The following is a 131,264-nucleotide window of genomic DNA, read 5'->3' on the forward strand; positions in this document are numbered from 1 at the left end:
TAGCCACAAGAATTAAATACATGATCATTGCTAACATGTTAATGTTAACCGCTAATGTTAATTAGCATTAGCCACTAGGGATGTAACGATGCATCGTGACACGATTAAAATCGTTACAATGCGTGAGCGACTCGCATCTGTTGACAGAAAAAATGAATCGCGATTCTTGGCGAATGCGAGAGAAGTAGGATATGTTGTTTTTCGTCTTTTTTTTAATTAGAAATAGGTTACGTTGTGGCTGCAGCTTCCACTGCCGCGTCTGCCTTTCTGTATCACACCACACACACACACACACACACACACACACACACACACACACACACACAGTCTCTCTCTCTCTCTCTCTCTCTCTCTCTCTCACTCACACACAAACACACACACACACACACCCCTACACACATGCGCAGTAGTGGTAATCGGCGTCAGGCCTGACTGTACTGTAAATGATACCATAACACAGATCCTCCAGGAATTCACGATGTTGCAATTTGCAACTTCAACGCAACTTCAGTGAATCTCTGTGAATTCAGGGCAGTGTTGCAATCTTAACCAATCACCGCAACTTCTGCGCTGTCTGCACGGGGGATTAAAGTCGGGTCAGGGACGGCCGCACGGTGCGGGAGGATCCCTTCGTGGGACCTCTGCCCGGCGCTGGCTGGCACCCGCCGGGCGCATTTCCTCCGAGGTGGTGCGCCGCGACCGGCTCTGCGTTTACAGCGCCCGGTCGCTAATTTTAGTCATTAAGAATACATGCTAATGTTAACATGTAATGTTAACATGCTAATGTTAATTGCTAGCGCATTGTCTGTCTGAAATGATAATGACAGCAGAGCAGCTAGCGTGTTAACAATTATCATTAGCCATTAAGTATTATATACATGCCAATGCTAACATGCTAATGTTAATTGATTACTATTAGCCACTAAGAATTAAATACATTCTCATTGATAACATGCTAATGCTAGCATTCTAATGTTAACTGCTAGCACGTTAATGCTAGCCACTCATTTTCAGTCAGTAAGAATACATGTTAATTGCTAGCATGTCAGAGACAGCAGAGCAGCTAGCTCATTAGCGCTAGCTGTAAAGACATGCTAACTGATAACATTAGCGGCCAATGCTAAAATTAATGCAAATGCTAACATACTAATTAACATTAGCCACTAAAAATTAAAGACATGGTAATTGTTAACACGCTAATGTCAATTGCTTGCGCGGCAGCGCTAGCTGCTCCACAGCCCACTCGTCACTCTCAAAATTTCTGCGGGAATTTTCTAGTTTATTAATTCTATTCAAAAAGAATACACTCAAACTGAAATGTGATCCTCTAAGCTGCAGTTAACAGCATTACCTCTGGGATGCACTGTACCACCACTGCAGTGAAAACAGACACAGGCCCAACTTTGTCTCCTCCATGCACCTTGGAGGTAAATTAAGTTGTGCAAAGAACTGTGTCTGTGTGTGTCTCTGTGGACCTCCAAGATTAAGACATCTGTTACCTACATGATCTGGTTATTATCAAACCTGTCTTTTGTTTTCTTGAGATAACGTGATAATCAACTTGTGACTGAGATAATGGCATTAAAAAGAAGAATTGCAAGCATGGACCTTCTCAGTTCACGTTCGTTTCTTTCTTTTTGTCATTTAATTCAATTTTAAATTGATTTTTAATCTGTTGTTTGATTTGAGGAACACTGGTACAACTTCCTTGTGAAAGCCCATTTTGAATTACTGTTTGCACAAACACGTCCAATGTATCCTAGCTCAGTTATTGCCTGGTCATTGGTGTTGGTGACTAACTGGGCATATCATTAAGTTAGTTCCTCTTTCTAACACTTGATTAGGGTTGTCAAAAATACTGATACTCCGAAAAGTATCAATACTCAAACAGCGTATCTGATACAATAGTAATTTGCCAATGTATCAATACTACAGTGTGCGCGCACTCGACAGGCAGCGTCCGGCAGCCAGAGACACATTTCTGCTGACAGTATGGCCAGTGGGGCTGCAGGAAGGCCAGAGCAGCCAGTCTTGGTGGAAAATGAAAAAGGCAAAAGCCTTGTTTGGAAATATTTTGAATACGAGGCAAACGAAGAAGAGAAACCGAAAGATCAGGCCAAGCCTGTGTGCAAACAGTGCTTTAACACGGTGGCAACGAAGTCGAGCTGCACAACTAACTTGGCCAAACATCTGGAGGAGCGACACCCAAGCCTTCATGATGAATTCTGACAGGTTAGTAAAGCTCCCGTTCTTCATTTAACTGAATGTATTAAACTTATTACTGGCCCACATTAACGTTGATTGTTGGTCATTAGCTGTGGCTAGCATGCTACTGCTCAATTAATGTGTTTTTTTTATTTGCCATTAGCCGCGGCTAGCAGCCTTTAGCTGGCTAATGTTACTCAAATGTTTTCTCTTACAGTTGCAGAGTGAAGCAGAGAAAACTCGACCTACAACTAAACAGAAGCACAGCAACTCTACCACTTCTGTTTGACAAGCACCGAAAATACGAGTCCAAGTCAGCAGGAAACCTTTTCGGATTATTTAACTAGCATCTGTGGTTCTGCTGGGAAAGCATGTTCCATGTTGAGATTAAAAAAGCTTTTTTTGTGTTTTTCATGTTAATAAAAAATTTTTTTTATGCCTTTAAGTATTTGTATCGAATATTTTTCTGGGTATCGATGTCGAGTTTGAAATTTTAGTATTGTGACAACCCTACACTTGATTCAGACAATCTTTTGGTTACATTTCCCTCTCTGTCCTTGAAGACAGAAGGACGGTTTCTCAGAGTGCAACAAACGACTTGTTTCTATGAATGTTAACACTGAAACCTCAGTCCATTGTAACTACGTACATCCAAGCTGACCACACACTGCCCCCCATGCAGGACAAATGTTGACAAACGAAACGAAGTGAAAGAGATTACCTTTAATGAAAGTGTGCCTGGTGTTTCTGTTTTCCCTCTGCCAGTCTCTCTGATCACCACTGACCCACTCCACCACATACTCTGAGACGGGTCGACCTTTGGGGGGTTTCCATCCCAGCTGCAGCTGGCCTTCATGGGGCCACACCTTCAGTTCTTCCACTGGGGCAAGCTCTGTAACACACACACACACACACACACACACACACACACACACACACACACAAAAAACGCTTGATATCACATTAAATACGAAGTTGTGTTCAAATTAGGGATGTAACGATACACTCAACTCACGACTCGAATCGAGTCACGATTTTTTGTTCACGATACGATTTTTTCACGATTTTTTTTAAATCAAAATGAGCTACAGACAAATTATGACCAAATAAAATTATCTTTTTATTTGTAGGAAAAAAATCTCTCTTTACAGAAACTCTCAAACAGTTTGTGTTCTTATTAGGGCTGCCAGCAAGCAGCTGATCTGACCATTACCTTTCAGCTTGAAGTATGAGCTAACTGAAAATAAAAACAACAAGATGATAGCTCATTAACCCTTTAATGAGAGTCCACGACCCCGGGAAACAGCGAGGTCCGGGCGCTGTAAACGCAGAGCCGGTCGCGGCGCACCGCCTCGGAGGAAATGCGCCCGGCGGGGGCCAGCCAGTGCCGGGGAGAGGTTCCATGAGGGGATCCTCCCGCACGGTGTGGCCGTCCCTGACCCGAGTTTAATCCCCCGGGCAGACTGCGCGGAAGTTGTGGTGATTGGTTAAAATCGCAACACCCCCGAATTCACGGGGATTCATTGAAGTTGCGTTGAAGTTGCAAATCGCAACATCATGAATTCCTGGAGGGTCTGGGTTATGGTATCATTTACGGTACAGTCAGGCCTGACGCCGATTACCACTACTGCGCATGTGTGTAGGGGTGTGTGTGTGTGACACAGAAAGGCAGACGCGGCAGTGGAAGCTGCAGCCACAACGTAACCTATTTCTAATTAAAAAAGAGACGAAAAAGAACATATCCTACTTCTCTCGCAATCGCCAAGAATCTGTCAACCGATGCGAGTCGTCACGCATTTGTACCGATTTTAATCGTATCACGATGTATCATTGCATCCCTAGTTCAAATGTTTGACTGGTACTGTAAATACAAGTCCATTAACCACTTTCATTTACTACACATTTACTGCACAGCCTCCATGCTGGTGGGAAAGTTTACACTGAAAATATAAAGTGGCTATACATTGCTTTTTGTATACACCTACCTTTCGCAGGGATGACTAACACTGCCTCGGGAGACTGTCCTGCAGAATTAAAGGCGCTAACGTACACTTTGATGGACTTCTTGTCAGCCAGGGGAATCTCCTTCAGGATGTGCTGGCTAGAGCTGCTGTTCACTGGAATACTCTCCCACTTCCAACTCCCATTCTTGCCTTTGTCCTCTAGGTCTTGAATCTTCATTTCAAATCTGTTTATCTTTCCGTTGGCGAACACAGGATCCTTGCAGGAGAAAGTCACACACTGCATGTTACTTTTCAGCATCAATTCAGGAAGAACCATTGACCACATAATTTAATGGTAAATGGACTGTACACCTGTCAAGTCTTCTGACCACTCAAAGTACTTTTACAGTACTTGGCATAACTACCATTCTGGATTCGGGAGGCAGACACAGTCAACACTTTTAAGAATAGACTTAAGACTTTCCTTTTTGATAAAGCCTATAGTTAGGGCTGGCTCAGGTCATCCCTTAGTTATGCTGCCATAGGATTAGACTGCCGGGGGACTCCACTGGACTCCACTGGACTCCACTCCACTCCAAGAAGAACTTTGTTATCAGGCTGCTCCAATAAGTCTCTTAGGACTTTGCAGTTGATTCAGAATGCTGCTGCATGTGTTGTGACAGGAACCAAGATCAGAGATCACAGCTCTCCCATTTTGGCTTCCTTGCACTGGCTCCCTATTAAATCTAGAATAGAATTTAAAATTCTTCTCCTTACATACAAAGCTCTTCATGGTCAGGCACCATCATATCTAAAAGAGCTCATAATACCTTACTATCGCTCTAGAACACTGCGCTCTCAGGACGCTGGGTTCCTTGTGGTTCCTATAGTTTCCAGAAGTAGATTGGGAGCCAGAGCTTTCAGCTATCAAGCTCCTCTTCTGTGGAACAATCTACCATTCTGGGTTCAGGAGTCAGACACTGTCAATACTTTTAAAGTAAGTTAGCTAAGTTGGGGCTGGATCAGGTCATTTCGACCTGTAGCCAAGAGGAGCCAGGGATCGAACCGCAGATCATCTGATTCATGGACGACCACTCTACAAACAATTGAATAACGGAAAAGTGTTTCCAAAATAAACTGGCATACAAAAGAAACTAACCAAAAATTGGAACCAGCCCTTCTTCCCCACCACAGGTCAGTGTTTTTTGGCACCCAGGCAAAACAGACGACCCTCCACTCAAATGATGGAAAATCCTGCATTTTGGCCACAGTGCCAGATTCTGTCTGAATGTGGCCTTTCAGCACTTTGATGTATTGCCACTAGGGTGTGCTGTACCAAGACTCCCTGCCTTTCAAAGTTGATGTAGAATGGATTTTGGAAAGGACAATGTACTACCGCGGCCTAGTACACTTGTGAATATACCTACATTTGATTCTACACACCGTGTGAACAGGAATGAAGAATTAGCTTTGAATGTGATGTGGAACTTACTAAGACTGTCAGTTTTTATTCGATATTCGAACGACGGGTGAAAAGTTCATATTCGAATTGTAATTACCGATTTGAAACGTAGGCTTTAATCTCCACAAGCGCATTAGACCATTTGAAGTAGTTTGCATTGTATTCCGGTAGAGGGTGCTAGAGCATTAGAACTTACCTTACAAATAATCTGCACTCGTTGTTCATTTATGTTGCCACCGTCAGAAACAAATGTCCATAATTCTGGTTTACTGGAAGGTTCTAGGCCAAAGACAAAGAGAAAAAATATTTTAGCTTACTAGAAGAACAAATTATCATATACATCTACATTCAAAACTGGTTAAAGTGGGCAGATTCACAGGTACTTTTTTTTGCATTTCCTGCCAGCTTGATCTGATGCCAGTGCTTTAAGTGGTGACTGAGTATAAGGAAGATCTCAAGGATGTAGGACTCCATCAGGCATAACAGAATAATAAGCAGATATTCATCTGAATTCTGAATGTTGTATTAACTGGTCAACAGTTTTACTTTGTGAAGGTAGTCTGAAGTGGCATCCTTAAAACTCACTGTCCTCTGGTGTTCTTTTGGTTGCATTGGTACTCCAGTCGCTCCAGTAACCATGGCGATCTCTGGCATTTTTGCAGGACACCTGAACAACATAAACGGTGTCTGGCTGAAGGTTCTGTAGTCTGAAGGACTGTATGTCCTTGGCAGTGTCCGCAGGAGGTACCTAAAGGACATCAGATACAATTATTTTATAGAAAAGACAAACAGCTGAGTTGTGGATTGAGCAGACATCCTCACATACAAAATAACTAGGGATGCACCAAAATGAAAATTTTCGGCCGAAACCGAATAAAAATTAAATGGTTGGCTGAATACCGAAATCGAATATGAAATGCGGTTGTTAAATTTTTCATAAATAGCCTAGAATAAATTTGAAGACATGTTTTTTCAAAGAAAGTAAATGTTTATTTAATATCCTTCAAATATTCCAGTAGAATTTCCAGTTAGTATAATTATTATTTCATTTATACTGTTAGAAAGCCCATGTTGTTCTAATCACTGTTAATTTGTTCTTGAAAGAAATACTATTTAGTTTTATTATATTTCCGGTGAATACCCATTTTTCCCACGTTCATGAACGCATCATAGTCATTCCGATGGTCACTGAACACACCTCGCATGTGTGAGACGCCGTAATGTAGAGAGAAGTATATAGCTTCGCTAAAGAGCAGTGTATGATGTATTTCTTGCCTGTGTTTTTCCTATATCCTGCATCGTGGGTTCATTGTGTGTGAATGAGAAAAGAATCAGCAACCCTGGCCAGATCACCACGCACGTTGTTTCATTGCATCAAATGCGTCACGCCACTATTTGGCCTTACTATTCGGCCACTTCAATATTCGGCCGAATACTATCGGTTGCCGAATATTCGGTGCATCCCTAAAAATAACACAAAAACATGTACCAGAGAAAAGAGGACATTATGTGAAAGGTGATAACTTTAATTACTGGTAGGTCCATTTTTAATTAATTAATCTGGAGAGCTGATAGTATGATGGGATGCAAAACGATGATGTACAGTAGTACAGTACAGTCTGACAAAGACAACATTTTAGCTGCTATTAAATGTCCACTAAGGGATTTTAATTTGAAGTGTAAAACACGTTGATAAATTACTGTGAGGGTCAAATGAGACACAAACATACTTACATCAGTCCAACTTTGAGATCCTTGTGGGCAGAATCTGATTTTATATATTAATTTCAAATATGGTTCAGCTATTGGATGAGTCCAGTTTATGAGAAGGGAGGTGGGAAAACTCTCCTCTGAAATTATTATAACATTTGATGGAGGGTTCGTTTTCACTGCAACGAAGGACACAAAAAGCCATCAGGAACATACAAGGAAGCTAGTCTCATCTGAGCAGAGCAAGCACTGTGACTGTGGTATATACAGCATGAACACATGTTTTAGAGCAGACTAGATTAGAACAAGCAGACTGAGATGGCAGTACTGTGCTACACATTAACTTACCAAACCAGCCAGCATCTTCTTTCAGATGCTCAGACTCTATTCTTCCCAGTATATTGTGTGCCTCCACCCAGATCTCCATATTCAAATGATCAGGGAAAATCTCCAGAGCCACTTGGGTACTATTTTCACTAGTCGATTCATTCTTGAACTCACCGCTGCTGAAAAAGGATTTGAATCGTTCAGACATATTTAACAGTAAGCCCTACACAACAATACATACTTGGATATTTTGTTTTATTTTAACTGCTTGGTGATGTGGAATGACATTGAGACGTGTCTGCTACTCAAACTCTGAATTAGTGATATCTGGGGCCAGTAACTGGAATCAATGAAAGAAAAAGAATGTTCTATTTCTATTCTGAGGCTAGATGACTAAAGCAAACCAATGGGTGATATCAGGGTAGGTTTAAACTTGGTTGTTAGCACGAGTTGGCAGGACAAGCAGGACCATTAAGAAGTTACTTAAGAAGTTTACAAGTTTGAAGTTTCTTGTACACCACCTCCAAATGGATTCTTGCTTGTCTTCACATGCAGTAACAGACTTTTCTTGATCCAGATAAGACAGCCAGATTCAGATCATATGTTAATAGGAGCTGGATATATGCACATCTCTAATATACTACACACGTGGGCAAAATTGTTGGTACCCCTTCCTAAATAAGGAAGAACCCACAATGGTCACTGAAATAAGCACGATGAAATCTCAAGACTATCAAAGCATTCTGGACAAAATGTGCTGCCCAGTGTCAGAAAGCTTGGTCTCAGTCGCAGGTCATGGGTCCACCAACAGGATAATGACCAAAGACACAGCTAAAAAGACCCAAGAAGGGGCGGTCGGTAGCGTAGCGGGTTAAGCGGCCGCCCTGTGTGTAGAGGTTTCAGTCCTCGCCGCAGCTGGCCCTGGTTTGAATCCCGCATCGGACGGCCATTTACTGCTTGTCATTCCCCCTCTCTCTGCCCCCTGCTTCCTGTCTATCTTCAGCTGTTCTATCATTAAAGGCATAAAAGGCCCAAAAAATAATCTTTAAAAAAAACAAAAAAAAAAAACAAGAATGGCTAAGAGCAAAACACTGGACTATTCTGAAGTGGCCTTGTATAAGCTCTGATCTAAATCCTGTTCTTAAATCCATCTGTGGAAGGAGCTGAAACATGCAGTCTGGAGAAGGCACCCTTCAGACCTGAGACAGTTGGAACAGTTTGTTCAGGACATGTGGGTCAAAATACCTGTTGACAGGTGCAGAAGTCTCATTGAGAGTTACAGAAATCACTTGATTGCAATGATTGCCTCAAAAGGCAGTGCAACAAAAAAATTAAGTTCAGGGTACCATCATTTTTGTCCAAGCCAGTTTCATTAGTTCATTTTTTAAAATTATTCTGTTAAACCACAATTTAAAAAGCAATGTCTGATTTTCATTCAGTATTTTTGAGTACATGTTTTATTTATTATTACTTTTGTCAGTTCTAGGTTATTTCAGTGACCACTGTGGGTTTTTCTTTCTTTAACAGAGGGGTACCAACAATTTTGTCCACATGCATATATATACACTTTGAAACCATATACAAAGTCCCTAATAAACACATAAAAACAGTGTAAACATGGCAGAGACATCAGCAGTGACAAGATGACACAGAAGGGAAGGCACAGACAGTGATACTGTAGGACAGTGAGAGCATTACAGTTTGGGAAGTGGAAGGACAATGTTGGGTTTACAAGACATGGTCTCAAACGTGTGGTCACACTTGTGAAGAACATGTAACATCACTACAACTCTGTGATGGACAGGAAAGCATGTGATTCTTTGTCACAAATAAGATTCATGTATTTCAGTTATTTTATACATTTATTAAAGGTCATCTAGAAATATGATAAAGTCTTCTGGGTCAAACATATACATAAAGCACCTTGCACAGAATGAGTCAATGTTTGTGCTGCTGTTGTGTTATGTGTATTGAAACATATTTCATGGGAACGACTTGAGGGCAGGCAGAAAAGCAGCAATTAGCACACCAGGTCAACAGCTTCAGGTCAGCTGGTGTCAACACCAAGCATACAATGAGACAACCACAAAGTGTCAGACAAGAAAATCAATGGCAGGCGGATTTAAATCAAACAAATCAACACATGGACCTTCTCTACCAAGTATCCTACTAGCCAGTGTGCAGGCTCTGGATGATAAACTGGATGACCTCTGTGGCCGTATCAGTTTCCCACAGGATATCAGGAACTGTGATGTCCTTTATTTCAACTGAAACTTGGCTGAATCCTGGAATAGTGGACAGCATTCCACCAGTGAACTCTGTCTCTGTAGATTCCTGCTCACCTGATAGGGCATTGACAGTCAATACTTTCTACCAAGGACATCAGTTATCACCCAGGCAGTCCACATCCCAACTGAGGGAGCACAGAAGCTGCTCTTACAAAGTCTGCTCACACAAAGTCTGCTCACAGATCAGTAATCCTGAGTCTGCACTCAATGTTGCTGGAGACGTCAATCAGGCTAACCTCAAAACTTCCATCTACATATAGACTGTTAGACGGCTACAGAGCAGAATCTCTGCTGACATTCTAGAGGAGCGACCACACAACCATCTAGCTAAAATTGAAGTATGCATCGAACCAGGCAGCCACCCTACTCATTCATTTGTCTACAGCCTAGTAAAGTAAAAATAAATGTGTTTTGAGTTTGTCAGACTGAAGAAGAAAGTGTTATTTACCACCCAGCCAAATTTGAATAATTCAAAATAACGACAAGTTTATGAAAGTCAAAATGGGGTAAAAATGAATTCTCAGCTACAGGACTGTGGGGGCGTGTCCGCTGAACCACTCTGGGTGAGTTGAATTAATCTCTGTCTCTCTGTGTCTTTCTCTCTCTGTCCAAACGTACATAAGTCATGTCTCTCAGTGAAACTCTGTCTGACACCACTTTGCGGTTATTGCTCTTTTGCTGTGTTTTGATGAAGCAATCACCGGCAGCACGGTGCACCTGGCAGGTGGTCACACCCAGGCAGGTGTCTCTTGTACGTGTGCGCCGTTACCGACACACGTAAACTCAGATCTGACTACATATATTCATTCATAGCAACAAGCTGCTGTTGCATATAAGAGACGTCCTGTTACCAGTGTATTCTCCTCTGGATTCCGCTCAGGAAACAACAGTAGTCTAGTTATGTGCACTGACATTAGATAACACACATGAACATGATGAGAAACCCTAAAGTGATTATGTTAGTACAGGATGTAAAATCATGTTACTGTGCACCACATCACCTAATGTTACTGTAATTACTGTATTATTTTCAGGTCTCCATTAAGATGGCCCTTTACAGTCCACTTCACTTCCACATCACTTCGTTATTTGGAAATTAAAATGAAGTAATGGAGCTTATGTGCAAATTCTGGCATCCAGGGAAGATGCATTTTTGGGATGTTGAGGGGAGAGCTAGCTACAGTAGCAAAGGCTGTACGTATAAGTGTTGCAATTCAAAGCACTAAAGGCTTTTATACCGTTGTGTCAGGTAGCTGGGTATGCTCACCATGATGCGTCATGCAGTCTCATTTTAGGACTGCTCAAACAATCCTGGACTAAAAAACTGGTAAAAAACAGTTTGAACCTCTAACTGCACATTTCAGTAATATATCATTCAAAGTCTTTTCACATGTTTTCAGCAACCATTCTCCAACATATTGCTTTGAAAGAAAACATGGAATTGCCTTTACACAGATTTTAAGTGTACATAGTCTTTTCATCCCTACTTGCAGAATTATTTCTTATTCATATAAAAACTACTGTTTTTCTACTTGTACTTTCTATATAGTTTTCTATTTGTAGAGATGTTAGTTAGCTCAGGTTGAATTTATGAACACAGGTTCAATGTGTCTGCTTACATTTAATCGCTTTGCTCATATTTGATTTCTCTGCAAATGTTAAATTTCTGTTAATATCTATCGATCTATCTATCTATCCTGCCTCTGATTGGTCAACAAATCAGAAACACTGACTGAGTGGACATCTAACAGAAGAAATGATCACAGAAGTCATTCATTGTCGTATTTGTCAACACCTGCTCAGCCTTCGGACCACTGCGTCAGGGCTAACTCTAGTCACTCTACCAGCAGTGTGAAAATAACAGATGAGGTATTTCTTGTTGTTACGGCTGTCGCCGTTTCGCCCTGCGCATATATGTGTGTGTGTAGTGTTTGTTTCCCCACTATAGGTAAATGCAGGTGTGCGGTTGCCGGTCCCTGGTTGGCCCCAAACTGGAGTAGGCGGGGACAACACGTTCGGCAGCTGAGCAGGGCCAGGATTGGTGCGGCATGATTTCCGCGCCACCAATGAGAGGGCCCCCGCAGCAGCATCACCGGGATTTAAATCGCAGCCGCCCGAGCATCGTGGCGGCTTCACTTGTTTGTGTGGTGTTTGTGAGCTTGCCTCGTTTGTTGGTATTGGTAACTGTGGAGGATAGGGTATTGAATTGTTGGGACTGGGCAGGGATTAGTTTAGATATATATATATATTACTGATCACACTAGAGTGTATTTCTGTTAGCCCCATTAGTTTAGAGGTGCTGTTTTGATGTGTTTTTGTTATTTAGAGTTAGAGACTTAGTTAGTGAGGTTTTTCTTTCTCGTTTTGAGTTTCTAGTTAGATAATAGGCTCTGTTTAGAGTCTTCTTTTGTTATATTTGTTTGTTCGTTTAACAGCACTTGCTCGCCCTTAGTTCCATTTTGCCTCACCTCCTTTTGTTAAAACAATCTAAAAACTTTCATTTAATAAACTACTTTTGTTAATAACCTTTAAAAAGCTGGGTTCTATGTACTTCTTTCATACCCTTTTGGTCGTAACACTTGTTCTTGATTGTTGAGAGTTAATGACAAACTGTAACCTACACTGTCATTCACCGCCAGATTGACAATTTACTAGGGATGTAAACGGTTAATCGTCCAAATATTTAATCGATTAAATTAAATTAATCGCGTTAACTGAGTTTTTTTTCAGTGAATGTCATGGTGTCGCCAGTTGAGGGCGCATATGCTTGATCTAGGCCACACCGACCGTACCTGAACGTAACGCGGCGACAGACCGGAGTGGAGTATGGAGCATTTCCAAACTAAGTAATGATGACAAAGACGCTCAGTGTAAACTCTGCGTGCTACGTTAAGTTCAGCAGCTCTACGAGTTTCGCTAAGATACCACCTTCAAAACCTGCATGCAGCCGTGGTGTTGTGCTGACGCGCTAGCAATTAGCATTAGCCACTAGAAGAAGAATTAAATACATGCTGATTGCTAACATGCTATGCTAATTGCTTAGCACGTCATCGCTATCTGTCTCTGTGTCTAATAAACATGCTCAGCACACTCGTCACTCTCAACATTTCTGCGGGAATTGTTAAATAGAGGCCCTCTATTTTACTGTCACCTTCCTCAGGGATGATTTAAGCTGGTTCGTACTACATGTTACTGTAAGTTTCAGGGTCGTAATCTTACTGTGACCTTTCTCCGAACAAGGGAGATTTAAGTGGTGCTGCTAATGTTTCAAGTTTTTCACTAAGTACTTTACCAGATAATTATATGTACGCTTAATTTGTGTAGGCTAAGCCCCTATTGTATAGCTTTAAAAAATATTTTATGTTGCTTAATGTTTCACATGCAACAGGTGAGCCAGTGCACAATTATTTTTTTGATGTATTTCAATTTTCTATGCAGAATTTATTTTGGTTAAATGCCATATCTGTACCGTATCCCAACTGGTACAATAAAACATTAGTTGAGGAATATAACATGCATTTTTTATTCAGTATATAAGCAATATTTTGCTTTATGTTAAAGACACCGTGAGAAATGTATGTTCTCAGGAAAAAAGCCGCTTATTAGTTAACCGTTAATCGACTGATAAGGTCAATCAACTAACGATGAATGAATTAATCGATAATTTGCATCCCTACAATTTACTGCTTAACTTATCTGCTCTGCTTGTTTGCAGCATCTGCTGCTCGATTTGTCGTCCTCTCGCTAATTATGCACAATACGCACTGGGGTGTGGACTGGTGGTCACTGGCGGTAACAAAACATTGTCTCTACTATGTTAACAGCAAGCTGACTTGATTCTACCATGCTGAAATAACTCAACAGAAATGCAGTCAAGAGGTTCTGAACACACAGAAGTGGTTATGATGCAATACATGGAGTGGCGTACTTACGGGATGACTTTAACATTCAGGGTGTACGTTGTTGGGACATCTGTGGTTTGACGTCCTACTGGGTCCCACTTACACATGATGATTTTAGAGATGACTGTTTTATCCTGATGTGCTATACAGGACAGATTCTCAGGCTTCCCTGGGTGATCTGACATTGGGATAAACAACACACACACGATTTTTTTTTATATGAAACTAGCCTTTTTTTAAACCAGACATACAGTAGGTAGATAAATATTTGAAAGACAACACTAAGATAAGGGTGATCTGAATTTCTCATTTTCAATTAGCAAATATTATAAAATATAAAATATATTAGCAAATATATAGGAAATACTTAGATATATTTAATATTTAGAACCATCCACAGCATCAACAAATACTTACAGCCTTTCTTCAGGGAGATCCCATGAATAAATTTGCCTTTATTCAGGGAAACATAGCCTGGCTTTTCCTTGCAGAGGCAAAACAGCCATTCGGAGTTCTCAGTGGTGATGCGGATAGTGACATTGAGAGCTGAGCTGTTGATCTTTGTGTATTGCTCTTTGGGTATAATAGTCTCCGACAGCTTCCAGTCGAGGTCGTCTGCTGTGACTTCAGATGTGTTGAAGATCATGCATGTAGCCATGAAGTTAGTTCCAATCTCGAGCACTGGAGACTGTGGAGCTATCACCAAATGACTGACTGAAGACCAAAAGAAAAAAAATCTAACTCAACCAAAGCAATACTCATGAGTAGTGTGCTTACATCAGCAATATTTTATTCTTACATATTAGTGACTGCTGAGCCAGCATATGACCCACAGTTCCTCCTATAGTTCAAGCAACTACTTTTTTTTTTTTTAAACTGACTGGAAAACACGACTCGATTCCTATACATAATTATGATTATTAGATTTGATTTCTGGCATATGCTGCCAATAAAGCCCCCTTAATCTTATTGACTGGACCTTCAATGGCTTCTGCACAGACATTGTGAACAGAGCCACAGAGCTGCTTGCTGTCCTCTGCTGGACAGACGCACACAATAAAGAAGCTGCAGGAAGATCCTGTGATAATACAAGAGACTGGGAAGTATACTGTTAGGATCCTTGATGATGGTTGGCAGGAATATTCATGAAGGGTATAATGTTGTGTAACATTATACCCTTCATGAATATTCATGATAACTTTGGTGGGCATGCCAAGATTTGCTTTTGTTTCTTTCACAATCATTGTTTTCACATGAAAACATTTTTGCAATGATACAGATGTTCTGTCACAGCTTGTCCTGCAGGCTGTCTGTACCTTTAGGTGGACAGATAAACATATCTGGGCCTTTTCCATACACATGCTGTGCTTTGCTTGACTTGGTTTGACCCAGCCAAATCTCTATTACAACAGGGATACCCATTTAAAGCTCAATCTTTACACTAATGACTGATTAGAGGGGAAAATAGTAGTCTGATGAAATGTAAAGAGGAAAAACGAGTGAGTGAATGATTACGGGCCAAAGAGCAAATAAATGAGTGCAGAGTGAAGAAAGGAATCAGACCTAAACCGGTTGGTGTCACAGGAAAAGATGTTCAATATTTCACTGGAACAGTACCAACAGTACTATGTATTTAAGCTTTCATTACATTCTGGCATTTTGGCCTTCATACACTCAAGCTGACTTGTTTGTCTGATCAACAGTGTAAAACATAGAAAACATGTATTAGACGATTAAAGAGGATATGACCCATAAAAGCAGACAGCAGTACGGTGTTTCCATAAAGATAACACTCTAACATGTCACTGACCTCCTCGGGCAGGGGGCGCAGAGGCTAGGCAGGCCAACAGCAACAGTGTGGCAGACTCCATGATGACTAACCGGAGCAGAAACATGAAACACACAGGAAGAGTTCAGACATCAGTGTTAGTCAGACAATAGACTGTACCAGCTTCACGTCCCACATGAAGGCAGAGCGTCGAGCTCGGCTCAGTACCGTTTGCTGCTCGTCTGTTTCTAACATGTGTCACGATGCTAACGAGCTCGCTTATTCTTATTAAAAACAGAACGGTGCCGCGGCATTACAGTTATGAATACATACATTAAAATAGTGTGGCGAATGAAATATTTAGCTTAGCACTGCATCCCTGCTAACGCCATGTTGTTTCCGCAGTCAGAAGCAAGAGGACAGGACCGGACTTACCGAACGTGTCACTTCTGGTCCATGTGGAACTTTAGCTAGATTACAAACATGTTTTCTTTTCGTCTAAAACCGAAGAACGACAAGCAGAAATAATGAGGATGACTTTCAGCTGTGCTCCGTCCCGTCGGCGGCGGCTCGGCGGTGCTTCTGGGGCAGGGCCATCCTCTTCCCGTCAGAAGAAAGTTGTGTCGCAAGACCTCGAGGCGCCGCGCCGCGCCGACGGATCTCACAGCACGCGGATGGGCGCGAGTCATTCGTTTCGACCACGCGCCCTACCGCTGACAGTATGGAGATCTGCGTAAATACGCAGCCAACAAATGCTGTTTGCTGATTTGTCAGAGAAATTGTCTGTTAAATGCTTGTGACGAATCGCAGTCTGTGGGTGGCACGGTCCCGGTTTGGTGCGTCTCGCAGTGTTGTTTTCCAGTATATCTCCGCCTCCCTGTTCTACGGTATTCACGTGCCCGTTAAAGATCCGACTTCCCGAAAGAATAAAACACAAACATGGCATTGGCATCGGGTTTTATTGACTTCGTTTTTCTTAACTTGTTTTGGTTGTGCTTAGTGTTTGTTTTTTTTTCATTCTTTTGTATGTTTGGGAACCCAGTGGCATTTATCCTGATGTAATAAAGGTGACTCCATTGTGTCTTCCCCATTAGATTAGATTCAACTTTATTGTCACTGCACAAAGTAACAAGTTGACAACGAACTGCAGTTTAGCATCTAACCACACGTGCAGAGTATGTACATATGAACATGATATATAAATATAGTGCAGGTGCTGACATGTACTAACCTGTGCAGTGGTGGCCTAAACATTAAAGGTCACTGGTCAGATCCATCAACCAACAGGCTAAATATGGATGAGGGTGAATTCACTGGGAATGATGTTATTATCAGCGAAATCATGTCACTTTCTTTGTTTCATTCAAAGAGCTTATACTGATCATCCATAATAATATGAACTATATTTGAACTAAACAATGAAAACATATTGTGTTTTGTATCAAAGTATCGTAACAACTTAACTGTACATGGGTAATAACTTGGGTAATGCAACGACTTTATTTCATGCCAAATTTAAAACAAACATTCTGATCATGAATGAATCATTTGCACACTTGCATTCAGACAGAAATGATTGCAGCTTATTATTTATTTGTGTCTGTTGATCAGTTTGTTAACAGCACATTAGAACCTTCTGGCACAGAAAAACAGACGTTGTACTGTACGTATGTTTCAAAGTACAATCTCACTGTAAAAAGTCTGTCATGGAATTCTGATATTATTTCAGGAATTAACCTTTTCTAAATGTATATAAGAGATTTATTCAAAGTTTGACATAAAATGTAACTTCATTGAAAAGATGGAGGTGTTAAGATAATGTAGCCAATCAAGAAGTGCATAATACTCAAATACTCAAAAATCAAATACACAGGAAAGCACTGTGTATGTTTGAAGGTAATACAACTTAAATGTTGCTCCACAAAGTACATAGAAGACATTTGAACGTGTCCAATCAAACAGAATTTCTCAGTGCCTTTCATAACTGTTACAAATGACTATAAAACAAACAAACTAAAATCATTTGAGCGTTTTCTGATCTGCCCTCATTATAGTTCAGATTTGTTTAGGTGTTAGCACGAAAATGGGAAGTGAAAATGGGTCTTTGAAATTCCTGTATCATACTTCATCGACTGATGGAAAAAGATCAGGTTTCATCAGATCATCAGGTTTCCAGTGCTACAAGCTATGCTGTGTGAAAGAGAGTGTCTCATATAACTTGAAGTTTCTCATCCTTATCCTTAAAAGATATAGAGGTGGGCTTGGTTACATTTATTAATATATTCAAGGAGAAAGGATTCATCATGTTTGGTCAAACATGAGAAACCTTTCTTGATTCAACTTGACAAACTTGTGTTGATGACCTCTTGTGCATGCCAGGAAAGTTTCATTCATGAGGAACTCTACAGTGTATGCAGTTTCTGGTGCACACAAAATAGCTTTCAGTTTGAAATAGACACTTTGCTGGTCATCACTGCACACCTTGCACATCTTGTTTTACTAGAACTGTTGATGTTACAACAAAATTCCATCTGAAAGGGTGTACACTGGAATCTTTAGGTGGGAGATTCTTTGAAAATGTATTGATTCATTTATTTTGCTGTATCCTTCTGGCTGCCCTCCATGTAGCTCTGAAGAGGTCTCTATAGATTGTTGAGCTCCAGGAGGGTTTGGTCCAGCACCTGGTGCATGTCCAGGTTCTCTTCTTTGGCTTGGGCCAGTTTCTCTGGAGATGGAAAAAAAGTCACAGGTGAGCTTTCAAATCTATTTCCTTTGAATAGAGCAGCACCTCTGTGACCTACCAACCACTCAAAGACTTTTACATCCGTTCATACGCACATTCAGACAATGATAAAATGCCTTAAAACACACACACACACACGCACACACACACACACACACACACACTGTTTTCACACCGATTTTAGAGGTCCTTTAGACAGACCATGCGTCATTGTTGTTGCTTGAAGTCACTTTCTGTTTGCGTACCGGCCCAGAACACAAAGATAATCAGTTTATTCTGATAACAAACAGAAAAAAGCCACAAATCCTTCTTTATGTTTATAATGACAAATGATTCATCACTTAATCAATTGATTTTCTGTCAGATAATGGACCTATCATATAAATGACTCCTGGAAATAATTGCTCCATTTAAATCCATCAAACATTCATTTAGTTTGCATTTATTATTGGAACTGTGTGTTTACCTGTTCACAAATTTCACACAGACTTTAGGTAACCCTGAGTCTAGTTCCAAGTCTTTCCTAATTCAGTCTGACCGTCACATTAGGAATTAGAATTGCCAATAATTACTACCCAGTTAAATGTATAGTTAATTGCAGTAAGCTTTCCAGGAAGTTTTAGGGAAATTTTTAACTATAGTAAATCCATCACACACATCACGCATGCAAGCACAATCACTCTCTCATTCACTTCACCAACAAGTAGTGAATTCTGGTTTCACAGTATATATACAGGCACCATCTTATCTAAAAGAGCTCATAATACCTTACTACCCCTCTAGAACACTGCGCTCTCAAGACTCTGGGTTCCTTGTGGTTCCTATAGTTTCCAAAAGTAGATTGGGAGCCAGAGCTTTCAGCTATCAGGCTCCTCTTCTGTGGAACAATCTACCATTCTGGGTTCAGGAGGCAGACACGGTCAACACTTTTAAGAATAGACTTAAGACTTTCCTCTTTGATAGAGCTTATAGTTAGGGCTGGCTCAGGTCATCCCTAAGTTATGCTGCCATAGGACTATATATTATTACTGTCATTACTGCTACCCTGCTGCTGGGCATCTGTGTCTCTCTATCTCTATCATAGGTTCCACTGCTACTGTAATCATTTTATCATTCATTGTAATTCATTGTCATTTTATCATTCAGTGTAATTCATTGTCATTTTATCATTCATTGTAATTGTACAATATGTTTGTGTTGATTTGTCCTGTACACGTGACATCCATTGCACGTCTGTCCGTCCTGGGAGAGGGATCCCTCCTCTGTGGCTCTTCCTGAGGTTTCTTCTACCTTTTTTCCCTGTTAAAGGTTTTTTTGTGGGCAAGTTTTTCCTCACTCGAACCAAAGGTCTAAGGACAGAGGGTGTCACTCCCTGTACAGATTGTAAAGCCCTCTGAGGCAAATGTACTTTGTGACTTTGGGCTATACAAATAAAATTTGACTTGATTGATATTTATTATTATTATTTTTTAACCTTATTCACTTGTGTGGCATTAGATTTCTTAGATTTAAGGCCCACATCCTGGTGTTGGCTGACGGAGTTAATAATAATAATAGTTATGCACAAAAGCTGCTACGTTCATGAACTTCACCTGAAACTGCATCACTGTTCCAAGGTGTGTGAGCAGGTAGAATTTTACAGTAGGTGTAAAGTGGCCTCATATCAATGACAGGATAGATATGGAGTAGTCCAGAGCAGTTCCAGTACTTGTGCAATGTTGAAATACTAGTAATGAAATCTACAGTGCAGTATTCTGCATTGTTTATTGCACGTTTTAAGAAGAATTTCAGTGTTCTCACCAGCCTTCATACAATCAGTCATGTACTCGTGTCAAAGAAGAAAGCACCAAAATGGCAATGCAGACAAACTAAACTACTCAGTCTACAGCTATGTGGGCTGGACTTTGAGTTAAATGCTAATATAAATATTCTAATAACAAAGCTAACATGTTAATATGTTGCTGGTATAATTTTAACATGTTCAACAACGTGCTAACAGAGCAGCAAACACTGCATTCAGCTGAGGCTGATGGGAATGTTTAAGTCAAGGTTCCAGACATTCCAGATTCTTACTCTGACCTGATGATGAAGCCAGATGAAATGTTGCTCTCTTTGCTTCCATTGATTTTACATGACATGATTCCGCAGTGAACTGAAGACTGAGAATAAGACTCTCCGCTGAAATCTGCACTTCAGGGTGAAAAGTGTGTTGTGTGAAGTATAATTAGTGAATGTGTTTGATGTTTTTAGCACTACATTACTGTATTTTCTGTCTCAGATCACAGCTGGCACTAATGCAGCAAATCAATGGAGAAAAAATAACATTATTTTTATTAACTATTCAGTGACAGTGGGCCTCATGCAAAGAACTTACTTCTTCACTGTAAATCTCCTTAAAGTGATTTTTTTTAAGTGAAATTTTTTAATACTTTAAGTGAAGACACTAAGTGAAAATTTGAGCAGCAGTCATTTCAGTGGCAACCTCACTGAAGCTAAACTCTGTGATCAAACTACAGCAGCCATTTTATGTTCATCGTCTTCACTTCATCCGTCTCGTGTATGAGGGTGGAGGCAAAGCTCTGTGAAACATGGTGAGAGGGTGCCTGAATACACTTCATACTTCCTTATTTCTGTTCTAAAAATGCATGATGGTTTGCTATAAATCCATTATTGATTTATTATACACACACTGCTTCTGAAAGTCAAATAGAGGAAGTAAATGGAAGAGGAAAAAAAGGCAAGACTGGAAAAAGACAGAAAAGTCAAGAGAGCTTTAATACATTTATTACAGAGGTGGAGGGAGAACAGATTTACATGAATATGTGAACAAAGAGGACATGAAGTCAGTGAACCAGCAAACACACAACAGTGATGGGCTGAGCAGAAACCTCTGTAAACCTTCTGTAAAAAGACCAGTGTACACGGATACAGCTTACTGAAGGCTGCACATTCTGCACAGTACATTTCTAGAATCTTCTAGCCCCTGATATCACTGGAATGGAACAAGACAACAGGAAGCGAGCAGACAAGAGTTCCGACAGGAAGGAAGAGCCGAGAGGAAGTGAGAGAGTGGCTACAGAGTAGTCATGTCGTTGAGTGCAAGGTCCAGCTCCTCACTGAGAGCCTTGCCCTTCAGCTTCTGAGCATAAACTTCATCTGGATCAGGACACACACACAAACAAATACACACACAAATACACAAATACACACACACACACACACACACACACACACATAGCAAGACCAAGAAAAGAACAATGGAAACAGAATGAGGCAAAGGGATAGGAAACAAGAGTACAACAAAGAGAAAATCAAAACAGCTTTGAGACCCTTCGACCATCGTCATCATCACATGAGCTCATTTCTACAGCTCATCAGGCACACAACAGCTAAAGTTACTTAGTTGTAACTTGAAGCTCTATAGAGTTTAAATAGTAATAGTTTAAATACCCACAAACTGCAGTGTTATTAATGAATGCTCCACTCAAGACTTGCCAGAGCAGCCACAGGATCAGTCTCAGTCCAAGCCTAACAAACACACAGGGCAATTCATGCAACTGTAATGGTAGTGTGAAGGCAGGAAACGCTCACATACGACCTCTGCTGCTGTCTTTTTCTGCCATTTGACTCACTCTATGGCACTTATTTGGCTGTTGTGTCTATGGTATGCATGTTGAGCCCTCTGAATTACACATAGCTGTGAGGTTCCTTGTGATGTAAACTTTGTTTCTGCCCATGTCTCTGAGGGTGTACATGGATATCTTGAGGACATTTGTGCAGAGACCAAAATGTATGACCACTTGGACGTATGGAAGCACCTATGCAAAATCCAACTGCAGTATAAACTTAGCAACATGCATGTATGTTATATGTGTGTATTAGAGTGCAGTTTATACTATACTATACATCAGCAGAATTCATGTCATGTTGGACCTCAGAGCTGTGCACATGCAGATAGTACACTTTGAGCATTATACACTTTGTGGATGTGAGCTCCACCTAAGTAATATCAAAGGCTCAGTGTGGCATTTGAAAGCACCATGATTACTGATTACTTTGCAGATCCTCGTCTAACTGTGCTCATCAAGGTGACAAGACTACAAAAGTGAAAAGCACAGAGCAGTGTATCGTTCTGTATATCTAACACTGCATACTGATAGAGATACAGTTTTAGAGTATTTGTATCATTTCAGCAGGTTCACTTTGTCTGGATATGGTTAATAGGTCATCTATAGAAACATGACAATTCATAAACATACTCTAGCTAAATCTAACCAAACCTTAACACAGCAGCATCATATCAGAAAATATATATCTGTATCTGGTAGCTCACTCTGTCGTTGGGTATGTTCAGCTGGTGACTCTCATATATTTACATACTAAGTACAAACCAGTTCTCAGACTGCATAACCAGACAAATAACATGAACCTGATCATCAGTAATTGAGTTGAAAATTACTTGGTACTTTATCAGTTCAAATGACAGTACACAGCTGATGGTTACTTTAACTGCTTAAATGTTATTTACTGCAGGACAGTGAGTGGACATGTCACTGGTGTCAGTGGAAGAACTGGAAGAGACAAAAGGTGAGTGTTGAATACCTTCCAAATCATCAATGGTCTTCTCCAGCTTGGCCACAGACCTCTCTGCAAACTCAGCACGGGTCTCAGCCTGAGACACAAAGCACAGCAACATTTGTCAATAAACAGACTCGCTATTCTCTCCATACCATGGAGCAGTTAGAGTAACACTGTAACACAAAGATGAAAAAAGCTCACCTCTTTCAATTTGTCAGTAAGAACTTTGATTTCTTCTTCATATTTATCCTCCTTTTGTGAGTACTGAAATACAAACATAGAAGGAATTAGAAAGTACAATTCAAATACAAATACATTTACAGTCCATGAGGAGACAGACTTTAAAAATACATGGCAAATATACTTCTTTATTTTGAAAGAAAAGAAAGGCAAGCAGGACGCATAACTGAATGCAAATTTAAAATGCCTCTCTAACATATTCATTACAATACATTCAGGTCATAGATCATCAGTCATTTTGGAAAAAGGTTGGTTACAAACCTTTTTGATGTATTTCTGTCTACTGCATGACAAAAACAAGCTTTAACCAATTCACAAAACTGTGATTATACCGTTTAAAAAGAAAAAAAAGATGTTCTACAAACTAACATAAGTCAAAACGAAGTTTTAAAAGTTTTATTGTCGGGGACTTGTAATGCACAAAGTAAGATTTCCTGTCACCAAGGTCATTTAAAGCAACTGTCTGTCACATTTGATCCAGAATTTGAAACTAAGGTTCATTTGTTCAAGGACCATCCTCCTCTCCATATCTGTCTGTACATGTGCTGTTGAATGGACATAGAGTGTCTGGACTTGTTTGTCGACACTTGGTATATTAGTATGGACAGCATATATACAATGTGACCGGATAGTCCGGTGGCTGAACGCCCTCAGCTCTTACTGTACCTTCTCAGCCTGGGCTTCCAGTGACTTCAAGTTGTTGGTGACATTTTTCAACTCTTCTTCAAGGTCACCTGATTTACTGAGTGATGTAAGAGGAAAAGCAAGAGAAGAAAAGGCAGTGATTTGAAAGGTAGGACAGCAGAAGAGATCAAACCCTGACAGTTCATAGGACTGAATGATGCAAGGGTGTTTTAAAGGGTCAGTGTAGGCTGCCAAACACCAAAATGAAAGTCTATTGTTGTTCCTATTGTCAACAAACCCCATGAAAAGGCCCAAACCAAACCAAAGTGGTAGTTTGTTTCTCAGTAATGAATACTCTTACTGCTTTCACTTGAAGACATGAATCAGAAAAACACCACACGAATGTGTTTGGAAATGGAGATATTGAATTGTTAAAGTCTTTTTAGTGGAGCTGAATCGAGCGCTGTAGCCAGGAGGAATACCATCAGGCTTTGGAGGGGCATGCCTCACTCACCAAGCACTCAGCTGCCATTACACTACTGATACACTGATCGAGGTCACCTTCAATTATAACTGTACTTGCAGCAGCAAGTGCTTCATGGATTATGCCTCACAGGCTACATACTGGCAGCCTTAACTGTGATCGGGAAAGGCTGTTGGCCTGTACAAGGCCTGAAATACATTTACCATGTCTAAAAAAAACTATACCTGAACATTAACCAATGAGTGACCATGTAACAATGTAGCTTTTTCATGGGATTTGTTGACAAGAAAAGCAGCATAGATCATCCATCAGAGAGCAGATTAGACAGAAAACAGAGAGAGGGGCTGAGAGCCTGCAGGCCAGAGGAGCAGAGGGCAGGCAGCAGGTCAGAATTAGACCTTGGACTTGAGTTACAGTAAGTACCTCTTCCTCTCCGCACACCATGGACTTCAAATTCTGGTCCATTTGTCGGAGCTCCTCCTCCAGCTCCCTCACTTGTCTGCAGGGGTTAGTCCAGGAGGTCAGGGGTGAGGAGGGACAGTGTGCAGCCATAAAACAATAACAAACAATAACAAGTCCCACACAAGTGATGGTGGTGTATTTAGGCATTGCATTACATGAAACCACACAGAAGGAGAACACAAATCACACATCCTGGAGCCAGATGCACAAAAATGTGTGTAGATTCACAACTAAAACTGTGTGTACGCACAAAGATAGAAAAACAAGCTGTGTGTAACAGCTGGGAACAGATGCACGTGCACAACCTTCATTTCCACTCCCATAAATGAACGCAGAAACATCTGTGTGCATATCGATACTTGTATCTGCTCCACCACTTATTAGACCTGTCAATGAGAAGAACGGCAAAGAATAACAAGTGCTGTTTAACTGTGTGCAACCATTCTGTACAACTGTGGCTATCGTGATCATTAAACGACGACGAAGGATGATCGACAGTTAATTAAAGGAGTTCATATTGAAACAAACTTTACACTCAAGTGATTTACAATTAAGAACAGTTTTTATCTTTAGACTTTTAAACACATAACCGGACTTTGTGTAAAACATACAACTCAACTGCATGACTCATACTGCCGCTGCACCAGCCTGGATATTTCTTTATGCAATACTTCACTTCAACCACCTGGTCTGAAGTACGTGGGTGCACATTCTTCTTTTAAAAATACCAGATGATGTGGTGAAAAAGTTGCGCGCATGGTTTTGTGCATACACATTATTTACACATCTGGCCCCAGGTTTGTATGTGATTAGTGCATTTGTTATATTCTGCAGCTGGTGATTCATATATGGTACCTGATTCATCAGGTGAATTATCAATTAGTCAACTGGTTCGACAACTTTAACAACTGATTAATCATTTAGGTTGTTTATATAGAACAAAGGCAACAACATGCGTTCCTACTTCTCTTTCTAACCCAAATGATTAATTAGTCTGTTGACAAAAGAAGTGACAATGATCATTAGTTGCAGTTGTTAAAGAAATCATTATGACTTATGAGACCATGCAACACTCACAATTCCCACCGATTACAATATAAACACTAAAGGGATAATATTATTGTTCAGTAAGAAATTCATCAATGACCAGTGAATGTGTAAAATGTATCACATGTTGTCACAGTAGTGATCACATGATCTCTACTATGACAACATGAATAATGTACAGTACACTCTTGTATCGGTGTGAGTTTTCAAGGTGCGGGTGTTGACTTACGCCTCAGCCACCTCAGCACGCTCCTCTGAACGCTCCAGATCTCCCTCTAGGATCACCAGTTTACGTGCAACCTGCAACCATTCAGCATATACAGTGACTCCTCCAAACTCCCACAACAATGATCTTTTCTCACACTCTTTATTATGTCACTTTTAGCATTTATCCTCACTGACACTATTACTGTGTCGGATTATATACTACATGCTGCACTAATTGTGTATAGTATGTATTAGTTTCAGAGATGGGACAAAGTCATTGTTCCCAAGACCCCAAGTGAGTTTCATGTCTTGGCTACGAAGACAGAGTCCGAGTTGTAAATTCATAACTCCCCGTATACCAAATACAGAAACAGGTAGTTCATTTAGAAAAATAATTCAAGATTTGTAAAATTTGTGTTTACAGCATTATTTGGAGTGTTATCACATCACATCCTAATTTCTTAGTGTGAGTGAGTGTTTTGCTTATTGCCACCTGTTTTTGTCAACCATTTATATCAATGACATATTCTGTTTATTCTTTTATATTTGGCATCCCTGATTGTGCTGATTGAAGCCACTTTTCCAATGTGAACACACTAAAGAATTAGCATGAAGCATTCGTTTGGAGTATGGCATTGGGACGCAGCTTGTGTTTTTGAATCATCTGGGATGTTTAGAATGTTTTGCAAAGACCACGAAGAGCCAGTGATTTCCCCACCTCTTCATATTTGCGGTCGGCCTCCTCAGCAATGTGTTTGGCCTCCTTCAGCTGCATCTCCTGGATCTCCATTTTCTCCTCGTCTTTTGTTGCTCTGTTCTCTATGACCTTCATTCCTCTGAATGACAAGATTACAAAATAATTGTTATTATATTACATAGTCTCTCTCCTACAAAGCCATGGATGTTTGTGAGATTCAACTGTACATCTGAAAAACATTTTAACTGTTGAAGGGGCCTTTTTATACTATATTATATATTTTTAGATGCTATGAGCTATCCTATTCAGCAAATTAAACTAGTCACTTTTCGCGGACTCGCGGTTTCGCGGATTTTTTTAGTGTAATTTTGCATGCTTTTATTTACAGCGTACTGTACAGTATGAACGCGCATTGTGTTCTGCGTCCTGATTGGCTAAGGGAGAACCGCACGTGTTCTGCGTCCTGATTAACTAAGGCAGTACTGTACAAAATGCGTGTAAAAAGGTGTATACAAGTGTGTGGTTAGGGGTTTTACGGCCTTAAAACATGGATAATAATTGTAAAACTTACTTCGCGGATTTCGTTTATTGCGGGTTATTTTTAGAACGTATCCCCCGTGATAAACGAGGGACCACTGTACTACACTACACACTACATGGCATCTTTGTTATATTTTACCTCGAGCCCTTGAAACAAACCAGTACTCCTATACTGAGATACAACCTGCTCCAGATTTGCTGCATGTCAATTCGATTGTGGCTGTTTGATTAGACTTCTTTTGTGTATTTGGTAACTATATGAAATAGATTTTATGTGGATGGACACAAAGCTCTTTACCTCTCACTCTCGTCTGCAGCTTTTTCAGCCTCTTCCAGCTTCTGCAGAGCAGTAGCCAGTCTCTCCTGAGCTCGGTCCAACTCCTCCTCTACGAGCTGGATACGCCTGTTTAGAGATGCCACTTCTGCCTCAGCCTGTAGGGACACACACACACACACACACACACACACACACGCACACACACACACACACACGGAAGAAGCATTCAGAAAATTAGCCAATAATTAATAAGAATTTTAATACATCAAAAATGTAAAAGACATAATCAATGCAACATATTTTATGTTTATTTGTCTATTTAACTCTTACAGCATCAAAATGATGAATATGGCTATATTAATAGCGCCAGAATTAATGCTCGTATTAACGTTTAGTGCTCTGACTAACTAATACGTGACTCCAGTCCAGGTCAAGCTCCTGTACAGATACAATTAGAAACAACACCTGGGACGAGACAGGCTTTAAAAACTGAGGTCACGCCGATCAAACAGTCATTTATAGCTAGTTTATTATGCAAAGTATAAGTTTCGCTAACTGTAAAATCTAAAAGAAAAGAAAAGAAACAAACGGAGAATAAAAAAATCTATGATAAAGAAATACACAGCAATAATAAAGAGATCATTGGACTTGTTTCTGCAGAGTTATGAATGAAGTGCTGTTCTGTTCTACATCTAAAACTGTTTTTCATCGTTCAAAGTCGCGTGCTTTCGGAGTTCATGAATTTCCATCGTTTCCGGTGTTTCGGTTTAGTCAGCGACCGTGTTAACTCGCGACATTCAGCGATTTCGAACGCATCCCTGGTAACAAGCTACGGTAGTTACGGTTGTCGAAAGCAGGAAGAGAATCTGTAAATGTCAAACAAGACACCAAAGACGCATTATCTATGTTTTTCTAACGTTAAGTCCAAACTAAACAAAGGCATTCTCGGCTGACGGTCGTCAGTTAACAGGGTCGCTAGTTAAACCGTAACACCAGCTAGTGTTCCAGTTCTCCTGTGAACTGTTCCGACGTGTTACCCGCTCTCTGGCCTGCCTCTCCATGTCCGCCTCCCCCTGCAGCAGCGCGGCTCGGTCCTCAGCCTCGTACGCCACTTGCTGCAGTGTTTGAATTTTCCTTCGTACGGAGTCTATGGACGCGAAGGCCGCCATCCTGAGAGGACCCGACTCCGCTTCTTGCAGGTTCAGGTGTGTCCATGGCAACGGAGTCAGGGCGGAATCAACGCAGTCTTTTTCCGGTTACAAAATAAAGTTCAGACTCTGATTCTGAGTGTGGTGACATGAACAATTAAAGGGCTAACGTTTAAGTGCACATTAGTATTAGATCATTCAAAGTTGTTCGTACGTTTTAATCAAACGACTCACTGACCAATAATGTCCTCTGGAATAATGTCTTTCTGGAGTACTTGGATTAAAATCTTACGCAGCAGCAAATAGTTGTGTAATATTAAGTTTAAATAAAATAATAAATGAGTACTAATATATTATATTACTATACAACAAGTAGCTTCTATAGCTGCTTTCAGGGTTCAATATTGTTTAATAGCGTAGTATTTAATGGTGTTGAATATCTATCTAATTTCTAGCACAGTTCAGGTTAATAGTGGTTTATTATATACATTATGAGTGGTTCAACATGAATGTAAGTGCAGCAGTCCAAGGAGCAGCAGCAGTCTGTACAAGATGAGCCAAGCAAGAACACAGGAAACCAAATACTCCACACCGAGCTCTCCAGATTGGGTAGAGTGGATGGCATTTGCTTCGAGGTGCTGACAACCTTTATGATACGTTGGTAGAATCTGATACTGTACATGACAGAACAGCTCAGCAGGGAGCCTGCTGCTCAGCAGTAGCTAATGATGATGCTTTGGACATTTAGCACAACTCAGCTATAAATTGTACTCCTCAAGATCAACATTGGAATAGTCATGACTGTTGGAGATGAAATAGTGGAGTGTGGTGATGGGAGTGTAAAGTTTGACTGACAGTAACAAAGTGGTGTCTCAAACACAGGAGCAGCTAAGACTTGACACTAAAGGTTTATAGCACTGGTAGTGTCAGTGATGGTGTAAATTTACAGCTGTGGAGTAACACAAGTTAAATGGACTGCTGCTACTTTTCACAACATCTGAATTAAACGGTGATATATGAGAGATCTCAGAATCAGAGAATTTGTCAACGACATGACACCTGTTTGTATGAGGGATGTAATGTTGTGCCTCTGCAGTAATGTGACCACTGACCACTGCCATCAGCTCCCTTTACTCACATCTGCTGCCTTTTTCTCTGCCTGCTCCAGCTTCTCCTGGGCATCCTTCAGCGACTCTGAGTATTTGTCCAGCTCATCCTCCACTCCTTTCAGCTTCTTCTGCAGACCCAGCAGCTCCTCCTCCAGCTACAGACCGAGTGTACAACACACAAGACACAGAACATGTCAGATAGTTGGAAAGATAGACACAAAGAATAATGAAATAGTCACAGAACATCTTTTTGCTTGACCTGTAAAATCAGTATTCTCCATCCAATGTGGTTCAGATTAAATCTCCTACTAAATACATATATACCAAATTCATATCAAATTCATGTTTGAATAAACTAATGAAGGAGGAGGTCAGGGTGGATGGTTTGATGTACAAAGCTAAAGGTCTTGCGTTCCACGTGTTGTCAGTTTTACGCTGCTTAAAACACATTGGTTATGTTCAGGATGGATAGTGGCTTTGGTTCGGTATTAAAAGATATGTTCAAGTCAGTATTGTCTTTCTCTTTTCACCTTTTCCCTACTCAGTTTTCAATCATTGCACCTTTGCACCATTGCTGCGCTAATGATGGACAGTTTTTACAAACTGATCAAATGTAGTGGAAGACATTTTATTCAACATATCTTCTTCCCTGTGTAGGCGAGGCACGGCAGGTCTGATCTTCCTTCATTTTTAAACTAGTAACCAATGCAGACTCAGCTGAAAACACTTTTATCAGACATTTATAAGATTCTGCTCCATCCCAAGGGACAACATTATTATTTATTATTATCATTAAGCATGTTTAGGGTGGCTATGGCTCATGAGGAAGAACAGTTTGTCCACTTATCAGTAGGTTGCCAGTTTGATCCATCTGCATGTCGGTGTGTCCTTGGGCAAGATACAGAACCCCATTGCATGACAACCTCTGCTGCCATTGGGTGAATGTCACATGTAGTGTAAAGCACTTTGAGTGGTCAGAAGACTAGAGAGTTACCATCCATGCCACAAGGATATGACCAAATTCCATCCAGTAATTATTACACTTAATATCCAATAAACTCCAGTAAAAGGCAGATTGTCATGAAAAGTGCTGAGAGGATAAACCCAGTTTATGACCCCATAACAGAAAATATCAATCGACGAGCTGCAATGTAAGCGTTTTCTTGTTCACAATGAGAGGAGCCATTTTGGCTTTTATTAGCCAATGACTCATTTCCAAAGATTGTTTCAGCAAGTTGCCATTTAAAACAACAGCTTGGAGGACTATAAAAAGCCAATTTGATGTGGCCCGACCACAATGTCCCCAGGACAAATGTCTTTCCTATATCACTTCTGACAGTCTCTCCTAGTCTGTAGCCATGTAAGGCCTCTCAGTCACAAATAGCCTGGAGCAGTCCTGATCCTACAGTCGACATTGTGACAACTCCCAAACCAACAGCCTTGAATGTCTTTCTGTGAAGAGCAACAATTCAAAGAGGGAATACAGAAATAGATATGTCAGTGTTCAATGTTCACAGTCAAGGAGAAGTAATTGTGCCGGCTGGGGTCCTCTGGGAACAAAAGCTATGTAGACAGATGCATCGTTTTTATCTATGCATTGATTGCTATGCGATTTTGTCAGTTACACTGTGGAGTCAGAGAGAGACCGCAAGTCATCCATAAAGGAATATCATGTGTCAATATGTTCTTTGGCTAAAACAATAAGCCCTGACACATTTTTCATTTGCAGCTGAATTTGTCAGTGGGCAGCACATTTTCAGTGAACTGGATGGTGATTTTCATTGGTTGCTCAGCATATGCATGACTCCAAATGTCTATTCTCTGAATCTGCAAACTGAGCTGTCACAGACTTTGCTTCTATATATTTCTTGACATATTCACCATCATCACATCAAGTCTGTGAGGTCACTGTGCCATAATGATAAAACGAGTGAGTGTGAGTCACAGACATTTCCATGGACATGAAAGCAAAGCCAGTTCTTGACTCTGTAAGCCCATATCAATCATAAGAGGCTAGTCATGACATTATTATGCTGAAGCATTATGGAAATGACTTTTTTTGCACGGTGGTGCACATTCAGCTGTATCACATTTTGTAATATGACATGAAAATGTACAACATGAGATACAGTAGAATTAGGATCTTATAAATGGCTTCACCAAGCTATTTTTTTAATTAATTATTTCCTTCGGCATCACATTAGTTAACTGTTTAAAACACTGTATTACATTTGAACTCCTAATAGACACAACTGATCATGACATTTTTTCTTGGGAAACATGCAGATTACAGGGTTACTTATGGATGGCCTGTGTCTAAAATCAGTTTGTTAGATATGGTGTCCTGCAAGGTTCCATATTAGGCCTAGAGCTCAGGTGCTTTAACAATATAACAGCTTTAACAAATTCACATCTGGCCAAGGACAGTCCACTGTCTAATAAAGAATGGACTCGGTATTGATGACTTGACAAATAGTTGTTTGCTGGTCTACTTAAAGTGCTTTAACATTTCCATCAGCAGTGATACAGTTTCCTATTCATGTGTTAACAATAATACCAAGCTTACCCATACACACAGCACAGCACAGCTATTGGGAGCTATTCTATGTTCCATATGTTGCCAAACACTTTAACTGAACTAGGGATCCAGGAATTGAACAACAAGCTGAGCCACAGCTGTCACAATCTTTACATTTAAAATTCTAAATGTTAAAATTTGTTCTTAAAGAACTGTGACTTTTTTCTAATTACCTCAAAAATATATTCAGCAACTTTTTAGATCAATAATTGGTGTATATACTCTGCTGATATGATCTGTAATCAAATACTAGTATAATTATAAACTAATATCAGGGGGGTCTGCATAACTGCACATTTAAGAGAAAAATTATCTTTTGTTCAACATCTTTAAAGCAAAACTGTAGCTTTGGATCAGCTGAGAGCACCTGTAGAGGAGTCAGCAAAGTGATTGAGTGATGTCAGTCCATCAGTATCTGTGGTCAGAGCTGACCATGTAAGGCTGTTTGTGCATGTGAGGCGAGAAGAATACCACAGCTCCCTCTCTCACTTTAACCCTTTGTGTGTGTGTGATGGATTCATCCATCAGTGCCTGCTGCTTTCTCCAGTCTGCTTCAAACTTTTGTGTGAAGTTATTCTGATTGATGTAGTCATATCTGAAACATTGTCCATTATTAAAAGTACATTATATCTCCAACAATATGTAGTGTCTGATTTGAGGAGACAAACAGCCAGTGTGTGTGTCAGTATGTGTCTACCTGTTTGCATTTGTCCTCTGCTCCCTTCTTGTCCCCCTCAGCCTGCTCTGCCCGGTCTATCGCGTTCTCCTTATCCAGCTTCAGCATCTGCATTTTCTTCTTGATGGCCTCCATGGTTCCTCAGGCTGTGTTCTCTCAGCAAAGAGAAGAGCTCGTTTATCCGGACAGAGACAGAGACAGAGGGCACCGTTCTGTGGCGGGGACAGAGGTGGACAGGAGCGCGCGAAGGGCTTGTCTGAACTGCTCGAGGAGAGCTCGAGGATGGACTAGCAGCTGCACGAGCCCCACACGTTTTTTTTTCAAAGTGGATCCGCACGAGGATGGTGCCCATATTTAGGCAGCAAGATGACCAGTGTGTGTGTATGTGTGTGTGTGTGTGTGCGCGCGCGTGCGTGTGTGTGTGTGCGCGTGTGCGTGTGTGTGTGTGTGTGTGAAATCAGGTCGGTTTTCATTGATATCATCACATTAGTTTGTCAGTTCTCCACCCGTCACGCCAGCAGGTAACATAATTATACATTTGAATTAGAATCCAACAATGTGAGAGCCTATAATACGTGATATTTGAGAATGATTTATTCCAAGTAATGAAGGAGATGAATGCAATACACAAGACCTAAGTACAGACCTTAAAAGTAATAACATGTTCCATTCTTCACCAACCGTAATTAAATGTGATATAAATAACGTTATGAGGAAATGAGCAGTTGAAGCATTAAACAGTGAGAAGTGTAAATCAGTGTATGTCACCTGATAATGACCTGCAAATCAAATACTGTTGCTTTTCCCCTCATCTTAATCTGATGTGTGTGAATGAAGTTTCCTGCTGTCAGTCAGAGCATGTTGGGTGGGCATGAAACAGGAACACCAGACAGTGCACAGCATGAAAACGTGTGTGTGTGTGTGTGTGTGTGTGTGTGTGTGACAGTGTTTAGTTTCACAATGTGGGAATGTGCTCTACTTACTGAAGCACAGGTGAGTCTGGTTTTTTACCTGATCCTGTGACTCTGTCTTGAAATTCACGTGTTGGATCTTACTTATTTTAGGTGAGGTTGTACTTATGTTTTTTTTAAAAGGTGCATATAGTTGAATTCATTTGTGATTCATCTAATTAACACCTTGACTCAGGTGGGAGGTCAAGGGGAGGAAGGTGGGGGCCAATAGTGGTCTTCACTTCTACCTTTTTTTTTAGGGCACCATTGGAGGTTAATACCTGACTAAACCTCAATAATGTTTTAGTTGCTACAGATATAATTAGATATAACATCTGTATCTATCTATATAATAGATATAATGTATTGAATAAAAACAATAACAGTAAACAGGATATGATATGATTATATGCTTTAAACATCAAATATGGTTCATATACAGATTGGCTGGATGGTTGGATGGAGGAATGAACATCATTCGGGCTGCATTGTTTCCTCCACACGAATTGTACATGAATGTGACTGAACACAAAACAAAAATCAAATCAAATCAAATCAATTTTATTTGTATAGCCCAAAGTCACAAAGTACATTTGCCTCAGAGGGCTTTACAATCTGTACAGGGAGTGACACCCTCTGTCCTTAGACCCTCGGTTCGAGTGAGGAAAAACTTGCCCACAAAAACCTTTAACAGGGAAAAAAGGTGGAAGAAACCTCAGGAAGAGCCACAGAGGAGGGATCCCTCTCCCAGGACGGACAGACGTGCAATGGATGTCACGTGTACAGGACAAATCAACACAAACATATTGTACAATTACAATGACTGACAAAATGACAATGAATTACAATGAATGATAAAATGACAATGAATTACAATGAATGATAAAATGACAATGAATCACAATGACTGATAAAATGACAATGAATCACAATAATTGATAAAAATGATTACAGTAGCAGGTATGGTAGCAATAATGACAGTAGCAATATATGTAGTGGACGTCATGCAGGATCACAGCAGCAGCCACGATCCATGAGAACCTGCTGGACGACAGAGACAGAAACTCCAGGGAAGTTTAGTTAGTAACATGCATTAATGAGACATGTCGATGGATGGATGGATGGATGGATAGATGGATAGATGGATAGATAGATAGATAGATAGATAGATACCCTGGCAGTCTAATCCTATGGCAGCATAACTAAGGGATGACCTGAGCCAGCCCTAACTATAGGCTTTATCAAAAAGGAAAGTCTTAAGTCTATTCTTAAAAGTGTTGACCGTATCTGCCTCCTGAACCCAGAATGGTAGTTTGTTCCACAGAAGAGGAGCCTGATAGCTGAAAGCTCTGGCTCCCAATCTACTTTTGGAAACTATAGGAACCACAAGGAACCCAGCGTCCTGAGAGCGCAGTGTTCTAGAGGGGTAGTAAGGTATTATGAGCTCTTTTAGATAAGATGGTGCCTGACCATGAAGAGCTTTGTAAGTAAGGAGAAGAATTTTAAATTTTATTCTAGATTTAATAGGTAGCCAATGCAATTTCCACTTGTTGAGAAACCTTTCTGTGAACAGGGTGAGAAGAGTGAATGCTAATAAATGAAAACAATGAAATGAAGTGTGAAAGGAATGCACATCAACGGTTTCACTGAAAACTGGCTTTATTGAATAGAAATCTCTGTTACAGTGCCCATGAGGTGGTACGCTGTACACCAGCATTATATTTATACCACGGATAAGTCAAAATGTGAACAAAAGAAAAAGTAGGCTAGTTGTGCCATGTTTGTTCTAAAATAATATGAAAAAGAAAGACACATATGGTCTAAGGGTGGATTTAAATGATGCTGTGATACATTAATGGAATGAGTTATGAATTAAGTGCACTTAGAGGGAAAATGTTTAGTATCAGTTAATGATACTTGACAAATACATTTTGAAGGCACTTAAAAGCACTAAATTACTGGGAATAAAAGTGAGCAAACATTAGGCCCTTGGTAATAAGAAATAAACTGAACTCTATGTAAATAATATCTGACAGGAAAGCCTAAAACATCATGTATATCGCAGATTAGAATCACATGATTGTGCTGTGACAGTAATTCTCTGTGAAGTAATAAGCACTGCATCAAATACTAACATAGGCACAGATAACATGTTAGTGGAGTAAGTCACTAGACGTTGAGCACCCAAATACAGTCAATATGATGTCAAATGTCTTGAAGTTAAATATATGGCTTCATAATCTCTACACAAACAGGTCTTCTAATCCAGGCCTAAATACTTTAGCTGCTTGAATCAAAATACTGACACACAAAACTTTGACGTAGATATTGAAAGATACCTTTCTAATACATTTAATAGTTCAATCTTTAAAAAAATAAGGTTTTTCCACTTTGATTTGTTCCATCGCAAAGTAAAATTTTTCCAAATCTAAACTTAAAAACGGCAACATTTTATTTCATTGTCACTTTAGATTTAAACAGTATCTAATGTACGTACTGAATATCATCACCGTCATGGGAGCACAGAACACAATCAGTCGCTTACACATCGAGTCTCTTTGCCCCTAAACATGTTCACACACAAAAAAACATCTGAACAGAAAATTTGCATAGATTATGCATCATTTGCATAGAAGAATAAATTGTGCTTGCCTTCATATCTATAACATCCAACAGGAAAGTCCTAACGGTGAAGGTGCGCATAACTTATTTTCAGGACTTTAGGAAGCCACACAGCATGTACCAATGAAGATAAAGAAGGATGAAAAAAAAAGATAGATATATTGAAAAGTATATAGACAGATATCTTAATAAGGACTTAAAGTATATATATTTATGTAAATTCCTAATCATTGGTATTATTATGATTTTGACTTGAATGATCCTGACACATTGCTGGAATTGGAGTCAATCTATCTAATGTTACGTTTCTACTGAAGCATGAAGCCTCATGTAACTAGTGGAAGGTCCTGAGCATTCCATGGATCACTGTTGCATTTCTGTTGGGGCATGTACACTCTCACTGTTCCTGGCCGTCCTCCCGCAGCTCAGAGGGAAGAAACTTGTACTGTTGCTGTCTGATCATGGCCAGCTTCTTCCTGGCCTCATCAAGCTCCCTTTCTTTCCTTAGCATCTCCTCTTGAGCAGCGATGATCTGCAACACAACACAGTCTGTCAGTATACTAAGGACCACACCAGCTTCAATCAGAACTATTGACCATTCCCTAATGCCCTTGCCCGCATTGATAGCAGCAATAGTTCAGACACTAAGACTAGTCTGGGCTGTCAAGCTTTGAATTAGACACTTGTGTGTTGAGTCATATCTTTTAATGAAAAACTCAGTCAGTTTTAGGCTAAGGTTAGCTTCTCTGTTTGGTTTCTTGTTGGACTCAAGGACATTTATAATCCAGAAATTTAAACCTAACTTGGTATCTGAGATAACACTACATTATATTGGATGCCCACTCTAGGTCCTGGAAGACAGCGGATCCCAGAAACCTGAGGGTTTTCCCAGCACTGATGTAGAATATTCGGGGAGTGTTGTGTAATACCCTGTCATCTCTACAGTTTTGAACATGTTTATTTCCAGGTTGTTCTAACTACAAGAGTTGAGTCTTGAGATGCAGTCATTTGTGTGGCAGCAAGCCCCAAAACACTCAATGATGATCAACACATGATCAAATGTTTTCTCTGTATCCAATGAGATCAGGGCCTCAGGTATAGTTGAGGTGGAGGGATTATATAAATCGCAATAAACAATCATATGTGGTTTAGAAAAAACTGTTTCATGGATAGCAGACTTATAGGGAAGGAGCTAAAGCAGGACAGAGGCTGAATGAAGTTGAGGCCTGGGTTAATGGTCAAGAATAGGTGCTAATTTGTTTTCTTAGAAGACATTTTCCTTTCCACACTCAGAAAGCGGCTTCTCTAAGGTCCTGTATAGAAACTGGCCTTTCCTGCACCCCAAAAAGTTAGAGACCATCATCATTGAACAAAGTTGGAATTTAGATTTTTACTAGAACAGGTAGAACAGGGGCTTCTCAACTTGTTTTTTAGACTTTGTTTTTTAACTAACCTATAACTAACTATACATAACTTGCATATAAAATAATATTCCTCTAATGTATGCCTTTAAAGAAGAAAGGTCTTCATTTGCTACCTATCAACTCCATTAGCACTGCAGCATGGTCTTATATCATAATAGCATTATATAAACAGCAGTGGATGGAGGAGAGCAGACAGTTATATTAAAAGGAAATAGTCGATGTGTGTGAATATCTGATTAACCGGAGAAGAAGGAGCAAACCTCCCAGAAGAGTTGAGATATATCATGATGTATCAACTTATACGTATCCCAGAGCTTAGATACTGGCAGGAATCACAGAGGATTAGGAAATCCTGATAAAATGACATGTCTCCTGTTATGACCCCAGAGCAAACTAAATAACCACACTTATGACTTAAAATTTATAAAATTAGATTAGATAAAATCTGCACATTCTGCCTTAGTACTTTTTGTAAATATGTACATTTGTGATTCCCTCTTGATTCTATCTTTCGTTGCTGTTAACAAGTGAATTTCCCCGTTGTGGGATAAATAAAGTATTATCTAATCTAATCTAATCTAATCTAAAACTTTATTGTCATTGCACATTGTTGATGTAATGTATGATTGTAATCAGCCCACAGATATTGAAGAGAATTCCAACAGCTCTCCCTGACTGCTGTACTGTACTACACTGGGTCACAGGGTCACGTGTAGGGCTAAACATGAGCAAATATACATTGGGTGGCATCAAAAAGAGTAGTAGCGCTTCTCTCCACTGAAACACAGACTTTTTACTTTTTAAATCAGCATATAGCACAAGATGGAAAGCTTCTTACCATCATTTATGCTTACCACTGTGAAGAAGAGTGGAAGCTTGGGATATGTCTGAGGCACATGCAGAATCTTATTTCTGACCTGACAGTTGACAGTAGAGGACCGTAATGACAAAGGCCAGGGTGCCTCACCCACATTGAGTTGTACATGTAAGATACAGCTCAAACAAGCAGAGATGGCCTTTCAGTAGCCTGACAATAAGTTGGTCAGGCACAGGTACCTTCACCAGTTGGATGTTGTTTCTCCTGAATTTACCCTCCAAGTCCAGGTTTACAACAGATGTGTTTTTAATCAGCAAGTGGAGCATGGATTGGAGTGGCCCAAAGTTTGGAGTGTGACCAACCGTGCTAGCATTACTAGCATCCTTTACCAGCAGAGATGAGTTAGCAGAGAGTGAGGCTTTGTTGTGGCCAATGCATGCAGAATCCAGCTTTGACTGAGCAGGAGACATTGTCAGATTTAAAACTTAAAACCTATTTTTAAAAAGTATGTTGAACGATTACCTCCAAAATAATGACCACTGACTAATAACTGCTAGATTATAGTTCTAATAAATGTAATAGTGTCACATCCTATGCTTGACAGTGCCACTCTGTGCTTGTATTTGTGCTCATGTTGTGTTTTGGACCTTTGTCTCACCTGAGCAATACCTCCGACCATCTTACTCTTGACCACCACAGCCTGGTCATCCTGAGCATCAAACGCTGCCTTCTGTGCTGCCTTCACCAGGTTATCAGAGGCTCTCTTCACAGCATTTCCAGCAGCCTGCAGAAAAACACAGTGAGTCAGGATTAAAAAGGAAGTTGAGTGTGAAAGTTCATTCTTGACATTGGAACAATAAACTGAAAAAAGTTCACTTAGTAGCTTTTTCTGGAGCTTTTCATGGTTCAAATTTTTAGTACGGGCTAGCCAACGGACCTTGATCTAAGAATTTTTCTCAAACTAGTTGAAGGGAAGACAAGGTGAAGGAATGTCAAGTATCTAACCATGGACCATGATTTAGTCTTTGAGGGAATGTGGAAACAGGCTCATGCAGGATTGAAGAAACAGACTGTATTTTGTGAACAGCAACTCCTGGAAAGGGAATGATCATTTCCACCAGTGCTCAGAGAGAAAACCATAACAGGTTTTTTTTTCCTGCTCAGTGCCTGAGCATAGCTGTAAAAGGCAATGAGGAGCAGCAAGCTGAAATACACTCAACACTAAACATTTGTCTCATTGGGCAGCTTGGGTGTAACAAAGAGGAGTTTTCTCCTTTTGCGGCTCTGTGGGCTTGAATCAGACACTGAGCTGGGGGATGACGGTACAGTCACACACAACAGAGTTCTCCTCTGCTGGTTTATCTTTGGCTGGAATGTTACTAGCCCAGACATAAAACACTGTAAAGCTCCCTTCATCAGCTGTATACAGAGCACACACACTAATGCTTCCATGCCACTGGCTGGTGTTGCTAAAGACTGATCCTACACTGTTGTCATATGTGCTCATGTGATCTCTTGGAGGTACCCATCTGTCAGTGCAGCAGTAACATCCTTATATATCTGTCTAATATCTCTGCTTTGACCTCAGACAGTGAAAGAATGATGTCAAAATTCATCAACATGCCCTCCTTGGGATAATCCATAGCCCCCACTGTCAACAGTAATACCAATGAAAGTAAAAGCAGGAATCTCAGAGAAAGATTGACTTCACAAATAAAATCTGTCCTCTTCATGTATTCTATCATGAAGACAAGGTGTCACATCATGTAGTCCAGTACACCAACGCAGCTAACTTCAGCCTGCAGAATGGCCAGATGGTGAAACCAACACTATGCTATGTTCACCATACAGCTGGAATGTAGCATAAAGGTGTGTACATGTCATGTTGCACTGTGGGAACTGTTATTATTTTTGACACTAGAATAAAACAGTGGAAAAGAAATATATGGGACAAGGCAGCAAACGGAGGATGCTTTCTGACACAAACTGAACATTATAATGCTGCACACACAGCCAAGAGGGAAAAAACATTTATGTCGAGCACCTGGTGGTAATTCCATAGGAATGACACAATCACAAGCTGGCTACTGTCTTATACTGCATTATTATAAGAGCTTCCAAATAAACTGGTGTCTCCGTGTGCAAGGAGGAGCCACCTTACTTCAGATATTCACACATTCAGCTGAGAGACTGTACATTACTCAGCACTCTGAATAATTATAACCTTAAAAAGCACCATGGCAAAGAGTGAAGAGAGCAAATGCTGTTGGTGTAATCATAGATCAGAGCTAATGTTTCCAGTTCTTGGTGCCATGGGTGGACCGGTGGATTGTTTCCAGAGCTGTAGACATAAATGTATGGGAATTACTGTGGTGGCAGCTGCAGGCCCAGAAGAGGAGGAGATAAGCCACTGCTGATTGGATCAGAGAATATGAGATGGCCTGGGCAGGCTGATGTGCTCACAGTTAGCATCACAGAGCCTTAAAGATAGTATTTTAGGGTGGATGGGGTGACAGGAGATACTTGTAGTTTCTGTTATGTCTTGGGACTGACCGCATCAGTTACACATAAAAGGTCACAACAACACTTCTGTACTACATTATTTCCATCACTGAGTCAGTGTTTTCAGTCCAACTGAAGTGGGTATTTGGATCTAAGCACTAAAAGTCTGGATATCTCAGCCTCTATTGAGTTTCTTCAACTTCATAGAAATGCAATACTAAACCTCTGATGCTTTGCCTTTAAAAATATACTGAAATGTAAAATGGAACTCTTACCTTTGCTAAATATAGAGCACTCTAATCCTGATAGCAGCTGTACAGATCATGCAGCAGCTCACCTGTAACCCTAAACACTCCAGCCTATTAATAGACTGTAACATACTGCTCTTCAACAACCTCAGCTGTTCAGAACGACTAAAGTCATTGTTCCCTCAGCAGGTAGTAGAGGTCTGACTCATTAATACAGACGACCATCACACATCTCACTATGCAGTTCATATCAGATGTCAGTGTGACAAGGAGGAGGATTAAAGGGTTAGGGAGCTAATTTTGGAATCAACGCCGGCTTTTCAGTCATGAGAAAATGGATCAAGTTCAAACACACTCTGTTGCTATGGTAACTAACACAGATTCCTAGAATCTATTTTTTTATCTATACAAGGTTCAAGGATCATTTGTTTATCCCACCAACAGTTGTGTTCAGTTTATAGGGGTGCCCTCTCAGTGCAGCTCCATCCTTTATTTAGCAGAGAACTAAATAAAGTGTCCTGAAGTACCAGAGTAACAGCACATTACATTTAACAAACAGAAGTAAGTGTGTATGTGTGTGTGTCACTTTGATAGACATTAACATGCAGTGCTGACCTGAAGCCTCTTCATGGTCTGGGAGTCCTGGTCGGCCTTGACCTTGCAGGCCACCAGCAGCTGAGCGGTGGATGCTGCCACTTGCTTGGCGGACGAGATGAGCTTCTCCTCGCTGGCATGTCCCTGCACTGCCGAGTTGGCTGCCTCACACAGGTTGTTGGTTGCTGCAGCAACCATTCGGGCCTGAGGAGTCCAAGGCATTGAGAGTAAGATATTTTCCTAATAACTTCAAAGAACTCTTAGACAAACCTTTAGGGGAAAAGCTTACAGCTGAAATGAGCCCCTGAGACCACTGTCCATCGTCCACTGCATTGGCTGGAATTGCTCCCACCTGAAAATACAGGAAAGCTTGCTCAGAATGTTTTCTCAGAATGTCAACGTCAAAGAATTCAGAGACATCAAAACATGAAATAAACAGAAGGAAATGGTGGAAACAGGCTGCTGGTTTTTGAGGGTAATATTGACATGGATGGACAAACTTCCAAAATCTCATGTACTGTAGAAGAAGGGTTCCACTGTTTGGTTGTGGAAGAAGTGACATTAGGAGAACAGGAATAAAGGGATGGGACAAATGAGGATAGATTATAACAGATAATGTGTCTTTGTGTGATATCCTAAGACTGTAAGACAGTTATAGAGTTAGGTTTTTCTCTTGGCAGAGATAGATGTTCTTCAAAAACTGCTGGAACAAAAGGTGTGTGTATGAACATGTTTTGGAGTTCAAGGCAAATTATGGTAGCATTCAACCATTTCACTCGATAATGTGATCTCACAGAATAATAGTCCATTAGTTGGAATTACACATACCTTCCCTTGAGCCACCAACTCCCTCTGTGCTGCTGAAGCAGCTTTGACCAGAGCACTGGTGGCAGCTGCAATGGACTTGGCTGCCTCAAGAATCTGCTCCTCAAAGTTCAAGCTCTCATCTGCCTCCTGTTTAAGGAAAGGAGAGGGAAAGTAACGATCAATAAACACGCTGTTCCACAGGGCTGTGAGGATCTATGGACGACTTATTCAGACAGGATTTATTCAAAAAGGCAGCAGAAGATAAGGCGGAGTCCAGAAATACTTTAAAATGGAGGAATATTAGAACAGGATGAATATGTGTGGGACATCAATCATAAATTTGTTTGGACCTGACAGTCTAGAAGACACACACAACACACACACACACACACACACACACACTGTATGTGACCCTATAGTGAGGTTAACAGGCTCAGTGTGATTGCTGTCGCTCTGTAAAAAGCCCTCTGACCTTGGGTTTGGTCCTGGGCCTCAACTGCTCCAGTTTCTTGGCAGCCGCTTCAATAGCTGCCGCTGCTCCCAGCAGCTCATTCTCTGCAATGACGGTGGGATCCTCGGGGTCCACCCACTCTGTGCCTACAACAAACAGAATCCATTTTCTTAAAGTCCTGCTACTTAAACAGAGAGGTTCTGACAGGTTCTCTGTCATTTGATGCCACATTGCACAGATTTAGATTGTCCTCTGCCAAACTTCCAGGTATACATTTGAACTGCATTCAATGCATGAACTATGCTGTACCATTAATATTGTATCTGTTGGAAGTGACAAATGAATGTGTCTGACAATCTTCATTGAGCTGCACACTTCAAATCAAACATTAACACTTGCAATGGCCCAATTATCTCAGAGTGTGCTATATCTTAGAACAGCACAGCTCAGTGTGGACTATCCCACATGACCACTTGGTAACAAACACTCTTGAAGCAACATGTTTGCAAAGATTTAGGGACATGGTGTTCTTGGCAGCAGAGTACATGAACTCAAAGCAAATAAGAGCAACATCATCGATAACTGTGAGGCTAACGAACCTTTGACCAAATGGTCTCTCGTTGTGCTTTATAATCAAATAAACAGTCTTCTCCATTTATATTTCGAATGTAATGCATAGTATGGAGTACACATTTTTTTATCCATAGATAACTGGTCAAAAAGTCACAAGCATAACTGGGTTGTTGCAGCGTTTATGAGTGAAGTCATGAACCTACATCCAGCAGATTGATTCAGTTGCAGTAAAAGTATCTTAAACTTGAGCAGAGGGACATCTGTGATATAAAGCTCTTGATGATGCATTCATGGGATTGCCTCAGTGTCATTTGTACCTCACTTTAGAGAGGAGGATCCCAGAACAGAGCTGTGTGAAACTGTAGAACTCAGGGGAATATTAACTAATCCTACTTCAGACTAGAAGAGTGCACTTAGTGGAGTGCAGATCTTCGCCAGGCAACAGATGGTGAACAGTGTCATCACAAGATGCAACCAGCAAACATTTGTAAAGATTTGAATTTAGTGTTTTTGTATTGGATAGTCTCAGGTTTTTAAAGATGCATACAATGTCTGATGATGGTGTTGTTGTTACCCCCACACCTATCCTGCCTGGCTGCATCCAGACCTATTTCGACAGATCAATAATGAAACTAACACCATTAAATGTAAACTGAGGCACAAAAGAACTCCCTAAAGAATTTAGCTTTGTCTGCTGTTATTCTGTTGTTGAAGAAGTCAAAGGTTAAGATACCTTTCATGGCCTCTGCCGCCTGGATGAGCTCAGTGACAGAGCCTGCCACCCGCTTAGAGTAGTTGGCCAACTGTTGCTTCAGATCATGAGAGGGCTTCTGGATGATCTGTGGATAACAGAAAAAAAAAACCCACATTTGATTCAACCTTTTCTGACATTCACTTTCTCTGTTAGCGATGCTTCAAATGTCAAATTCCAGCCTGTGATCAGATAATCCTAAAATGACAGGCAGCACGCTTTCAGGCCCACACTGCCTTCACCTGCAAAGAGGCAACAGTGTGGGGCCAACACACACATTCGGAGAGATTATGACACAGAGCAGTGATGCTGTTCTGAAGTACTGTGATGAACCAACAATTTCCTGACATGCTGCATGCTGGCTTTCTCTTTATTACCAACCCATCAGTCTCTATTCAATGTGTAGAACTGTGGAAACTACATCAAGAGGAAATTCTGGTGGCCATTAACAACACGATGTGTACTCACAAAAACATCCATATTACATTTCTCATACAGACATTTATATTTAGAAAAACACCTAATTTATTATTTTTGCCTTTCTTCAATGTAGTTACAATTTCTCTTCAGGGATTGATAAAATATCTCTAAACAGTGCAGTGAGAACTTGAGAACAAGGTTCATGTAACTTCCCCATGATAGTGGGTGAGATTTCTAAACCAGCAATGTAGATACACATGGCTCTCTAAATATAATGTAAATAACGCAGATGCATATTTACATTTTGTCTTTGGAATTTTTTTTAAACATCTGACACCTTGACCTCAAAATGAACACAGAGATGATGTTAATGTGATTTTAGAAAATTTCCACATTTTATAAACAGATTTTAAATCCTGTTGATCTACATTGACCTGTGATCAGGTGAACGGTGTCTCTGTCATTCATACGTCTGTTCACACACTATGTGACCTTGGGCTCCGGGTCAGGAGAAGTACGTCACTAAGTCACACACCACCAACTATTTGACTGATTCTGGTGAAACTGGATCATATTTTATGGAGAAAATGTTTTCTGGTTTTCTCTCTGATGTCCTCCGGCTGCTCCGCCTCAACTCTCTGGGATTTACAGAGTTTATGATGGACAGTGAAGTAAACTGCTGACAACTGTAGCTGCTGTTAGCTAACGTTAGCTCAGTTTGTTAGCTCGGGAGTGTTAGTGTTTGTACCACGGTATAGTTTATGGGCGGCTGTGGCTCAGAGGTAGAGGGGGTCGTCACTAATCAGATGATAGGCGGTTCAATCCCCTTCAATCTGCATGCCGAAGTGTCTTAGATACTAAACCGGAGCCATCAGTGTATGAATGTGGGTGAATGAGATATGTACTGTAAAAGCACTTTGGGTGGTCGGAAGACTAGAAAGTACAGTCTATTAAGTTTAGTTTATATCACTCATGCCACAAGTCCAATAATCTGGGACTGTCTTTTAGTGGTTGGTGAGAGCTTGGTGAAATAAAAGGCTGAAAGATGCCAAGCTGGGCTGACTGCTGTTGGACTAGTCAGTAATATTAGCTGCTGCTGTGTCTGCTCTTGGTGACCTTGTTGATGTTTGGCTGTTAGCTAAGTTGTTGACTTGCTAGTTTCTGAGTAAGTAATGTAATCAGAACAAATACTCAAGTACAGCTGTCCATATTTACCACTGTGACATCAGGCTCTAAAACTGAGGGTGATAAATTACAAAAATACCAATTTCTATAGAATGTTGCTTGAGTTAGACATATGCTACTCTTTGTGACCACAGGGTCTGTTGTGCTATCCCTGTTTGATTACTAACCATAGTCAGCCTCTACAAAGTATCACCTAATGTTGTTAACTTTGTTAGTAAGTGAAATCATTTGCCCAAATAGTCCTAATTACATTTCAGCATGTGTGACATATATGCTCTACTGATTAAGTGAATATTTGTTATACATGTGGGAGGCTTTGTTGCCTCACACAGTTATATTCACAGTGTAGAATGATTTTGGAGACACCAAAACAATTAATGTTAGGCCATCTCATAACTGAATAAAAATGGCAGATTAGTTTGTGTCCTCAGACTGTCCTAGGTGGACATGCAGTATTCAGGATGGAGCGGTGGGTGACAGGTGCAGGGCATTAACAGGGCTCAGCCCATACTCAGCTCAAGTTTATTCAGATGTGTTGTCATGAGAAGATAGAGGCAAGGACGTAAGTGCACAGGAATGCATGCAGTGGGCCAAACTAATCCCACAAGCAAACACATCCACATATTGCACACCAACAAACTGAAATTCATTTGTTCAAACACATACTAAGCGAGCACTGTTACCTGAGCTCTACTGCTGCGACAACATTAGACTGGTGAAAACAGATATAAATAACTCCATGCAACAATTCTAGAAAGGATTCTACATGTGTGATGATATGAAGTTTAAAAGGTAAGAAGTTTCACTGTGCAAGATATCAGCAAGAATCGAACCATGATCAGCATTTCAGTGGCAGTACTGTATTTCCCACAGAGAAGCAGAGAGAGCAAAGCAAGGACAAGAAGGCCGCTTGTTGTTCTGTCCCAACCAGCAGAGGGCAGGACGACAGTCTCAGGTGACTAGTGCTAACTGCTGAGAGAAACAACTGTATACCTCTCCCATTGGACCTCAGCACTTTCACACTTAATCATGATGGATGGAACACAACACATGCTATGCATTATGTATGTAATCATTAAATATTCACTATTTTATATTAAACTGTATACAAAAATCTTTGAGTTTAACTATGGGATTCTCAGAAGGCTAATGTGATTTTGTACTTGAACTGTATACATGATTCCGTGCATCACTACATTTATGTGTCAAGTTGTTCAAAAGTTAAATTTTTTGTCCATTTCAACTGAAATTGTGTGATACAGTCAAAAGCTTAAGTGGACCTTGAGTTTTGTCAGCTGCTGTTGTGGCCTTTTAAATGTTTTTTCACTTTTGATCAGTAAGTTTCATCCACTGTGATGGATGTGTGTGCTGCAGCCTGTGGCCCCACCTAATGTTAAAGTAGCAAATTAGCATTCATTCCAAAGTTTGCAACTGTGCCAACACTAAGGGTACAATTAACATATGAATAAACAACATTCATAGTTTGATCACCAAACTGAAGCAACACCATGCAGAGGCATGTAGAGTGGAACACCTGACATACCAAAACGGACCACCACACGTGTGGTCTGACCTTTGCACCACCGAAAGGTCCAAACGGAGAGACGATCAGCTGACAATACTATTGTACAATCAAGTCTAATATCAATCTAAAGATAGATGGAACACTTCCAGATTCCTGCAGATGTCTGCTGCCTTATTGCAGAGCTTCTCTGACATCTGTTAACGTGCAGTTGAAGCATTCAACCAATGCAGGTCCATACTTGTGCAGGTCAGTGATGATGTGTACTCACCGGCTTGCACCGAGATAAGTGAGCCACAAGTTTTAAAAGGAACATGTGTGGTGAGTGTTGGGAAAAGGAAAGAAAAGAGGTAATCAAACACAGGACAGCTGATAGCAGACACACACAGAGTTTTTACAGCCATTCTAATAATCACACATACAAACAGATTTATCCTTCAGTATATGCATGCATGAGAGATTTAAAAGTTGAAGTGAAGTGAACACTCTTCACATTTTACCAACAGATACAGCTGTAGTACAGGACAGGGCAGGGCTGTGTGATTTAAGTGTCAGAGAGGAGAGAAAAAAAAACAGACTCTGGATGGATGTTACCATACAGGTGTTTCTATGTGCTGTCAGCACTTCTAAAAAGGTTCAATTACACTGACCAGCACAAAGGTCATGTGACAAGATCAATGACATTACTCATTTTAGACCCCTAAACACTGTGCAAATCACAGAATGGTGTTGAAGACGCTGCTCAAAGACTGAGGAGAGTGAACAACAACAAGAACAACAACAACAGCAACAACAAATATTGCAGATGGTGGCCCATGTCCCCAGCTGAAAGATGGTGGTACCTCACAGCTACCAGCACCAGGGTAGCCTGTCCTTTCTTCACCATTGTTCACAACTGAACTGTTTTAACTCTAGAATGAGTTATAGTTATGAGTTGAGTTGAGATTATGAGTTGAGAATTATTCAGCTTTTGTTCCACCAGTCTTCACTGTGGCCACTGCTGTTTATTCAAAATACTCAGATCTCTTTATTGAGAGAGTGCAGGACTACTGCTCTCCAATTCAGAAGTACTAAATACGAATGAAGAGTACTGTAGCTTTCCCTGTACAGTATGTAGTATGCAGGTTATGATGTCTTACCACCAACACATGCTCCAGCAGGCCCAAATATCCAGTAGCACATTCATTGCCGTAGCGCAGAGCCCTCATCTGGACTTCCTTGCTAACCTCTGGGTGGTAAGCAGCTTGCTGAAAGAACAGAGACAGACCTGATCAGATACAAGAAGCAGATAGTAAAGGCACTTAACCTGAAGTCATAGTTATACTTCTTTAGTCAAACTGACTTATAGTCTTCTAGATCTTTGCACTCTGTTTGTTGTCAAGCATTCAAGATGTTTCTTCATGTAGATACCACATCTGTCAGCAGCTTCTCTCATCACTGCTCTAGAGCCAGTCTCCTGTGTACCTTGCAGGAGTGAAGCATGTCAGCAATAGCCCTTCTGCTGAGGTTTGCCGTGGCAATGATATCCTCTTGGCGACACGAGTTCCCAGCAGCCACTGCCTTCGCTGTTGCCATAGTGATTCCTTTAGTCATACGAATGAACTCCTCCGGTGTGGTCGTCGCTGGTGGTGGGTCATAACTGCTGAACACCTGTGTGGTAAAACCAGGGGAATGTAAGTTAGATCATTGATAACTAATAATAAATCTTAAGCTCCAGGATCAGTGTTTGAAATCAAGCTGCTGTGTTTTCAGTTGGCAAGAAGCTTCTACAGCTTCTACTGCACTAAGTGGTAAAGATTCAACCAATATAGTGGAAACACAACATTCAAACATTGCACAAGTGTGTAATTACTCACAGTCAGCTCTTGTTTAATGTGTTCGATTGTGGCCTCCAAAGCTCTGGTTCCCTTTGTGGCTTCATCCTCCACTGCCTTTACTGTCTTCAGGAGGGATGTTACATTGGTCACCATCACCTACAGCACCCAGGTCAAATGATATGGTGGTAGGTTAGACTGATGGCAAGAAGAAACTGCCCACACAGATATACACAACATTACCAGTAAGATGTGCATTCACAGGTCATACAGCAGACTGAGTCAAAATCATCAACATCTCTTATCACACCGACTTTATCACAACCCAGAGTTTCTGCTTGCTGTGTGAAAATGATATTATTATTATTATTGTTACTACTGATACTTGGTCAAACAGCATAAGCTTTGTATCTTACCTTAGCAGAATTCTTCAGCTGCAGCATGCTCGGGTCATCATGAGGTTTGCCTGCAGCTGCCTTGGTGGTACTGATGAGGTTGCCCAGAGCTTTAGCCACATCTTTGACTGCGTTGATCAGGACCACCTGTGAAGTGCAGAACCAGCTTTATGGTTACATTTGATGCCTTCACATGGAAAGTGATTGTACGTACACACTTAATGATAACAATAGTATAACATGATGATGATGATGATGATGATATGAAAGACCTTCTTGAAATCAGGCCTAGTAAGATATGACAAAAACAGTGAATGCAAGCTGGAGAAAGCTTTGGGACATTCAGACAAGACAAGACAATTGTTTTCTTCACTGGTTTTTAAATGGGACATACATTGGTGATGTGATATGTCCAATGTATATATGTATATAAAACAACAGGGCAGCAGGGATTGAGCCTTGGGGAATACCAACAAGACACTGAATGATCCACCCCTGTGGGTCAAACCATTTGAACTATCTGATGGGAAAGAACAAGGCCCAGCCTAATGCAAACTCACACCTCAACTTGGACTGTACTCCAGAGCACCAGAGATTCAAATGAGGAAAGGTTCCTGAGAAAGTCTGGGAGACATTTAATGTCACAACACAGCCTGAACAATCAACTGGACAAACCTTGATAAGCAGAAAGAAATCTTCAGTTCAGTTTTAATTCATCTGTCTGATGCCAAATCTAGTTATACAGAGCAGGTCTAGATTGTACTCCAGGGTTCTAATGTGTTCTAATGGGTGTAGTTTTCACTTGCTGTTGGCAGGATCTTATTGTATGTTGTGTTTCTGCTGTGCATACCTGAGTCTCTGGGTCTTCAGCACCCAGGCTGGCAGCTCCCAGTTTGACCACATCAGCCAGTTTGGTGATGGTACACACTGAAGACTGGGCAGCTTGGGCCAGTTTCTCCTGACTGGCTCCAGCACCAGACACCAGCAGCTTGGTGTCCTCCACCAGAGCCTTAGCTGTCTTCAGGATGCATTCTCTGCACAGAGGAAGGTCACAAAGTCAGCAGCTGTACATGCTGTCACTGTAAAGCTTCAGTAATGAAAAGACTGTGCACAGATTGAATAAAGACCATGAATCTGATGCTGTATATGGTTACAGACATCAAACAGCAGTCAGTAGTGAAATTCAGTTTCAGTACAGAAAAGAAAGAAAACACAACCCTATGTTATGTTGATGTTAGTCTAGGTTTAAAAATAGGTTAGGTTTAAATTAGGTTTTAGTTGTGATACAAGAACACAGCAGAAACTGCTATCAACATTTAGCAGAATAATACCTCATGTTTTCCTGTTCACTCTACATTTAATGCATTCTTTTTGTAAGATGTTATTATTGCCCTGGTATTGCCATTTATATAATGCTGCTCCCACCATATAAGAAGGAGCTCTACCACAGGTCCTTCATTACAACAGCTGACAGACTCTTTAACTCCAGCACGACTTCATGACTTTTTCTATATATTTGTTATTTATGGTTAAAGTATTTTCTTATTCACCTTGTGTATGTGAGCACAAGAATTTCCCTGGAGTGGAATCATTAAAGTCTATCCATATGTACAAACCATGTACTAAACAAAGAAACACGACTGCAGCACGCTGCAGGCTGTCACACATTGGTTTATGTGTCAATGTGTTTTTGTGAAGGAAGCGCCACCTCATGGTGACATCCTGTAATTGAATGAATTGCACATGAATGGCCATGTTACCAACTGCTGCTGTTATGGGCATTTGTTTTTAGTTTTTATAAAGTAGCTGTCACAGTTGTATTAGACTTGCTGACAGTAGCATTTCCATCACATGATTTCTGCATTAATTTGCAATGTTTTCTTAATTAATCTCTCAACTGCTGCCGCTGTGTGGCACAGCTGCCACTGACATGCCATGGCAACTACTGCTGCTTTGATCAGCTGTTTTTATTTTTTGAACAATACAAATTCAAATATAAATGACTCAGATTCAGTTTTTGGTGACACATATTTCAGCCCATAATGAGACGGCAGAATATCTGAAAAGTGTCACCTAGCTACGAGCAGCTGGACTGTATTAGTATCTTGGATGATATTCATTTTTTCTTGTTTAAAATAAATGTTATAAATGGTGAGATACTATTTCTTAAATCACTGACAACCCTTATCTATGACATCATGCTCTGTCTCTGTAATGAGTAGTACCTATGGTCAGCGAAGGTCTCTGCATTCTCTCTATTCAGTGTACCAGCAGTGGCAAACATGATGGTGGTGTCAAGGTCTGCAATGATTCCAGACACAGCACTGGCTGCTGTGATGCAGGCCTGGGTGCCACGGTTACCTGCCTGCAGGGATGCCAACACATGGGAGACCTGCAAGAAGAAGACTCATCTGTTATGAGAGGGCAGTGTGCAAATATTCTAAAATATCCTGCATTTTAAGATAACTGTAAAGTGTAAAGTCCCCTGTCCAAAGTCTTCTAGGACTCTTTGCTGTATCTCTCATTCCCTGTCATCTCTTCATTAGTGCTGGTCAATAAAATAAAAGCAACAAATGGCCAAAACAATAACTCAAGACAGAAGACAGAAGTCAAACTGGTTGTGGCCTGACCTTCTCAGAGACTTTGCGGGCGCTTTCAATTAGCTCTTTCTTGGTGAATGAGTCGTTGGGGCTGCACTGCAGAGCTCCAGCTTTGGTCACCAGACCTGTGCAGGTGAAACCCAGCTCTCCCACCTGCTTCTTAATGTGAGAACCAATCTGGAAACAAACAAAGGAATGGTGATTAACAGCATGAGAACAATGGAAATGAGACCTGGTGAGCTGGCATGGCCTGAGGTGCAGCTGCTTTAATTTACTTCATCATTCTCTGCAGTCACGGCTGCATATTTGGCCTCATCTGCCAGGTTTCCAAACTCATTGGTCAGCTGGTTGGCTAATCCTCCGAGGTCATCTGGGTTGGTGTTAGACTTGGTCACCTGAAGAGAGATGACAAAACACATTAGTTGAGTAATTAAGAGTACTGATAATACTATAACAAAAACACATGAAGCTAATTTATCCAGAAATCAATTAAAGATATTTAAAAATATTTCTATATATGATCATTGTTTTAATTTGTTTTAACAATTCCTTTTAGATGGATTGCAGTTGACTTTTTTCAGACATTGGTCTGATATTGTGCTAGTTTATGAAATTATATTAAGTTTTACACCCGTCATTTAGAAATGAACAAAAAAACAAACAAAAACATTATATACATTAAACTGTTCGACTTGGCCCCTCGTGACCTGATGGCCCTAACCTAGTCATAGTGGGTAGGGCCTTGAACTCATGAGTAGAGCTTGAATTGTCACAGGACAACCCCTGATGGTGTAATCACACTCAAATCTGCCAGACACTCGCATGATAAAAACAAAAGCTGGAGGGGACAGGAAATACTGTGGGTAGCATGGTGAGCAGTCAACAACAGTGTAAATCATACATGGTTATATCACACACTGTCACTAAGCTTTGTCACAACAAAATTCTAAACAAAGAATATTTCCTGAAGAACAGTTTAGTCCCTCCCACCATCTCAAACTGGCTGAACATTAGAGAGTGTTGATTTTGTGTTTCATGTCAAGTTCATTCAAGTACATGGGTGTGTGTTAATGATCATGTCTTGCCCATTTTTACATAGAAATGAAGGGGGAGCTGACTTCAGTCCGACTGCACCATGATGCTATCACAGGGGTGGAGCCTAATTTGGCTTTAAAAGATCATTGGTGATGAAGATAAGAGGGGCTGGGCCTGATGCTATCATGGGGTTAGCCACAGAGTGTTTTATGAGTGGCCCAGTCATCTAATTGGAGTCTGCTGCAGTTACAATGGCCAGGGCTGAAAACTGACCAGGGATTAAGTGACAGACAGCAGAGATCACTTGTTGGTAGCCTGCTGTCTGTGCAGAGGCAGGGCTCACAGCTCACAGCTACCCTGCTTCTGACAAGGTGCTCCACCTGGGATTCAAACATCAACACAGTGTGTTGGTTGGAGCAGCAAAAGTGAAGTCATTTTTATCACATGGTTTACTTTTTAAAATATCTGACTTCATTAGAATCACCAGAACTACTTTGGCCTATTTGATGATGATCAAAATGTCTTACCATCTCCTGCACAGTGACAGCTATGGCCTTTGCCGTCTTAACCATGGTGGTCTGGTAGTCCACAAAGGTGCCTTCAGGTTCAACCGCAGGTGTATCTTCCATTTTGTTGATTGCGTCATTGATGGAGTCCACCATGCCACCCACAGCACCTGCTGCACTTGCTGCCTCCGCCAGAGTGGCACCCAGGTCATCGACAGCTTCTTTCATCATCTGCACAGACTCCTCCAGGGCCTCCTGCATGTGTGCTGCCTGCAGAGAAGAAAACACACTTTGACTTTGCACTGCTGAAATATTCAGACTGTTAAAGTAACTCTGAGTTTTTCTATTTCAATAAATCTAAGCAAGGCAGCAGGGCAGTGTCATATGGGAGCATTTCAGCTAGAGAAACATGCACATTGATAAATTATCCAATCATTTTATTAATTTCTATTTTTTTTAATCCTGTACAAGGATGATGGTATATTTTTGTATTAAAAGTACTGGACTAACGTGCATCTTCTGCATCTACAGCTTCTTTGCGGTGTCACATATAGAGCTAATGAAGCATCCTTGATGTTCTTTCCTCTTTTAAAACAAAAAGTTGGAGGTAAAACTTCCCACTACAATTTCCTGCAAGCTTGGATCACAACATGGTATGTTCCAATGTCTCCTGATCATCAGTTTCTGACATACTGTACTGTACTTCAAAAATATTAACAGATCTAAAAAGTGCATTTTGTCTGTATAATACTGTCTGGATTGGTATTCATGAAATGTCTCACTCTCTGTACTGGTAAAAATGGTTGTATCATGAGGCTAACTGATGCTGCAGTTAATGTTAGCAAATCATAACACATTTGACAATTATCAGATGTAGTTCTACACTGCAGCGTATTGTTTGTGTGCTGTTACACCCTGAACAGGGTTCTTCTACCAGCTTCTCACAGAGCTCCATATGACAGGTCCCAGCTTCAGTACCTTGGGGTTTCCTCCAGCCTCCTTGGCAGTGTAGAGCATCTGCAGGGCTGACTCTGTCAGGGTTTTGGTCTGGTCTAAGACAGCCATCTGCTGTTGGCTGCTGAGGATCTTGGACGCTGTGCCAATGGCTGCCATGATCAGGGGCTCAAAGTAGCTGGCCATCTGAGATACCTGTCCACGTGTGAGAAATGATCCACAACAGTTTCAAAATAAAAGGAACATGTTTAACAAATATCAGTGTAACTAGAGTCAGTGTTTAGATGGACCACCTGTGGGTCAACATTCATACTGCATGAGGTCAGCTCTGTAAAGGTGTTTCATTTGTGTTACCTTGTGTCCCAGCTGGGAGGCCTCAGAGCGAGCAGCCACAGCTACAGGATCAATCAGGTTACTGATTTCATGAACTGAGGCAGCCATCTGCTCATGGAGAGTCTGCAACACACACACACACATTAAAATCAAATCATATACACTCACTCAAAGATGTCATTATTTGATTGTTGATTACACTTGTGAAACATTAATGTGCTATCATGAAGGTTGTAGGGACAGAGTTATTTAACTGAGCCGTGTGTGTGTTTACCTCCATGGAGATGTCCTCTCGGGGTGTTAGCTGCTGGCTTATGGCAGCCAGGGAGGCCTGATCAACCTCTCGGATGCAGCTGTTCAGCACCTCAATAGCATCATCACATTCTCTCTGACCAGGAGCCTTTTCTCTGCACACACACACACACACACACACACACACACACACACACACACACACACACACACACACACACACACACACACACACACACACACACACACACGGCGGTCAGTGGTTGTAAGAAGTGATTCCTAAAGCAATGGGACACTCTGAGGCTCTTTTATCTCACTTGACAGTAACAGAGTAGAGAAACAAATCTTATGTGGAGGTGTCAGACTACATAACCTCTAAAATATGGACATGTTTCCGTGTATAAACCAATCCAGACTGTGACTTTTTACTTCTGTTTACTACAGCCAGCAACAGCAAACAGGAGGTAAGAGAGAAAAGCGGATGTGGAACAAACATAGGATATGCATTCTAAGATCAATACAGTGAGTTTCTCTCAACTCAGATTACCTTCCTACACCTAGCAGAGCAAGTAAAGATGCAATTAATGTGGAGCTAGTAGTAGTAGTAGAGTTTACCTCATGTTGGTGATGAGTTTCTTGATGGAGTCAGACACAGTCCTGGAGTGTCCAGCCAGCACTGACCACTTGGGTGGGTCCTTAGGGTTGACAGCCAGAGAGCGAGCGGTCTGTATCAGTCCAGTCGAACTTTCCAGCATTGTCTTAGCTGCTGCCACAATGGGCTCCATGGCTGCATGACCCTGAGGAAGGGGAGTGGAAATCACTCATAAGAGTGAGAAATACTGAATGGTACTGTTTAGAGACAGAGGAGTCACACAAGACTTTAATCCCTTAATGTTACTTCTGACCTCCATGTACACACCCTTAAAAGTTCTTTCCTCAACTGTATTCAATGAACACAGAACAGAGAAACAAGCATACTCAAACTACAGATATTTCTGACTCCACTTGTTGAAGTGAGGACGTACGTACCTCTGGGCTGATCTGAGCAGGAATGCTGGCAAACTCTGGGTTGGACGCGAAGGCAGTCAGGTTGTCCACAGCTTCTATCAGAGGACCAGTGGCAGCCTTACACTTCTCTCTGTTCTCCTGGTTAAAGGCTCCATCCAAAGCCTGCACAGGGGACATGGCATTAAAGGGCAAAAACTAACTAAAAATGAACTTCTGTTGACTCCCACTGACCCCTCTCTCTACACAACATGTACAGGTTTTTAGGTTGTGAAACCTAAAAACCTGTACAACCTGTAAATTCAGCAAAATGCAGCATATACGCACAAAACTGACTAATAAGCATAACAGCTGGTATCATTGGCCCCTTGAATGGAGCCCAGTGGTGACAGGCTTTTTTTCATTCTAACCCTAACCCTGTACACTGTACAAACTAGTTTGTTTGAAACAAACTAAAGTAAAAGCAAACCATCCCTCAACATTGCTTATTTGTTTCTCATTGATTTGATGATGAATTTGAAAGGACTCAAAGGACTACAAACCTTGATGGACTTCACCAGGTTGGCAGTGGTGTTAGCCACCTCTTTGGCTGACTGGACGAACTGCCTCTTGGCGACAGGGTTGGGAGTTTTGGAGGAGGCCAGGCGACAGGCATTACACAGCGCAGAGGTGTGTTTGGCTACGATGGTGGCTGCAGAAAGCACCTGAGCAGACAAATAGTGCACCACATGAAGACTCTTTAACCTGAAGACATGGAATACTGATAAAACTGAAGATCAGTGTGATGTTGTAGAGAAGAAAGCATGTACCTGAGACTGGGTGCAGGCAGGGTCCACCAGGTTCTGGCAGGCCATCTGAATAGACTGATTAGCCCGGGCAAACTGAGCGGGGTCCACAAGGCCCTTCTGACCTGCTGAACTGTTGGGGTCTGACACTCCCACCAAATAGGCAGCCTAGGGACATTTACCAGATCACTGGTCAGTTTTACATTTTAAGTCTAAAAGTATTACAAACGCAACAGCCCACTCCATTTGTCTCTGAATGGTCTTAGACCAAGGCGATATTAAAAGGAACTTGATTCTTACCTGTGCCGCTGCTTCAGTCAAACCACAGAGTGCTTTGGAGCCACCACTGACTGAATCACCAAACTCTGGCAGGTTGGAGTTCTTGGCATTGTGGGAAATGCCAGCCATGGACTCACCAAGGACCTAAGACAGGAAAGTTAATATTTCAATCAATTATCAAATCATATCCAACCTTACTTAAAACAGTGACACACTGCTTTACAGTCAAAGAGAAGAGAAATGGACAGAATGTGATTTTTTTATTCAGTGCATCTTTCTACAAAGAAATGAAAAAATGAAGAACTAATGATGTGAAGAAGGAGAAGCACAGACAGCAGTGATGGATGTTCTACCTTTGAGTTCTCCATGACGCTGTCGATGCAGTCAAAGTATGACAGCTCACTAACGGCTTCTGTCGGGTTCTCCAGCATCCCCTTCACCGACTACACACAGACAAATCACAGTCACAACACATACGCAAAACACACACACTGGACCTGCACATGACCACTGTACTGTCAACATGGTGAATGAATTAATTTTTTTCTGAGTTGGAAGACCAAACCATTAAAGTTTAGTTGTCCTCACAGGTAAAGGTCTGACTTAAACCTAAGCCTGACTTAAAGTGGTGTTTTTAGGAACAGCAGAACACAGACTAACGTGAAGAGGAGATGAAACATGTTGTATGGTTGTATGACATTTGTTACCTCCAGCTCTCTGAGGGCATTGTCACACTCTTTCTGCCCTGGAGCCTGCTGAGTGCACATGGTGATGAGCTGGTTGATGCTGTCTGTAACTGCCCTGTGGACACAAAAACCAGAGTTGTAAAAGACAGATTAGCAGTAACAAAGATAAACAAACAAAAAGTGAGACAAATGCTTTTTACCGAGCAGCAGCAGCCAGTTGGTTCTTGAGGTTGGGAGAACTGGGGTCAGTGGACAGGGCTTTGGCTGACAGCAGCAGCTTGCTGGATGACATGGAGATTGTCTTCAGGTTGGACACCACCTGAGTCTGATCCTCTTTGGACTAGGAGAGAGGAGCAGCAATGTTTGTACACTGAGCATCTGTTGAACAGTTTTTAAAGATTGACTCAATCACTTAGATTAGCTTGTTCAAAAGAGAAACAAATATCTCTCAGCACATAAACTCATATACATTCTCTTCATATCGTTTTTATTTGATGCATTCTGTTTTAGGGATAACTTCATCATTCTGTGGTGTAATAGGGTAGGGCTCATGGGGTGGGACTTTGTTCAAATATATTCAACTGTATTTTGAATTGTACTTTGTACAACCTGGAAAACTAATAAAAATACTCAGAACAAAAAAAAAAACTTCATCGTTCGGTTTCCTCCTTGCTGACTAGAAATTGCAAAATATCTTGGCAGCAAGCTTATGTTTAGGACTCTTCTCGTTAAACTGACCTGGGATGTTCCAGCCATGTCAACACCAGCCTCCAGGAAGTTGCTGAAGTCCTGTCCAAACTTGCTGGTAGCCCTGGCCAGGTCCTGGGTGGTCCCTCTGGAGGCCTGGACCACCTCATTGGCTGACTGGTTCAGACCGGCTGCCACCTCGTTAAGGTGAGCCTGGACCTCCTGGAAGCTTCTTCCCCTGGATGGGAACTACAGCAAGAGAAGGAGGAAGAGATGAGTGAGAGTTCTACCTGATCAATATTAACTCTGCAGAGATGATAACTGTCTGGGGTTGTCACAAGCAAAATCTTTTACATTCCAGTCATCCTGTTGTACAGTTTGAACTTTATTTAACTGAGTATAGGCCAAAAATGCTTACAAATCATGCTTTTGGAATCTGTGTCATATATGTGAGGAGTAATCTTACTTACAGAATCAGACAGTAGTGTCTTGCTGGCTTCACCCACAGTGCGGATCGCGTTGTCTACATCCCTCTGACCAGGAAGGCAGTTCACAGATCTGTTCAGGGCCTGAGACACAGCCTTAGCAACCTACACACACAGACACACACACACACACACACACACACACACACACAATTTCACAAGTCAAACATGTTTCATGTCTCCACAAGCTGATTTTCATCATGACTGACTTATTTGTCTTCACTAACGAGCCAACAGTGTCTTTTCACAAACACTTAATGTCATGTCACTACATGTTTATTCTCTCATCCACAGCAATTAGCTCATTTGTATCAGAGAGAGCAGAATCAGTTTGTTCATCAGCTGAATACAGGACTCAATGAGACAGGATTTAGATACTTCTATCCCTCAGTGTGTGTCTGACCTGGGCCAGCCTCTGCTGACTCTCTGCATCTCCGGGCTTCGCAATGGCCCTCTTGGTCTCTTCAATCAGGTTAGCGGACTTGTCCATGACGTCACCGGCACAGTCCAGCATGGCGTTGCGCGCCTGTGGGTCATCTGTGGTGGCAGCAACTCCTCTGGCGGCTGAGGCCAAGGACTTCAGAGCCTGGGCAACATCTCTGGCTGCCATGCCTGGATCCAACAAGAGAGAGCAGAGCAACTTGATGATACTACATGAATGCACTTGTTACTATGGAGACCCCAATTGTCATTATAAACATTATAAAACAAAAAAATATGGATTAAGACAGACAGAACATATTTGAAATAATCAAACACATTATTAAAAGTTTATTGCAGAGATGTTCTGGGCTGTGATTGGTCGTCTCATTCAGACTGAAGAAACAGCCAATCACACAACTGGCACTGACTTGTTTGTCCTTACTGACAGAAACCAAATGGTCATTTTTTGTATTATATATTATTTAAAAAAAAAAATCTTTACAAAAAATGTACACTACCTTTGGTTCTTCTGGTTGTACTAAAACACTTTGAATTTTGCAGCACTTTGTAGGTGGATTTCTTACATTCAGATTTGTGAATAAATGTTAAAAAATGACAGTTGAATTGTTGTGGCTCTTTTTTGAGCGTATTCATGCTGAACCCACCTGTATAGTTCTCGTTGCCCTGTGTGGCCTCACTCAGCAGCTGGGCGATGGCTGAGCTCACAGCCTTGGTGCTGGTACCCAGATCCTGCGAGCACTTCTCAAGCTATACGACGCAGCAAGGACACATCGGGAGAAACACGCTGTTATTTGCACTGCTGTTTATACATTTAATAGAAGAAATAAAGAAATAAAGACTGTGTGTGTGTGTGTGTGTGCATGTGTGCGTGCGTGCGTGCGGCTCACCGTCTCTCCTGGCAGTGGTTTGAGTTTGCCCTCCTCAGCTGAAGCCTTGGCCTCATGGATGTCCTTCTCCAGACCTCTTACCATTGACAGAGCATTGTCTATCTCCAAGGGGCCGCATGCTTCCTGAGCCTGTGTGCATGCAAGAACATACACGTACACATGAAGTAACATAAAAAACTAAAACCGATTTCATGCAACAATTTCATGTATGTCCTGTTCACCATCACATCAGCATCATGGCTTGCCTTAGGCCCAAGTCAGTAGTTCTTCAGTTTTTAGAGGGTCTTCATGCAGGTTTCTGTCCACAATGATCCTGTTTTTACTGACCTGCTCTACACTTTAGTAATCTTTTGTCCTGATGACCTCTCGCACACACAGAGAGCTGTGCTTTAGAAAGAGGTTTCTTTAGCATCTCTCTCCATGTCAATGCACTCTTTATCTGTGTCACAATTGTCTCTTGGCCTCTAATGTACTCACACTGCAACATCTGCTATCTGTTTGTTTGCTCATTCTAAATTCTGACAGCACAAACTGAAATTCTATTTTTTACTCTTCTGTAACATTTTTGTGAAAGACACCTGCACGCAGACAGAGCAGAACAGGTAGCCTCAACCTAATGCTGATGCCCTGACAGCTGACCAGACTTCGTTATTTTGACAATCTCAGTACAGTTAATACAGTTCAGAAGCTATGAGCAAAAACAAGAGTTTGATAAAAAAAATAAAAAATAAAAATTCTACGGATAAGCGGGAGAAGATGGATGGATGGAAAATTTCTGGAGCTCTGGCTGTGTAATTCTTTTTCAGTCAGTCCACATCACATCATGAGACAGTGAAATAAAGAAAGTGGAGGTAGTACCTTCTGTGAGGCGGTACGGAGCTCAGCCAAAGCACTGGCCAGGTTCTTAGCACACTGGCTGAGCTGCATAGCTGAGGCCTGGTCACTGATGGTGGGAACTGTGGCCTTAGAAGCTGTAACCATCTTAGCACCAGGCTGGTGGAGGAGAGGAGGAGACAAACTATCAGCACTGGGCTCCATTTCAAACAGGATTAATGAACACAATATGAGAGTGTTGGAACAACATGAAAGTTGAAAGGATCATTAAGATCAAACAGGTTTAACCCCTCGTGAAGAATCCTTTCTGCTGAGTCATACTCATCAGCATTGGAGCCTCATCAGAGGTCATCAAAAAACGTGATGATTGTAGACCATTATTATATTTTCAGTTTAATGTAACTCTAGATATTTCTTCAAACTGTTGACCAACATGTTGCTGTTTTTGGATTTTTCCTCTTTAGCGAGTCACCCAGATATTGTTTCAGACTCAATCGAGTCCATCGCATATCATATCAGTAACATCTCAGCATTATTGTGGCTTGGTGATGCAGTATGAGAAAAGATCACATAAAGCAATAACAGAGCTTGTCAGCTTGTGGGTATATTTATCACTGCTGTATCACCATTACTGTACCGCTGTGCAAGTCTGGAGGCCTGTTTTTGTACTACTACAGAAGGTTCTACTGTTCCTGACCACTGAGCGGATGAAGCTGCTGGTATGACAGTCACCTGCAGGAAGTTCTGGCTGGCACTGATGAGGGCCAGCTGAGCACTAGGACTGTCAGGCTGGGACTGGCTGCCCCGGACTCCCTGAACCAACTGAGGGATCTGTTCTGCCACCACCTACACACACACACACACACACACACACACACACACACACACAGGCAAAAAAGATGAGGTTTTCTGATGTGTGCTGAGATGAACAGACAGAGTCAGGTAGCTTACCTTGCAGCTCTGGACGAGCTGCTGCTGGGCAGCCTGGTTCCTGTTGGAGGAGGCAGCATGCTGAGCAGCAGCTATGGTCTGAGTGGCTGCTGCGGCTGCCTGTTTGGCTGCATTCTGACAGGACAAAAGATGTGAAAACACTGTTCAGTTCAGTTTAGTTAAACTTTATTGTCCCCAACAGGGGAAATTCGTTTTGGGCAGTCAGTGCTGGTAGCGTATGACAAGCAGCTAGGACTATAAACTACAACAACTAATATCAGCTGGTCAGCAGAACTAACACAGGGATCATGTTTGTGGTCTTCTTTCTCACAACTTGAGCAATAATTAAATCTTAAAAGTATGAAAAGACCTGAGCAAACTGTGACCTGTCTGTATTTTCCTTGTTCCTGTTCAGCAGTGCTCTCATGGCACACTTTACTCTTTGGTTGATAGTTTGGTCATCAGTGGGTTTGTTGTTTCCAGTCTATAAAATCAAGGATACTTTTCATAATGCTAACATGTCTCCTTGCATCTTTTCCTCGCCTCTGGGCTCCTCCCAGTAAGGACACGAGAGACAGATGTGAGGATGGAACAGTCAAATCCTTGTTTCCATAGCATCGCTCTTTATCAGCTTTTTTTTTTTTTAGATTATTTTTTGGGCCTTTTATGCCTTTATTGATACTACAGCTGAAGATAAACAGGAAGCAGGGGGCAGAAAGAGGGGGCAGAGACACGCGGTAAATGGCCGATGCGGGATTCGAACCGGGGCCAGCTGCAGCGAGGACTATAGCCTATTTAAGACGTGCTGCACAGCTGGATCGCCTGTCAAACCATCTGGTACAAATGTTCATAGAATTTTACTGCATTGAGTTAGATTATATCTAACTATTAGTGTTACAATCAGGACTTGTGAATGTTACTAAGATTTCTGGACTTTTCTTTTCACCTCCAGTTTGTTGACGAGACGTTTCTTGATAGCGTTCTGCGCTGCGGCGTTGGTGGCCATGCGGAGACCTTCAGCAGCCTCTCGCAACTTCTGCTGCTGCTCCTCACTGTCAGGATTTGCTGCTGCACCCTGGGGTCAAAGGCACACAGATCATCTCACATTAAACTAACAGACTTATTGAAATGAATAGTATAGTCTGTTCACTGTGCTCAATGCAGACGTGTAAAGACAAAGACAAAAGGTAGACCTTGGCAGCCTCCACCATCTTTGCAGTGGCATCAGCCAGCAGCTTGGCGGCTGATAGCAGCTTGCGGGAGTTCTCCAGGTCTGATTCTCCCTCTGCATCCATCTTAATAGCGTTCACCAGATCAGACGTGGCCTGGGCAAGGATACGAGCCTGACGAACCATCTCACCTGGTGGGTGATCGGAGGGAAAGAAAGACACAATTTAAAGGAAAATTCCACCATCAATGTTAGATTGAATCAAGGTGCAATACTCAATTCATTTCAGGAGTTACATGATTTATGACCAGTTGTATATGTGTGAATTGTATATGTATATATTGATATTTCTATGCATTAGCCCGAGAATATGATTTAGTTTTCATAACATAAAGTTTAAAAGTTGAAATCCCAGCTGACCTGAAATGTTCATTACAGGCCACAACAGCTTGTTTCTAGTTCAACTGAGAATGGCTCACTGACTAAACGAACACTCAGCATTACTTTTTGCAATATCCTGTTAAAGTCACCATCAGAGTGCTATTCAGTATTCATAACACACCCATGGTTTATCCTCTGAAGAACAAGAATATCCACAGCATATTTTATAGAGATAGAGCCATCAGATATCTTTTCGCCAAACTTTCACAGAGGATCCAAACTGTCAAAGGTTTATCCTTTGAAGAATATCAAGAGCCACTGATAACTTTATCAGGCCAGTAGCAGCTCAAATGTGGACATTTTGGAGCAGATGTTGTGGATTGGATAGACTGATGGCACCAGTTGTTAGTAGAAATGATGTCAGGATCTGAGCTCCCTTCACCTACCAGCATCTCCCATTGAGCTGAAGATGTTCTCTGTGACATCCAGAATGCGGTCAGTAGCTTCTCCGTGACGGCCAATAGGATGGGCTCCACTGGCGTACTGTTTGATGTGTTGAAGCAGCTCATTGAGGGCCTGAGTGACACCTGTTGCAGCCACGCCCACCTGTTTCAGGAGGCCCTCGTCATTGGTGGCCCCCTGTGATGCCTCCACACAGCCTTCTACTGACTTGGCCACCAGCTTGCCAGCCTCAATCAGCTGCTCCTGACACACTGGGGAGCTGATGGTTGGAGCCACAACCTGTATGAAGTGATAAGTGGAGCAATACATTCACATGTAACTTCTGAACTCCCTGTTCTCCTCAGCTTCCAGATGGTGAATACTGTGGTCACTGTCCAGCTCTGAGTGGACATTTCTCAGGCAGACGACTCACCCTGGTGCAGGCCACCAGCTGAGATGTTGACAGAGCACACTGAGTGGCTGCAGCAATGACCCGGTTTTGTTGGGCTGAGTCCTCAGTCTTCTGGGCCACGTTCTTAGCTTTGAGCACCAGAGCTGCTGCAGCATTAGCCACAGCCTTAGCCAGTTGCATGAGCATGTCCTGTCAACAGCAAACACACACAGCAGTTAGCATTACTTAGCACTGGGCACTCCTTACTCACAAGCGAAGGAGGAACAGTTATTAATGATACTGTGTTGTGTAAGAATTATGCAGATTAATGAAATTACTCACAATACAATAATCAACATCTGAAAAAAAATCTGATATGACGGACGTGAAATGAGGGGAAAGATCAGAAAGTTCTATGGATGGTTGATTTAATCAAACTCGATCAGGATTTATTTTTTACTGCCTGCAGTAAAAGTTGGTGTTGTTTCATAGGAGAGGCTCCATCTCTGTGAGCCAATGAGCTGACAGAAAGTTAACCTCTGCAAGTTTGTTGAAGCACACAAATACGACCCAACAATCCCAGTACTCGCCCTAGGTGGCTGCTGACTATTTAAAACATAACAGTAACAGTGTTACTGGCTGTCAACAAAAATCAAGGACTTCAAATCAGGTTCACATTTTTAGGTCGATGTTAATACACTACTATGATCATTCTATGCACATGCAACGCTAAAAGAGTTATTGGTGGCTGTAATAACTTCCTTTTTTATGTTTCACTGCATTTCTTGCTGAGCAGTGGAGAGAATGATTACAGCAACAAATAACTCTTTCAAAGTACAAATAAATCTGAAGATCAACTCAAACAACTTAAATCATCAATCAGATTTAAGCAATTATCTGACATTACTCATGAAGAGCTACGTGATTAAATGGTTATTTTAAATGATTGATAACAAAGTAAATGAATTAAACATGAGCTTCTATCCTTGTCCCCACTGAGGATACGCCTGATAGCAACTGAATTATGATTACCGGACTGATTTATGATCTTGTTGGACTGCTCACTACGTTGTTGACTAACAGATTGTTTTGACTGGCCTTTCTGAATTAAACATTTGTCTTAAGGACACATTTGTTACCAGCATTTCACAATAAGAGGGGACTCTCCATCCTGCACCCCTGAAAGATCCTTTACCTAGAAACTTTCAAATATAGAAATGAAACAGAGGAACACAGGAGACAGTTTTTAATACAACCAGAGACTAATCTGTTCACATGTTCACTTTCTCATTCTTTGAGACCCATGAATCTCACTTTAGGGGGAAAAGTTCCTCATGCTTTAATGTAAAGGCTAATTAATAACATAAAGTTATATAAAGTTTATTTTATTTGTTTAAAGTACTTTTCTCTAAATAATGTTGTTTTAAATATGGAAGACATCTACATCTCCACACTAGGAGGAAATTGTAAGTGCATTGAACTGAACGGCTCATGAAAGTCATTTCAGTCTGTTTGTACACGTGCTTATTGAATGATGCTCAGTAACATCACACAGCAACAGACTTTCTTTACTTTATACATAAAGCCTTTCCTTTGGAGTTCAAAACATCATGAATAAAGTAGCGCCAAACTCTCTTCTGTTGTGCATGAATCAAAGTTAAGATGGACTCACCTGGAACTGTGGATCTGTGTCTGTCTCTCCTATATGAGACAGCAGCTCTCCGCTGGCCTGGCCCACATTTCCTGCAGCCTGCAGCAGGTTCTGGCGAGGCTACAAACAAAAGATTTCATGTCACAAATACAACAAACACCAAAGAGCATAGACTTGAAAAAACATAACATATCTACATCTACATTGTAGTCTGTGTACCTCTGTGTTTGCAGGCTGGGCGGTTTTCAGCATGTCAGAGACAGCACAGGCCAGGTTCTTGGCAGCACCCAGCAGCTGCTGCCCATTTCCTCCTTCATCATCCATGAGTGCTGCCAGCAGTTTAACACCCTTTGACATCTCTGTCAGGTTTGAAGAGATTGTGGTAACAGCACAACCCACTGCTGTGTAGTCCGTCTCTGCTGGGTCACCTGAGGACAGGTAGACAGAAAGACAGACACTTGCATATGAAACAAATTGAGTCAGACTCCTGTGACTGGCAAAATGCTATTATGAATATAATACGACTCATAATGATAATAATAATAATAATAATAATAATAATCCTAATAATAATAGCACTGATTAGAGTGGATGACAGTGATATTTTTTGTGAATGAAATGACTGACAGAACATAAAAACAGCAACTTTAGAGAGCCCTGAGTAACGATTCCTATTTAACAACACTGAAGTGATGACACTGTGTACAGACACACCCAAGATGACAAAGAGTTTACAGAGCTCACCAACAAGTTTTCTCTTAGGAACCAGCAGATAGTGTTTTCCACATGTCACTGGTATGACATGTGGAAAACACTGGTACTAAAAACAACAAGGACAGTGTTTCTACCTGCAGTGAGGTTGACCATGGATGCAGTGCCTGCTGTGATGGCATCCACCTGAGAATGGATCTCATGTTTGGACTCATCCATCTTGTTTTTGCGCCAGGCTTGGGATGCCTTGAACAAAGAAAATAAGCCCTCTGGTGACAAAGATCTAGAAATGACTCAGCAGTCACATCAATTCAGTTTGAACTCAGCATGAAGGTGATTTAGTCTCACAGCGTCTGTTCCCAGTGGAGGCAGTGTATCAAAGTCATCCAGAGCGGCCTGGGCAGCCTGGACAGCATGCATACTGGAGTTGATGGTTCCAGTTAGGGCTTGTTGTGCTGAAGTCTGTGGACAGAGAAAAGTAATGTCACTGACAGGACCTGTTGTGTTAGAGTTAATACAATTTCTAAAACATTTCTGTTGTCTCAATATCGCTGACATCACTACATTTAAAACATTTTAGAGCTGGACTCGTTTTAGCCAGCCCTGAGCCCTCGTTCTTTTCTTCTGTGGGTCATTTACATGTATGTGTTTGTTTGTGTAAGTTTGTAATTAGTATATTGTTGCTGTTGTGGCTGTTTATTATCATGGACTTTCTATGCTGCACTGTGTCTATGGTGTGTTTTTGTGTTTTCTGTGCATTTTCATCATTCTCTCTGTCTGTGTATTATTATTATTCTGTCCTCAAGAGCTGAACATTCTGATGTTTGTAGCTCAAACTATGCAGAAGTAGCAGTTGTAGAGAAACCTACTGAAGATGTGTGTGTGTGAAGAGCAATAGTGTGTATAATAAAGACATAAAACCCACCATGATTTAGGTGTGTAAACAAATCAAATCAGTGAAAAGTCTGTGGTGTCGGTTAACAGGCCTGTGGTACACATTGGTTCTTTGAAGGAGAACTGATGCAGAACATTTGGATCACAGTTCAGTGATATCTGTTGTGGTTTTACCAGTGGAGGCATGTGTCCTCTGTGCATCTGCCCACTGGTGATGTGCTGCTTGGCCTGAGGCATCGAGCCCATCTGAAAGCTCTCTGGACCTCCGGCTCCAGAACGCATGATGGCTGGCAGTGCCACTGAGCCCGTCTCCACCTTGCCCACCTTGTTAAACTGCTGCTGCAGAACAGTGGACCTGAAAAAGAAAATGACTTGAAGGCTTAACAATCTATTGATTAACAATAACAGTATGCTGTATCAGCAATATCAACACAAACATGTTATGGAATTTTCTATCCTTAGATTACTTGAGGCCACGTGTGAGCCTTTGTGGTCCTCAGCAGTATTAATTGTTTGTCTTTGACTAGGTGCCACCATATCTCAACACTGTGGTGTCCAGGGTTGAAGAGGCCTGTTGCTGCCTTCCTAGTCACAATAGATAGCTTGTTATTGCCATTCCAATCTGTGTAAGCGGACATCTGTGTTCCCAGACTAGAATATGTTGACAATAACACCTCCAAGAGTAAAGACATTCTCTTTGACTAATTCTGGGGCGTATAGTATTTGGGGTGTGATCTTTGGGTTTAAAGTTTATCCACCATCACAAGTTCGTCAGAATGCGAGACCGACTCAAGCACTTCAGATGTACTTTGAGAGTGTCTCTAGTTCTCCTTGGCCAAGCGTCAATAAATAATACAGCATAAGACATCAGAGGCTCCTGAACACTTTCTTCCCTCCTGACCTTGACCTTTGACTTCAGCAATTTCTCCACAACAACTGGCGTCACGAACAGGATTTCAACATAACAAAGACGTGGTAAGTGCAAAGTTTTATTACTATGCCTTACCATGTCTGCGTTTGACGAAATCATAAAAAACTATGTGCTTTTTTAATCTGCCTGGAATATAAAAACATCTAAGACCCACCAGGGGGTCAGGAGCTTCAGTGTCTTGGGGACAATGTCCTGGCTGAAACCTCTGGCTTTGTTTGGAACGTATGTGTCATACAAACATCCCAGTTAGATGTTCAATTCGGCATATTGATTTAAAGTGAGAAATCAAGAAAGCTGACAATGGTGTAAAAAAAATGACTTTAAAAATAAATGGAGCTGTAACAATAATTGATTACAGAGCAGTGTACAGTGTGTGGATCTGATGGGGGGCAGGTTGGGTTTATGACCCACTGCATTGCCACTACGTGGCTGTTTGTTTCCGGGGCAGTTTCGGGCTGCACTCGGCACAGAGAGACCCACCTGAGGTTTAAACTTTAGAAAAGACATTTTCGGGGGAGTTTAAATACTCCCTCGTTTGAATCAAGATCGGGGATCTACTCTGTGTCCTTTGGGAAACGTTGATTTTAAATGTGTATACACTGGGAGAGAAAAAGAAGTAAATTTTTCATCCTTTCACCTCAGATCACCACTGCTGTAGTTAGAAAGGTGTGGAGACTGACCTTTGATGCTGCTGTATTGTGGTTTAAAATCTGTTTGTCTGTATGTGTAATGTCTTACTGCGCAAGCGAAAATGGGTGATGATCTGTCCAAAGCAGTAGACAAATCTGAAATCATGCAAATTGACTCAGCAAAAGCTAAATCAAAGACAAAACATCTTTCTGTAGAAGATCAAAGAACTAACGTGAAGTTAGATGGTTAACCTGTCATTGATACGCAGCATGCTGAAGCAGGCACACACACATACACATACACATCTGACTAGATATCACAATTCAAAGCAATGTTTTCACCGCATGTGCCAGCTGGACTCATCGGTAGACTGAAAGGATGGGATTTCGTGTTTCCGTTAACTTCTCTTATGTGTGAATGGACGAATGGCATGTGGCCGTATGAGGGAGCATTCAAGAGAGAGAAGCTGCAAATGGCTGAGATGAATGTTAACTCTAGTGTTGGAAATCCATCCTGGGACTTCAGATACATGAATGAGTGTATGCAAGTGTGGTTGACTGTGGCCTGTGAAAGATGTGGTGTGTGAGTGCGTGACAAAAGCTGCGAGATTGGACCGGATGATTTAAGAAAGATGATTGATCTGACTGCTAAGTGTGTTACTGCCTCTCATATGCCTAGAAGCTAAGTTGCAAACTAGAGCTTTAGAAATGGCTAAGATAAAGCAGCGACATGTTGATAATTTGGAAAATTGTGCAAAAGATACGATGTATGGCTGGGCAAAGCGCCAAGCCAAGATTCCCGCTCCTCGTGATTTGTTGAATATTTTAGCCGAGGTCGGGATAACACTGCCGGAACAACAAAACAATGAAAAAGCGATCTCCGTCTTTCCGCAACTTAGGGCGAGAAAGCAACAGGAAGAGATGGAGAGAGCTCAGAGAAAAAGAGAGAATCAGGCAAGGAAAGAGAAATAAAGATGAGAGGGACAGAGAGACGGCAGACTTAGAAAAAATAGTCAAGGTCAGACAGAGACAGGAGAAGGAAGGGAGCAGACAGTCAAGTGAGTCAGACTTGGAAGGAGAACAAGCCAGGCCCAGAGAGGAGGAGCCTAACACAGACCTTTGTGACGAGGAGGTCCAGGCTGTGAAACCAAAAACAAAGCAGGCTGTTTCTGAAACACACACGAGACGAGGGAGAGGCACAATGAGAGGGTATCTGACTAGGAGTAGCAGAGTTACAGAAACCCACAGAAAAATAACATCAGAGACCCCTGTCTCAGAAGAATCACAAGCTTCTCCAATAAATGCTCCTAAAATAATGATTGGCAGCACAGCAGTCTGTAAAGCATGGACTCCTTCTGAAATCACCCAATCCAATTACAAGCCCAGATGAATATTGGATTTGACTAGAACAAGTATGTACGGTTTATAGCTGTCTGATACCTGATGTTCAACAATTGGTCCGATTTACATACAAAACCGAATGGATCATGTGTAAAGATGAGTTTTTCCCTGAAGCTGTTGAGGGTGGCCAGTGGCCCCCAAACAAAACCTTGACTGATTGGTTAAATGTGGAAGCAAAAAATGCAATAACCAAATGTGCACGAAAGCGTGCTGACTTTTCAAAGGTAATTCACTGCGTTCAAGAAGCAAGAGAGTCAGTGCCAGAATTCATCCAGAGATTCATACAAACATGGGATATTAATGCTGGAATAAAGCGAGATAAACATGAATGTCTCATGGTGCAAATTTTTGTGCAAAATCTAAGACCGAATGTTCAAGCCGCTTACAAACTATCAGTCCTTGACTGGAGCACCAACGACTGGAAGTCAACTACAAACAAAATAATGGCTATGCATAGGAATGATGTTTTCTCCACTGGTAATAAGGCTCCCAGCTCAAAATAAATGATGCAGTATGTACAACGGCAGGGTGGTCAAAACAATAACAAAAACAGGGATAATCCAAAACGTGGAAATTGTCACAAATGCGGTGCAGCGGGACATTGGGCTAAAGAGTGCAAGAGCGGCCGTCGTTGTCGGAATAAATCCAATAATCAGAACCAACAACAAGCCACTACATCATTTCCGGCTCTACCCGCTCCACAAGCGACTACGTCATTTCCTGCTCTTCCAGCCCCACCCACACAAGCTGCTTACACGCAGCCAACATATTACAATCAAGCATAGGGATGCCATGGAGGGGCGGGATCAGAACAACCATTTCATATTCAAGCTGCAACTTTTCAACTTTCTAGTAATCCCACCGAAAACCCGATAATGCCCGTTCAAGTTAATGGAAATACCATTGAAATTTTGGTAGATAGTGGAGCAACTATTTCTACTGTAAAAACTGCAGAGCATGTATGCACACCTACATCCAATTTTATCACCACTGTAGGTGTTTCCGGGGTTCCCATTGTGGAACCGTTATCTCAGAGGACTAAAATAACTGTTGAAGGCTCTGAAGTGATGCATTCTTTTCTGATATCTGATAAAAGCCCAATTAATCTTATGGGGAGGGATCTGCTTTGTAAACTGCATGCTACTATTCAGTGCACCCCGGATGGATTGTTTTTGACCCTCCCTGATGAAAAAGCCGCTCTAGCATTTCAGTTTTTGCAGAGTACGGAAGACAGTTGTATTGCTGGGAATTGATAGGTTTTAATATGCTTCCCAGTTTCACTGTTTCAGATATTCAGAAAATCGCCAAATCATCTCCGGCATGTGCAACATTGATGTCTACAATGAGGCCTCTTTTGCATTGTCATTGTACTGCAGCATTTAACCCTTCTGAGCAGTATAAACAATTGGTGTCGAAGTTTTTAAATAAACAAGAGGGGTTAGAATGTGAACAACATGTTTGTTTGTTGGTCCGCAGGGATGTGCCATACCAGTCCAACTATCTAGTGAACAGCAGAGGTTGTTTAATGTTGAACATTCACATCCACATATCGTTGTGGCCGTCACACCTGGCTGTGAGCTGAAACACCTTGGACACATGGTGGCTCAGTGCCAGGCATTGAGAGAAGCTGTACCAGCTTCTCAACACCAAACAGTAACATATTTAGGGGAGGAACTGTATATGTTGTCCTTAGATGAACATATGCAATTACCGATGTCTACATTTGTTTCTCATCAGCCGCCTCTTCCCACACAGTATGGACCTCCTTCTGAATTGTCTGAGGTTCCACCTATTTTGTGGGCTAAATATAAAAATCATGTGGGTTTTGTAAATTCGGCTCCGCCACATAAAGTCACACTTAAGCCTAATGCTAAGCTACCTATGATTAGACAATACAATTTGCCTCACAGAGCTGTAGGAGGAATTGAAAGTGTCATTCAGTCTCTATTGGATCAAGATGCGCTAGTTTAAACCATCAGCCCATGTAACACTCCCATTTTACCAATTCCCAAAGCAAATCGCCCTGATGAATGGCGGTTCATGCAGGACCTGCAAGCGATTAATAATATAGTGGTACCTGCAGCTCCAATTGTGCCTGACACCAATTCGATTTTAGCTTCTTTGCCACCTAACTCCACGCACTACACAGTCTTTGACCTAGTTTTGCATTTTTCTCGATACCGGTGCATCCAGATAGCCAGTATCTGTTTGCATTTACATTCAAAGGTAAGCAATACACTTGGCGACGGTTGCCACAGGGTTTTGTCGAGAGTCCCACGGTGTATGCAGCGGCGGAAAAAAGAGATCTAGATGGGCTCCACCTGCCAGGTGGCTTGCAGTACGCTGATGACCTCCTAATAGCTTCTCTATCAAAAGAAGCTTGCCACACAGACTCTATCTTGCTGCTACAGAGACTGGCCGAGTGTGGTCACAGAGCGTTGCTGGCAAAGTTGCAATTCTGTCGACCAGAGGTGACATATTTGGGTCATGTTCTGAAGGATGGACAACGCCTTTTGTCACCGGAGAGGGTGAAACTGTTAGTTAACATGCCTCCACCCACAACCAAGAAACAGATGCTCTCTTTTCTGGGGATGGCTAATTACTGCAGACACTGGATTTTTGAATATGCAACTATGGACTCTGTTTTGAGAGCCGATACACTGCAATCAGCTCCACCCGTGGTACAGTGGACTGAGGAAATGCACAAAGCCTTTCAAGATCTGAAAAATGCTCTCACAATGGCTCCAGCGTTGGGTTTGCCTGATTATCATCAGCCGTTCCATCTACATGTGCATGAGAGAGATGGCTTCGCCACTGGCATTCTGGTACAGAAACATGGTTCTCATTATCGTCCCGTTGCGTACTACTCCTCTCGACTGACCCCTGTAGTTCTCGGTATGCCAGGTTGTCTAAGAGCAGTGGCCGCTGTTGCCATTTTGATCGACAAATCTTCTCCCATTGTACTGGCTCATGACTGTGTCGTGCATGTTCCACATGCAGTGTTACACATTTTGAACACATCTGCAACACAGCACATGACAGCAGCACGCCGCTCAGGTTACGAGGCAATAATTCTTTCAAGTCCCCACATAACTTTAAAGCGCTCACCTCCAATAAATCCAGCTACTCTGCTACCATTGATTGATACAGATGATGAGCATGACTGTATCGCCCTTATTGAAATGTGCACATCTCCGAGACCAGATCTGCTGCAAACACCGATACCAAATTCTGATATGGTTCTTTATACTGATGGTTCGGCTAGCAGACCATCTGACAACGTACATTTGGCTGGTTATGCAGTAGTAAATGATTCTGAAGTCATTGAAGCAGGATCTTTGCCTCATGGAACTTCAGCCCAAGCAGCTGAGCTGTATGCTCTTAGTAGAGCCTGCATACTTGCTTCTGGTAAAGTTGCCACTATCTACACTGACTCGCGATACGCATTCGGCGCTGCGCATGACTTTGGACAATTATGGAAAATGAGAGGTTTTGTCTCATCCTCTGGTAAGCCATTACAGCATCACGCGTTGGTAAATGATCTATTAGAGGCTATTTTGCGCCCGTCACAGCTCGCGATTGTAAAATGTGCAGCCCACACTAAAGGAAATGATCCTGTTTCACAAGGAAATGCAATGGCTGATACTGCAGCCAAACAAGCCGCACTTTCCTCCTCCTCCATGGTCCATCAATATACCTCCACACAACCCGTCAATCCAATTCCAGTACCTTCCGCTAATGATGTCGTGAAAATGCAAAATCACGCTGATGACAGGGAGAGAAGTCTTTGGTTGCGTAAAGGTTGTGCAGTTGATTCGGAGTCTGGCTTGTGGCTCCACCCGGATGGGCGACCAGTTTGCCCAAGAGCTCTCCTACATGTCTTGGCACGTGTGGCACATGGACCAACACATGTAGGAAGAGGGGTGATAAATGATGTTATTCGTTCACAATGGTTTGCACCAGGCATTACACAAGTCTCACAAACACTTGTAGACAGTTGTATGACGTGTCAACAGACCAGAAAGAAGAATAGCACAGTGAAGCATGACCATCTGGAACCTCCAACAGGTCCCTTTGTAAATTTGCAAATAGACTTTGTACATATGCCAAGTTGTCAAGGCTACAAATATTTGTTAGTTGTGACAGATCGATTCTCAAAATGGGTTGAGGCTTTCGCGACAAGGAAAGAAGACGCTCGAACAGTTGTTAAGTGTCTGCTAAAAGAGGTGATCCCTAGGTTTGGAGTGCCACAGGGAATAGATAGTGACAGAGGTCCGGCTTTTGTATCAAGAATAACGCAGGGTCTGTCAGATATCTTAGGGTTCAAGTGGCAGTTACATGTTCCATATCACCCACAAAGTTCTGGTCAAGTTGAGAGAATGAACGCAACTATCAAAGATCGGTTGACCAAAACAGTGCTGACAACAGGCCTAAAATGGCCTGATGCACTGCCTATTGTGTTGTATTCCATCCGAAGCGCACCAAGCGCAACAACAGGACTAAGTCCTCATGAGGTGTTAATGGGGAGACCAATGTCCACAGGGATAAGTCCCCCTTTGACACCACACTAAACTTCTCTGCTTTGGACGGATGAGTTTATGACAGAATATGTAAAAAGACTAACTGAAATTTCGAGTAAATATCATTTTTAGGTAGCTGACAGGCTCCCAAAGCCCTCTGAGGAGCCAATTCATCCTTTTAAGTAAGGAGATTTTGTATTAATCAAATGTCTGGAAAAAGTGTCTTTGTCTCCCAGGTGGAAAGGTCCCTACCAGGTGTTGCTGACAACTAGGACTGCCCTAAAAGTCAAGGGCAGAGCAGAATGGGTTCACGCCACAAGATGCAGGTTGGCTCCACCAACCGCTGGCGAAAGACTGCTGAACCCTGGCGAGTAACCGGGAGGTTACTTTTCGTCTTCCTCCTACTGTCCAGGCTTGGACAAGGAGCTGATCGGGGCTTTCTGGATCGTGGGGAGCGGGACGGCTCTCCGACTCCGCAAAGCAAAGAGCAAGGAGGCTTTCCTGCTCAGGACACAGTCGGTGTCATTGACCCCTCACCCCAAAAAGAGGGGCGTTCTTTGCTGAGTGTTCTTGGAAAGGGGAACACTGAGCTCAACTCTGAACATGAAAACAGTTTGACAGGTTCCTGTTGAAGCTGCAGCAACGTGAGACTTGACATAGCAAAAACACAAGTTGATGATGTTGCTATAAGAGAACTTAAAGGAAAAATGCTTGAAAAGACTGATAAATTTGTATTTCCTGCTCTCTTATGAACTAAACAAACTGTTAAGCCTATTGTGTTTGAATGTCCAATTGACAGATGTGATGAGAATGATTGTTATGTTGCTCACCGCTTGATTTTCTCCCAAGGTAAATGGGTGAAGGTAACATTCACACCTACAGTATCTATGATTGAACCTCTGGAGCTGTGGTGTTTCACCAAACTGCAATTGGAAAATGACCCAGATTGTAAATTGTGAAACGTTAATTACCAAGATTTCCCAGGGGAGGCGCACAGCTGTAAAACCTCTGATGAGAAAAAAACAGATGAGGGTGATAGGTTTCTCTATGCTGGTCATTTTTCTTGAGGCAGCCAAACCTAAATCAACAAGGCGTGATGGAGGTACAGGTGAAGTTTCTCAAACTCTAGTGCAAAAAACAAATTCGGCCCTCAGTCTAATGGTTGATTACGCTCACGATCGTAATCTCAGTAACTGTTGGCTATGTCAAAATATGCCTTCGTCCATACACTCACCAATGTCTCATCCAATTCCATTCACTAGAACGGATTATGAAATGTTCAATTGGAATAATTTGGCCATGAGATTTGAAGATGAAGCAGATGAGTGCTATACTCCTGCCTACCCTGTAGATTCTGCAAAGTATTCACTTAATGCTGAAATTGCCTTATACGTTGCTAAAACAGTTAATGAACAGTACCTACCGAGCGGTTTCAATTATACTACACTTTTTCGCATCATTCATATACAGATGTATGTGAAATTAGGTTTTGAATATAGAGTTCAAATAGTTTTGGCCCAAACAAACTGTTCAAAACCTCTTGGAGATCAGGTGTGTGTTTCCCAACCATATATTGCATCTTTAATGGTGGAGGCCTTAGTTTCTGTGCAGCCGTGGTCCGGTGTTAGGTCCATAGAGTCAGTTCAGATACAGAAACGTAACTGCTCAGTGCCACAACAGACGGAGCGAACTCCACAACGTGATTGCTCAACTTATGTGCCTCCGGTGTTCACCCATGAGCTGCAAAATGTTTCCTTATGTTTTCAGGGAGTAGGAGACGGACCTGATAATTTAGGACAAAGCAGTTGTAATACAGTAGTAAATGTCACTCTGAAACAGTCGTCTTTACTGGTTGTTTAGTATTCTAAGAGATGTTATTTTTAATCATTTAGAAATTGCCATTTTATGATTCAGTTTTAAAATCTATTTTCAATGATGGTTTTCACAGTAATGTAATACATGCTTAAAAGTTCAAAGTTACAATTTGGTTATGATGAAATGCAACTGATGGAGAGAAGAAATTTGCTCTAAAAATGTTAAATCACTTGTTTTATGGAACCCCTTCTAATTGCTAGGGTTTTATCTACTAGGTGAAATAATAAATTTGATCTTGCTCCTCTGTCCAGTGGCATATTTGCACATGATCTGTGACCTCCCCGATGACCTTCTTTAACACCTTGGTGTTGTAGGGGATCTTCGCTATCTTAAAGGCCCTTGTTGACCTGAAAGTGGAACTCACACATCATGGGAATGGGATGATGGGGTACATAAGAGGGGTTCTTAAAGTTTCTCACTGATTGTATGAATTAATCTAAACCAATTGCTTTTTTTGAAAGATGATTTTTATGGATGGCCTTTTGAATAATTCTGTGTGATTACAAATGTTTTATAATGTTTGTGTCAGTCCCATTCTGACTCCCTGGTGGTCTCTAAATTTGGTAATTATTATTATTCGGTAGTTAGTAGTTAGGTTAGTATTGATCTTATCATCAAGAGGGGATTGTTATGGAATTTTCTATCCTTAGGTTACTTGAGGCCACGTGTGAGCCTTGTGTTCCTCGGCAGTATTAACTGTTTGTCTTTGACTAGGTGCCACCATATCTCAACACTGTGGTGGCCAGGGTCGAAGAGGCCTGTTGCTGCCTTCCTAGTCACAATAGATAGCTTGTTATTGCCATTCCAATCTGCGTAAGCGGACATCTGTGTTCCCAGACTAGAATATGTTGACAATAACACCTTCAAGAGTAAAAGACATTCTCTTTGACTAATTCTGGGGCATATAGTATTTGGGGTGTGCTCTTTGGGTTTAAAGTATATCCACCATCACAAGTTTGTCAGAATGCGAGGCCAACTCAAGCACTTCAGGTGTACTTTGAGAGTGTCTCTAGTTCTCCTTGGCCAAGTGTCCATAAATAATACAGCATAAGACATCAGAGGCTCCTGAACACTTTCTTCTCTCCTGACCTTGACCTTTGACTTCAGCAATTTCTCCACAACAAAACACACTTACTTTTTGGGTGAAACAGAGTCTTCCAGCATCGTTGACTCTTCATCTCCCTCCAGGCCAAAGTGGTCTTTGCTCTTTTTCTGTTCAAACACAGTAATGACATCAGTAGTGTCTTTTAACGAAAGACAGCTGAAGGCATCAACCTGGTCTACACGTTTGAAACACTGTGCTTTTACATCTCAATAAACATGCGTCAGTAGATACTGTGACATTTTTGACTGCTGTTGCTGTTTAGAGCAGCAAGAAATCATTACAACTTAATGAGCAATCCATTAATGAGACAAGATGAAGAGTGAGCATCTGGGAGTCCATAGTAGAAATTCATCATTCATGTCCGGTGGTTGAAATGTTATTAGAAGTTTGATGTTGGTATTTTACAAGTATCTATTACTTTGTATTACTATTGTAAGGCTGATAAAAAAGGGCCATTGCTATTTAACAGAACAATCTGCATAGCAACTGGAAGACAAAGGGACTGGCAGTGTCAGAGGCCAAGTGGGCATTAACTAACATAATACATAATGAGTGTTAATTCACTGGAACATAAATCCGTGTCATTAGATAGAATGTGATATAAATCAGTCAACAGAGGTTGAGGAAAGCATCCATCCTTCCTTGCTTATGGGCCACACAGCTTAAGTTGGTGTATTAATAATAGTAATAATAATAATAATAATAATAATAATAATAATAACAACAACAACAACAACAACAACCTTTTTTAGGATGATGTCGATGTAACCAGCAATCAGCTGAGCGATCTGCTCTCCCTCAGTGGTCTGCACAGAGTAGTATCCGTCCTGATAGTCTCCAAAGTCCTAAAAGCAGAACAAAAAATAACTTTAGACTGAAAGTTGAACACATGCAGGGGGCTGACCATGACCATCAGCACCCCTGGCTAGGGTGTAACTGGGGATCTCAGTTTCTGATGAACACAGCTGGAACGCAGTTAGCTGTCAGTTCACAGCTCTCCATGTCTTCGAGTTTATATTCGCACAGATACTGTATGTGATGTCCCTGTGTTGTGGTAATGCAGTCTGGAATATCAATCCACCCATTCTTTTGTTGAGGGATGTGGTCTGTGGAGCCTAAGAAGAGACAGGTTACATCTGCAGCACTTTTCTACATATTGTGTTGTTTAAACACTAATCTTCTGATCTATTTTCAAAACAGTCCGGGTGTAGTTGTGACCATTACATCTAGGTCTGAGTTCTTAACTCCACCATCATTTCTCACTTGGTTTTCATTCTTCAGTCAAAGAGACTTAAGGTAAGCACTGGTGTGCACGCAGGACTTGAAACCATTTGGGACAAACGTTCTGAGCAAAGACTTCAAGCCCTCTAAGCACCTGCATGATCACACATGTTGAGCTACTCGCTTTAAGTTACGTCAGAAATCACACATAATCACTGCATATCGTGTCTCAACACAGCGAATGGATGCTGTAAGGGGGCGATGGGGAAGCAGCATCAGGTCCAGACATGCTTCAAAGAAAACTCACTTCAGCTGCTCAAATCTAGCATGTCAGATTTTAAACTTACACCAATGATGTTAATAGGTGACGCTTGTAAAGTAAACTGACTGATAAACTGAGAGCTGATACAGTTTACCTTTCCTTCCCAGCAGCAGCTCAGGGTCAAAAATATAAAAATAAGAAACCTTATTGTTACTATCAAACCTTTGTGATATAAGGGACTGCACCTGATCTCCTGCTTGCCGCTCTCATGCATTACAACCAAAGAACTCACCAAGGTGAAGCTCTTGGGTGAGGCAGCCCAACGTTTGATGTTGGTCAGGTTCCACTCCTGGATCACCTCTTTGGTCTTCTCATCCACCCTCATCACACTCTCTTTGGTGATACCCAGCAGACGAGGCACCAGTTTGTTCTTGCCCTTCATTTTCTCCTGCAGGAGGTTTGAGGAAAGTTAGAATGTCCTTTCGGCAAATAACAGCAAAGTCTACAAAACAAATTTTAGTGCTGATTCCTGCTCTTCTTTTATGAAGCAATACTCTCCAGTCCTGATATAAATGTCTCTATAGCAACTATACTAACACCTTTCTCAGCCACCACTGTTGGGTGTGAACCACTGTTGTTTGGCCACACATAACCTGAAGCCTAGCAAGATGGACTCTTTCTCTGGACAATTCATTCAACTGTTAGCAATGTGAGAAGTACTCCTGACAACAAACACGAAGCTACTCTGTCCATCTGTTTTCTGTTTTTCTCTAACTCTATACATGAAAAAACTAAGACGAGTTCACGTAACTTCAGATCTGTTCCAAAGGAGTCACTAACCACTGGTTAACACAGCTATATGGTTGGGATGAACGTATCCATCTTATCGAGCCACTGTTCTTCCATGTTGAGTGATGACCCTCTTCTTACCTTGACCAGAAAGAATGACACTCCATAGGTTTTCAGAGACCGGGCCAGCTTCACATAGCTGACTTTGGCTTCAATCTCAGTCATGTTCTGACAGTTTTTGTGTGCCTGCAGAAACAAGAGAAACATCATAGTACATCAACTCAGTGTGCTGTCAGAAAGCCAATCCAAATATTAGCTTTTTTTACATTTGCTGCATCTTGTGAATTATGGACATTTGTGAAGCTACCTCATTTGTGTCATCCTGCAATTGAGTTTTTTTTAAACACTAGTTTAAGGTAGACTTTTGCTATACCTATCCTAAATCTAAAATCTTCCTCTCTGCTCACTGCTGAAAATTTCAAACTTAATACTGAGAGTTTCTGTTTTAATATTGGAAACTAGAACAAAATCAGCAAGCAGTATAGCTAAATACACATAACTCCTGTACTCTTGCTCATCTGTCCAGAAATAATGAAGTAATGCATGCTCCTGTACCGACACAGTCAAGTTCTTACCTGGAAGATCTTTTTCTCTCCTTTGTTCTTGATGTACTCCTTGGGAAGGAATTCTTTTAAACTAAAGAGGAAAGAGTTCAACTAGAGTCAAACAAGCTCACTCAAAACCGAAATGTCAAATAAACATGGACAAAAGAAAACAGTAAATATGTATGAAGACAGCGCTTACTCCAAGAATCCAGGCTTGTGTTTGGACTCGTTGTGGTCACCAAACTGAATCTGACACTGATAGCCAGCAAACTCACAGGCCTTGTCAAAGGAGACTGGATGAGATCCATTCAGAATGTCATCACGGGCCTGCCATTACACATACACACACAGACACTAATGAGAACAGCCTGAGTTTCAAAATCTTTATCTAATCACAATCTTTAACCAACTGTTATGGAGAATATAGTAAGGAAACCAAAATGAAAAGAGATAGTGCCAGTACATGTGTTCATCTTTAAATAATAATAACTCAAATAGAAGTGCATATTCATTTGTCTCTGAATGTTATAAGATGGCGGTGAAAAGTGAAAGTGAAGCATGCCACTAAACAAAGTAAGGAAAAGCAGTTCTCAGGTCTGGGTGAATAGATTGTGTACCTGCACATAGAGCAAGTTGAGCTGGACAGGGTCTCTGGAGTCCACATTCTGGTCTGAGTAGAAGAACTTCCTCCTCAGCAGCAACATCTCTGTTTCCTCCACACCCTGTTCCCTCAATGTCCTGCCATGGTCCAACCAGTTCACTGAGGAAGAATGACAATTACAAAGACTTACTTACTAATCCATATAGTCCCTCTTATCTAATCTAATACTGTAGAATGCATTGTCAGAAAAGTAACAGGCATCTAAGAAATGTAGTCAAAGACGGTTGATGCTGCAGTCTTTTCTTTTTGTCTGTATACTGCACATATACAATAAAGACAATATGTCAGAGTGTAATGATGGGGACACCAACCAATCAGTACAGCATTTATTTTAACTCTACTCTCATGCTATTTCTGAATGATTTCGACTCTCCCTCATTACAGCTCATTACTGCTGTATGTGTGAGAGTCTGTTTAGAGACAGAGGCAACACTTGCTGTCACATGATGTTCTCCAGGTCAGAAAATGGCACTGATGATTTGGGTCAAAGGTAGTGCTGAGAATTTACTTCAGGGGTAGGGAGGATCTCTCTGATCAGACAGGATGAGGCTGTAAAAAAAAACACTATGTAGATGGACGGAGTTGTGTTCTTCTGCAGAAACGGAAAAAAACATTTGACTGAAGTGAATATCAACTGTGGACAGTTAACTGAATTGGGAACTGAATTGTATACAATAATCATCATTTAGTCTCACCATATTATGTCTTCACACTAAGTGCTGTGCCTCTTTTTTAAATGGACCAGTATCATGTTAGGTATGCAGAAAAAAAAAGGTACAATTATATTTTGTGTTATGATATTTTATCATTATGTTTAATATGTGTATCAACATATCCTCTGGACTATTCTTTAGTTTGAAAGCTCACACTACGCAGAGGTCAAGTGGAGGGGAAGAGATGTGACAAGTGTTTTCAGTATAGTCAGATAATTACACAACGTGTGATGATGAAACAATGGCAACGAGTCATTGCTGGTCAAACCCATCATTTAACCTCGGTCAATCTACAGAGCATGAAGTGAGTGTGTTTGTGTTGATGTGTTCTTGTCATACACTCGTCATCTGTGTGGAGCTTCTGCTTCAGCTTCTCCATCTTCTTGTCGTCTCTCAGCAGAGTCTTGTCTCTTTTCAGGGTGCCTGTGGTCTCCTCCTTCTTCTCCTCACCGATGTCTCGCACCAGCGAGTACTCATCATAGTTTGTAATGCCTGACACGCAAACATAATCAGGTTACTACTATTTTCTTTCAATGACACACTGGAGTACAGGCACACGTTGAGGATCACTGTGAATAATTGCAGCCTTCATGATCAATTAAAAACAGTCAGCAGCATCAATAGATCTTGTTGTGTAGGTGATGTACTGATGGACAGACAAACATCAGGGCAGATATTAGCAGTGAACTTTAAGTTGTGTGTAAAAGAGCTGACCTATTCTAGCACAGATGGTCATGAGCATGTCGCTGACAATCTTAGAGTCGTCCACCATGACGGTCTTCACTGTGCCATCCAGCATGCGGATCTTCAGAGGCCTCTGCTTCTTCTTGTACTCCAGAGTATCCTGACAGACAAAGGAGACAGTTCAGGAGCTCTGACTTACTGCAGGTCAAAATGTCTGACACATCTTTCAGGCCTTTAATTATCTGTGATACTCAAAGGGCAGATTAACAACTGCCCCAGCGGCTTAGACCTCCAGCAGTCAGATTTATTGTGTGTCAGCTGGTTTGTCTGAGTTCAATTGAAAAACTGTGAGAATATGTAAACACGATATCAACTGACACAATAAGGGCCTTAAGAATGGTCCTGCTTTACCATCTGACCACTAGTTTAAAGACCTACTCTTATTTTACTGTTATGCTTTAAGTATTTGTAACATTCGTGGTGTGTAGAGTGTGATGTAGGGTGACTCACTCCATTTCTCAACATGTAGTAGTCCAGGGCCTTTCCTGCCTCGAGCCAGATGCCTTTCTTTGGGTCTTCATCAGACAGGAACAGCCCATAGTCATTGGCTGTAGAAGGAAATAGAAATACTGAGTGAGTCACTGCAACTGTGTTTCTTGGCGTACTTGCACATGTGGATATTAACCACTGAGGAGCTATTACTGCCTCAAGTACTTATGCTGCTTCCTTGTCCATGTTAATCAGGTCAGTGGGTCGTTGGATGATCAACATCTGTTTAAATGCATACCTCTGCTCCAAACATATCATGTTACACTGTTCAAAACTGCCCACTACATGTCTCCTGGGGGTAAGACAGGAGAACTGCTTCCCCTGCAGGAGAGTGGAAAAAAGCTGATGAATGTGGCAGTCAGAGATAACGACCTTTAACTCTTTGTCTTTTCAAAAGTAAAATGACTTACAGGTTGGAACAGGCAACACAGAGAATTGCTGTTAAAACAGTTTATGTAATGAGACATAAGACTGCAGGCACGACAGCTGATATGTCTGTGGAGCAGAGGGCTGTTCTCAGTTTTCTACTGCAGGACCTCTGAGGAGCCTGTAATCATCAGCTGGCCTGGAATGTTCCTGTGTGACCAGCATCTCTGTGCATGCCTGTACTGTCCTAGATCAGGTCTCATCATTAGAACAGGAAGGAACAAATACCCCGTCACCATCTATCACAGGCAAATCTTAACCAATCAGATCAATACCATATTCTTGTCATAGCCAGTTGGAAGCAGACCAAAAACATCTTTACCATCAAGAAAAGCCTGCAGTTCTTTGCTCTGACAGGACAAACCCTGGCCCCTTCTTACCTCTGCATGCCTGGCCAATTACCAATCAGTGTCAAATTAGCGTGTTTACAACCAAATATTATATATATATTGAAAAGGTGTGGTTTGGAGGGGGTTTCTAAGGGAGAAGCTGAGAAAGATGGAAAACTCACGCTGGCCAAGCTGTGCCTCAGGAACTCTCTCCCTGATGATACGGCAGGCATCGTACACCATGGTAGAGGGCTCAAACTGCATGGTCTTCACCACATTCCCCACACCGATCTTTAGTGACAGGGCCACCATGATTGCTGCTCTGCACCTCCACCCGACTCACACCTGCACCATGCACAAAAAAGTAAAGTAGTTAGGACAAATTAATAGTATTTGTATGACGTGTCAACACCTGTATAGACTTCCAAGGATTCAGTGGTTACAATGCATTTTTGCCAGCAGTACAATGCCAATGTGTTCCCTGCACTGTTTTTAAGTACAAGGAGGGTTCACTTTAAAACTGAGGACATAGACTGGATGTGGGAAAATGTTTTTTCACATTGCTTTTTGTTACAAATGTACCTTCTGCTCGGTGATGCTCACAGTGATGCGTGTTTATGTAAATGTTCTCCACTTATCACCGCCTAACTGTAGTAGCTGCAGATATGAGCAATTTTTCAACTACATAAGCAAGTTACTTTCCAGTGTCAAGTATGTTGACATGGTAACAGAATTTATCTTTCTGCCTTATTCTGTAAGTGTCACTTATCTGATGTAACTAACATGTACACAAATGATAACACATAGGTGCCTATACTAGTACTTTGAGAACTTCTGCACATTTATGAGGGCTTTGTATTAGAAATAATGACTAGACTAATGTTTCACATGTTCTACAGTGTTTGTTTCATAAATGAGTGTATGTTTACAGTGACTAATATACTAAGTTAACATTATGTGAGAGAGACATACACTCACCAGCTGCTCATTAGCATGGTACAAAATGTTTTGATACAGAGGAAGCTAAACTTTAGGAGTGTGTCTCAGGCCCGTTACTGAGTCAGTTTGAAGTTTGTCTGGACCTGCTGCTTTGGCTCCTCCTTGAGCTGCCGTTCTTTTAATTAGTGGACAACCTCTAAGCCACACCCGCCCACAATCAATTATAAATTATATTAAAATGTGTAACCAGTTCCTAGCAGACACCGAAAATTAAAGTATGAACCTAAAAATGAAAACATAAACACGTTGAAAACAGTAGTTTCTGCTGTTTATGTCTGTTTGGATTTGAAAGTTTAATTCAGCCATATTCTCTGGCTGTCAAAGCTCCACCAGACTCCCTGTCTTTGCAGCAGGAGTCTGACAGTAGCTGCTGTCCATGCTACACTGGACAGTGATCAGTCGGTCTCCCCCGTGTAATCCTGACTTAAATCACGCAATACATAATCACAAAGGTTAAGCCTCATTGCTCCGCACTTCTCTGTTGCATGCTTTAAATGTGCTGTAAGGGAGAGCAGAATTTGAGGGTACTGTTACCCTGAAAAAGCATGAATCAGAATTCTAAATCAGTGAAGTCAGTTTGTGAGCTTTAGAGTTGGTGGTATGTTGGACAGAGTCAAGCTAACAGTTTCCCTCTCTTCTCAGTCTTTGTGCTCAGCTAAGCTAAAAGGCTATTTTCAATTGAACAGAGGGAAATGATTTTAGCACTCTAAATGAAGTTCAGTAAAGGGAAGTTCACCACAACAGTTCCACATTCCTACAGTCATCTTTACTGAGGGGATTTCTACATTTGCATCAAGTGTCAGTTCAGAGCATGGAGCTCTGTTTAAAATGAGGAACACCATTTTCATTTAAAATTACATGAAACCGGGTCACTGTGAGAAATCACCTTCAGAGAGGAAACTAAGTGATACCGAAGTTTATAAAGCATGAAAGTTGATTACAATAAAAAATAAACTTCTACCAGGTTGGTCAGTCAACAGATTCCCCTCCAAACGTCTGCTCCAAGTTAATGTAGAGCGATCAGCACATCCATGCTTTATCATTTTGTACATCATGTTACCTATGGCAAAGTCATGTATCACATTACACAGAAACACAGCACAGCACAGCACAGCACAGCAGGGTGTGTGTTTTGTGTGTGATTTAGATAATGTGCATCGATGCAGCACAGTCATGTCAAAGCATGGACACTGCCCATGATTCTCTAAAGTGTGGCAGTATTTCAGACAAAGACCTGAGCCATGGTGCTCTGTACAACAGTAGTACAACCAGCAGCAACATCTAAAGTCCTATTTATGTTATATGTAACACATCAGGCATGTGACAAATACTGTATATTATGATTATATGATTATTAGGATTATTAGGATAAGGATTAGTAGTAGTAGTAGTAGTAGTAGTAGTAGTAGTAGTAGTAGTACATAAGTCCAGTACTCCCTCTTATAGCTCTGGTTTCCTGAGCAAACTATCTGGCTCTTTAGGCTGGAAGTGTTCCACCGCGTTCCCTCTCTTTGTCCGTGTGCTGTGTGGTGCTGAGCAGGAAGTGTACAGTTTGTCACTCCTCAGTACTGTCTGTTTTAAGAGCTGTTCCACTGCAAACAGCTGCCTGCTCGTAAAAGCAAAACACTGTTGAAAAGCTCTGTAGAGCCGGATAGTAATAACTCTTTAATAATTACTATTTAATAATATTAATTCTACAATCACATTACACCACATGGTTCTTTAATAAGTATGGTTGATAGAATATTGATTAGTGTTGCTTGAGCCTTTTCTGCAGTGTGTAACAAGGACACTGTGATAGCAGACAGGGGCAGGGAGTACGCAGGTTTCTTTTTAAAGCTGTTTGGAGATTACATGTTGGCTGCAGAGGGACAGCATGGAGAGAGAAAACAGCATGGCATGTATTGGCATCAGCACTCAGAGTGATTGGATGTCACAACACAGACGCCCTGACACCCTCAGCCTCACCTCATCCTGCTGACACTGTATCTCTATCAGTTCCTCCCTCTTTTTGGGGCTACTTCCTTGATGACATGTGGATGTAGGGCATCAGATCTCTGGATAGAGTTATCAAAATGAATCCTGGGTATTGTAGTGACAGATTAAAATAGACTGATAGACTTTCCCTAGGAAATTGAGTAAATTCTGCCCCCAGAGTTTGACACAAGATACAAAAAAAAAGTATTTCATTCATCTTGTGAGGTTTGTGTTGTGACTACAGCTTCTATAGTTGCACAGTTTCTTAAAGTTTTATATTTTAACTATGAAACAGATTGTGCTGAGTGAAGCACTGGATTCACCTCAGATAAACTGCTGTTTATGCGTGCTGATTGCTCCTCATTTTCACTTCACTAGTATCTACTTCAGTGATTGAAAAGAAAAAGGAGTTGAGTGAACTAAATACCTGATGTAAACCAGTGTTCTGTTGACAGCCCTCCTGCCCAGTCAGATGATGAACTCTGGGTTTCTTCTCTTTGGCTGAAGAAATGGAAAGACACACACACACACACACACACACACACACACACACACAGGTTACGAATAGGAATACCACCAGGACAATATGAATATAATTTAACCTGCAGAAAAATGATTTCTGGAGATATCTCAAACTCAGACTGTTTATGTAAGAACAATAAATTTGGATCAAAACCTGGATGGGTGGGGAGAGATGAGAGATGAGAGAGATGTCAAAACTCTTTTGAGTTTTCATATATTCTTATATACTTATTTTACCGGTACTTTATTTATGTATTTCTTGGTTTTCCATGGTATTTTCAGAACTGTGTTGTGTGTATATATCAGTATGTTTGCTGTAGTTTTTTTTGTGCATTGGTTGTATTGTTGCTTCAAAGTAAACAATAAATAATAATAATGCAAAAAAACAAACAAACAAAAAAATCTGTATGCTAAACATGAAGCCACCAGCAGCTGGTTAGCCTGGCTCACCACTGTGTGTAGAAATGATAAACATAAACAGTACATTTCATTAATAAGTGAAATCTATAACAGAAGAAGTTGTAGTGGTTTATATACTTCTGTTAAAAGTCAAACTCACATGAAGTGACGTCTCGCAAATATTTTAGTGGCTGACTGTGGATGACTCTGCAGCAACATGTTTGAACTGACTTCAGGCATTTGGCTGCAGCATGCACAGCACTCAGGCTGCTGTCAGTCAGCGCAACATGCTGATACACAACACGCCTCTGTGTGTGTGTTGTTTGGTGGCTCTCATGAGGCTGTCATAGATGATATGATGATGATAGATGAAATAACATCTTCATTCAAACTGCTATTTAGCTATTTTAGCTTGGTGAGTATGTGGGGTTAGAGGGTGGAGGGTTGTTGTGAGATCCCACTCAGATGTCGTGATGTCATATCCTGTTTTAAAAAAGCCCTCCGATGCCATAAAAGGGCATTTCAGGGATCTGTATACTCCCAGCTATGATTCATCTGGGAGCAGTGTATCCTGTCTGCAGTAAACGTAAAGACACTTTGTTAGGGTTAAGGACAGATAACAGACCAATCATCACTCAGCTCATTCATGTCTGGAGTTCAGATGCTACAAGGTCAAAGCCTCCTGATCTTGTGTGCTTTATTATTATTAAAGACATTAAGGACCAAGAAGCTGAGGCTGCTTCGGCCTTTAATCTCCCAGCCGGATTAGAGTCAAGTCAAAGTCAGACTTCTGAACATACACTGTTAAGGCTTCCCGCTCCACCCTGACTAAAAGAGGAAGTGCTGAGTCACAACAGTTACTGAGAAATGAGAAGAAGAAGAAAAATAGTCCACAGCAGCCAATCACCATCAGTGTGCGTATATATTTATTCAGCATGACTATAAAGTGACAGCAGTCAACTGTCATGGTGAGGCCACACATCCTGTCTCTGTCCAGCAGACATTTACAAGACAACTGAGCCCTATCTTGTCCCTTCAGGCCTGACACGCTCTGCTTTAGAGGAATATTACAATAACTTATCTTCTTATGTCAGAACAACTAATTTCACTTCCACAATAGCTCTCTAGAGCTGATAAACTCAGATGACTGAAGCTGCTAACAGCATGGCTAGTGAGATACATTGTAGTATAAGGCTGGAGGACACTTCAAATCAATTCTCTCAACAGTACAACATTATGTATGCTCTGTAAGCTTCAAGTCACTGAGTGCAAACACTTCTGGGAGAATTTGGTCAATCAGTGATTAGTCCCAGCTACTTAAATGTAATGACTTGCTGCTTTTATTGTCTCACGGCAACATTCATAAACACTCAACAAGCTCCCTTTTTCATGAGTTCAAGCATCTGATATTCAAATGACGGCAACAAGTAGTAGGAGCCAATCAGAGGTAAAGGTAGGTCTGTAGCCCTGTGTCATATAGCGATAGTTAAAAGGTCCAGTGTGTAAGATTTGGGAGGATATTGGCAGAAATTAAATATAATATTTATAAGTATGTTTTCATCAGTGTATAATCACCTGAAAATAAGAGCCACTGTTGAACCTCCATGTTTCTATTGAAGCAGAGATATGAGATATATCTAAATATGACCTTTTGCTGTTAATGTGAATTTTTCAGCACGTCTCAGAGTTTTTCCTACATGCTTGGAAGGATAGGGTGAGGCATGGGAGAGTAACTTCACCGCTAGGTGGCACTAAATCCTACTGGACCTTTAAGTGTCTAAAAAATGTCACGTTTCAAGATAAAGCTGCACATTTTGGGACGTCCTGTTACTGTGACCAGTCCAACACACACCTGTGTCAGGGTCATGCAACCGAGAGAGCAAAAACTCTGTCTCCATCGCCGGCTAACAAGCAGCACATCATTAGCATTCTCTGAGTGGTAACGTAGCGGGGCATCGAACAGCTTCACATAGCCTGACACGGCCTAGCACAGGACTGCTCAACTTTTGTTAATGAATATGAACTTACTTAAGAAATAAAGATATTATTTATGATTATCTTTGACAGTGAATGCACCACAGTCTCATGCCTGTTTAAACCATATGAGCCCCTCCAGACGAGATACTCATACTCTAGAACTGCTCTGGGTGGATGTGTCAGCATTCATTACACTCGTGGCTGTGTATGACAAAGTCATGCTTCACTGGCAAAGTACAGAGTAGCTGGCCTGCACACAATGCCAATGTATCACTGTCACCATCATAAGAGATATAAGATGACAAACATCCTTTAACATGATGCTACGTTAGTTTAAAAATGAACCCACAGATAATGAGATCTGCTACTTTGAGATCAAACTACGTGTTGTTACTGTTTTGGTGTGAGACCCCTCACATTTAAGAATGAGCTTATTCCACATCAGCATAATATATAGTACATATACTACAGAGCACAGCTGATTATTAGTTTGGGTTTAGTATCTTCAGGAGTCGCTGACCACTGTCTTCTCCTCTAACCCAAACTAAAGACGTTTTAACAGTGCAGCGTTGCAGCAGATGTGAAGCAGGCTGTGGTGAAGAGTTCCACACTGCAGAGCACATACACTTTCTGTTCACAGCTGCACTCAAACATCCTGTGTAATCGTGACCGTAGCCAGCCACGATGTCTGCGCTGCAGCATGATGTGACACTGCACCGCACAGCCTGCACATCATCGACCTGTACCACAGCACTTCTCTGCCTTTTCTATTGGAGCCATATATATATATATATATATATATATATATATATATATATATATACACATATACACACACTCTCTTGTTTATTTTTTTTAAACTTGCACTGTCATCACAAGTCTCCACAGAAACAGGAAGAAGTCATTGTTTCATTACATTGAGATCATTCATGAATGTTGGAGCTGCTGGTAGTGACCAGTGCACAGCCTGTTTAATAAAGAGCTGTAACTGCACTCATATTTGACATCAGTCATCTTCCACACTGGCACCACTCTGCTTGTGTCTTTTCACAGATGTGCCACTGCTACACCCACAGTTGACACAGCTGCAGCTCTTTAAAATACATTTGATGAAAGTGGGACAATGAAAGAGTCCTGACATCATTACAGCACTCTCTACCTGTGACACCTGAATTACACTGAGCCATCTGTTCAGGTTATTATCTGCAGCTGTGTTTGACCTGCTGTGACACCGTCAGAACAGTCTGATGGGGTTTCTTGTTCCCACTTTGAGTGCGTACAGTTTATTCTTTTGTGTTGCTGTGCTGCTGCCACTGTCAGAATCCGTGCAGTCTTGTTGATAGTAGGAGTGATCAACAGTATTTCATGTTAGATAAATCCTCCACTGTGAGGAGAATCTGTTCCATCCTCAGGATATCTGTCTTGTCAGATCACCCTATGTACAGGGTGGCACCATGACTCTCTACTCCATGGTCCATTTCTTATGATACTTCAAAGGAGTGGCATTTTAATGTGAAAGCAGCAGCACATCTGTGTGAGACACTGGCAAAGGGCTAGTGTGTCAGACACTTAGAGTACTTGGAGTCAGAGACAGCTGTGTGCAGGGATTGCTTCCACCTGTGGTCAACAGTGTCAAAAGGAGAACCGTTGCTGGGGAGTCAGTTCTGTCAGTAGCACTGCCACATAGACTCAACTCAACTTTCTGTCTTATAAAAATAAAAGCAGAATCAGGTGATCATAATCATCATCATCATCATCATCATCATCATCATCATCATCATCATCAACTGAGAGTAAAGAGCCTAAAATGATGTTGACTTCCAAAACATGTGATACAAACTGAGGATTTTTTTAACCAAATATTAAACAGTTCAGAGCATTTACACCTTTTTGAATTGAATTAGTTCAACAATGTGACCATATACAATTTTTAGCCATGTGAAACAGAAGCAACGTTTCCATCATCTACATCATGAGTGAGGCAAACCTGCCTTCATAGACACTGAAGAGTGTGTTTGCTGCTTCAGTTTCAAGGTGCTGGTATTATTCATGCTGGTCCACGTGCCATCATGGCTTACTGGACACTTATAGACACTCACAGAAGAGAACACACTAATGCATTAGTACCACCTGTGCTTACAATACAATGACAACATGTCCAAATGTCTGCATCAGAACAGACTATGGGGCGCACAAGACATGAGTCAGATTCAGTGCTGCGATGTGTTCTAATGGAGACACACTGCCTCGGCTGCACACTATTACATAGAAAGGCCACATGTTTACTGAGTGATTTTTACACACTACAAACACTTCATAACTCTCAGCAGCTTATCTATATATACACAGTATTCATGAAGCCACGGGCAGAATGTGGTTACAGCAGCCACAGCATCACCTCACCACTGACTTCTGCTGTGTGTGTATAGATCCCCGAAGGCTCTCTGAACTGCCAACCGCACTGTGACTATTCTGGGAAGAGGGCCGTCCATTTCTAAAAGTTATCAAGGAAATGTTAGATTTCTCTGTTTGGATTAGTTGCTAGTGTGCCATCCAGCAAACCAGATTAAAGATAGATAGTTTTAAAGTTCGTACTGAGCAGTTGGACCTGTACGAGTAGCTCTGTGATGTTTGCATCAATGACGGTCGTAAGACACAGTTGTAGAAATCCACATTAAATCACTCTACGGACCACTTTAACTTTCTTCATTAGCAGCAGCATACTGCATCACCTAGTGCCTAATGTCCAAATATACCACTACATGTCATATCTGTAAAATCCAGAGGTAATACCTAGTAATTATTAAGCAATACTTGAATTTTTCCTCACTACACCTGAGAAGGAAACGCTGCAGCATTTGATAATGGACAGCCTTTACGTGTTGCTATTGTTTCTTTTTCTTTCTACATCCTTTAAATGAGACACTAGTTCATATTTAGCAGAGCAACATGAACCTCTGTAGACTGTAGAGCTGGTTCTGCTGCCTCCAGCCATGCGGAGGAATTCAACTGTGCATTCCTTTGGAATACCAGCATCAGAACATAGAGACGGAGAGAAAGAGGGAGAGGAGAAAGAAGAGAAGCTTTATTCAGCCTGATGTCACTGGCAGCCAGCACAAGAACTAAATGCAGCCAATCCCAGAGGAACAAAGGAATGTGAGGACGGAGAAATACTGTGGCAGCAGGAAGATAACATCTCGCCTACAATTTAAGACTGCTTTCAACTCCAAGTCAACTGAAAACAAGGCTGTTTGGAATACAGACAGAACTTATCCCACTTCCTGTAACCGCTGACATTTAAACACAACAATTAATTTTCTGAAATGAAATGATATGATAATGCAGCCACTGTTGTGAATATATTATCTCTATTATCAAAGCACTATCTGCTGACGCATTCTCACAGAACTCATGTTGACTTTGATGAGTCTGAGATACTTTTTGCATCTTTAATAAAAACAGCTCCGTCCTTCACTTTCCTGTCTGTGCATGCTGTTTAAACACGCTACAGAGGATTACAGCAAGAGTAAAAATATCCACACACACTTACACACACATTACTGTCACAAATGCAAAGACTAAAGATTTTTTTCAAAACTATTATAGAAAATTGTTGGATATGGAATAAATATTTCTTAATGTATTATTTCAGAAATAAAATTTAGAAACTGAATAAAGAAGATGGACTATCCACAGATTTATAAAAGGCAGAATAATTCATATTAATCTTCAATGTACCATAGCAGGTGTATGACACAAGTACTGTACCGATCAAACATCTGGACACACATTAATGTCTTCCCTTTATTCTATTTTTTATATAGTAGAGTAACACAGATGGAATTATGTGGTAAACAAACATTTCTCTTTTCTTTGATGACAACTCTGCACACTCTTCATTCTCTCAGTCAGCTTCATCAGGTCGTCGCGTCTTATATACATGAAATTATGAATTTACAAATCTAAGCAAATAAACAATATTCTAAATAAAGGTTCTGTACAACAAATAATTCTCAAATTGTCTCTTACAACCATAATTAAGGAGAGAGAGTGCTGCATTGTACGTACCCTTGATGAATGATTATGACAATTATGCCATCCATTTTTGATGAGCAAACTGCACAAAAACTGCAAAATAATCTTTTATTTCCAAATGCAGTCCTGTTTATGTATTATTACATTATCGGATAATGATTTTTTTTAATGCTACACCAATAATGTAATAACCAGACAATAATGTAATAACTTATTACATTATTGGCAAAATGTTATTACGTTACCGCCTCAAAAACGTTCTTACATTACTGGCATGTTATTACATTATTTATATTATTATTACTTTAAAATGGCCCAAATTATTATTATGTTATTGGCAGGAATTACATTATTGGACTTTATTACATTATCGGTTGCTACAAGCTGTGTCCAGACTATTGACTAGTACTGTACATGTTAAGACACTGAGGTGCAGTTGACCCGTTGGATCAAAACTTAACTTCAATTGTTCAATCAGAGTAACGACAGGTCGAGACACCCACACCCACACCCACACACACACACACACACACACACACACTTCCTAATTCCTTCAGCCACGTGTCAAGCGTTGGGGCTTCTGAGAATTTCAGGTTTTCTGGCTACAGCATGGACACAGAGACAGCCTGAGCTTCATACCTATTCTTCACTCTAACCTTTCTATCTGACACATGTCTGCTTTTTCAAACCTGCACATTCTTGAGGTGCCTAGTAGTTCTCCTGGTAGAGACTGAGTTCTTACTGCAGCTGCAGGTTTGATTCCAGCCTTTACTGCTGTCATCTCCTCCGTCTCTCTCTCTCTCTCTCTCTCTCACTGCTTTTGCTATTTGGCTGCTACTATCAAATAGAAGCAAAAAGAACATGCATGTTCTGTGTGGATTTTACTCAACATAGTTAATTAGCCCACTGTTTGACAATGCAGAACATACCGTGATGTATGCGTTCAGTGTGGAATAGAATAGAATGAGTTGAAGAACGTTGGTGTTTCCCGGACAGACTTCCTCTGGGTTTAAACACTGTCCCTTTCTCAGGCCTTCTCATCCACATTCTGAACTGGACTTGTGGTGTTCATTAAATAGAAGTGGCTGCTCCACAGTTCCATGTTAATATAAAGTGGCCAGTAATGTTCTACAATGCACAGAGAAGATGTCACTGCTGTAACACTGTTGTCTTTTATGTGAGCAGACAAACATTTAGCACTTGTTATTTTAAGACCATTCACATGTCTGTTTGGAAAGAGAAACCAAATACTGCTTCTGTGTGAAGAAAAGAACCCAGAATGCTCTGAAGTGTCTGTGTGATGCTGAGTAACAGGCATCCAGGATTCACATTGACACATATGGTCTCACCCCAAATGTTAGCATGCAGTTGACCACTGCCAGCAAAATAATCACATCAAACTTCTAAAATGGATCTCCAAATCTCCTCAGGTTCTTCCTTCATATCATTATTAAATGCTTTAAATGGGCTGCATTTATCTCTGCACACATCGCTCTGCTCTGACTGAACTCCCCAGGCATCTGACACAGGTTTGGGAATTGGCTCAAGTCTAAAACAAATAATTTCTTGTGCAGGAGGAGTGGCGGCACATGTTGTCTTGACCAAATATGGCTGAGTGAAAACACTACGGTCTGATCTGTGCAGCACTCTGGAATGAAAAGCAGGTTTCCTTAACTGGTGTGAGAGTGGGCCATGACACAACACACTGACACCTATCTAACAAGGTTTTTACTCTATCAGCTGGATGTGTGGCTGTTACTAAAACCATGCAGGTTCAACTGAATGACATCTTTCTCACAGGCTACACTGTACTTAATGTTCCCTGTTGCCTGCAAACCTGATCTAACTATGAAGTCAAATCTACATTTGAACACAATGACAGTCTGAAGAAATAATGAAACAGGAAATCCCCTGTTAATAATGACACATTTGGCTGTTGAAATGTGAACAGTGAACTGCAGTCAGCATCCAGTTGCTCACACTGTCATCCACACCCTGGACATCGGCAATAACAATAAATAAATGAAGAAATTATAGTTAGAGATAATTGACTGAGTCAAACTAACTAAACTAACTTTCCCTCCACTAGTAAAAAATAATGCCAGCCTTTAAAAACACAGAAAGCCTCAGCTACGCAGCCTGCAGCTAATTAATAACAGTGAATGGACATGTTTGTGGTCCCATAAACAGTTTGGGTGAAGGTTCTCCACCTCGTTCTCTCCTTTTTTCCAGCACCATTCAACACAGGTGTGACAGACATGGCACAGGGACCAAGCAAACTAGTACAACAATTCAACTTGACTCAGCACTCTTTACTGCAGGCGTGTGTGTGTGTGTGTGTGTGTGTGTGTGTGTGTGTGTGTGTGTGTGTGTGTGTGTGTGTGCGTGTGCACTACAACAAGTTGAATTGACTCAGCACTCTTTACTATATGCAGGCAGCTACGTCATCCTCATCCCCTTCACACTGACACTCTGCCCACAAACAAACACAGGTACATAAGTTAATACTGGATGCCACATTTCTTCTGAACATTCTGACATTTGTTTTTAGTTTCAATGCAATGATTGACATAATTATTATTCAAGTTAAGCTATTCAAATTCAAATATAAATGATTCAGATTCAGTTTCTGGTGGCACATATTTCAGCCTATAGAAGTCTTCTCCATTTGTCTAGAGAAAACATTCATAATTATAACTAGATACTTCTAGTGTAACTGCCCCCACACACATACACACAGATACAGGAAGTGAGTGGAAGTGTGTGTGTGTGTGTGCGTGTGTGTGTTTGTTTGTGGGTGGAGTGTGTGTATGTGTGTGTGTGTTTGTTTGTGGGCAGAGTGTCAGTGTGGAATCATCGTAAAGGAAAAGGGTGCAGTCTGGGGAGCTTCTACAGCTGTCAAAAGCAAAAGCCCCAACCACCAACCAGAAATACAAAGCAGAGGGTTAGTAAACAACAGAATGCTGAACCTCTGCGACTGTGGCTGACCTGAACACAATTTTCACCTTGAATGAAAGGAATCTGGAAATTGAAAATCAATTAGTTACACTCGTCAATGTCTATGCACCTCCGGACAGTGATAAGGGTTTTTTCAAGAATTTATTTGAAGTTGTTGTTCAAGAAATAGAAGGGATACTGATATGTGGAGGGGATTTTAACAACACACTGAATCAGGATTTGGACACAACTAGTGCAAAGAAAAGTAGCAAAACTCAAGTGTACTTAAATACTGTATTAACAGAGCTGGGAATTTCAGATGTCTGGAGGGAGCTACATCCATTCGAAAGGGATTTTACGTACTTCTCAGCTCCCCATTCAGTCTATTCAAGGATAGATTATTTTTTCATGAATACAGCAGATAGATTTAGAATAGAAGAGTGTAAAATTGGAGTAGCAGACCTCTCAGATCATTGTATTCTCCACCTGACACTGAATATGAACAACAGGAGACGGAATACAGTATGGAGAATGAATGTTGGTGTACTAAACAATCCAGGATTTGTTGAGGACATCAAAACAGAAATAAATACATACAGGGAGGAGAACGACAATGGGGAGGTAGATTTTACTACTCTATGGGATGCCATGAAAGCAGTTATGCGGGGAAAACTAATATCTTGAGCAGCATTTAATAAGAAGGATAGGCTGAAATTATATCAGATGAAGATTGAAGAGCTTAAAAAATTAGAGCAACAACATAAAGACTCGAATGATGCAGGTTTACTTCAACAAATCAAGGAAGTGAGGGCAAAAGTGAATGAGATACTAGGAGACGAAGTGGAAAAGAAATCTAGACTTCTAAAGCAGACTTATTATGAATCAGGCCCCAAAGCTACAAAATTACTAGCTAGGCGATTAAGGAAACAGCAACTCATGAATACAATCCATAAAATCAGAGATCCCATAACCAATTCATTAGAATTTGAACCAGGAAAAATAGAAAATGTCTTTGAAAAGTACTACAAAAATCTGTATACACAACCGCAATCAGCGGACGAGGAAGTAATAAGAAACTTTTTAAGTTCATTGGACCTACCAACAATAGGAGAGAAACAGAATGAAAGTAAATTCATGTATCACAGCAAAGGAACTGGAAGAAGCCGTTAATAAGTTGAAACCAAATAAAGCCCCAGGGAGTGACGGCTTCCCAGCCGAATGGTACAAAATGTTTAAAAAGGAATTGGGTCCAATGTTATTAGCAGCATTCAGTGAAACATTAAAAAAAGGCAGGATCCCCCTCTTGGAAAGAAGCCATAATTACGGTGATTCACAAGGAGGGAAAAGATACGGAATTCTGTGAAAATTATAGGCCTATATCAATATTAAATTGTGATTATAAGATTTACACAACCATCCTAGCTAAGAGACTCGAAACTTTTATGGCAGAATTAATTAATGAAGATCAATGTGGCTTTATCAAGGGGCGCCAAACACAAGACAATATAAGGAGGACTTTACATATAATTGAAGAAGTACAAAAAAAGGGAGAAAGTGCACTGCTGCTCAGTTTGGATGCAGAAAAAGCTTTCGATAGCGTCAGCTGGAAATTTTTATATCTTACTTTAGAAAGATTCGGCTTTAATACAGACTCAGTTAACATTATTAGAACACTCTACCAGGACCCGAAAGCTAGAATTAAAATAAATGGTAGTCTCACTAACTGGTTCAAACTAGAAAGATCTACTAGACAGGGCTGTTGCTTATCGCCAACTCTCTTTGCAATTTTCATAGAACCTTTGGCCCAGGCAATAACAGAAGACGAAGGTATAGCAGGGATAGAGGTAAAGGGCACAGAACATAAAATCGGGCTATTTGCAGATGATGTTATGATCAGTCTAAAACAACCAGATGTCTGTCTTCCAAGACTTGGTTGGCGCTAACATTGGATTTTAGTTCCAGAATAGAAATCATAAAGATGAATGTTTTACCGAGGATTTTATACCTATTCCAATCACTACCAACAGAAATCCCCACATCACAATTCAGAGAATGGAACAAAAAAATCTCACGATTCATCTGGGCGGGGAAAAGACCAAGGATAAAATACGCAACTCTTCAGATTCCCAAGGACAAAGGACTACCAAACCTCTTAGATTATTATTATGCCGCCCAGACTCGACCTTTGGTGTATTGGTGTGACCCTGAGTATACTGCAAGGTGGAAAGATATTGAATTAAAAAGAGAGGGATACCATATCCAAAGTATGATTGCAAACAGGGACATGTTTAAAAAATATAAGAATATGCTTGATCCAATTACTAGATTCACTCTGGAAATCTGGTTCATAGTGATTAGGAAGTACAAGTTAGAAAGAGAAACCAAAATTTTGAGCTGGCTGACTTGTGACTCTAAATTTAAACCAGGGGCAATGGATAGTAGCTATGAACAATGGATAAACAAGGGGATAACGTGGAAAGAATTTTGTTGGAAAAATGTGATCAGGTTCTTTATTACTCCCAAAAGAAAGAGCAAAATTTCAACTACACAACAAACATGCTGGAGACGGTGTGGAGAGCAGAATGCAGGTCACACTCATGTTTTTTGGGAATGTACTAAAATAAGAAATTATTGGAATGATGTGTGGGTAGAATTGAAAACAATACTGGGATACGAACTACCAAGGACATGTGAGATATTATACCTGTGTAACCTGACAAGGAAAAATGTACAATATGAAGACGAATATCTGGTAAAAATTCTGTTGGCTGCAGCCAAGAAGGCAATCACCAGGAAATGGTGTAGAGAGGACCCTCCTACTCGGAGGAACTGGCTGGACATAGTGGAGGAAATAATCAACATGGAAAAATGTACGTATATATTGAGACTTCGGCAAACGGAATTTGATAAGAAATGTGAAAAATGGACAGAGCATAAATCTCAAAGCAGAGACACCAATGAAAACTTGGACTGATGTCAGAGACATTTGAGAAATATTAACAACATGTTACCCACTGACCCTGTGATGTGTTCTTTAATGTTGTTATATACCAAAAATCAATAAAGTTTGAGTGAAAAAAAATGAAAAAAAGAAAGGAATCTGGAAGTCAAGAAGTTAAAGAGAGAGAGGGGCCTGTTCAAAGGGAAGAGTGAAGGGGATGAGAATGACGTAGCTGCCTGCATATAGTAAAGAGTGCTAAGTCAATTCAACTTGTTGTAGTACACACACGCGCGCGCACACACACGCACGCACACGCGCACACACACGCACGCACACGCGCACACACACACACACACACACACACACACACACACACACACACACACACACACACACACACACACACACACGTAGGTGCTGATTGGCCAAAGAGGCGTTCTGTGTGGCACATATTTCAGCCCATAGACTTCTGTTATACTCTGTGGCTGGTGGGGAGATGCAGAGAGGTATAAAGTCTAATGAGGCAAAAAATGGACCAGAACTGGCTGTCCACACAAAGCTCAGAACCCAAATATGAATTTCTTGCAGCTACAGCTGAAACTATGAAAACTATGAATTAGTCAACAAAAAACTAAATCATCAACCGTTTCAAAGCATCTTTAATCATTTATCCTGCAAAGTGTAATCAAAGTGTCTTAAAGTCATTTATCCATTATTACAATTGTTGATTCATTTTTGGTTGATAAAATAATGTAATTAATTTATAATTCTGGCATTAAACACTTTTTGGTCCACCATAACCACTTTATCACCCATAACATATAGGTTATATTATTATTATTATTATTATTATTATTATTATTATTATTTATTATTATATGCATGGTGTCCTCATGGGATAACTCATTATTGCATATAACTACTACTGTATCACAGAGTTGATGCTGATGTAAACACATCTAACTAACGTGTTGTCACACACACCTGGAAGACAAGTGTGTAGAACAGTGAAGTCATAAAAGCAAAGTGCTGAATCCTGCCACTGTGAGCACTGAGATGATAACAAATACAAGTGTGAATCATGAAATTCACAATATCAAACAAAAAGATCTGAGATCTCATGACAGGTCAAATGCTGAAACCTGACAGGTAGATCATCAACCAGGGATAAAAATGAAATCGGTAAACAATAATTGTCAAGATCATAACATCAGACAGTAACACAGAAATATGAACATACGCTGCATGGCCCATCCACAGAGGTTTAAATGGGTGAGTGTGGGAGGAAGATTGGACAGCAACATGTTGGAACAAAGCAGACCTTGAACCTATCATCAGTGACTGTGGCCCACATTCACAAACCTGGACCTTCCCCAAAGAACCTGAGCCTTGACTTCAGACTTCAGACTCTGAACAGCTTCAGCTTTCACACATCTTGACCATTCACTGTGTTCACTGTTGCATTAGGAGACTGGCAAGGCTGCTGCAAAGACATGGAATGACATGGAATGATTCTGTGGTACAGCTGCATGCAGGCAGTGTGTCACTGCTCATTTGTTTGGTTCTGTGGGGGCTGGCATGTTTTTAAATACAAGCCAGTCTTGTAATGTGTTACTGGCAGCAGTTTATTGCTGCAAGTGAACATGTCTGCATGCACATTCCTCCGCTGTGTCGTATCACAATCACAGCGGTGCAAGAATTTACACCCGGAGGCGATGTTTTCCTTGTCTGGTAGCTGCACACACGCCCAATACACACGTCCGAAGAAAGAAGCGACAGAACACACACACACACACACGTGAGCCAGAGGACGCTACGTGACGGCTGCTGTCAGAGGACAGGCCGAGGTGGTCTGCAGACAATAGCTCCTTTAAAATGCGGAACTCTGACAGAGCGACAAGATTTCACAACGCTGCACTAACAACTCTCTCTCTCTCTCTCTCTCTCTCTCTCTCTCTCTCTCTCTCTCACACACACACACACACACACACACACAGTGTGACGCCCTAACTTCTTCTGCGGAAACTTAAACAGAACGCTGCATGTTTGTTGGTGGACAGCGAAGTAGTCCAGGGGATATTCAGCTGAGTGTGTGTGTGTGTGTGTGTGTGTGTGTGTGTGCGCGTGCGTGTGTGGCGCCTCTTACTTAACAGCACGTCGTTTTCTATTTGAGTTAACGAAGCAGTGTGTTCTATTTCTCTCTCTCTCTCTCTCTCTCTCTCTCTCACACACACACACACACACACACACACACACACACACACACACACACACACAGTGTGTGTGTGTGTGTGTGTTTCATTAGCAGGCCATTGTCTGCGGACTTTTGCTCCGTTTTCTTGCCTCCACAGCGAGTCTGTGGTGACGTCACTGACTTGTAGCTAGCTGCTGGAAACTTTTCAAAGTTACAAACACAGTCTGACCTGAGCGCGTGAGTCCAGTCCTGCCGGCGGCCCCTCGAACTTTCGGAACCAGACGTGTTAATGCTCCTTCAATCAATCCCGACACAAGGCTTTTTTACCGAGGGGAAATGCCAGATAGCGACTTTTTCTTACTTCCCCTCCCTATCCGCTCTCAGGAGTGGTGCTGCTTAAACTCCACCCTGGCAGTCTGCGTCGTCTTTCAGCGGGGCGGTGTCGCTCTTCTGTGGAGGTTTAGTGAACTGCTGCTCCAACTGTTAGTTCAGCCCGACAGCACAACAGCCAGCGATTCGGCTGTGCTGCTACATGTCTGTACTTTAAATGATATGAATGAATGTAAATCAGAGAGCATTAGAGGGCACAGTGTACAACAACACACAATAATATGACTGGAGTCAAGATGGGACCAGTTTAATTAGTATGAAGTATGAAGACCTAAACGTCATCAAAAGATATGAATAAACTTTAATAACTGAAATAAATCCGACTGGGTGTAAAATGTTAAAGTTACTGTGGCGCCATCTGGTAGTAGTGTGGTGGTGGTGTCTGTCCTCTGAAGGCAGCCCACAGCTCCAGAACAGAAACACTTTAACATTAGTAACTCATCAGTTCATGTCAATATGTGGGCTTAAACGGTGGAGTCATTTGGACATGGAACTGAAGCAAAGTACAAATATTATTCAGTTCAAGAAGAAATACAAAAACAATACTTTCCTGAGGTATAAGAATGAGGAAGGACAGTGATGTTTATTTTTGGCATTGCTTAACACAGATTTAGAATGATGATCACAAATATGTATGGTTCATGTGTGTGTATGTATGTATGCATGTATGTGAAAATGTGAAATTATGTACAGCTACATAGAAATATATGTCTATAAATTATAATATATCAGTAAAAACAGCAATAATAATTAAATAAGTAGAGGAGAAGGGAAAGGAATATATAAATGTATACATCTTCCTACTCCCTTTTGAACATGTTCAATTTCATTTCATTTGCACTGGTAAACAACAGAATGCATTTACAGGTTTGTCCTGTTTACTTTTTCTATTTTTTTTGTATAATTTTTTCCTTTTCTTTATTTTATTTTTTTATTATTGGCTTTAATCAATCAATCAATCAGTGAACTGCTGCCACATTAATTATCGATCTTTTGGGGCTCCTATTAGCAGTTGATTTCCCATGTGACTCTGATAGAGTCAGAGGGGTGACGACACAAACAATCATTTTACAAAGAGCATGTTGTAGGAGTTGGATGCTATGAACCATACGTTTCAATACAAGTGATAGTTACCTGTAATTGAAATTGCAGTTTGATGAAGAAAATCAGAAGTTTTGCTTTCATTGTGATTAGTCAATTCTATAAACTTTTTCATAAAGAATCTTCTTTAACCGCTAGGATTCCTTCGGGATATAACCACGAGTTTCCCCTCCTCTCAAGGAGGATGGATGGTGGCCCAGTTCCACTGCCCATCCCAGATCCTGGCACTGCCTGAAACCCTTACAGATCTGAATGGTCATCAATGTGGTCACATGAGCCTGAGTGCCTGAAGATTCCACATGCTGGATTCTGAGTGGTTAGAAGCTGATGAAGTCTGGCTAATCAAGTTTGATACTCATACAGTATTCCATATGTAGCTGAGTCATGTGTAGATCATTCAGAGGTGGTTTATGTGAGCTTATGTTTTTTTTCACTCATGTATTTAGTGTATAATTATCTCCTCTATAATCTGATGGTTTACATTGTGTTGGAAGGTCACAGGGTAGGGGAAGGATGGAAACTTAACATAGCATATCAAAAATGTGGATTCTATCTAAATCCATTTATTGTTTCCATGGTAATGAAAGAATAACTATACACACAGCACATATGTTGAGTCTCCATTTATTATGAATCTACATGTTTAAACAAACTGTCTAGATAAAATTCATTCATATCTACACAGCATAAATAATCTTTCTGTCTGTACTGTACATTACCATAACATTGGCAAAGATCATGTAACCTCTGCAACAGGCCCTACAAACACACACCACACCAGTGTGGTTTGTAATGCTGTGAGCAAGGTCCCACTCCAGAGGAACTAATTCTGACTGTACAATTAAAAAGAATATCTGTACAGTATTAGAAGAAAAGATTTGTTTGTTTACAGGTCATACATGTTTATTGTAAGGCTTCTCAAGAACATAGTCACCTTGACATCGACTGTCCTGACTGCTCTGATGTCCAACAGGAACATGAACACACTCACACAATGTTAAGGCTGATGTTTTCTGCCTGAGCTCTCTCTTTCAACATTTTTTTTTTTTTTGACAGCACTACTGTCATATCATTGTTAAAAGGAACAAGGAACAACTGAAAAAAAAAACAGCCAACAAGAATGTGCTGACAAAAGACAAACTGTTAAATCTTCAGATCTAGAACTCCATGAAACAAAGCCCTTTTACATTAAGGCTTTAGTAGGAATCAATGTCACACTTTGACTGAATAAAACTGACAAGGACAAACGAGAACACTGAACACTGCATTCCACAGTCACAGCATTGTTTCATTGGAACATTGGCTTATATGAATGTGTGGCTGTGGTGTAATGAGAGACAATCACTGTGATTTCACACAGTCTAGATGAATTGTCTGATATCATATACTTTCCCCAGTTCAATATTACCAATTCAGTAATATTTCTTGTACAAAATAAACACATTAAACCTTCAAACTGCTGCTGCTTCAGTGGTTTGCTGGGGCTTCTCAGGACCCTGAGGTCCCTTAACTATCGATCATTTCATCTGCATTCACTTTAGTGTCTGTAAAAACTCAAAGTCACAATGGATTTGTAGCACAGATGAGGACGCTCAGGTGCCTTTTAATATGACACAAGTCATATTTACACTTTGTTTAAAAGTTCACTGGTCAATCTCTATAGATAATGCAGACCAATGAGGTTCTATGGTTCCTTTTGTTTTATTTATTTTTTTGGATTTTTCCCCTTTCTCCATTATGTTTCTCAACATGTCACTATACATGTGAGTGCAGTAATGAATCAAACACACTACTCATAGTGTTGCAGAGTTGTTTGGAAAGAATTTGGCCGTGATCATTTTAAAAAATGTCAAAATATCCAGCTCCAAGACCAACGTGACAACTTCAAATCAGGTTAGTTAGTTTGTTGACCGACAATCCAAAAAAAGTTTTCACAGTGAGATGATCAAACTAGAGAATATTCACTTGGTTAAATGATGAATGCCTTATCAAACATTTTCTGATTAATCAAATAATTCATTCTATTTCATCAACAAAAACAATTCAAAGTATGACAAAGTATGTGAACATGTCACAGTACATCTCCTGCAGCACTTCTGTGTGGACTGGATTACTTTGGAAAGTGAAGCAGCCTGACAGAAGAGCAGCAGCTCACTATGTCAGATCATTCACTGGGTTTGGACATTTAATGGCAATAAAAAGAAAAGTGAAAAACTAAAATGACACTGGTGTTTAACGTGTTCTTTTTGAGGATCAGCACTAAGTATGAGAAGGCTGACATGTTCTGTGTGGATGGTGACTACATTATCATAGCTACATCAGTTTAAAATAAGACTCCATTCAATGTGTGCGGTCACATGACAAACCTGCAGAGTAGAAAACTGACCACATCTATCCATAAAAACAGAGGTATTGAACACAAACACCAGAGTGGGGTACGAGCTCCATGGCAGCAGCAGCACTATTTTCATGCATGAACACAGTTGAGGCGGTTGAGGCCCACTTCCCTGTGCTCTTCTAATCAGCAGGAGGTCTGAAGCCAAATTATGTCAATTTCCTCTTCCTGTCACTGGCTGCCAGCTGCCAGGAGGAAGTCTGCTTGTTAAATTTGATATCAGCAGCACTCCATGTAAACGTCCGCCTGTGCTCCTCCCAAATATACAACTGTCCATTTTGTACGAATGCAAAAGGAAACATTTAAAAAGTGCTAACTTTGAAACAAAGTATTGTTAAAACAAGAAATTGTGATCAAAATAGACTCTGTGGTCAAATACAGAATTTACAGTCCAACAGCGTGATGATGGGAGAGGTACAGGTGAGGAGGTTCTACAGCTGCCCACATGCCTCCACTCAACACTTAATGAGGCGACATGGTCGTCTTCTGTTAGCCTTCTGACCTATACTGTTGTATAGTTCTTACAGTTGTCAAACTGTTGGACCTTGATACCTCTCAGAGGTAAGCTGAGTATGCTCAGTGGTTGATGGCAGCCTCAGGTACAGCAGCAGCTGCCGGGATGCGAGGCATCTTCTTGGCTGGACTGGGGATATGCTAGAAGGAATAAAAAAACAGCCAGTGAACATCATGAATAAAGATTACACAGACATTCCTGATCTGCTGCTTAGTTCTGACCCGTTCAGACCTCTCAGATCACCTGACACAGGTGGAAGAATTATGTTTAAAGTATAGTACACACTGTACTGCCCACATGTATGTACCAGTGTACACTTCAGTGAGTTTGGTCTGTCTAATGTTGGACTATTTTATGTTTACAGAAGTCATACTGATTATTTTAATCAGTGATATCCTCTACCCTGAGATATCATCTGAAGACTCTTTTCTTTTGTTGGTTTTGTTCTGGTGAGCTTGCATCACTGTGCCAGAGCGGTCACTAGCTTTATTTATAGACTTAGACTGCTCATTTACACAATTCATAGATGCATAGATCAAGAAGAAGACGTGTCAGGCAAATCGAGGTGAGAAGACAAAGTGTGTGTCACGACCAGTGTCTGTCAGTGGCAGCACAGTAGTGTTCACTTGTTCCTGGGATCCCAAAGAGGACTTTTTCACTGAGACAAGGACTAATTCATTCACAAGTTGTTGTTTTTTTTTGTTTTTGTTTTTTTTTACACCATTTACTTCTGTGAAAATAGATTCCAGTGACTTTATCTTTGTAGCTATTACAGGTAAAGTCATTTCTCCCCTATCAATGTAATGATGTCACTGTGTTTATCTACAGTCCATAAATATTGGGACATACAACAACTGTTGTAATTCCTACACCGTTCACCTGATTTGGATGTAAATACCCTCAAATGAAAGCTGAAAGTCTGCAGTTAAAGCACATCTTGTTCGTTTCATTTCAAATCCATTGTGGTGGTGTATAGAGGCAAAAAAATTAGAACTGTGTTGATGTCCCAATATTTATGGACCTGACTGTACATTAGATATTTATTTAAAATAAGAAAACTTAACCTAACGTTTATTCAGCCTGTACCTCGGTGGCAGCGGTGGAGCGGACAAGGTCTGGCTCTGCTGGTAGGTCATTGTCCAGAGGTCTCCGGGCATATTCCCTGCGGTGTTTGTCATCCACTCGTGTCAGGTACCATGTCCCTGGGAACAGATCCATCACTGAGCCTCGAGGGATGTAGCTGGCTGCACAGACACATGGAAAAGAAAATAATTATCACTGTAATGGCATGCAAGTTTATGACTGGACTTTGAAACAAGAATTATTTTGGATCAAACTGTGAACCCAAAAAACAGTTACATCCATACCCCGTATTATCACATTAAAAGCTGTTACCATTTATCACATTATAGATATGACGAGACATTAGACATGAGTGGCAGTGACAGAAGAGTCATACCTAAGTGGTGTGTCTCCTCTCTCAGCTTCATGTTCTCTGAGAAGACAGCAGGTGATACCTTCGTCCTGGAGTCCAGCCTGACCTGCAGGTCACTCAGGCTGGCCACAAGTTTGTCCAGAGCAGATCCTGAAACAAACATGGATGAGTCACATGGAAGAACACACAAACTCACATGACTATACATATTCTGTTTTTATCCAGATCACACAACTGAAGGGAATGGTGAGTGACTTACCGGGTGTGTGGTCCTGTGTGACTCGAAGAGAATACAGAGTAGCAGCAAATCCTGAACCATAGGAGAAAACTCCAACCCTCTGTCCTGCTATCTGTGAAGCTGTCTGTCTGCAACACACAGGCAACAAACATTATTACTAGTGCTGTCAAAATTAACGCGTCAAAAAAAAATTAACACAATTAACGCGGTTTTGTTTACTTCCGGTGGCAGCTGACCCATAACCTTTTTGAGCGCTGAATCGTACGTCGACCTCGCCGCCATGTTGGATGTGGCAAAGTAGAGCTTTGTTTCCCAGATATATTAGTGTGTGTGTGAATGGGTGTATAAGAGGCATTAACTTAAAGCCCTCACGAAGACTGCGCCCTGGGCGGTCGCCCACATTGCCCATAGCTAAAACCGGCCCTGCTTGTTTTAGTTTACGGGCAGATCTGCCACATCCAATATGGCGGACACGTTAACGTATCGCAGCAACGGACCAACCTGCTGAGTGAGGCGTCTATGTATATGTCTATGATCTATCCTAACTAAAGGAGAGTCTATGGCGGAATGATGGATAAGGACAGACTTTTAGGGGGAACATTTCATTTTAAAAAGTTGCCCGATGGCTCGTTGGACAAAAACAAGGTAATTTGCACAGTTTGCAAAGCCGAATTTAAATTCCACAGAAGTAACACGACTTTAACATATCACCTCAAAGCAAAACACCCTGCTGAAATTACCTCCACGGGACCTCGCCAGTCTACACTACAGGAGTGTGGCACTCGTCAGTATATTTCCTCATTAGTATACTTCCCTCCTATTTCCTTTTTTCTATTAGCACTGTGCATATGTGCACCTTAAGCCAATAAAATGAATGAACACACACACACACACACACACACACACACACACACACACACATACATACATACATACATACATACATACATACATACATACATACATACACTATTGACACAGTGCAATCTTTGTTGTCTTGCAATAAATTTGAATTAAAATGTTTGATCTCATCAATAAACAATCATCTTAATTTTGAGGTCCCTCCTGATGATCATGATGATAACACATCTTTACAGAAAGAGATTAAGTATAGTAGATGCATAAATGAAGTCATTTCTTAGACATACTGTGCAATGAGTGAGGCCAGGCAGCCATAGACAGAGGGCGTGTACATGTTTCCATTCTGGTTGGAGATCAGCAGGGAGCACTTGGTCTTCTTCTCAAACAGATCTGCACTGGCCTTCATGAAGGCCTTTTCCACATCCCGGTCAAAATAAGTCTCTTCAGGCCGTACATCTCTGCAATCCAAACCATGATTATCAGCAACTTGTTATTGTCTAATATCTAGAATAAATTCAAAAGGAGTTATGCCAAAGAGGCATATCAAGAGCAGACTGACTGACCATCATGGATCAACAGCTGACTGATACAGCACAGGCCACATGATGCTGAAGTTAACTTGTAAGCTGTTCCGTTTTGAGCGTACCTGAAGGCGTCCAGGCCTGTGAAGGGTCCTGTCTCAGTGTTGGGGTTGGGATTGCTCAGAAAGTCATTCAGCATAAGTCTAGCCAACGACTTCTGCACCAGCTTGCAGTATGGAGAGTGGAAGACGAGATAGCCAAAGTCGTCTAGGCTGAAGCGCTTCTCTGAACCCTCTGTCAAGACGAACAGTGATTAGATCATATGAGCCGGCTTTAAATGACTGTTACCTGCTTTGTTTGGTATCAACAACTCCACACAGTGGGCAATTTGCACCCCAATACCAACACTTAGCCTGCCTGTCCTTCATCTGTCTACAACGCTCATCCTGTTGCACCTCTGCATCCTGCACACTGTATTAGGTACTAAAATACCAACATGTCAAAGCTCATTTCAAGGTCAGGAACAACAAGCTGACATGCTGTTTCTTTGCAATGTCATGAATACACAGCGCTCAGAGTGTAGAGCTGGAAATGGGCTGTGTCTCTAACAACTTCATGTTCTCAGATATTGTAGATGTTGACATGTTGGGTGAAAGGCTCATCTCATTAAACTATTTTATGGTCACTGAACTTAGGCAAACTTCTTAGCACAGCAAGCAGGTAATGTCCTAAACCTTCTTAACTAATTAGGCTGTTATCCAAGCAGTGCCTCCACTCCACGTGCAGCTCCTTTTCTGCAGAAAGCTACTCAACTATCAAATGAAAGAGGTAAAGAAGATTCATCACACTGTTACTGTCACCAATAATATCACAGCTGCTCTTATTGTGTTGTGTTTTCTGATAGGAATCTGTACTGTACATGTTTTTAAAAGGTTTAGATGTATAATAATAATAATAATAATAATAATAATAATTACTTATTTATTATTAGTATTATTATTAAGTATTATTATTATGATTAATTTATTATTTTTAAAATCTTTTTTGCCCAGTTGCTGAGTCCAAACCTCGACAGTGATCTCTCTGCATGCGATAAGAGCTGATATGGAAAGTAAGTCTTTTCTAACTGTAAGAAGAATATAAAAGCAAAGCACCTTGTGGAAAGAACCATTTGAACCCACCTCTTTGCCACTGTGCATGGATCTTGTTGCGATACACAGAGTAGCAGCGGTCCAAGGCACTCAGGTAGCACTCTATGGACAGCTTGCCATCCACCACAGGGTACTCAGAGACCAGGTCAGGCTTATAGAAGTCATAGGCATGCTGCATGTGTGTTCCTCGTAGACCTGGATCACAGACACAACATTGCTGTTAATAAACCACAATGATTGAGCTAGGTTTGGTATTCAGACACACAGATCAAAACATAATAACACAGTATCTCATCTAACCAGTAGACACTTTAATTAAATCAGTCAAATGAAAAAACAGAAGACAACAGAGAGCCCTGCTCTCAGGTTGTCTGTGATGATTAAATCAAACAGCGGGGTCAATAGGGGTGAGTATTTGAAGAGTGCTGCCAGATCAACAAACTAAGCACAACAGAAGGTTCTCACTTAACTAACCTCGTTCAAAGGCCAGAGGTGCATTAGGCCCAACCAGCATGGCCACGGCACCAGCACCCCCTGTAGGCCGGGCACTTCCCGTAGCGTAGACAGCAATGTCCCCTGCTACCACCAAGGCATAGCGCCCTGCATTGAGGAAAAGAACACTGTGGGAAATGACAACACTGATTCTAAAGACTGGTACAGCTCCTCTGTCTAAAGAGAAACATGATACTGAAAAGATAACACACATTAACAAGTTTGTTCACTCACCGTCCCATGAGCTGGACTCCACCCAGTTCACAGCATTGAAAAGTGCAGCTGTGCCGCCATAGCAGGCATTTGTGGTGTCAATCCCTTCCACATCTGTGTTGCCTGAGTCCTCAAACAACTGCATGATGACGGTTTTGACAGACTTCGACTTGTCAATGATGGTCTCCGTGCCGATCTCCAGCCGTCCTACGCTGTCGTAGGACAGACCGTTCCGCTCCATCAGCCTCTGGACAACCGTCAGGCACAAAGAGTTGATGTCCTCGCAGTCTGAGCAGAAGCCCATACGGGCTTGGCCCAGGCCAACTGTGTATTTACCAGCTGGCACACCGTCAAACTGCTCCAGCTCGGCCTGGTCCACATACTGGGACGGGAAGTAGAGTTCCATGGCTATGATACCCACGTCTTTGGGCCATGGTCCCAGGCAGTTGATCGGGGCTGATCCAGGCATCCTGAACAGGTTGAAAAGAGGTTTTATATTATTTTGATAAATATGTTGTGGGTTGTTAGGGTTGTAGAGCTACAGCCTAATCGGGCGGCTGCAATGCTGCGATGCCTCCTGACTGCTGATGCTGGAATGGGTGAACACATACACATCAGAGTCAGAAGAGCACCACCCAGCATGTGAGCTTCTTCTTCCACACTGACTTTAGAAGAGCTAACATGGTGCTACCATCCGCTCAGTAACACACACACACACACACACACACACACACACACACAGTGTCACACTGACGGCTATTGTTACTTAACGTCAGCTAACAGAAATGGTCTGACTACATGTTAGCTAAGCTCGTCACATTAGTCTCTACAACAGACTGCAGTCTGTGTGCACAGCACGAGCTGACACAAAACATGTGCAAAGTTGCTAAGCTAGCAAACTATACGAGCTAACAGAGGACATTTTAAATGAACGTTAGCTGCGTTAATGACGCATTTATTTCACGTCCGTTAGCTTCAGTGAACATGTACATGCAGTTCGTGTTTGGACACACAGCAGATTAGCACAGAGGAGAGCAAACTGGGTGAAAGGGTAACGGGATTTCCTTAACTCAGCTAAGTCGTTTATGTCCGGGGCAGAATTTTTTAAACCCGTTAACTCGCTGTCACTGTACAGTCGCTCAGTGAAAAGAGCGGCCTGTTATATCTTAAACGTGTCTTAAGTGTTTCAGGGTCAAACTCGGACTCAACACATCGAGTTTCGAAGTCACTCAGAACACTGAGTGACTTCGACATTGCTACCCGGAACAAATAGATGACGGACCTACATCCTGTCCGTATCCAGCTCATATGACCGGACAGCAGCTCCGTTTAGCTAACGTTAGCCGGCCTGTGTCTGTGATTTAAAGAGAGTAAGTCAGCTAAACCGTGACTCAGCATCTTATTCAACCTTAACATGTCACACAGGCATCACACAGACAGCCGAGCTGCCAGGCGTCCAGCGGAATGACTGACATACAGCAGTACTGTAAAGTTCTCACCTGTGTTTGAAGTTAACCCTGCGACAGTGACGGTCACCGTTCCGCTCTTCTTCTCGAACCAGCAAATCCACCTCGTCAGTCCGGTAAAAGTGTATTTATATATGACGGTGACAGAGCAGCCGACACCATGAACTACAGCACCTGGCCTCTAATCCAATCACAGCTCACAGACGACGTGCACGCTACCGAGTCCCGCAGGGTTATGGCCAATCCGAATCAGGAATCACAACCACGCGCGAAAGCTGTATCGGCGGTCCAATAGCGTGACATGTACGATGTCTGGTGAGAGAGAAGCAACCAATCAGATTGAGGAAAGAATTCCTGGCGCGGTAGACAGCACAGTGGGCAGCCCTTGAATTACAGCGCGCCGCGTCCGTGGCAACAGGCCTCCATTCATGCAGCCTGCACTCACCTGTACACATACAAGGAGTTTGTCTTGGTGTTAGTGGCGCATAACAGACATTAAAAAAAAAGAAGACTAAAATAGTAAGATAAAAAAGTACTAAAAGTTCTAAAGTACAAAAAAGTACTAAATATATAAACAAAATAAATATGTTTTAATATGGGTAATGTGCAAGAGTTCAAAGTGCAGACATTAAATGTATTAATCATTTAGTAAAGAAATGTGTGTGTCCAGCCAACCCAGCAGTCAGAATGGGAACAGAGCTCTGATCAAATCCAGTTTGAAATGTTTATTCAGTGCTGAGAGAACAGTATCAGAACCATGTCACTGGGTGCTGTTGTCTGTCACTTAGAAAAAGTTGATCCAAAATGGACAAACAGGTTGCCAAAAATATCTACCATCTGTACTGAACTGATCAGAGCGCCCTTAATCTGAGGACTATTCTTGGTCCTCACGCGGACTGGATGAGGCACTGCCGGCGACATCTGAGTGCAGGACTTCAGTGACTTATACCGTATGATGGTAAAAGTTATATTTAAAACATTTACAGAACCATGAGAGAACGTTCCCTGAAAGTTGTACTTGGAAAAACCTTTAGATAACCTACAGACAAAATGAAAGTGTTTTATGGGATGTTACATAAACGTTGCCAGATATATTTGTGAAGCTGAACTGTACAGTGTAGTTTAGCCTGAAACACTGTGGGTTCATAATACAGTATTATCATCTGTCTAGAGACGTTATTGAATTCAGTGACAAACATCTGTTTCGTTTTTGTTTGTTGTTGTTTTTTGTTTTTCAAATTAACAACTTCAAACCCTGGAGAGTACAGAGCTGTCATCAAAGAAAATAATCTAAAATATAAAACAGATTTAACTTTGTTTACACTTTTTATGTTTACCACATAATTCCATATGTCTTATTTTATAGTTTGCAGATGTTTTCAGTGTTACTCTACAAAGCAAAAAAGTAAAATAAAGAAAAAACATTAAAAAAGAAGATGTGTCCAAACTTTTGACTGGTACTGTTATATACACTAATCTAAATTTACCTGATTAGTATTCATTACTCTGTCTTTACTTGATCTACTAGATAGGCCATCTTCTTCATTTCTAATATTTACGCCATCACATAATGCTGAAATAAAAACATATATACAAATATCCATTGTGTCTGAGCCATTTTTGTATTTGAGTGTGTGTGAAACTGAACGTGATCATTTGGTGTAGTTACCTTTCAGCACAGTAGGTGGTGTGTGGAGCATGGAGAAAGAACAAACAGGTGAATTAGTAATCACATTCATTTACCACCTGAGAGTTAAGAGTAACATGTTTTGAATAATTAATAAAAACATCCAAAGCCAAATCTGGATCTTGCTCCTGTTACCCGGAGAGAACCCACGCCGACATGGGTAGAACATACAAACTCCACACAGAAAGGCCCAGCTGAGGTTTGAACAGAAACTTTCTTGTCCTTCATAATCTAGCACAGTGGTTCTTAACCTTGTTGGAGGTACCGAACCCCACCAGTTTCATATGCTCATTCACCAAACCCTTCTTTAGTAAAAAATAAAACATGATTTTTTTACTGGTGCACAAAATGAACCGTGCATTAACATCACCTTGTTCAAATAACAAAACCAACACAGTGCATGAACTCACAACAACTTACCTCAGTGTGACTTCTGCTGTTGCCTTTGAGAGACCAGTTCAGATATGCGTGGCTTCATCTTGGCAAGTGCCAGTCTCATGTCATTTTCACAGCAAAGTCTGTTCCTTTTCTTAGTTTTTATGTCCAGCATCCTCGAAAACAATTGCTCACAAAGATTTTTTTTATACAAATGGTCTTAAAAATTCCAGGGTGGAGGCTCCACCAAACGCCTGAGACCGACTCACCGAACCCCTAGGGTTCGATCGAACCCAGGTTAAGAACCACTGATCTAGCAGAAAAACGTTCCTATCCACTCTCATGGTATTTTTAATAACTTGTTTAGGACTCTAATGGGATCTAGTGAAGAATTTTTGCCTATGTCAACTTTTGTCCCATGAAATTAGTTTGGCAGCCATCTTGAATTTATGTCCACACGAGGGGCGAAAATTGCAGATTTTCACAACTCCTGGAGTAAACAAAATACAAAGACATGATCCCATTTTATGATAGAATTCTGACAAATCAAAAAAAATTAAATGTAAAGGTCATTGACCTGGTACAAGCATTCCTTATGGTTGAAAAACACATGAGCAGACCACAGGAGCAGACAGGCTCCAGTCTCTCCCTGTGTCCTCTCCCATGCTTGACCCTCGCCATGCATGAGCTTTGGCTTAGTTGGCCATTTGTTAAGCCATGAAGCTCATTACTGTCACTTTGATTGCACTACACCTCACTGTGAGTGTGTGTGTGTACAGTATATACACAGATGGAAAAATCTGAATAAATGAGTGGAGAAACATAACAAATGTAAATGCTTCCACACAAGTCCACTGCAGACAGTTAATGAATGAATATGAATATGAATGCAGTATAATTAATACAAATGTATCATGAGCTATCATCATGACTAGCTCTGGTGGTTTGGAATTTTTAGGAAGCTAAGCACCTTTCCTTTTTCCTCATACATGACATATAAACAGCCCAAAGATGAGCCATCTACTGCCCCTGCTTGCACTGCTACCCGCAGTTATGTTGCTGTTGCTCAGAATAGCACCCCTTCCTATCAGGATGATCAACATACACAAATCAAATCAAATCAGATCAGATTTTATTTGTATAGCCCAAATTCACAAAGTACATTTGCCTCGGAGGGCTTTACAGTCTGTACAGGGAGTGACACCCTCTGTCCTTAGACCCTCGGTTCGAGTGAGGAAAAACTTGCCCACAAAAAACCTTTAACAGGGAAAAAAGGTGGAAGAAACCTCAGGAAGAGCCACAGAGGAGGGATCCCTCTCCCAGGACGGACAGACGTGCAATGGATGTCACGTGTACAGGACAAATCAACACAAACATATTGTACAATTACAATAACTGATAAAATGACAATGAATTACAATGCATGATAAAATGACAATGAATCACAATGGATGATAAAATGATTACAGTAGCAGTGGAACCTGTGATAGAGATAGAGAGACACAGATGCACAGCAGCAGCAAATCATCAACTAACTATAAACTGTAATGGAGATATGGTAGCAGTAATGACAGTAATAATATATGTAGTAGACGTCATGCAGGATCACAGCAGCAGCCACGATCCATGAGAACCTACTGGACGACAGAGCACAGAAACTCCGGGGAAGAAGTTTAGTGTTAAGCGTGTTTGTTATTTTACAAGTAATGAGAACTCAAAGTCGGAAGTCCGTTTTAAAAAATGTATTTGAGCATTGAAGAATTAAAAGCACATGTACATGGACTCTCTTTGCTCTGGAAACCACAGTTCACTGACTCTAAGAGTGAGCGAGTGCCTAACTTACAGGTAAACATAGTATATATATATGGAAAGTGAATGTGCGGCAGTATTCACAATGCCAGCTTTTTCAGAAAAATCTAGGTGGAAGGGGATGGTCTAGTCTGGGGCCGAGAGTGATGCAGTTTGTGCTAGTGCCTGCTTCGTTGCTATGAAGGCTTCTTCCGCTGCCTGGGTCCAGGTGAGGACTGCAGTTAGATTTCTGTTCCCAACTTCAGCCACTATTTCCTTCTCTCTCTGTCTGTGGTTTCGGCTGTAACCTGTGAGGCCCAGGAAGGCCGGCATCTGTTGCACGGTGGTCGGCCTGCTGTAGGTCAGGATTGAGGTCTTTTGTGACGGTGTCAGAGTGTGACCTGAATGTGAGATCTCTCTGCCCAGGAATGCAACCATACATCTGCAGACTTGAATTTTTCTCTCTTTACTTTGTAGCCCTCCTTGGCAAGGAGAGTGAGCAGGGAATGTGTTGCAGTGAGACATGCTTCAGCTGTTGGTGCAGCCAGGAGAATGTCATCTACATATTGTAGCAGGACAACATTTTGGGGGATCTGTAGCGACTCCAGGTGTGTATTCAAAGCATTGTTGAAGAGGCCCTGGACTGTCTCTATAGCCTTGTGGGAGTCTGGTGTATGTGTATCTCTGTCCTTTGTAGGAGAAACCGAAATACTCCATAGATCCTTGGTCTAAGGGCAGACAGAAGAAGGCGTTGGCTAAGTCCACAACTGTGAAGAACTGGTGTTGCGGCCCAATGTTCTGCAGGGCGAGGAATAGATCTGGTACTGAAGAAGGGCTGTCGCCTCGTTCATAGGCCTTAGTGCCTTCCTCATTGCATTGGGCTTGGGACCCCAACTTCTTTGTCCTTATTTCTCCCATTCTTCTTTTGCTTTGATGTAAGCTGCTTCAGCCGCCAGTATTGATGCACAGTATCACCTGGGCTGGGGGGAGGGGTGCAAATGGGTTTTTCCCTATGAGGCCTTGATCTTCCCACTTTCTCCACAACTGCCCGACATTGTTCACCTCCATTTTGTCTTTCTTCTGTCCCTGCTCTCGTATGCTTTTATTCTTGTACCTTCTACCTTTTAGCTTATTTGTACACCAACCACATAATCAGTCAACCTATAGTCTGCACAAATTTAACTCTATCCCTGATACACATATATGTAACAACTTTTCAACAACAAACACGGCGCGGCGCGGACAGTGCTCAATATCAAATTCTCAGCCACTCCTTTGTCTTCATATATCACAACAGGCAGCAAACATTTACTGAGTGTCTTCTCCCCCTCAGCTCTCACACCAATGCTACCATCTCACAATAGTCTACTTAATAGTCAATGCTTTATATATATATTTTTCTTCACACACACACATTCATTCTGCACCTCTCACACCTCTTTCTCTTCAATCACACAAGTTTTCGTGCACTTTCTTAAGCTAATACGCTAAAAAACAAAAAATGTCTTCCAACGTGTTCATCAATTTCCAACTACTGTTATCAAACCATAGCCAGTACAGACTTTATCCATGGGGCTTACTATCTTAAACCTCACCGCGTCATGGAGCCAACACTAGTGAATTCGAAGGTATGCTGAGCCTTTTACAGAAATAATAATAATCATAATCTCAACATTGCAGCATTATTAACACATCACAATAGTTTTATCACACTTTGCATAGCACCGTATCGTATATATATATATATACTATGTTCATTATTTTGCAAGTAATGAGAACTCAAAGTCGGAAGTCCGTTTTAAAAAATGTATTTGAGTATTGAAGAATTAAAAGCACATGTACATGGACTCTCTTTGCTCTGGAAACCATAATTCACTGACTCTAAGAGTGAGCAAGTTGCTGCAGCCAACGTCCCCAAAAGAAGTACCTAACTTACAGGTAAACATAGTATTTATATGGAAATGTGCTGCTATCTACTACTTATTGGTCTAAAGGTGACAAGGAGGAGGAGCCATGGTTTAACTAACCACGCCCTTAATGTGCTAACAATTATTATGTGAGTGAGCGCATCATAACACTTATGTTCAGTAATATAACAACACTCTGATATATATGTTTTCTGATATAATGCAGCACTTGTATTACTGGTGAAATACTTAACCCTAACATTAGTTAGGGGTGAGGTCCTCAGCAGTACTAATTGTTTGTCTTTGACTAGGTGCCACCATATCTGAACACTGTGGTGGCCAGGGTCGAAGAGGCCTGTTGCTGCCTTCATAGTCATAATAAATAGCTTGCCGTTGACGGTCCAATCTGCATAAACAGACATCTGTGTCTCCAGACTAGAATGTGTTGACAATAACACCTCCAAGGGTAAAGACATTTTCTTTGTATAGTACCAGCACGAGTGCAGCAGAATGTGAGACCAACTCAAGCACTAAAGACGTACTTTGAGAGTGTCTCTAATTCTCCTTGGCCAGGCGTCAATAAATAATACAGCATAAGACATCAAAGGCTCCTGAACACTTTCTTCCTTCCTGACCTTGACCTTTGACTTCAGCAATTTCTCCACAACAGATAGCTTAAACCACAAGGAACCCAGCGTCCTGAGAGCGCAGTGTTCTAGAGGGGTAGTAAGGTATTATGAGCTCTTTTAGATATGATGGTGCCTGACCATGAAGAGCTTTGTAAGTAAGGAGGAGAATTTTAAATTCTATTCTAGATTTAATAGGTAGCCAATGCAAGGAAGCCAAAATGGGAGAGCTGTGATCTCTGATCTTGGTTCCTGTCAGAACACATGCAGCAGCATTCTGAATTAACTGCAAAGTCCTAAGAGACTTATTAGAGCAGCCTGATAACAAAGAGTTACAATAGTCCAGCCTAGAAATAACAAATGCGTGGACTAGTTTTTCTGCATCCACTTGAGATACAATGCGTCTGATTTTAGCGATGTTACGTAGGTGGAAGAATGCAGTCCTCGAAATTTGTTTTATGTGGACGTTAAAGGACAAATCCTGATCAAAAACAACTCCAAGATTCTTTACAGTGGAGCTGGAGGCCAGGGTGATCCCATCTAAAGTAACTAAGTCTCTAGAAAGAGAGTTTCTGAGGTGTTTGGGTCCAATTACAAGAACTTTAGTTTTTTTTCTTTAAGGCATGCTTGGAGTTTAGTTAACTGATTGGTTTCATCAGGCTTGATCGATAAATATAATTGGGTGTCGTCAGCATAACAATGAAAATTGATAGAGTGATTCCTAATAATGTTCCCTAAAGGAAGCATATATAAACTGAATAGAAGTGGTCCGAGTACAGAACCTTGTGGGACAGTGTTAATTTCGTCAGACGAGACGAGACGAAATATGTTCGTTAACAAGCCTTTTTCCCTTGACGAAGATGAGACGATACAGTGTTCTTAAAACACTGACGAAAAATGTGCCAATGTGCATTTTTGTTGACGAATAAAAACGAGACAAAAATGTCATGCAAGAAATAAAATAAACAAAAACGTTCTCCTTGTTTTCGTCTAGAAAGTCCAGTCCTGCTGTCATGTGTTTGTGCCAGCACTTCTTTTACTGTAGGCAACGTCACGGCCACACGTTTGATATCCTCTTGCTGCTCTCGCACCTGTGGCTTGAAAACAAACAGCATGCAGGAGAAACACGGCGTACAGACAGCGCAATCTAGAGCATGAAACGGGCCTGACTTCTAAGGTCCCTGCCGGGCCCGGTAGAATTCGACCCGAGCCCAGCTCGGCTTTGTAGAGCCCGAACCCGTTTGCAGCCCGACGTTATTAAATGTGCGCATATGGCATAACAGTCAAGAATGAATCTGTTAGGTGGACCACAATTACGGCTGGAGCATACAGCCAGAAGAACACCAAGGCAGGCTTGTAGCGTGTCAGACGGGTCTTTTACTGGTCCATGTTAACAGCATGGCAAACACTCTCCACATCATACCGCAACATCCCAATGATCCCAAAATGGCGCCTTATATAGGGTGTCTAGGTAATGAGGGAGAACCCATTCACCATACTGCCTTGCTCTGTCTAAGAAACATTTATTATTTATTTACATTATCCCCATAATCCTCCCACTATATACATACACACACATATTTACCAACAAAACCTCCCCCCAATTCTAGCACACACACTAACACTAATAAAATACACCATTTCCCAACACCCCCATCAATCACCACTTGGATGCCCCCAGAACTACAAATATGGTGACCGTTTCCTGGGGAAGCCTTTTGCCCGAACACCCTGGAGACAAAGGAGACTGGTGAGTACCATTTCACACACATTTTACTATTCCCAATAAATTAACACACAATTGCACACATATATTAGATTAATCACATTATGTCACTTTTGCATTCAATTACCAACAAAATAATGCACACTAATGTCTCTCTTTTGCAGGTGGAACCATGTGGCCATCATAGAACCAACCAGCATCAATAAGATCTACAGAACAATGAATGTAAAAACATTCCATTATGTATATCAAATATCTATATGTATATCAAATGTGCAAATATGCCATGTGCAAAGTGTGCAAACCCAATAAAGTGCCACTGCTTTACAAAAGTGCCTGTGCAATTCTTAAAGAGCATGTATCTCGGTTGAAGTGCATGGTGCAATGTTCCCCCAACTCCATCTCAAGCTCCAGGGAACGAAGTCCTCTTCGTTACAGAGTCTAGCCTCCCCATTTGTACTAAACACTAACAGTGATGGACTCATCTTAATTTTAACATTTTAGTAGATGCAACTGGCATACAATCAATTTATTTATATTGACATTTAACAATTGCATGTAAAAGATGACAGAACATGTCATAATAGGGTGTACCTGCTATTAGTAGATTAAAAAAATAAAATCAAGTGCATATTAAGTGTGTATTGAAACAACAGACAAGACACTTAGCAAAGTTGCATTGAAGATGAATTCATTCAATTCAATCAAGACATTTAATATGTTAGCTGTGGAACACAAGTGAACTGGAATTAGTAAACAAAAAAAATCCTGAAATAAATAGAAAAAGACAAATGTTTTGACTAAAACTGGACTAAAATACCCTGTGTTCACGTTTGACTAAAACTAGACTAAAATTTTGAGACTTTTAGTCGACTAAGATATGTTATGTCCAAGGCCTAATGTCTCTAAGTTTTTTCTAACTTCTCTGAATTTTCTCCAATCTCAGTTTTCAGGTGATCAGAGGCCCCTCCTCATCTTTTCCCTCCTGATCTCTGGCACCTGTTTGGAAGCCTTTAAGAGCTCTGGGTAGCTCCACCCACTCTGCTGCAACACCACCAGCCTCCACAATTTATCCTTATTTGTCGTCTTTGGTTTTGACATTTGACTATAATAAAAGTTACTTTAGCCGCATTGATTGTTGTTTGTCACCTGTGTTGCTTCCCAAGAGCCGGGGTCGTAACATATTGGGCGCTTGTCCGGGATCTGTTCAGTCCCGATGAGTGTTTTTTTTTTTTTTTTTGCATTGTCCTAGACTGTATAATACTGTGAGTGGTGGCTGTGTGGCGTTGTGGCTGGGGACTGCTGTGTTTGTCCTCCTGGTGAATATGTGGTGAGTATAGTATCTGAGTGTTGTTGAGGTTTCTGTGATCTCCCTGGTTAGGTAGGGAGTGAGCCAGCGGGCCTGAGTAATCAGTTCCTCCATCGGTTCACTCATTTGTTTTTTTGCATTTTTTGTTTTTGAGGTAATCCTGGGTGGAGACATGTTCTCTGGTTCTCAAGTGTTCAGGTTCCTGGCCATTTGGCTTATGGTTCACTGATTTTCTGCTTTTAAAGACGCCTCGAGCCCAGCACGCCTCAGAAGATATTTAGGTTTGAGTGGAAGTTAGGCAGGTACCAGGGGGCTCGCTTTTGATTGTCGGCACACTCAGGAGCTTGCTTGCTGTATTCACTGGGGGGTGGTTATTAGGTTAGGGGTGTTAAAGATGGTGCTCTGTTTGGTACCATTGTGGTGATGTGTCCTGTCCCCTAACTTGTGTTGTGCAGTCTGTTGTTTTGTCAGGTTGTAGTGTGTGTGTGTAATCTGACTTTGTGTAGGCTAGTTTTCCCTTAAATAGTTGCCTGTGGTTTTGATTGCTAGCAGGTGCCATTTGTTTAATGGTATTTGTTTGAGTAATATTTGGTGCTACATTAGTAGCTTGATGGGTTATTTCTAGGCCTACATGTTTGTGATTATAGAGAGAGGTCATTAGAGAGAGCAATTGTGTTTTGGCTGCTTCGTGTGGGACATTGAGTAGTGCTGTGTGCACTGTGTATATTGGTTAGCATAAGGTGCAGTTAACCCGTTGTGTAAATGTGAGGAAGTTATCCAGGATGGCAACGCTTGATAATTTCATTAGTGCACCTTCAGAGGAGCTGCTTGAGCAGTTTACTAAAGATCAGCTCCTAAAACTCGCCGGGTACTACTGTATGAGTTTGAAATTGCTAGTAGTGAGAAGCGTCTGAAAGAGAGCGTTAAAGAGGCGCTTACTCTGCTTTAAGCATTGAGCGAAGTACGAACTATGAGACAGTTAAAGAGGCTATTCTAAGAGCCTATGAAGTTGTTCCTGAAGCTTATCGCCAACGCTTTAGGAGTCTCAATAAACTTGACGGACAAACTTATGTTGACTTTGCAAAGGAAAAAGAGACCCTCTTTAGTAGATGGTGCAAATCTCAGAAGGCCGAAACGAAAGAGGATCTCAAACAATTGATCCTGTTGGAAGAGTTTAAAACTGTCTGCCTAATAGCATTTGTACATATATAAATGAGCAACAAGTGTCCACCCTTGATAGAGCTGCTGTTTTGGCAGATGAGTTTAGCTTGATCCATAAGACTGTCTTTGACAAACTGGGCGAGCAAAAAGGGAGAGCTTTGTTCAATAGACCTCCTTTTTCAAAGCCTGCGTCGTCTTATGCCTCCTTTACCAGTAAACTAGTTGTTGGGGGCACTTCAGTGAAGGCTTGTTTTTATTGTAAGAAACCTGGCCATCTCATTGCTGATTGTCCTGTCTTAAGTAAAAAACAAAAGTCTAAATCTGTAGCTTTAATAAAAACTGTAAAATGTTCCACTGGAACCTCAGTTATGGAGCATCCAACTCAAAAGAAAGAGTTAGCTGGCTCTTCAACTTTTCTTATGGATGGTTTTGTTTCCTTAGAGTCTGACCCTTCAAATAGGCAGCCTGTTAAGATCTGGAGAGACTCTGGAGCTTTTGAGTCTTTGATTCTCAAGGATGTCCTCCAGTTTACAGAAGAGTCCGCTTTGGGCTCTAGTGTCCTGGTCAAGGGGTTTGGAGGGGGTTATCTGTCCTGTCCTCTACACAACCTTGACCTTCAAACAGCTCTGGTCTCAGGAAAGGTAGTTGTAGCCATTTGCCCATATCTCCCAATTGACTGTGTGTCCTTCATCCTAGGGAATGACTTGGCTGGGGGTAGAGTACTTACTGCTCCTGAAGTTTCGTTCCCTGTAGCTATTAAAAGTCCAGATGAACTTAAGGGGAGATATCCAGACACTTTTCCAGTATGTGTTACTACACGTGCCATGTTCAGGAAAGACCTAGGCAAAGAGTCTGATCCTGAGATTTCCCTTTCAGACACCTTCCTGGTGAAGCTTGAGACCCCAGGGTGTGGTAAAGTGTTCCCCTCTCGAGAAGAACTTAAGCTTGAACAGGGGAATGATGCAACTCTGTCTAACTGTTTTGGAGAGGCTATTTCTGAGGATGAACTTAAATCATTAAGTGCCCAGCACTGTAGAACATGTCATGTGTGCCAAACTGTTGGTAAGCCTAATCAAAGAAAACCTGCTGCACCTTTACAACCCATTCCGGCTATTGGTGAACATTTTGAGTATATATTGATTGATTGTGTTGGCCCACTCCCTCACACCAAGTCAGGTAACCAGTTCTTACTAACTATCATGTGTATGGCTACTCTGTAACCTGAAGTAGTGATGGGTAAATGAAGCTTTTGTGAAGCACTGAACCACTTGAGCCAATTGTTTTGAAAATGGGTTCATTACTCGAAGCTTCAGTTATGGTGACCTCTCCTGGCGAAGTGCCAGGCTGCAGTCAAATTAGGCTAGTTGGTGAACAGGAAGTTCACACATGCACACTGGTTATTATGTCCTATTCACAAATAAAGATCAATGAGACGATCAATGTGTGTATTGTGTTATTGAGGAAAGTGATAGGAAAATATAACATAGGTTTAGGTAGTAAACCTATGACATAGGTGTGCTTGTGTAACAGAGGATGATTATGTAGGATGAGGGGCAGTCAAAGATTTTTATTGAGATACATTATTTTTTCAACAGTTTTTGGACTGAGTCGGTTTCTTTTTTTGCTGACAATTTCTCCACATTTTGAAAACACTCACTCACAAGGAACTGATGAGGCTGGTGTACATAAAAATTGTTTTGCCAGTTTAAAAAGGTGAGGGTAGACATTTTGATGGTTCTGCCAGTATGTTAGTGGGTCTTCTGATCTTTGAAGCGGCGGATCAGTCATGTAGCGTTGCACCTCTACTGTAGCATCCGCTGTAGCATTTCTCGCCCTTCTCGCTTCAGATGCATCCCTGTCCAGCGTCTCCCAAAGGTTTATATCTGAAACACAGACATGACAGTAATCAGTACTGAAAGGTTTCAATTTGCATCGTTTTTTTTTTTTTTTACATGATTTTATCAATTGACTATCTCTAACATTACCCATGGATGGTTGATGTTCAACATTTCCTGTGGCTGGTTGAGCTGATGTGGAGGGCTCTTCTGTCAGTGTGTCAGGTGTGGTGTACCTGATCAGTTGTGAGCACTGTGCCGCCAGCCGTTTTATTGATGCCTGCGCCTGTACCTGATTGTAAAATCCAATAGCTTTGAATCTGGGATCCAGCAGAGTCGAAAGGGTCATCGCAGTTTGGCTTTTCAAAGTGTCAAATCTGTTTTGCATAGCTGACACCAAGTTCTGTCCCAGTAGTTTGGCTGTGCTGTGGCTTATTTTTCCCATTGTGTCATACATGTACAGCATTAACATTTTTGTCATTGGAATAACTTTTTACCCTGAAACTCTTTTCTCCTCAGAGAGTTCTATTGTTGCCTGGTAAAAGGGGGCAAGCAATTGCAGGCACACAGCAGTGGTTTCATAGTCCTCGGATGACAGAGGTCTCACATCTGTTTTTGGCTTCCTTGCATTGGCTACCTATTAAATCTAGAATAGAATTTAAAATTCTTCTCCTTACTTACAAAGCTCTTCATGGTCAGGCACCATCATATCTAAAAGAGCTCATAATACCTTATTACCCCTCTAGAACACTGCGCTCTCAGGACGCTGGGTTCCTTGTGGTTCCTATAGTTTCCATAAGTAGATTGGGAGCCAGAGCTTTCAGCTATCAGGCTCCTCTTCTGTGGAACAAACTACCATTCTGGGTTCAGGAGGCAGACACGGTCAACACTTTTAAGAGTAGACTTAAGACTTTCCTTTTTGATAAAGCCTATAGTTAGGGCTGGCTCAGGTCATCCCTTAGTTATGCTGCCATAGGATTAGACTGCCGGGGGACTCCACCCCCAACCCAAGGTTCTATCTATCTATCTATCTATCTATCTATCTATCTATCTATCTATCTATCTATCTATCTATCTATCTATCTATCTATCTATCTATCTATCTATCTATCCCCGGAGTTACTGTGCTGTCGTCCAGCAGGTTCTCGTGGATCGTGGTTGCTGCTGTGATCCTGCACGACGCCCACTACATATATTATTACTGTCATCATTACTACCATATCTGTTACTGTAATTATTTTTATCATTCATTGTCATTTTGTCAGTTATTGTAATTGTACAATATGTTTGTGTTAATTTGTCCTGTACACGTGACATCCATTGCACGTCTGTCCGTCCTGGGAGAGGGATCCCTCCTCTGTGGCTCTTCCTGAGGTTTCTTCCACCTTTTTTCCCTGTTAAAGGTTTTTTGTGGGCAAGTTTTTCCTCACTCGAACCGAGGGTCTAAGGACAGAGGGTGTCACTCCCTGTACAGATTGTAAAGCCCTCTGAGGCAAATGTACTTTGTGACTTTGGGCTATACAAATAAAATTGATTTGATTTTATTTTATTTGATTTGATCTATTTTAAGCATTGCAAGAGCTGCCCCCACTGACTGTCTCTCTTCAAAGAGGTGTTGAAGCATCAGGAATGTGCTGTTCCAGCGTGTGTCCACCTCCTGAATAAGCTTCTTCACTGGCCGATTGAAATGCTCCTGGATTGGCACTGTTTGCACCTGGTGAGGTGGGGAATAAAAACCCAGAAAACCATCATTTTCCGACTATGCCTGGATTTTTGGAACAAAAGACGAGGTTAGCAGAAGAACTCTGCAACAAGCTGTTTCTGGACTTGCTGTATCAGAATGCAGATCAGTGCCTGTTGAGGGCAAGAGGTGATGGATTTTGTCTCTTATAGTTATAATCTTATCATTAAAGAAGCTCATGAAGTCATTGCTACTTAGACCTAAAGGAATAGATGGTTCAGTAGAGCTGTGATTCTCTGTTAGCCTGGCTACAGTGCTGAAGAGAAACCTGGGGTTGTTCTTATTATCCTCAATTAAAGAAGAGTAATAGGCTGCTCTGGCATTACGGAGAGCCTTTCTGTATGTTTTAAGATTATCTTGCCAGACAAGATGAGATTCTTCCAGTTTAGTGGCACGCCATTTGCGTTCAGATTTACGTTTAATTTACGAGTCTGCTGGCTATACCATGGTGCTAGCCTTCTTTGTTTAATTGTCTTCTTTTTCAGAGGTGCAGTAGAGTCTAGAGTTGTCCGTAATGAGCCTGTAGTACTATCAACAAGATGATCTATTTGTGAGGGGCTAAAGGAAGCAGACAAGTCCTCTGTTACAGTTAGACATGGCATTGAATTCAATGCTGAAGGAATCACTTCCTTAAATTTGGCTACAGCACTATCAGATAAACATCTGCTGTAGAAGCTTCTACACAAAGGCTTATAGTCCGGTAGTATGAACTCAAAGGTTATTAAAAAATGGTCAGACAGAAGAGGATTCTGTGGGAAGACTATTATATTATCAATTTCAATGCCATATGAAAGAACAAGATCAAGAGTGTGGTTCAGACAATGAGTCGGTTTATTTACACTTTGACAAAAGCCAATTGAGTCTAATAGAGAGATAAACGCAGTACTAAGACTATCATTGTGGTTGTCCACATGAATGTTAAAATCACCTACAATAATTACTTTATCTGTTTTAAGGATCAAGCCTGATGCAAATTCTGCAAATTCAGATAAAAATTCAGAATAAGGACCTGGAGCTCGATATACTGTAACAAATAAAATTGGCTGCAAAGTTTTCCAGGTTGGGTGAGTGAGGCTAAGGACAAGACTTTCAAATGAATTATAATTTAGTTTAGGTTTGGGATTTATTAATAGACTTGAGTCAAATATGGCTCCAACTCCACCACCTCGACCAGTACTTCGAGGAACATGAGTATTATAATGACTCGGAGGAGTGGATTCATTTAAGCTAACATATTCATCCTCCTGCAGCCAGGTTTCAGTGAGGCAAAACAAATCAATATCATAGTCAGATATTAATTCATTGACTAAGACAGCTTTAGATGACAAAGACCTGATATTCAATAGTCCACATTTAATTCTCTTATTTTGGACTGTTGGAGATGTTGATTTAATTTGTATTAAGTTTTTATGATGAACTCCTCTTCTGTTTGTTTTATCTTTAAATAATGTAGGTGGACGGGGGACAGACACAGTCTCTATACTAAAGGACTGGGTGGGCAACTGCTCTAATGGAGGCGCAGAGAAGCGTGTAAGACTGCAGCTCTGCTTCCTGGTCTCAACTCTGGGTTGTCGACATGATTTTGGTCAGCTAATAAACTTGGCCATATTTCTAGATATGAGAGCTGCTCCATCCAAAGTGGGATGGATGCCGTCTCTCCCAATCAGACCAGGTTTTCCCCAGAAAGGTGTCCAATTGTCTATGAAGCCCACATCGTTTGCTGGACACCACCTCGACAGCCAGCGGTGGAATGACAACATGCGGCTAAACATGTCATCACTGGTCACATTGGGGAGGGGACCAGAGAAAACTACGGAGTCTGACATAGTTTTGGCATATTCACACACTAATGACACATTAATTTTAGTGACCTCCGATTGGCGTAACCGGGTGTCACTACCGCCGTGGTGAATAACAATCTTACTGTATTTACGCTTATCTTTAGCCAGCAGTTTCAAAAGAGATTTGATGTCGCCCACCCTAGCCCCGGGTTGCATTTAACTATGGCCCCCGGTGTCACTAACTTTATGTTTCGGACTATGGAGCTGCCAATGACCAGATTTGGTTTCTCAGCGGGTGTGTCGCTGAGCGGGGAAAATCTGTTAGAAACGTGGAGCGGTTGGTGGTGTACCGTGGGCTTCAGTTTGGGGCTATGTGTCCTTCGAACAGTCACCCAGCCTCCCGGCTGCTCGGGAACTATCAGGGGACGGCTAACTGAAGCTACCTTCAGTGGTACTGCACCGGATACAGGGGACTGGCTAACTATAACAGTTACTGCGATACCGTGCCTTTAAATCACTGAGCCTCGCCTCCAAAGCTACAAATAAACTACATTTATTACAAGTACTGTTATTGCTAAAGGAGGACGAGGGAAGCCATTGCTATTGCTAGGCTAGTTAGTGTGACAAACAGAAACTGGTAAAATTAGCAGATTGTGGTTACTAAAGTTAAGAGAAGTCTAAGGATAGTGTGTAGATATGTAGATAATCGCTGATGTGAGAAAAAATATATGCGAAAATCTGTTTGAGCAGAGAGCACTGTGGCAGTAACACCGACAACCGGAAGAGACAGAATACACTTACCGCAAAGCACGTCTGGGAAAGGTAGAAGAACCAACCTACAGCTGAGAACCTTGAAAATAAACAGCAAATCTGCTGCTATTCTCTGGTTATCTTCAGACCTCCTTTTCTATCCCCAGAGATAGATCTATAGGGGCAATTAACCTTAGTGCCCAATCACTGCCATGACAGTACGCATGTCAGGGGAGCATGTTGAAGTTATACTGCTGACCCACTTTGAGGTCAACAGTCTCTCTGCCGGCAGGAACCATCATGTTGCTCTTCAGGATGATGTTCGCAGTCCACCAGGTGGTGCGCTTGGGTCTGCTGCACATTAGAAATGCTGGTTTGCACAGCTCAAGTTACATTGGAATTGGAGTAAACAGCGCAGAGAGAATCAAATGCAAAATTACAGGGCAGACCCATGGCCAGTACTGAAACCTGCCCTGAAACGTTACATTACATTACATTTAGTCATTTAGATGATGCTTTTATCCAAAGTGACTTATAAAAAAGGGATACAATCATGGTACTAGGACATGTTAGTGCAGCAATTAGTTAGGGGATCGGTTTAGCATGTCCAGTTTTGGTAGTGTTAGCAGAGGATATACTCTCTGAAGAGCTAGAGGTCTTCAGGACTTTTTCAAAGGTAGAGAGGGACACC

At 41.3% G+C, this 131,264-nt stretch overlaps 4 protein-coding genes across 15 annotated transcripts; all 4 read right to left on the minus strand.

Annotated features, from left to right (window-relative positions):
• Positions 1-1,220: 1,220 nt before the first annotated feature.
• Positions 1,221-16,316, minus strand: il6st (interleukin 6 cytokine family signal transduce). 2 transcript variants are annotated; one of them, XM_027277613.1, is made up of 10 exons: positions 16,041-16,316; positions 15,648-15,713; positions 14,255-14,551; positions 13,868-14,015; positions 7,669-7,823; positions 7,345-7,499; positions 6,196-6,358; positions 5,807-5,889; positions 4,191-4,425; positions 1,221-3,097 (listed from the first exon to the last, which is right to left on the minus strand). In XM_027277613.1, exons 2-10 carry the CDS (start codon positions 15,706-15,708, stop codon positions 2,847-2,849), a joined length of 1,548 nt encoding a protein of 515 aa, XP_027133414.1. In that variant the 5' UTR covers positions 15,709-15,713; positions 16,041-16,316; the 3' UTR covers positions 1,221-2,846. The 2 variants fall into 2 exon arrangements, with proteins under 2 accessions (XP_027133414.1, XP_027133411.1); XM_027277610.1 differs by having other exon boundaries at positions 1,222-3,097; positions 7,669-7,826.
• Positions 16,317-17,086: 770 nt separating this feature from the next.
• tpm2 (tropomyosin 2 (beta)) lies at positions 17,087-33,337 on the minus strand. Of its 8 annotated transcripts, none has more exons than XM_010748917.3 (9): positions 33,037-33,337; positions 29,791-29,916; positions 27,526-27,659; positions 26,709-26,826; positions 26,013-26,083; positions 24,698-24,773; positions 23,128-23,190; positions 22,951-23,020; positions 17,087-18,330 (listed from the first exon to the last, which is right to left on the minus strand). In XM_010748917.3, exons 1-9 carry the CDS (start codon positions 33,148-33,150, stop codon positions 18,248-18,250), a joined length of 855 nt encoding a protein of 284 aa, XP_010747219.2. In that variant the 5' UTR covers positions 33,151-33,337; the 3' UTR covers positions 17,087-18,247. The 8 variants fall into 8 exon arrangements, with proteins under 8 accessions (XP_010747219.2, XP_010747217.1, XP_010747221.2 ...); XM_010748915.3 differs by lacking the exon at positions 24,698-24,773 and adding an exon at positions 23,833-23,908 and having other exon boundaries at positions 33,037-33,336; XM_010748916.3 differs by lacking the exon at positions 17,087-18,330 and adding an exon at positions 21,111-21,504 and having other exon boundaries at positions 33,037-33,336.
• A 2,269-nt stretch (positions 33,338-35,606) lies between these two features.
• Positions 35,607-103,526, minus strand: tln1 (talin 1). Of its 4 annotated transcripts, XM_010748911.3 has the most exons (58): positions 103,340-103,526; positions 88,533-88,606; positions 88,097-88,185; positions 85,312-85,474; positions 84,336-84,433; positions 83,856-83,985; positions 83,481-83,633; positions 82,385-82,527; positions 81,967-82,094; positions 81,798-81,858; positions 81,304-81,408; positions 80,666-80,821; positions 79,634-79,735; positions 78,921-78,997; positions 68,604-68,784; positions 67,884-67,997; positions 67,673-67,781; positions 67,044-67,252; positions 66,846-66,944; positions 65,216-65,383; positions 64,788-65,082; positions 63,986-64,152; positions 63,739-63,867; positions 62,814-62,927; positions 62,595-62,708; positions 61,887-62,021; positions 61,029-61,157; positions 60,786-60,888; positions 60,101-60,309; positions 59,683-59,802; positions 59,264-59,461; positions 58,726-58,865; positions 58,547-58,640; positions 58,193-58,282; positions 57,861-57,983; positions 57,585-57,728; positions 57,318-57,479; positions 56,800-56,940; positions 56,386-56,567; positions 55,793-55,925; positions 55,540-55,641; positions 55,210-55,380; positions 54,253-54,501; positions 52,966-53,085; positions 52,721-52,867; positions 52,316-52,482; positions 50,941-51,124; positions 50,112-50,237; positions 49,738-49,854; positions 49,346-49,531; positions 49,021-49,128; positions 44,737-44,842; positions 43,452-43,576; positions 43,001-43,126; positions 42,462-42,524; positions 42,194-42,376; positions 39,487-39,612; positions 36,985-37,119 (listed from the first exon to the last, which is right to left on the minus strand). In XM_010748911.3, exons 4-58 carry the CDS (start codon positions 85,439-85,441, stop codon positions 36,985-36,987), a joined length of 7,626 nt encoding a protein of 2,541 aa, XP_010747213.3. In that variant the 5' UTR covers positions 85,442-85,474; positions 88,097-88,185; positions 88,533-88,606; positions 103,340-103,526. The 4 variants fall into 4 exon arrangements, with proteins under 4 accessions (XP_027136818.1, XP_010747213.3, XP_027136813.1 ...); XM_027281012.1 differs by lacking the exon at positions 88,097-88,185; XM_027281015.1 differs by lacking the exons at positions 88,097-88,185; positions 88,533-88,606.
• Positions 103,527-105,209: 1,683 nt separating this feature from the next.
• On the minus strand, positions 105,210-114,158 carry hmgcs1 (3-hydroxy-3-methylglutaryl-CoA synthase 1 (soluble)). Its single transcript, XM_010748909.3, has 10 exons — positions 113,921-114,158; positions 112,443-112,891; positions 112,191-112,316; positions 111,747-111,911; positions 110,691-110,859; positions 110,332-110,502; positions 109,205-109,311; positions 108,970-109,095; positions 108,597-108,754; positions 105,210-107,650 (listed from the first exon to the last, which is right to left on the minus strand). Exons 2-10 carry the CDS (start codon positions 112,888-112,890, stop codon positions 107,573-107,575), a joined length of 1,548 nt encoding a protein of 515 aa, XP_010747211.1. The 5' UTR covers position 112,891; positions 113,921-114,158; the 3' UTR covers positions 105,210-107,572.
• Positions 114,159-131,264: the final 17,106 nt, after the last annotated feature.

The sequence above is a fragment of the Larimichthys crocea genome, chromosome I, assembly GCF_000972845.2.
Source record: "Larimichthys crocea isolate SSNF chromosome I, L_crocea_2.0, whole genome shotgun sequence".
Classification (NCBI taxonomy): domain Eukaryota; kingdom Metazoa; phylum Chordata; class Actinopteri; family Sciaenidae; genus Larimichthys; species Larimichthys crocea.

Bases quoted from the DNA above. Each gene is read 5' to 3' on its own strand.
- tln1 (XM_027281017.1), bottom strand. From the start codon at position 85,441: ATGGTGGCCCTGTCACTAAAGATCGGTGTGGGGAATGTGGTGAAGACC. The intron at 67,782-67,883 runs GTGAGACTAAAT...TCTTTGTTCAAG, and splicing joins CTCCACTGGGAACAGACGCT to GCATCCCAAGCCTGGCGCAA. The intron at 52,483-52,720 runs GTCAGGCCACAA...TTCTTCTTGCAG, and splicing joins CCCGCAAAGTCTCTGAGAAG to GTCTCCCATGTGTTGGCATC.
- hmgcs1 (XM_010748909.3), bottom strand. From the start codon at position 112,890: ATGCCTGGATCAGCCCCGATCAACTGCCTGGGACCATGGCCCAAAGAC. The intron at 109,312-110,331 runs GTATGTCTAAGA...TGTGTGTTGCAG, and splicing joins CTGGCCTCACTCATTGCACA to ACAGACAGCTTCACAGATAG. The intron at 109,096-109,204 runs GTAAGTCACTCA...TGTTTGTTTCAG, and splicing joins CACACAGGACCACACACCCG to GATCTGCTCTGGACAAACTT.
- il6st (XM_027277610.1), bottom strand. From the start codon at position 15,708: ATGGAGTCTGCCACACTGTTGCTGTTGGCCTGCCTAGCCTCTGCGCCC. The intron at 14,016-14,254 runs GTAAGTATTTGT...TCCCAATGTCAG, and splicing joins GATCTCCCTGAAGAAAGGCT to ATCACCCAGGGAAGCCTGAG. The intron at 7,500-7,668 runs GTAAGTTAATGT...CCTTCGTTGCAG, and splicing joins AGAAGATGCTGGCTGGTTTG to TGAAAACGAACCCTCCATCA.
- tpm2 (XM_010748917.3), bottom strand. From the start codon at position 33,150: ATGGAGGCCATCAAGAAGAAAATGCAGATGCTGAAGCTGGATAAGGAG. The intron at 27,660-29,790 runs GTGAGTAAAGGG...GTGTCCCTACAG, and splicing joins CAGAGAAAAAGGCAGCAGAT to GCTGAGGCAGAAGTGGCATC. The intron at 24,774-26,012 runs GTAAGTCAACAC...TAACCCCTGCAG, and splicing joins CGTGCTGAGGTGGCTGAGGC to ACAAGTGAGGGAGCTGGAGG.